At 32.0% G+C, this 144179-nt stretch overlaps 1 protein-coding gene across 1 annotated transcript; it reads right to left on the minus strand.

Annotated features, from left to right (window-relative positions):
- Positions 1–59800: 59800 nt before the first annotated feature.
- Positions 59801–120113, minus strand: LOC127708457 (tachykinin-like peptides receptor 99D). Its single transcript, XM_052213325.1, has 5 exons — positions 119227–120113; positions 74135–74332; positions 70904–71054; positions 69652–69845; positions 59801–60299 (listed from the first exon to the last, which is right to left on the minus strand). The coding sequence occupies exons 1-5, from the start codon at positions 119613–119615 to the stop codon at positions 60062–60064; spliced, it is 1170 nt and encodes a 389-aa protein (XP_052069285.1). The 5' UTR covers positions 119616–120113; the 3' UTR covers positions 59801–60061.
- Between the last annotated feature and the right edge of the window lie 24066 nt (positions 120114–144179).

Raw genomic sequence — 144179 nt, forward strand, 5'->3', positions numbered from 1 at the left:
TTTTTTTTCTCTTGGATTATTATTTTAATATTTCGTAATAATTCAATTATCCTTTACATTGTGCAACACAAAAAGTTAAAAAGAAAGAGAAAAAAATACATTCCCACAGATTTATATACATATATGACAGAAATTTTAATAAAATAAATAAAATAATAATTTTTTTTTTTAAATTGTGTTAATTATATATAATAAAGATAATACATGGTACACTATGACTGACACTTATAAAAGATTCTTCAATCTCCTGAAAAACATCGCCAACCAACATAACCTCAACTTTCATCCAGACAGAGTTAGCCTTGACTTTGAATGTGCATCAAGAAATGCAGTATCTCATGTCTTTCCAAACGCACAACTCAGAGGTTGTTTGTTCAACTACGCAAAAGCAATATGGAATATGGGCTGCAAACTCAATATAAAGACGTCCCAGATGTCAACAAACTCGTCCGTCGTGCAGCAGCTTTACCATTACTGCCCTTAGATCGTTTGGAAGACTACTGGTTACACGCCTTGGAAAACGCACCACAGTCAGATGCTTGCACCAAATTAACAGACTATGTAATTCTGACATGGATAGAGGGCAGATACCCACAACCAACCTGGAACCACCACCAAACAGGAGGACCCAGGACAAATAATCATTTAGAGGGCTGGAATAACAAGCTGAAAAAGAGAGTCAAAACCTCACATCCAAACATATTTGAAATTATCAATGTGTTCAAGAAAGAGCAAGCATCTAACGAGGTAAAGAAAGTACAGTATGCAGCAGGTGGCAAGATGAGGGGGGAAGCAAAGAAGTATAGAGAAATAGAAGAAAGATTCGCCACTTTGAGGGAAACCCTACACACAATGGTACAACTGACTATATTCAGTATGGTGATGCAGCATCTTACATCCTCAAACTTGGAAACTAAATGAACTTTGAACAATCAAATGTGTACATCAGTGCCTTGTTTTTCACAATATGAACTATATGGAAATAATTCTTATGTTTTATGTATAAGTGCTTATTCTCATGCTATTATTTATAACATTGTGCTTTGAATTCAGTGCTGATTCAGAAATAAAATACTTGTTATGATGGTTTGATATTTGTCTTTATTTCTTCATTAAAATATGAAACATCCATATCCAATTTGTCATCTCAAATAAGACTTTATTTACAAAATATCACACATGAGTACAAAAAAAAAATACAATTTCAGAAAAAGAAGAGCAACTATAAAAAAAAATATTTAAAAAGTGGGACACAAAAAATCAAAAAAAAATTATCTTCTTTTAAATAGTATTTCATGGTAGAATTTGACATCAAAATAACAAATATCAACTAATTACAATACAAACAAAACATAACTTAATTACATTGTTTACAGAAGTTCCCATTTCGCCTTAGTTAATTCTTGTGTACCTGAAAATTTGTACTAAGGCTAACTGGGATTAATTTTATAAAATTATTTTGACAGCTAAGGCGAAATGAGAATCTCTCCCTCCGGCACGGAAAATAAATGTATAAAGTTTCTTCCATTTCTGACGAATGTGCTATTTTGATACTTTGTATTATAAAAAATATGTGAAAAAGTAAGAACTAACAAATCTAACCTTCCATACCTTGTGTTCATTCATAAAAACGATGAACTCGTCCGCGTGCTCACTGGATGTCAATTAAATTACTGTATACGTGTGTTTAAATAGAAATGTAATAGGTAAAGTTGAAAATTTATAACTATGTCCAATTGAACTGTAGGAAATCGAATAACAATGACAAGTCCAAATCAAAATAAGTGTGAGGGGTAAATTGGGCTGCGAGAAAATGACAGATTTTATTTGATGATTTCTTGTAATAACAACCGAAAAATAATTGACCAAACTTTTTGCTGAAATTTCATTAACCTATATGTCCGTCTTAACATACTAGTTTTCAGATCACTCATTAGCGTAAGTATAGCAATACAAAGTTTGAGCTTCAAAAGTCAACAAAATTATTGACTTTTTACAGAAATTTTGTCTTTTTAAAAGGGTATCTTTTTGACAAATGTTACATCTATTCATAGCAAAATCATTTCTAAAAATAATGCAAAAGATTTCATTCTAATTACTTAATTAGTACTGGCATAAACTGCCTTTATTTTCTCAATTCACTCTGTTCAACCGAAAATAAATTATTTATGTACTCTATAGGCTCCTGATTTTCTGACGACACCCTAATACCAACCACGAAAAATAATACGTATGTCTCAAATATTCGCAGTGAAATTATTTCTGTATTAATAAAGACAAACACCATTATAGAGACTGTCAGGTGCGGTGACCATCTTCACAATTTATTAAACACATAAAACACAAGACAAATGTCCTCAAATAGTTTTCACCACAAATGGCATCAGTTCATTCAAATAATATACAATGGCATCAGTTCATTCAATTAACATACAATCTACAAAAGAAAAGCGCATAATTAAAATATGAACTCTACATATATAAGGCATGAACTGTTATACTGAAGATTAATCTTCCTGTATAATACACAAATACACGTACACACTACTCGTTAGATGGTCTCCAATTAGCCCGCTACCTGAACTCGAAAATTCATACGCCTGTCGTACATAAATATATTTAAGTGAACCATGATATAGCAAACATCGAATTCCCTCACAGAATCTTGTTACGCACTATAGATAATAATTGTTATGCATAAACAGATAAATATATGAATGGGTCACTATTTCTATGCAAAAATATATGAATGTGTCGGATTTTTGGTCTTAGGCATTTTATGAATGAGGGTGTTTTTAAAATCCCACCGGCACACCTGTACCTACTTTTAACCGAAGTTAATATATGAATGGGTCACTATTTCTATGCAAAAATATATGAATGTGTCGGATTTTTGGTCTTAGGCATTTTATAGGAAGTTTAGAAATTCGAGTTATCTCGCTTTGGCATGACAACGCGAAGAAGTCGCGATTTCAAAATTAGAGGAGGGACGATATTCTGCACCAAGCACTCAGATCTGTCTGATATTATCGATCGTTCGCAGTGAGATACGTCATTTATTACAATTCGTGGTGTTATGGTCACCTGGACATTAAAAAATTGTTAAACAAGATTATAAAGATAAAAGCAGTATACAGTAGTAATGATTATACAATATACATGACTTTGTATATCTTTACATATATCCATTATAAATGCATTATAAACGAAAAGGTATTTGTCTTTATTTACCGGGAATAAACAGTCATATTTACCACCATGACTACTGATTTACGGTGCTATTGCCGTACTAATTCGGCATGGATAGATGGAAAATATTTTTCGCCATTACGGGACATATTTTTCAAGAATGCAATTCACACTTAAAGAAATAAAATACAGTACATGGTTGATGTAAAAGTGATTTTTCTTATCATCGATAAATCTTTCTATGTGAAAACTTGATATATTTCCTAAGAATTCAAACGAGTATATTTGATATAATCTATATATTACCATGATATTTGTTTCTTTAATTATACTTAATTGTTTCGTTTTTTTTTTCATATAATAGACTACCGATCGACAAATTCGTAAAAGTAATTTCACTTTATACATTGTAGTACTAGCTTAGATGCGAAATTTTATTTTACGAGATCTGGAGATTTTTAAGGTAATACATAGAAAAACAGGATAACAGGAACTGTAAAAAAAAATACTGGACAGTACAACTGACCACATAAACTAACATTAATTGATGTTCATGTGTTCTTAGTAATGACATACACGTAAACTTCAATGTTCCTACGAAGAAAGATAAATAACTTTTATGTAAAATTGTTAACATTATTCCCCTCTAAATAATTGATTTTTTTTTAAATTTGCTAACAATTAAATCCAATACATTTTATCGTTAATTAATGACTAATTCGTATGTATATTTTAATGAGAAGATAACATGCGAGTGTCTCTATTTTTCTTGGAAGAAAGCTAATACATAATTTAATGCTTTTATAATATTGCATTAGTTTATTATTTTAGAATGCGACATTATACGAAACAGTTACCTATAACTGACTGTATTATTTTCACTCTTATCAAAATAAAAATATACGTAGATGTATTTTTTTTATTACTGAACAGTTACTGTGGTGCTTTTCTGTTGTGGTTTTGCTTTTTAATCGACACTTAACGAAAATGAATGAAATTTAAAGATGTCATGTATTTACGAATACCTTGATTTCTTTAACTTCTTATTTTTGTGTTTGTATGTGTGCCATTTGGAATAGCATTTGATGGGGGGTGGGGGTCATGTTCTCAGTCTCAAGATTACATGTAGTGTTTTGTGGACTGTTGTTTGTTCTTCGTCGTTTTTCATGTTTTGTTACGATCTGTCGTTCTCTCTTCGACTTATCAGTTTTCATCCATCTGGTATCTTCCGCCTCTATTTTAACCCCAGATCTGCCTGAACATAAACAACAAGGACAAAACTCACTTTTTGATAATGACACAAAAGTTACTATACATGTACATGTATTACTAAATCTTTTATTGTTCATGATTATATACATATATTTAGATTTTAAAGTGTGTATATTTATAACCTAACATGTTCATGCATTTATTCTCTAAAACCTAGATATCACGAACTTTACCTCCTTGTTTTTAGTTTATGTGTGCCATATACAACTGTATTTGATTTCATGCTTAACAGGTGCATTTCATCAAGTGCACATTAATTTTTTAAATGAAATTGTTTTAGAAACACAAGTGTTGTGTTGCAACAGATGTTTCAATTTCACATTTGACGCGGATCCTGTAAGACCAACAATTCATCTGAAGCTTTACATTGTATATTTGTATCTAGACAGGGATATCTCAGATCATTCCATGCTACAAATTAAAAAGCGAAGATTTACGTATTGTCTGTCTTGAAATATACAGCCTCTGCGTCATTTTTATTCATATTGAAATTTCACGGCTGTATTCTTGTCAATTGAAAGATCATTTATTAAATTCAGATTTTCAGCATGACTAACCATGATACAGATTGACAGGACATTCAATTCCCATACGTTCACGTTCTTTCTTTCGGCCAAAATTATTAATAAAACTAGTCTACGTGAGTGCTGAGCTATCAGACGACCATCGTTTTTATTAGATTCCTTATTAAGAAATTTATTATAGCTCGTCGAAGTAATTTCTCTGATTACACCATTTAATGTCTCAAATACGTCACGAATACAACAGTAAAGAGCAAACAATAAAAATGATATAAAAACTACAGAGAATAAAAATGCTGGTAAATTATCAAAAAGTTGAAGGGAATGCTATTTTATATGAAGTAAATTAATTTTGTATACCGGTTGGTTTTGTTATACTAAAGACACTCCGCTAATTTCCTCTGATGTTTAAGGCACTCATACAGTCATGTAATACTTAAAATATCTCTCTCTATATATAAAAGAGGTATCATATAGACTCTCCCTTTTGTTTTACACTGCGCATTCTGAGGCGGACGATAGAAAAAGATGGGGTGTCTCTTCGCTTGTTTGTCTCTCAGTTCGTCCTCTCGTTCCTTTTGTATATCCGCTGCTGCTCCTGAACAGCTCGAAAGGACTATGTAGAGCGGGAGTATCATTTTTTTGCTTTGGTCACAGCACATCTAGTTCGTTCAGGTTCTATCAATAAAAAAACATGCTACTGTTTTTGTTGTTTTTTTTACATGGCTTTGATTTCTCTTGTCGTTGACCTTATACATTTGTGAGCTAGTGAAAAGAGATAAAAACTATTATGCATTCATCCCTTTGTCCTTGCGACATAGTTCGGATAATTTCTGTGGTATTTCAAACTTTCCTCATTTCCCTTATTCTAAATAGAATATTATATTTCAATTTTATTTTAGTTTTTGAGATTCTTAACCACGAAATTTGTTTCAAAGTTTTTTGACAAAATTAACGCTCAAGTCGTTGCACTTATGCTCGTTATATATAGATTAGTTATTCCGCATATTTTTATTTACTCAATAAGACATGCAATTATTTTTTCCCCCAAAAAACACAGTATTTTTTGGTTTCTTCAAAAATTCCTTAAATGAATATAAAAACAAAGTAGTTACATATCAGGTAAAATGGACCAAAATTCATATGAGTTGGATATATTCATACACGAAAACTTACATTTATATTAATTATTAAATAGTTATAATAAATAAAATAAAACATTATGCGAATACTTACGAAACCCTATCTCTAGTTACATGTTACAGGATAGGCACTATACTAGGACTTATTTTCACAAGGCGGATGTGGTGGAATGGACAGGAGTGCTTTGTCTTGTGCAGGCGATATTGCAATTAGTACTCGACCCGCATTAGTAAAAGTTCCGATGGGCTTAGTTGAATCCGACTACAGGAAAGCTTCACCCAGCAAAAGGCATCATAGTTATTTTTTATGAAGAGGTCTAGCGTACAACGATGTCATAGACGCATGGGTTCAAATCCCGCTGAGGTGTACAAAATATGTAGGGTCATTTATTTTTTTTATATTTTTTTATTTGTTTGTTAACTCGGAGGGTAAATACACATATCCATATAATTAAAATGTAATTCGGCGCTAAACGTTAATTTTGAAGACACTTTTGACAATATTACGTTTACACATATATATACTTTGACCTATAATTGTTAACTTTTTATACATTGTGACTTGGATGGAGAGTTGTCTCATTGTCACTCATACCACACCTTCTTATTTATATTTGCACTTTTATTTAGTATGTATGAGCGGATGAATTTGGTCATTCATCTTCTTCATATGAAAGCAAAAATAACCCATATGAACATTTGCACTTATATTTAGTATGTATGAGCGGATAATTCTGGTCATGTCAGGTGAAATCTCTCAACAGCCTTCAGCCATCCTAATATTTTTGACAATGCAGGCATTTGAAGCATCAAGAATGGATTACTTATTATAAGCATGATTACAACTGATAAAGATATATTTCAGTTATTCTCGAGGGCTGGAAACACTGAATAGAAAGACGGAATTATATAACCATTAGGGATATGTTTGTAGAAATACAAATTACATTTATATTGGTAAAAAATAACGACTTCTTTTTGTTCATTTAAATTTTGATGTATTCAGTATTTTAAGGTTGGTATAATGAAAAATATAATCATGACAAATGACCTGGAGTTCCCTGTGACATGAACTCAATATGGAAAAAATTATTGTCATAGAACAATTATTAATATTAATAAAAGTGTATACCATGTGACCCGTAAAAAGTACCCAATATGAAAAATCTTAATTCACGAATAATAAGAAATGAAACCAATTGCATCATTGATTAACGATCACTGTAACTTAGTTTGTTTGAAAAATATATAAATTATTAAAAAGCCCACTATAATGACCTTTCCATATCATTGCAGGTTTGTTTTCGAATTGTTAGTTTGAGTATCCCTCTCGTATATTCCGCTTATCTTTGACAAACCAATGTTTCAAAAAAGAAAAATTTGGATCAAACATCCTCCATTGTTTATACTACAAAAAGTACGTACATGTATATAATTATGTATCCTGTAATTAAATCAGCCATCTACTGTACAAATAACGGATGTACAAGTAACAGGTGTATATTTAATACTGGTTCTCTGTAACTATATAAACTCTTACATAGGGAGTGTGGCACACATGGTCATGGAATTTCTTTAAACTTCACACACTTACTAGTCTTGATGAAACAAACAATAAATGGCAAAATTTTGGTTTCTATGCATATCGGTTGACATAGCAACCGATGACCAGTTTTACCTCTTCTGGATATCTATGATTTTAAGCTGAAAAAGGCTATTTTCAACATAATTTTTCATATTAAATAAATAAGAGAAAGATTAATTGTTTATGCTTTTATTAAATATATGAGATTTTATAAAAAAGAAATGATCGATTAGTTGTGGTTTGCTTTATGTCCAGTGTCAAACATCTCATGCATCATGATATTTCAGAAGAGAACAAAATCAATTAATTTATAGGAACATTGTAGGTCCTGTGCTAGTCTACTGACCAAAAATTAATTAAAGGTAATAATTTGATACAATTCAACACAACAAAAAATAGAACAAAAAGATTCAGACGTTGATCCTCTAAATAAAAGATAATTGACCATCTAACCTTTCTTTCTATAAATGAAAAAATACCTACATTATGAGCTGTTTATTTTTCTTATTCATTCTTAAACTCAATGTTGAAATGGCAAAGTATGTATAGCTATACGTTTTGAATAATGTTGTATTATTGGATGATGAGTATCTATATGAAGATCATTTTTGAGGTGAAGTTGAAAAAAAAACAATTTCAAAAAGGTCCTGCAATAGGAGTAGGCTTGGATGAAGGCGGGCAATTTGAAATATCACTGGAAATCGGGATCAATTGGACAAGGACAGAAATTTCAACAGGTCAACTAGGGAGCCCCTAAAAGAATTAACGCAAGGGTTCCTTAGCAAACAAATGGCGTAACCAGCCAGGGCGGGTACGGTCGGTCGTCGACCCGATGGTCACTGCTATCAGTCCGACATATTTCTTGTTTGCCGTTCTGGCCGGGGAGGAATTTTTTTGAGATTTTCCAGTTCAGTTTCCTACGAGGACCCGCGGAAAAAAACTGTCAGCGGGCGGCTGCGGGTCTTACGTCGAGCAGCGGGGGGAAAATATAACATCTACTCTTTTTTCATATAAGGGGTACCACTGACTGCCTCTAGAGAGGGCCCGCTCCATACAATGTACATGCTTCAGTGATTCCATATGTTATCAACCAAATGTTTCCAATGAAAGAAGGGGGTAGGCCCTCAGGGCCCCCTGGATCCAACTATGGTAGCACTATCTTAACATTAGTTATAGGCATTGGATTATTGAAATTTGAGAAAATAACAATTATCTTTGTGGATTTTAAGCAGCAAATTAAAACATATTGACAATATGATAACTTTACACAGGGTAACGTTAAAAGAATTATATACATGCACATATAATTTGATTTTCACTGAAAGCCTATTACAGAAAGATGTTTCTCAAAATTAGTAAATTGTCTTTCTTTTAACAAAAAAAATTAGATTTAACCATGAAACAGGACTCAATGTTTATTAAATACTATACATGTGACTTTTTGTCCGTGACTTTTTGTCTGTGACTTTTTGTCCGTGACTTTTTGTCTGTGACTTTCTGTCCTACATTCTGACCGTTATCATGACCAGGAAAAATAACTTTATACCTATTTATATGTAATAGGCTTAGAAACACTCAGATTGAACCATTAATTTTATCTTTTATCAAAAAAGTTTAGATTTTACTTTGAACAGGACTCTATGTTTATAACATATTATACATGTGACTTTTTGTCCGTTACTTTTTGTCTGTGACTTTCTGTCCTACATTCTGACCGTTATCATGACAAGGCAAAATGACTTTATACCTACTTATATGTAATAGGCTTTGCATCAAATTTATAGAAACTCTTAGATTGAACCTTTAATTTTATCAAATAAGAAAATATAAAATGATTTTCAAATATATTAGCAAACGATAAATGTATTGACTTTCGGGAATATTTAAAACTAAGACAAGGCTCTTGCATACCTCAAGTTAAGTCCACAAATATGTTTACTTATATTTTATGAAAATATTTTAAACTACCAATATATCGTGCATGCAGGGGCTCGGGCATACCTCAAGTAGTCCGCGAAATGTATATTTGTTTGTTATGAAAATATTTAAAACTACCAAGATATCCTGCACAAGGCTCGGGCATGCCTTAAGTAGGACGTGGAAATAATTATTTACTGTTATGAAAATATCAAAAACAAACTATATTGGATTTATCAACTAACATGTATTTATGGCCTACCGTCACAACAAATGGGTTTTTAACGACCTTGACTGGCTATACAGCCCTTGCACGGTCGGTCTAACGTCACACTTTTGTGTGTAACTTTATATTTGTGATCAAACATGTAAAATTATAACCGGTAATATACAACATAATTTACAACACAGTAAAATACAATATACTACTCCGGCAATACCATAAAAAGTTTTAAAAACCCAGTGCTCGTCGCAGTACCCTAAACTGTTTTCCCTAAGGTTTTTTTTTATTATTTGATAATGACTTTACCATTCAATCTAAATGTTGTTGTTTTTTTTTTTAAATTTTAAGCAAATCCTATAAGATATAAATAAGTATTATGTAGTACAACGATCAGGACACAGTCAACGTTGGTCAGGTCATTGTAATATTAGAAAGGTCACGTTTTCGGAATTTTCGGAATTTTTTAATATTTTTTCTATATTTTTTCATATATTTATAAATTAAATTATAAAATTTTATTATTATTTCAAATTTAACATAAATCCTTTAAGTAATAAAAAAAAGTTATTAGCATTTTCATTTGGTCATGTCATTGTCAGCGTTGGTCAGGTCACGTTTTATGAAGATTTTAAAAAGTTTTCTTATTTTTCTTATATTTATGTATTAAATGGTCTAAATTTATTACAATTCAAATTTGACATGACTCCTTTGAGAAATAAAAAAGTTATAAGCATTTTCGTTTTGGTCCAGTCATTAGTGTAACCCACTAAAGGGAGATAATTCGTATTGTGAGGAATATTGCACAATGATAATTTCTTAGAAATTAATTTCACATGTTTCTAGGTAGATTCCCCATAACTTTTTTTGATTTTTGATAAAAACAAGAATGAAATTAATTGTTTTTGTGTTTCTTTTTAATAGATGTAGCCGCATAATTTCACAACACTACACCAAATATTGTATTTTTCTCAAAAATCCCGACTTTCTCCGCTGTTACCATGGTAACCAACCAATATATATATCGGTTGGCATTATTTTTCTAACTAGGCTAATAGGATCTACATATCAGCCAATTTTCAGAAAGATCGGTGACTGTGTGTGCCGAAAAAGTTTAAGTGGTTACAGAGAATGAGTATTAAATGGTATCCTGCTTCTATTTTTAGCGACCTGTAATGGAAAAAATATGACATGAAAATAAGGTGATGTGGCATGATTTCCAATGAGACAACTATCCACCAGAATTCAAAAGACACGGATGTGAGCAAATATAAGTCATTGTACGCGTACGGCCTTCAACAATAAGCAAAACTCATACCGTATAGTAAGCTATAAAAAGCCCCAAAATGACAAAATGTAAAACTATTCAAACAAAAAACCAACAGCCTAATTTATGTAAAAACAATAAACGAAAACCAAATATGACAGACAACTATGAGTGTCCGTTCGTGTCATTGGCGGTATGTACATACCGTATGAATTTTTCAACGCGTTGGTTTTACATTCAACGCGTTGATTCGTAATTCATACGGTATGAAAAACCAACGTGTTGGTTTTCAATTCCATACCGTAAGTTTTTCATTCCATACCGTAAGTTTTGCACTTTTGTCAACCAATCAAAATGTTTGTTACAAAGTATTTTCTAAAAATATCCTGTCGTCATTAGTGTATCTCTCTAACTATATATTCGGACAGCCTCCGAATTTTTCTTGAGATTGGCGGTAAAGTATAAATATGCCTGAATCGTCCGCAGCCCGTCTGCAAATGTTAATAAACAGGGCACAAAGATTGAATACAGAAGCAACTGTTGTCGAAAATCAAGATGACGATAATTTCTTGTCTGGGTAAGGTCCGGTAAAAGATTTTTGATAATCAAAATTTACGTCAAAACAAAATTTCTTTTATTTATATTTATACACGTCCCTGTTATTATTTTATTGATGTGGTGTTGTAACTTGTATCAAAGGGGCTTGTCTAGTTGGTCAGACGAGTTTTAATTGAATATTTTTATAGAATATTGAGTGTTTAGATACAGCTCTACTTACACTGTCAGTCATGTCAGTGTCATCATCTTGTGTTGTTATTGTAACCCAAACAATATACAATTATGGCCTTCAAAAGTTAATATCCACAATTATTAAATCGAGAAAAGAATTATTGAGGTCTGTTAGATTTAATAATTTTGGATGTTAACTTTTATGAAGGCCATAACTGTTATATTAATATTGTACTGATAGTTTGCTATCAATTTAGTTATTTTTGGAAAAATATCTTGCAATTTTCAGCCAAAGGAGTTATTTTGCCTACACGCTCATTTCCACACAGCTATTTTGCCTAGGGTCAGTTGCCCGCTTGAAGTACTGTTATTTCATTTTATTTTTCAAGTATAAATTAACCATATTTTTAGTCATCTTTTCCCAGCTCCTGCCCCTAACTTCTGATTCCCTCTGCTCTAACCCCTGATTTTCAACCCCTCATTCCCGGGCTCCAATAACCATGTACACCTACTCATAATACTTAATTTAGTGTAAATACTTTACTATATATAAATTGCATATAATTTTTCAAGGAACCTCTGATAGCAACCTATCTGAACGTTATTCCTTTGAAACCCAATTGTTGTAACTTTCATGGGTGCAGCTCGTTTCGTAACATGGTCGTTTCGTACATAGACGATTCGTAACTAACTAGGTCGTTTTGTAACTGAGACGTTTCGTAACCTTATCACACTATATAATAATATGAGTTGTAGGTTATGGAAAAAATGTTGAATAAAAGTTTCTACAGAACATTTGTTATTGCTTGTATAGAAAATTATATCTTTTGAAGGAGTTTTCCACCTAAATAATTTTCTTTGTATTGGGTACTGCTTGAATGTAAGCTCTGACGAGAACTCAGACTGTCAAGAAATATCTTTGGACTTATCATGTAGTTTTTATTAACTCAAAACATATATCAAACATGTGTACCTTCCTCGAACATTTTCTGATGTATCATCGTCCATTGTATCTGAAGTGCTAATCCGGCTGCAATAATTCACCAATTCCTTGAATCGATCTAAAAATCGCTCCCGGTCTCCCCTACGTGTAGCCATGTAGCAAGTCAGTAAGTATCTTTAACAACGGATAATACATTTTCCCGCCAAACTTTACAACAATCTGGAGTCCGTCCGGACGGTTAATTAGATTGTACTTTGTTAGAAAGATTTTGATTGGTAGACATAAGTGGAAAACTTACGGTATGGAATGAAAATCTTACGGTTTCAACGCGTTGAAAGTGAAGACCAACGCGTTGAAATTGAAAACCAACGCAATGAAAGTAAAACCAACGCGTTGAAAGTAAAAACCAACGCGTTGAAAGTAAAAACCAACGCGTTGATATTAAAAACCAACGCGTCGAAAGTAAAAACCAACGCGTTGAAAATTTCATACGGTATGTTCATACCGCCAATGACACGAACGGCCACTCATAGACAACAACCAACGACAACCACTGAATTACAGGTTCCTAAATTAGGACAGGCACATGCAGAATGTGTCGGGGTTCAACATGTTTGGGAACGCTCACCCCCGCCCCTAGTTTAAATGAGGTGGATGTCAGCAATTATATGTCACCGTACGGCTTTCGACAATGAGAAAACTCGATACCGTATATAGTCAGCTGTAAAAGATCTCGACATGCAATTTTATTATAATTCAAACGAGAAAACTAACCGCATAAATTATAACAATACAATTATACGAAAAAGGAATATCATGACAGACATGAACCAATGACAACCTCTGAATTACAGTCTCCCGATTTGGGACATGAACATAAAGAATGTGGCTTATTTAAGCATGTTTGTGAGAGCTAAACCCTCTCCTGGGACAGTGGTGTAACAGTACAATATTTGAATAAACTGTATAAATCAGTTGCAAATGGCCTAACCCAATATTTGGTTCCGCATTTAAATTATGAAAATTTGTATAAAAATCAAAGACAACGGCTTGGAGGTAAAAACAAAACTTAAGCGTCAAGATTAAATTGCAGCATAAAAACAATATGAAAATAAGTCACAAAATTTATACTAGACAATTGGAATTCGCCAACATAGCTGGATACTAGTAGGATGATACTTTCGGGAAGACAGTCGACTTCGTAATGTACCAATAAAGCACGTATATTTAGTAATATGTGCTATAATTATGTTATTCTGATTCCAGACCAGGTATGTCCATATACAATTTCGGAAACCCGAATTTACACATGAGTAAACTAGTAATAAAATTGCTATTTGTATGTTAATTGCTGTAAAACACAAATCAACACAAATAATAATAATACAAAGAAATAAACATAACACAAAAAATAGACAACACACAGAAAAAAAACAAATAAGCGTTTAATTGTTCCCGGTGTTGGTTGTACTATTGCATACTTCACTTTTTATGGTTTGAAACATGTAAAACCGTTCGTATGCAATTGGTCTATCGTCATTTTGTTAAGGAAAAGATACAATTTTAATCTGCGAGTTATTTTTGCAACCGCATATGACATTTCCGCACATTGATAAGATTGATCTTTGATAAGGGAATTTTAACTTGATAAATACAATTGGATATTATCAGATGCAAGTAACCGATTTTTGTACGGTATGACAGAGTAAGGCATTGATAATAACTTTATTAGATAACTGAAGATTATTTTTTATTTAATAAGATATACTTGAAACTCACACAAATTATTTGGAAGATCTGTCAGGTTGCAAAATATCTTCACGTCATGATGACGCAGGTCAATCGGAGCAGTTCATTCATAAAACTGAAATTGGAAAGTCGTCTTTAAGAACTGTTATAACCATCTTAGAGTTTTCTAATTTCATAAATCTCTTTTTAACACATATTTTAATTGTTAACACTTTCAAGCGTGTCTAGAAACCGTATAAAAGACCTTTAGAAAAAAAATTGAGACAAAATTTAACACCGAGATAAATCACATTTTATAAAAGCATCGCAGAGTTACAATTTATAATTGCAATACATCAGATATCAAAACGGAATAAGGGTTTGAAGTTTAATCTTACTATTTATTCGAAAGCTTAATATTTCTCCTCTCGAATTCTGTTTGTAAAATTCTAATGTTCAATATTTTTAATATTTGCACTTCGATCTATCCCACTCTAAGAGATAAGGAACTTCTGAAAGTGTAATATTTATTCTATGATTCTTCAAAACTGATAACAACGACATGTACATTGTTTATATTTATGGAGACATACAGTAAAAGTAATTTGAGTCGTGGTTTCATATTTGCGTAAGACAATATCTGTTCTACTAATCGTACAGATGTGTCCATTAAATGACGCCATACCGTACAATAACTTCCATTTTACGGAGATTACAGTAAACTAGAGGCTCTCAAGAGCCTGTGTCGCTCACCTGATTCTACTTTGGTTTTGGAAATCATGTAAAAATAGATTAAAATCATAACAGATACCCTAATAATGAGTGAGGCCAAATTTGGTTTAATATTGGTCCTGTAATTTAATAAAAAATCCTGGTGGCCATCTTGAACAGTAAATCAGCAACAAAGTAGCAACACTTAATCAGCACCTCATAAGAAACATTTATGCCATGTTTTGGTTTCATTCCATTCAGTGCACCTCTAGAAGAAGCATTTGTATGTATTTCCCATAGGGTCTTATGTTAAAGGAAGTCCCCCCCCCCCCCATTGGCGGCCATCATGGATCAAGGATCAGCTTCAAAGTAACAAAACTTAGTCAGCACCTCATAAGGAACATTCATGCCATGTTTGGTTCAATCCATTCAGTATGTGGTTCTCTAAAAGAAGACATTTGTATGTATTGTCCATAGGGTCCTTTGTTAAACATTGTCCCCATCTGGCAGCCATCATAGATGAAGGATCAGCTTCAAAGTAACAACACTTGGTCAGCACCTCAAAAGAAACATGCATGCCATGTTTGGTTTCATTCCATTCAATGGTTCTCTAAAAGAAAACATTTGTACGTATTTCTCATAGGGTCCTATGTTAAACTAAGTCCTCCGCTGGCGGCCATCTTAGATTATGGATCGGCTTCATAGTAACAACACTTGGTCAACACCTCATAAGGAACATTCATGCCATGTTTGGTTTCATTGCATTCAGTGGTTCTCTAAAAGAAAACATTTGTATGTATTTCCCATAGGATCCTTTGTTAAACTAAGTGCCCCGCTGGCTGCCATCTTGGATGATGGATCGGCTTCAAAGTAACATCACTTGGTTAGCACCTCATAAGGAACATTCTTGCCATGTTTGGTTTCATTCCATTCAGTGGTTCTCTAAAAGAAGACGTTTGTATGTATTTCCCATAGGGTCCCATGTTAAACTAAGTCCCCCGCTGGCGGCCATCTTGGATTATGGATCGACTTCAAAGTAACAACACTCGGTCAGCACCTCATAAGGAACATTCATGCCATGTTTGGTTTCATTGCATTCAGTGGTTCTCTAAAAGAAAACATTTGTATGTATTTCCCATAGGATCCTATGTTAAACTAAGTCCCCTGCTGGCTGCCATCTTGGATGATGGATTGGCTTCAAAGTAACAACACTCGGTCAGCACCTCATAAGGAACATTCATGCCATGTTTGGTTTCAATGCATTCAGTGGTTCTCTAAAAGAAGACGTTTGTATGTATTTCCCATATGGTCCCATGTTAAACTAAGTCCCCCGCTGGCGGCCATCTTGGATTATGGATTGGCTTCAAAGTAACAACACTTGGTCAGCACCTCATAAGGAACATTCTTGCCATGTTTGGTTTCATTCCATTCAGTGGTTCTCTAAAAGAAGACATTTGTATGTATTTCTCATAGGGTCCTATGTTAAACTAAGTCCCTCACTGGCGGCCATTTTGGATGATGGAACGGCTACAAAGTAACAACACTTGGTCAGCACCTTGTAAGGAACATTCATGCTATGTTTTGTTACATTCCATTCAGTGGTTCTCTAAAAGAAGTCATTTGTATGCATTTCCCATAGGGTCCTATGTTAAACTAAGTCCCCCGCTGGCGGCCATTTTGGATGATGGATCGGCTACAAAGTAACAACACTTGGTCAGCACCTCCTAATGAACATTCATGCTATGTTTTGTTTCATTCCATTCAGTGGTTCTCTAAAAGAAGTCATTTGTATGCATTTCCCATAGGGTCCTATGTTAAACTAAGTCCCTCGCTGGCGGCCATTTTGGATGATGGAACGGCTACAAAGTAACAACACTTGGTCAGCACCTTGTAAGGAACATTCATGCTATGTTTTGTTTCATTCCATTCAGTGGTTCTCTAAAAAAAGTCATTTGTATGCGTTTCCCATAGGGTCCTATGTTAAACTAAGTCCCCCGCTGGCGGCCATCTTGGATGATGGATCGGCTACAAAGTAACAACACTTGGTCAGCACCTCCTAATGAACATTCATGCTATGTTTTGTTTCATTCCATTCAGTGGTTCTCTAAAAGAAGACATTTGTATGCATTTCCCATAGGGTCCTATGTTAAACTAAGTCCCTCGCTGGCGGCCATTTTGGATGATAGAACGGCTACAAAGTAACAACACTTGGTCAGCACCTTGTAAGGAACATTCACGCTATGTTTTGTTTCATTCCATTCAGTGGTTCTCTAAAAGAAGTCATTTGTATGCATTTCCCATAGGGTCCTATGTTAAACTAAGTCCCCCACTGGCGGCCATCTTGGATGATGGATCGGCTACAAAGTAACAACACTTGGTCAGCACCTCCTAATGAACATTCATGCTATGTTTTGTTTCATTCCAATCAGTGGTTCTCTAAAAGAAGACATTTGTATGCATTTCCCATAGGGTCCTATGTTAAACTAAGTCCCCCGCTGGCGGCCATCTTGGATTATGGATCGGCTTCAAAGTAACAACACTCGGTCAGCACCTCATAAGAAACATTCATGCCATGTTTGGTTTCATTCCATTTAGTGGTTCTCTAAAAGAAGTCATTTGTATGCATTTCCCATAGGGTCCCATGTTAAACTAAGTCCCCCGCTGGCGGCCATCTTGGATGATGGATCGGCTACAAAGTAACAACACTTGGTCAGCACCTCATAAGGAACATTCATGCCATGTTTGGTTTCATTCCATTCCATGGTTCTCTAGAAGAAGTTCAAAATGTAAAAAGTTTACGCCGACGACGGACGACGACGGACGACGCCGGACGACGCCGGACGACGACGGACGACGGACGACGGACGCCAAGTGATGAGAAAAGCTCACGTGGCCCTTCGGGCCAGATGAGCTAAAAAAGGGAGCTTCCAATGCATTGAAGAAAGTATTGTTTCACATTTTGTCATGTAAGGCCCTTTATAGTTGACTATACGGTATGGATTTTGCTAATTCTTAAAGGCCGTATGATGACATATAGCTACTGAAATCCACTTCATTTGGACTGAGTTGGATGGATGTCTTATTGGCAATCATATACCGCATCTCCTTATCTAATATATTTTTACAAAAGTTGTTCACCATGAAATTCAATTAAAAATCTTTTTTTTAAGTAAGTCTATTCTATTTGTATTTTAGTACTTTAAATATCGAAACACTTTGTTGTTTTAGAGTGTTTTGCTTCATCAAATCAAATCGGCTGCATTTTAAACGTTCTATTAGAAATTGAATGGTTCATGCCGCTGCCAAAAATGACGATTTGTTTTAATTGTTTTACGGTCGTGGAATAACAGACCGACGACAAATAAAACTATTAATTAACTACCGAAATGCAACATAATATGATAGTTTTTCCTTACATCCAAACTCTAACATAAAACAGCTTCATCTTACATAATGTTATATAAGCGAGACCAAATGTTGAACGTAATAAACAAAATAAGTTTCCTCTAAACCTAGTTTGCAGCGATTATTCTCCAAATGCTAATTATTAAATTTTGCAATGGGAAGTAAAACATTAATATGTGATCATTATTAATTATCAATTAAATATGAAAAAACTATGTTTAACTAGAGGTATTTAAACGTGCAATAATGCTTAAATTCAAATACAACATTATATTCATTATTTTAAAACTCGTCTGTAGACACTATAATTGCAGATTATTTGAATCAATGAACTGCAATTGATATCCGCTGTTACAATCAAAATGAATATTAATTGTCCATTACAATTATCAATTATGATTTTTCAATTGCTTTATTGACAAACAATAATGAAATATTTCTTAATAATAAAGTGTTTTAATGATAATGTCTTTAGTACCATGTTCGTGATGAACCTACAAGGATAGAACTTGCATATCTACAAAATTTACGACAACAGTTAGAAATGATTAGATTATAAGATGGTGATTTATTCAACAAACCCACAAATCACCTAATTCTTAATCTGATTATTCGAAGGGAAGCAGCGATTCAAATGGATGACTAATAATTGAGGGTAATTCAGATTGTATCCAACTGTCAATTATGTTAGCATTTTAAAGAGCTCCCCTGGTATTTGAGACGCTACGTAGAATTGACATCTTATGAGTTTGTTAAATGCATTTTGAACATTGAGGATTATGTAAAAGTAGGGCCTTGTATGTTTTTTTTAAAAGAAACTGTTGTTACCTAAGGTCTGGACTAACATGAATTTGCACAAAGTAATGGAAAAGGAAGAATGAATATGACTTGTGTCCTGATTTTGCCTTTTAATTTCAGAGTGTGGCTAACCATCGAGTTGAGTTCAAGTAAAAGTTCGAGTTATATTTCGAATTCGAGCTAGAAGTCAGTTTAGAATTCGAGATTCACTTGAGTTACACTTCGAGTTCGATTCAAAATTCGAGTAAAAGTTCGAGTTCAATTTCGAGTAATAATTATTTCTTGTTTTAAGAGCAATGACAAATGAGAAACACAATACAAAAATGAATCTAATATTAATATATATATTTCCAATAATTGTGGTATTGCCTTCAAAGAAACAAACTGAAAAGCATCATTTGATCTGATGCTGAAGCAAACGACATAGGCATTAAAGCTCAAGACACAATGGACCAAGGCTATTGTAAAGTGTTATTTCCATCTAAATATTAAAAACGTCAAGATGAAATTCCCATGTACCGAGAATAAAGACATGATAATTCATGATGAAACTAAGGAGCGTCATCAATGATCATCATCGAAAAGTTTTGACGTCCAAAGGATATGGACAGTTGATTTGATTTGCTATTTTTTTATGTTTTGATTGAATTTTATTTGTAGTGAATCATTGCAGAGAACAGTGATTCATTGACAGTAGTCTCAGTTATTTATTTTTTTCTAATTTCGACTATCATACAGTCGTATTTCGAGAAACCGGCCTGTTGTATATATACTCATAACTATTATATTGTAGCAGAATGTCATTAATACAGGATTTAAAATTTTCGACAGTAGTCGATAAATTATTTTTTAATGTTTAATACTGATCAGCAGTAAAAAAAAAAGCTAGTAAAAGAAAAGAAATATCGAAGAACATATTTGCTCTGTTTCATCTATTAATTAATCAGGCAGATGAACAAACAATATGTGCAGCTTTTAACTATTACTTTAGGTAAGAAGCTATTCAAGGTCTGCCACCTACATCAATTTATGGACTGTTTGTTTTTGCCTTTCGTCGTTTTTCCTTTGGAAATGATGTAGTCGGTTTTTAATTTCTCCCTTGATATATTCTCCGGATTTTTTTCACTTCAGTTTCCCGTAAATTGATTATGTGGGTTGAGAACAAATAGAATATATAAGGATGCATTCAAAAATAGTATACATAAAACGGATATAGATATTTTAATTTGGTACATAACAATACTCATCGAGATGATAATAACTAACCGATTTATAACATTGTCCATTTTTCGGTCAGCTGAGGAGAAAAAAATGGCATACTCCGTTCTTTTCGTCTAAGAATGGCGTTTTGATCTGAACTCGATGGAGTCTTTATAAGATGAGCTATTGAGTTTGGAATCTTCTCAGATCCTTCTGCTTAGCTTGATAGGCTAATCAATATACGTTGATATTATCATTTATTTTATTAATAATAAACTCATCATAGATACCAGGATTGAAATTTTGTATTTCCGCCAAACGCGCGTTTCGTCTACAAAAGACTCATCAGAATATTATTATTATTAACTTATATATAACTCATATCTTATTATAAGTAGCTTTATGAATACGGGCCATGATATTTAGTGTATGTATTTTTAAATGTATTTGAAACAAGTGTTTTGACAAAATTTGCTTTAAGTTTTCCTGTTCAGACATTTTTGAATGTGTAAATAAATAAAAACATCAAACGTGGTGGCCAAGTTTAAGTAACATCAATACGGTCTACTTCTGCGCAGGAAAATTATACATTTTTCATGACTACTGGGCCAATACCGTTGCTGGATGACTATTAGAACCTGATATGTCGTTTTGTATGATATTAACTTCTAGTTCATAAAATTATGTTTGTTTCAAATTCACAGAAAATATGACCTGTTACTAGTTGGTTGTTATTTTGAGATCCTTTAGATCGTTACCATATGTGTGATAAGTAAAATAACAAAAATACCAAACTGAAAGGAAAATTCAAAACGGAAAGTCCCTTATCAAATGGCAAATTTAAAACCTCAAATACACCAAACGATTGGAAAACAACTGTTTTATTCCTGACTTGGTACAGACATTTTCTTATGTAGAAAACGATGGATTAAATATGGTTTTAAAGCTAGCTAAACCTTTCACTTATATGACAGTCGTATAGAATTCCATTACATTGACAAGAATGTGTGAGCAAAACAAACAGACATAATAGGTAATAATGTTAAAAATTGGAGTACAGCAGTCTACATTGTGTTATAATCTTAATCAATATAAAAACAAACAACTAGGTCAAAAAAGAAAAACAAAATGGCATAGAGACACTCTACAGACAAAGCACATAAGCAAGAATAAAAGACACTTTTACACTAGTAATTTTAGGGGCCCTTTATAGCTTGCTGTTCGGTGTGAGCCAAGGCTCCGTGTTGAAGACCGTACTTTGACCTATAATGGTTTACTTTAATAAATTTTGACTTGGTTGGAGAGTTGTCTCATTGGAATACAAAAAATGACCATAGTACAATAACACAATAAATGTTCTCTCAAATGTTTTTTTAAAATTGCCCTTCTAAATGATAGGTTTCTATTCTAGGACATGCAAATACATTTGTACACTATTCCTGTGGCTAATTCTAAACCAAATTATACTAGCAAAATAACAAACCATGAAGTTTAGATGTATATATATATATATATTTCGATTTTGCGGCCTTCCAAAAGAGTTCATCATTTATATGCAAATAACTATAAATGAAAGATCCACCAACATAATGGGGATACAAGTTCGGTTCACTGTTTGAGTTCCTCAACGGAAACAGTAAATTGTTTCATTCAAGAGTGCACATGGCGTTATTTGTTTGCATTTGGAAGTCTTATGAGCGTTTTCACAAATACACTCAAAACAGTATTTTAGAACAAATATTTCAGTCAAAATAATTTGTGGTAGGAAGGTTTCCTTGGCATTTTATAATGTAAATACGAAACTACCATTCTAAAGAAAACAGAAATGCAGACATTCACATTGTTTGAAATCTTTGAATTAACATGACACTATACATTGTATTCTAGAGTGATCTTATTTTTGTGTTATTGAAACAAAAGTTATTAACTTTCATTTCTCTCAGACTTCCTTATTTATTTATTTTTTATAATGTTACAAAACATTGTTCTATTTCCATTTAACATGAACTTTATCTGGCCGGATTCTCTAAATTTGTTTCTAAGAGTTATATTCATTGTCATGAAATATTTGCCACTGGACTTTAAGTAAATTTTCATTGATAAAAAAGATTATTTGTTTGGCTTTTTTTTGTGTTTTTGTTTTCATCCATGTTAGTGTTTATCCTTCGACCAACAATGTTTAAATTTATTTCCACCTTGATATATCTCATATATTTAAAACTTTTAATAAATTGAATACAAATGTATTATTACGTATTCCTTCGTGACCATTTGTGTCAATTAACAAAAAAGATGACATCGTGATATAAATAGATTAGGTATGATTGAAAAATGTGTGTGTGTTTTCTACAAGATATACTGCTAACTTAAAGGGACAATTTCACTGCAATCATATCTTGCAACGTTTTATTTTGCTTTTTGTTTGTTTGTTTTTTTATTTTATTTTTTTTTTGGGGGGGGGGGGGGGGGGAATCTTTAAAGACTTAAGTAAAGAAAGAGTCAGGTACATATATACTTCTCTACGTATACAACTTGGTTTTACGCAAACAGATGTACATAAAAACGATATATTAACGCATATAAACGGAGGCTTTTTATCATATCTCATTAGATATATATGTTAAAAAACATTTATCATTTACTATATTGTTGAAAAGTTGCAATGGAGAATATGCGTCGGATGAATTCCATTAGAAAAATGTTCTATTTCTCATTTCTCCATTAATAATAACAATTTAATTTTGTATTTGTAAATTAAGAAAGTGTTGGTCAGTAATATACGACTATTGAATATATAACTACTATGTCTTCAGATGGGAAGTTACGTTTGTTATTAGAAAAATTGGGTTGATTTAACAAACAATTTATACATTACCTAACTGAACTTACTACGTCAAAAGGATCGACATTTAAACGACAGTTGTAAAACGTACAAGTAAAAAATCTTTTATTTTCTATTTAAAATTACATCCTTTCAATCTAATGTTGAAAAGAAAATGAAATGCGTCCGAAGTACTTTTCTGGATTTACCTTCATCAGGAACGCTCAAAGCCAAATATTTGAAAGCCGAGGTTGATAAGTAACGAAACAAGTAAAGATCTATATATTACCAAAGAGAAACTAAAAGTATAAAAGCAAAATCCATCTAAGGTCAGTTTTGCCAGAAAATCTCGATTTACTTCTTCATAGGACATAAAAACATCAACTCAGGTAGCATTGTTATCAATAGGGTTAAAAGAGGGACAGGGATAATTGTGTCTGCTATATTGTTGAGTTGTTGCCTCATTTGCGTATCCACGGTTTTTAGTTAATTTGCAAGGACCAGTTTCCCCTGTAGTTGTTTTACTAAAAGGGTTTAAATCAGAAAGTTTATGAAACCTACTTGTAAACTTATATTAAAAGGGTCTGAATAATTATGAGTAAAAATAATATCGTACCTACATGTATATCTATAAATAAACTCATCATAGATACCAGGACTTAAATTTTTGTACGCCAGACGAGCGTAAACTTTTCAATATTATTTGTGGATAAACGTTGCATTGAAGGCAGATATCATACATATTGCGAATATTTATTACAAACAGACATCCGAACCAAAATGAATCATGTTGTACTTTGAAGACAGTTGTATATTTTTGATCCGACGGATTTTAGTTCTGGTATGGATGTTCCAATTTATTTATAAATTTATTTACTATTTGATCAAAGTAAACACACAATTTTTGAAATTTATCAACATTGCAGTTTTGAACCATTTTGAAGCATAAAAGTTGATCGATTTGATGTTCAAAAATATAAACTACGTACTAGGTTTTACACACATCAAGCCTAAACATTGTGAATTTTAGTATTGATTGTGAATTATTTCAAAGGTAAAAGGTAAAATAACAAACATACCGAACTCCCGTGAAGGAAAATCCAAAACGGAAAGTCCTCCATCAAACGGCAAAAGCAAAAGCTCAAAAACAGCAAACGAATGGAAAAAAACTGTCATATTTCTGACTTGGTACAGGCATTTCTTTATGTAGAAAAGGTGGATTAAAGCTTGTTTTATAACTAGCTTAACCTCTCACTTGTATGACGTTGCAAAGAATTCCATTATATTGAAAACAGTGTGTGAGCAAAACAAAAAGACATAATAGGTAAAAATAAGAAAGAAAAATGGGGTACAACAATCACACACATTGTGTTATGATCCTAATCACTATAAAAAACACTATTTCAACAAAGAAAAACACAAAACAGAAAGACAAGAATACAGAAATGACTATAGCACTATAACACAATGGTGGGATGTATGAATACTGAGTCACACCAAAAGAAAAATACCAAAAATGGACAAAACGGTAAAGTTTTAAAATATACAAAGACAAATAAACACTATAACACGTAATTAAGATTATAAACAACGTCAGTACCTAGAATCTTTACTTCAAGAAAATCATGTATTATTTGTGAAGTTGATACGGAATATTTATCAGCAAGGTCTTGGTATCCTCCGATGAGTTTTTTTAAGAAAAAGGACGAGACGTTCTTTGACATAACCTTGATTAATCAACTTTCTGCTCAGACACTGGTGACGTTTTATAAAGTCTGAGTAGTAGCTGCAAGTAATTGGTTCTTTTTCCTTAAAATAAACAACTAAAATATGAAAATAACACTATATAACTTTGGTGCTTCCGAAGCGCATTTCTTTATTTTCCTTCGTCGGGAACTTTAAAATACAAAAAAAATGAAAGCCAGAGATACATGCGTACATACTTGAGTTATATGACAGAAAGAGATACATGGAGAACATCTAAAACCAACTTAGTTATCAGTAAATTAAAATCATACTAAATATTATTGTTATACACATATGCACTTTCACGCTGCTGCAATCTGTCGATACTTGTATTTTGACATTGCACAAGGTCATGTTTTTCTCTGACTGTTAATGACGTCTTTACGCTAATTCCATTGGATGTTGGATGTGTACTGATTGATATTCTAGTCTTAAATACATGGTTTTTTTATCAGCTGTTGTTGTCTTTTAACTAGATGTCAGTATCTGCGAGTACTCTCAGATCTGTATTTTGTGTCTTTTTTGTTGTTAGGAATGTATAAATACCCTGCCACGTCCTGTCTGTCTTTTTGTTATATGTTTTTCTGCTTTGTATCGATCTGATGAGTTAAGCCCATTTCAACTGATTTTTATTATTTTTTCTTACGTTGTGCTGTAACACCATTGTCCCAGGTTATGGGGAGGGTTGAGAGCTATAAAACATGTTTAACCCCGCCACATTATTTTTGTGCCTGTCCCAAGTCAGGATCCTGTAGTTCAGTGGTAGTCGCTGGTACATGTCTGTCATATTTATTTTTCGTTAATTGTTTTGTTATAAATTAGTTTTCTCAATTGAATTTTTTCATACTTTTCATGTCGGGGCCTTTTTTTATTCTACTGTATGCAAATACTGATAGCGAAAACAACTTTTGATTGGTTGAAACTATCCCACGTGACATTGAACAAAACTTCATATTCCTCTCTCGGTATCATATATATTCACCTCTGCATTAACAATACAATGAAGAATACTGTAGTCATTTTCGTGTTCAAAATTATTTCAGAGAAAAACTTGAACTTGTCATAGAATAAATGATTAACTTTTTATCGGTTTTGTTTATCAATGTTAATCTCGTGTTTGGTTATAAAAACAAGCAGATATGAAGAATTGTATGTAAATTAAGATTTCACGTTCAGGAAATAAAAACAGTAAAGACAGTGGAATGAAATATTCATTTCTCTTCGTTAAGAGAGATATGAAGATTTTTTTCACCCTCGAAAAGTTGTAAATCCATTGGGCAATGCCCTCGACAAATGTGATTTTCTTTAGTGAACAAATCTTCATATCTCCCTCAGGCACGGGAAATAAATGAATAATAGCCGACTATACGATATAAGTTTTTCTCATTGAACTTTGGTGGATAGTTGTCTCACTGGCAATCATATCACATCTCCTTATTTTTATGTCGTTAACTTGGCCGGAAGGAATTGAAACCTTAGTATTTAAGCGATACGATACGTTAAAATATATTTGTAATGAAAGTACCCCATTTTCTCGTTGAATGAATAAACGCCAATTTACATTTGATTTTATATCATAGAAAATCATATTTTGCTGTTCTAAATCTAAACTTCAATAGATTTAATAGAAATAAGTAGCAAAACTTAATGCAATGTACTAGCTGCCAGACAGAAGTACTATGATTTATAAAGTGATGGTTTCATATTATTAAATCAATTTTTCCCCTAGGTTCAACATTCTATTAAAAAAAAAACGCGAAGACAACTTTAAAGCAGATAGACAAAACCTAATAAATATACAATATATGTACATTTTCGGAAAATATAAAATTTATTTGTATGAGCTTTAGAAACAGGACGAAAAGCAAGGAAGGCTTGACGAGCTTTTCTCCTGTTTCGTAGCAAGTACAAATAAATTTTATATTTTCCGACAATGTACATATATTTTTTTTATCCTGCAATTTACATCCAACACTTGAAACTTTTTTAGTTGTTAAAATCTAAATCATTGTCTGTAATTTTTCAAAGAAATCGACTTGGTTAAACGCGGACCGCGAAGAGGACCCAAAACGAACTGGTACGCAAAAAGAAATATCCACATTACTGCTTGCTCAACATGAAAGCGGGGTAACAGGAGACTTTATTTGTACATGTACAAGTACAAATAAAGCAAATATTTATTTGTGTACCTGTTATTTGTACAATAGTTAGCTGATTGCAGGATAAAAATGATGAAATAACTCATCAGCAGCAAATCAAACTGCAATTTTAATCGATATCATACTATTTCAAACAATTTATTATTCTGTTCAATGTTATCATGCATGTATGTTTATAAAACACACTGGTACTAATCAAGCCTTTTCTTTGTATCTTGAAGCGCGGATGTTGTACTAAATTATAAGACTGGTATGTATGATAACTTTTTGTATAAACCTGTCAATAAATTTCATTATAAATAAAATCACGTATCTGTTAACTGAAACTATTTGTAATTTATATGCGGACGTGCAGCACGTAAGGTATCCTTAATCTCTGCTTCATTTTCTAAAATAATTTCACGCTCGATGCTGGAAAAGTTGGCAGCGAAAGTCTAGCATTAATTTTTGTCCACCCCGATCTGAAACAGGATCTCAGTAACGGCAACCAGTTCAGTACCCAAGAATGTAGTTCTTAAAAAATATTATAATTTTTATTCAAAATGGCGTAGTGCTTTATTACATAATTACTGTAAGTGCATGTAGGTCTATTTGAAAGTATAGGCTTTCTAGTTTGAATTTCTGTAAAAAAAAATTGATTAAAATAAATGTAATCTGGCGTAAGTACATACAATAAATTTCCTAAATTCTAACCTTAAAGTTGATTCTTTCCTGAAGTAGACTGGACTGTCCCTGTTTTCAATCAAAACAACACTTTGCAACGAAATGCCGGTCATGTGGTACCAATAGTGTACTTATAAACTTCGAAACAAATGCCTAACATGAAACAGAAGTCTCAAGGTGACTATCGTAACTATTTATTGAACATCACCCCACTTATTTACTATGATTTTCAATGCGTTTGAATGGGACAAACCACTGGATCCCTGTTCCATCTGCAAGTCTTTTTCACTTCTTTTTCCGTATTTTGTATGTAATAGGTTCAGATAATGATCTGTTATTTTCAGTACAGTCGTAGTCGTCAGATATTATATTACATGTAAATGAATGTTCGATCTGGTTCAAGTTGATCTATTTTTAATAGAACCTTGTATAATACATATTTAACTTACAAAAAGTCGAGAAAGTAATATTTTTCATACACTAATTTAGGTAAACTATTGGCAATTGCACATTTATTTTTCGTTTTTTAGTAAATCGAATGAAATTTATTTTACAACTGATTGTATTAGGAAAATAATATTTTTTTCTGTTATTAATCCGAACTGAAATAGATTTCACAGAGATACGTGGCACAATTTATTGTAATTTAATGTACTAGCTGTCCGAAAGAAGTATTTTGACTTAAAGAGTGATGGGTTTATTATAAGTTCAATTTCCCCCCTGGGTTCTACTTTCTAGTGTAAATATTTTTCATTAAAAAATATGAATTAAAACTTTAGTGCATACGGGTAAAACCAAATAAAAATTAAGAATAAAGTCATCATAGATACCAGGATAAACATTGTGTACGCAAGACGCGCGTTTCGTCTACAAAAGACTCATCAGTGACGCTCGAATCTACATGACTCGCCTTAAATCTTTCAAGTTCATCAGCTACAAACCAACTTACTTTTTTAATCGATACCAAAATTTTCTAAGCAATTTAGTATCCTGTTCAGTGTTTTGATACGTGTATGATAAAAAAACTCATTGGTGCTTAAACAAGCGTTTTGTATAATTCTTGTCACGCGGTTTTTGTACTGAATTATAAGCCTGGTATCTTTGATGATTCTTTTTATAAATCTGTAAATCAATTTCAATATGAATATAAAATCACCTTTAAGTAATATTATTTGCAATAATTCTTATGTGTGAATGTGCAACACGTAAGGTATCATGCATCTCTGCTTCATTTTATGAAAAGCTCAAATGCTCGCTTGTAGAAAAGTTGGCCAGCGAAAGTATAGCCTTCATCTCCGTCCATCTGATCCGTCCGTCTTTTTCACTTTCGTGTTCCGTATTTTTTTTCGTGTTATCGGGTCAGTTATTAATCTGATGTCTGTAATACAGTTGAAGTAATCAGACATTATATTAGATGAAAGTTCGATCTGGTATAAGTTGATCTATTTCTAATGGCATAATGCATATTGGACATACAAAAAGTCGAGAAAGTAACAGTTTCTACACACTTATTTGGTCATCCTATTGGAAACTACAGATTTGATTTCCTTTTTGTTTCAGATGATTAATTTTCATAGAATTAATCACTGCGCAATAAAGGGATAATGAGAAATAAATGGTTTCAGCATTTGCTGTAGCTATATTTAATCCATTTGTGGTACATAGTAATTTACAAAAAAACAAAAAAACAAACTTTCATTTTAAAACAATTACTGAAAATTACATATTCATTGGTACTTTTGTGTTTCTAAATTTCATGCAGGATGTCTATCAACCGCATAATTTTATGGTTTCATTTGAAAAGTGAAAATCGTTTGTATAGATATAGGAAGATGTGGTATGAGTGCCAATGAGACAACTCTCCATCCAAGTTACAATTTATAAAAGTAAACCATTATAGGTCAAGGTACGGCCTTCAACACGGAGCATTGGCTCACACCGAACAGCAAGCTATAAAGGGCCCCAAAAAATTACTAGTGTAAAACCATTCAAACGGAAAAACCAACGGTCTAATCTATATAAAAACGAGAAACGAGAAACACGTATGAACTACATAAACAGACGACAACTACTGTAATCAGATTCCTGACTTAGGACAGGTGCAAACATTTGCAGCGGGATTAAACGTTTTAATGGTACCAAACCTTCTCCCTTTTCTGAAACAATAGTATAACATCACAACAAAGAAAAATACACTATAAAATATCAATTGGAAGACTTAACTCAATTAAAAAACGTAAATTAACACACAATGAACGAATAAATTTGACCTGTGACACCTGAATACAAATACACAGTTAATAAAAAATTACAAGGGATAAATAATTAAAGTCAAAAGTAAATAAACAGGTTTAAACAAAGTTAAAGTATGATATCACTGTGAAATTTCAAACAATTTATAGAAAATCATCACTATTGAAGAAATCTGCGTCATATTATACGCAGGTAAATGAAAATAATTTTGTTGTTAAGTATACTTCTTCTTCTGTGTGTATAAAATCTTCCGTTTAGGAAAACCAAGAATTTCTTTAATATCATTAAAACTAATCTAACACTTGGTACATATGGGGTGAATATCAACAATAAAAAAATACAATTAGTGCTAGATAAAACTTCCTGTACAGGTCCAAGAACAGCATCTAAAGAAAATGAAATAATTTTGATGTTCATAGTACGAAGAAGTGAAAATTTGTAGTAATTAAATACACTACAAACCAGGAAAGTCTGAAATGGCCTATATTTGTACTCGACTGTACTGATTTTTACTCGACCAGTCTGAATTGGTCTGAAATTTACTTGATAATACTCGACTGTAGTCTGAACCATACTTAACAGTCTGAACTTGTACTCGACCAGTAATTAACCATTTTATTTTCGTCTGAACCATGCTCGACCTAGTCTGAACCATGCTCGACCTAGTCTGAACCATACTCGACCTAGTCTGAACCATACTCGACCAGTCTGAACCATACTCGACTAAGTCTTAACCAACCTAGACCTAATTTTTGTATCTATCTATTGTATTTCATCAATTTAGGAACTGTTTTTAACAGCTAATTCCCCTGGCTAGAAATTTGAACAACAATTTGAAATTTAAAATGTATTCAATATGGCTTTGAAACCAAAATTTCACAATAAACATAATATAAATTCAACACCATATTTATCAACACTTACATATATATATCACCTTTAAAATAAAAATAAAATAAGCTGATCAAATAATCTCAAAACTGAATTGTGACTAATATTTTCAATGTTATTCAAATTTTTTTGAATGTTTCAGATATATTTTATGGTTACTGGACAATTTTCACCATTTACTTAAGCCTTGTATAGATTTATGGTGTCAGTTGAGTTTAGTTAATGATGCAGTGAACATTTTTTTTATTAAAATATATTTAAAATAGTATATAAAGCAACTTAATAAATTTTAAAAATCACACCTTTGTTTTAAAAAACCAAGACTTTAATATAATCATGATAATAGAACTTCCATAGCAATCCTTGATAACCATTTAAAAAAGGAAATGTGTTCCAAAGTTGCAGAAAAAATTTATTTCAATTAAATTTAAATAACTTTTGTCAAAATAAAAAGACATGGCATACAAGAAGCACTTTAATAAGGTTTATTTACCTCAGAACATATGTGTTTTACAGGTAAAAAGAAAGCCCTTTTTTTCTTAAACTCGTGTATTACTTATCTAGTGAATTCAAAAGGCCTTGCGATTTAAGATTCACAGGATATTTCAATTTTTAATGAATGTTAATTAGAAATTAATACTCTCTGACAGGTGTGATTTTTTTAATGAGTTTGCCCCAAGCAGGAGGTATTACTTTATACTTTACCACTAATCAGAAGAAAAATTTTATCTATTTCTTTATGTTTTTTTATCCCTTTTTGATATATATTATATAAAATATATCCCAAATTATAATAAGAATAGATATATTTCTAATATAAGGTTAAACAATTTCAGTGATTTTTTTGTCTGTTGTTACCTCATTAAAAAGATAATTATATAACTATTGTATGTAACCATGAAACCTATATAATTTTTCTTTAGGAATTTAGGAAAATTAAGTTTAAAAAAAAAATAAATAAAACATGCCAAACAAGAAGCACCTTGATAAGGTTTTAATACCCTCAGTAAAGGTGTGGTTTTTAGTTAAAAGAAAATCTTTTTTTTTAACAAAACTCTAAAACTTTAAAATTAATATAATTAAATTATTATATAAGATAATTTAATTTAACTATCTCTATTTAATAAATCTGAGAATCATGTAAGGATGTAAAAATATGTTTTTATATATATCTTTATTTTATAAAAAAGAAATTAATTTTAACAGCTAAATAAAAACATGTATAGGTTTTTTGGTCAAGTATGGTTCAGACTGGTCGAGTATTGTTCAGACTTTTGGTCGAGTATGGTTTAGACTGAAAAAATTGGTCGAGAACAGGTCGAGAATGGATTAAGACTGTGTCAGACTGGTCGAGTAATAGTTCAGACTATTTTCAATGGCAAAGATAAGGGTCAAGTACAAATCAGAAAGGTCGAGTATGGTTAAGACTGGGGTCGAGTAAAATTCAGACCAATTCAGACTGGTCGAGTAAAAATCAGTACAGTCGAGTACAGATATAGGCCATTTCAGACTTTTACTGGTTTGTAGTGATACCAAATAATCAAAGCTGGTATATAGACAAGATCCATGTTAACATTAAATAACAAAAAAGCATTACAAATAATATCAACAGGTCAAATTAAAAAGAAAGTACGATTTGAGAATACTCGCAGTTACTGACAGCTAGTTAAAAGCCAAAACAATTAATAATAAAAAAATCATGCATCAGAGACTAAAATCAACTAAAATACATCCCAGGGATTTAGTATTTTAACGTCATGAACAGTCAAAGAAGGCATGACTGGTGCAATGCCAAAAATAAATGTATTGACAGGAAGTAGGATAGTTAGGAGTGACTTCTTTATAGATGAAAATGAACGTGTGTGTGTCTCTATACATCCCGTTTGAAAAGAAAATACAAATTTAGTTATGTTTTAATTTGCTAATGACAAAATCGATATTAGTGCCAATGTAAACTATATTCAGAGATCTAATTACAACATTGGTACGATAACCCCTACTAAAAAGGTTCGATGAGTTTACACGGATCACTTAATGATTTCCGCGCTTTAAGTACAATATTACCATAAAATTTAGGATGTGAAATATTAATTTTTATTGTTCTTTTTATGCTAATGTTTCCCACTTATTGATATTAAAATTGCGATATTGAGATTTGAAAAAGTTAATTTAACCCTGTCATATGTGTGTGTGTCCCTATCCCAATTCAAGAACCTAGGTAGTGATTGTCTCTAGATATAACTTAATGCTTTATGTCATTAAGGGTATTAGGTATTCACAATTGGATTAAAAAAATTTGAAAGTAACTTAAATATTCTCTCTAGATTCGGGCTGATTAAGGACTTGCAATATTGTAGACATTTACCTATAAATGTTGAAACCAGTATATTTACCTCTAAATATTACTTTCTCGATGGGTTGCTGTTTCATTTACGTATAAACTATATTTCGTATACATTTTGGATCAGTTCTAATCTCTATTAACATATGTCAGGTAAACTGTTCTAGAACAGTCTCTAGAATAGACTCCTGATACAATAAGAGCAGTTTCTAAAAAAAAAACTGAAAACAACACTTTATAAACGTCATGCGTCCGAAGCTGAATTCTGGATTTACTTTCATTAGGAACGCTCAAAGCCGAATATTTGAGAGCCAAGGATGTATAAGAACCGAACCAGTTGAAGAGCCATATGACCAAAAAGGAACTCTACTCATGATAAGAGAGTTGCTTTAAGTTACGTTATTTAAAACGGCTATACCGATGACACAGTACATTTTCAAATTTAAGCCTTGCAACAATATGGCACATAATTAAGGCTGCAGTAATTTACCAATGTTAAAAATAATATTTGGAAATAAATAGTATATTCAATGAAAATAAATCGTTATGCTTCGGTGTATATACAATGATATACCATTTAAGTATGTATGTGTTCATATAAACATTAAGTATAACGTACATAATTGTTACGTATTTAGCATTAAATTAAAAATTAAATGTTTTTTATCAACTTGAGTTTTTCGAAATAAAACCTGCAGTAGTACCTGCCTCTTATCTAAATTTATTTAGGTTTTTTGGTTAGATATTATTTTGGTCAGAACCAAATGAAATATTTGTAAAGTATTTTCCACTCTTTTTCTATTAAAACAAACACATCAAAGAAAGCAGGCTTATAATTTTGTACTTCAGACGTGGGATTCGGTTACAAAAGACTCGGTGACGCTTGAATAAAAAAAGTTAAAGGCCGAAAAAGTACGAATCATTAATTTGAAAAGCATTGAGATAAAAAAATCCCAAAGGTTTTGCCAAATACAACAAATGTAATCTATTCCTGGGCAAAACGTAGAAATCTTGTACTTACAATTACTTTAAAGTTTGCCTGTTGTGCTGCTTTTGTAAATTTTAGATATTAAGTTCAATTAAACATTATTTATTTACTAACCGCTCCATTGATCATCATGTACCGCCCTTTTTCCGATCCTTACGGAGGTTTAACATTGTTATGACGGCCATTTTATGCCTCCTCGTAACAACAGGGAGTCGTTATTGTTTTTTTCACTTCGACAGTTTCCGCCATTTCCGTGAGATTCCGTCATCCCAATCAGCGAAACCGTTAACTTCCATCTACTTCACGCGGTTTCTGCAGCAGACACGCCCATCACAAATCAGGGACAGCAGACATGTTCATCAAACGAGCATTTGTAAGAATTATTTTGATACTCCTTTGTCAATTACAAACATATAAGTTAGTGTAAACTGATATTTGCAAATATGTTATTGAATGAGAACAGATTGAATTCTTCATATCCATATTTCACGGAACCACATGTTCTGTCCATGAGAATGATAGTGCACCCCATAGTGCACGGGGGTAATCGAATTTTGATTTTTTTCTTGATTTATATAATATAGGACAGGTACATACAGAAAGTGGCGAGGTTAAACATGTTTTATGGCGCAAAACCCTTTCTCTAACATTGGGCAGTGATTTAACAGTACAACATAAGAAAAAGCTGTAAAATCAGTCGAATAGGGCTTAACTCATCAATTCGATACAAAGCAGAAAACATATAACAAAAACACATACCGGACGTGGCAGTGAATTTATACATCCATCACCACAAAGGAAACAAAGTACAGATCTGAGAGTACTCGCAGTTACTGAAAGTTAGATCAAAGCCGATAACAACTAATACAAAATTCATTTTTGCAAGCCTTCATTATCAATCAGTACACATCCAACATCAAATAGATTTAGTGTAAAGACGTCATTAACAGTCAGAGAAAAACATGACCTACAGTAATGTCAAGATATAGGTATCGACAGATTACAGAACCGCGAATGTGCATATCTGTATAACAATGAAATTTTGAATGATTTTAATTTACTGATAACAAAATCAATATTTATACCAATAAAACAATATTCAAAGATCTTAATACAGTGTTGAATTGGTAACCGTTTAGAATACGTTTATTTATAGGATTGATAACTTTACCCGTATCGTATCTAAATTTCCGGGCTTGGTAAACAACATCACCTTTGAGATTAGGATGTGCTATTCCGTTTAAAATACGTTTTCTACAGGTACAGCCAATTTTCCAGACAAAGTCTGTTTATCTATGGAATAATTTATTAAAGGCTTTTAGTAATTTGTAGTAACGAAATCCCTGACCTAATAATTTAACAGTAATACATAGATTAAGCTCATTGCAATCCAAAACCTCACTACAGACACGGGCATAGGGTTGGGATATATAAAAACCGTAAGACGTTGCCAAAGGAACAAAAAAAAGAAAATTAACAATAGGGAAAGAAAAATCGTCCCTTTTTTCGTGTAAAACTGAAATATCTAAATTTAGGAAAGGACAGTTTTAACTGTTTTTTATTTGGTAAATGTCTGCAGTATATTTTGATAGTTCTTGATTATTTAACTAAAAACTGTGGTTCATAACAGTACAAGTATATATGTAGTGCTATGCTGAAAAATGATAAGAAAACTGATTTTTTTTTCTTTCGCAGAAACAATTTACTACAAGGCAGTTTCCTGAACTTTTCAAAAATTGATCATTTTATTTTGGAGAAAATTGGCTGCATAATTTTTCATATTTCATAATTACTCAGTGGAGATTGGAAACAAACTGAATCACACGGTCTCATATGGTACATTAATCTGAAATTAAAAATCATGCTACTTTTAAAACTATTGCGTTGGTGAAATTGTTTTTAAGAGTGCAAATAATAAAAAAACGGTATGAAGACTCAGTAAGAGATCAGGATATTTAGTATTTAGTGTGATCCTGGCTCACTGAACGACAGAAGTCGCAGAGTAGAACTGGGTCAGGATCTTAGGCTACGTATTTAGATATAAGATTCTTTTCATAAACAAATCAATTCAGATGACAAATATGAAATACAAAATCGGAAGATACCAAAGGACATTCAAAGCTCATAAGTTAAGAGACAATGACAACGACGAATAAAAGACACATAAATCCACCAAACACTATATAGAAACATAAAGACTGCGTCTTTAACTAAACTATGTTCTATTAAGGCCTGGCCTTGGGGTCATAAAACTTTCGAATACGATTTTCGTACTCAGACTCAGAAAAGAACCAATCAAAACGCTGGCTTTGGTGTTTCGAGCACAAATTGTGTACTCCGATTAAGAAAGCCCTAGTGGTGTGTTTTCTTAATTTGAAAATAAAGATGTGATAACGAGTGTTTGTACATAAAAAATAGGAACGTTTTCAATTACGATTCATAATGTCTGTTGTCAAGTACATGTTACAACGATAGATCGGTTAGATGTCACTGTAATATTACATTTTGAAATTCTTAAAAACAACAATTAGAAGAATATTCCAACAAACAGGTGCTTGAAAAAGATTGCAGTTACTGTAGTTATTGTTTTTCAATATTAAAGTACAGGGGATGACTTACGCCTGTTTCCTTAAAAAAGAACTATGTTTTGCACCTGAAGATTATATATATCGAATTAAAATGTAAAGCTTTTGTAAAAGAATATATCTAGTGTGCGAACATTTTCTTTCATTTACCTTTTTCACGTTTTTCTCCTTAAAAGTATATTTTCTGCCTACATTTGTTACAATTCGTGATTCAGTTGGGTTAATTGTTTCAGAACATATTGTCATAAAAGTTTATATCAGTCGAAACCTGTACAAAAATTGATGAAAAATGTCTTGTACTTTGAAGTTCGTTTCGTTATGAAGCTTTTAAAAGATGTACCCATTAGTGGACGAGAAAGCACCGGCAAAAATTGGTATTTTTAATGTCTGACAATCATATCTGTGTATTACGTCATCTCAATAAACCAATTATATGTGTCGTTTTGCCTTCCAAACAGGATAACGCATTTTTAAATTTTGACGTCTGAGCTATTCTTTGTATTGCAAATATTTCCGGTCACAAAGTTGGTAAGAATATTAAGTCGTTTTCCAAATTAACCACAGTAGTATTGAATGTAAAATCAATATTAGAATAGGTTGCTTTAAGTAAACCAACAGTTATATTTGGAAAATTGCATACCATGTCAGGAAAATATTTACAGCATGTGAAACATTAGATAGTGACCCGTGTAGGCGAAAGTATGATTAAATGACACTTCAAACATTTTCACTAGACTTTTATTGAAACACAGATTTGCGACATTATGTATTACTATACATCTCTATATTTTTGCACCTGATGTTTGCGGTAAACTATCTTTTCCGCAAGTTTATTGGTTTCTGTTTGGTATTAAATTAATAATAACGATCCATTTTGATACATCTTGTGATCCGTTAATTGGCAATCGCCAATGGCAGTCAGCAGGGTTTAAGAACATCCGTTGTTCGGTCTGTTAGTCAAATGCGTTTTGTTTAAATATACTTTTTCAATTTTTTGGTCTTTTGGAAAATGTTGTTTGTGCTTTATTTATCCCCTCTACCAAGAAATTTGTTTTGCATGCACACGTATAAAAATTGCGGTTTTTATCCAACGCAATCATAGGTTTGAACGTTGTTTTCAATTTATCGGTTGGATGTTGGTTAAAAATAACGGCCAAGGTTTTACTATTTACAAAACTGCAACCTTGACGCTTTATTCTTTTATCAGTTGACACTCATGCATTTTCCAAAGTAACTGAGTAGAAAAGGACTGTACACTCATTATTTTGCTACATAATTTCTCTAGGTAATGGTCAGACATGTTCTTAATTTAGATTTCACCGCAATAGTATAGATTTCATATTTCTGTTGACACCGTAATTCCCGACACAACAAAGACAGTGACACATGCATTCCCTTTTTATCAAAATTTAAGAGAAAGATCATCTTTATCGCTAGCTTTATCGACTAAAATTACTCCATCTTGAATGCAAATGCAATGAGAAGCAAAGATTTCTATTTGGTTGATTCTTGTAAACTAATTTTTGCCACTTAGGATAAAAAGTAACGCAAAAATAAATCGTCGCGAAAGAGAGGCGAATGATAACAAAGGGATAATCAAACTCATTAGTCAAAACAAACTGACAATTCCATAGAATAAACGAACATCGACCAAAGGACTGACAACAGTACACAACATACAACATAGAAAACTTAAAACTGAGCACCACGAACCCCTCCAAAATCCGCGGTCAGCAGATTCTGTTCCACCTGTGCCACCCGCCGTGTTGCTCATGTAAGTACAAACCCGGTGATAAGACTAATTCGGTAGGTTACATTCGCGTATTAAGAGGACAGAGATACTGGTTACGACAATTGGAACATATCCTTTGTCATCTGTGAAATAGATATTCCATAACGGTTAACCATGGCCAACTCGTGTTGGCGTTTGTAAAACTAACGAAGGAATGATTTCATTTTTCTCCATTTGGAAGCTTTGGTTAAATAGCTTCCTTGTAAGCAGCAACTCTCTATCAAGGGATTCAATCTCTGGAATATCGTATCAACTGGAAGAAATAATAATCCATATGCAGGCGCTTCTATAATGATCATAGAAATGGAAAGTTCACAATTAGGTAGCTGAAACCATCTCTTTTGTCGTTAATTTTTCCTCTCAACTGACCTTCATTGTCAATTTCTAGATGAAAGTCAAGATATAAAGCAAACTTAACTGTACATGTTGTATCCTTTATTTCAAGTTCGATAAGAAAGATGCGTCACCAAACCTTGAATTATTTAGGCAGAAAATATGAAATTGTAAATTAGCATGGTATGAAGCATTGGAATGAACCTAGTTATTTTTTTTTATTCTTTACTTCTGTAAGGGTTTCGTATGTTCAAAAAAGGTAGTGGGTTATAGTTAACAGTTCATCTAATTATAAAACTGTAGTCTATGGGTCTCTTCCAGTGAAAATTCAAAACATGGAAGGAAGTTAACCGTGCAAATATGTGGGAAAAGTCTACGAAGAAACCATTAAAATAATTGTGTTAAAGGAAAGACCAACAAACGTTTTTGTCAATTATGTGGTTCAAGAGATAAGGTATGGTAAAAATATTAACAACACAAACCTGTAATTGCAATTCTCGTCGTTCGGATTTTGGACACTTGTCAACCTACGGAAGTATTCTTTTGCCGACACTGGACACAGATATTGAAATGACGATAAACACAACAGATTACCTATTAAATGATAGTCTTCCAAAAAAATTATGTAACTTACTCTTTGAAATGATACAATTGGAATAATTTTTTATGTATGTTCAAATTTTAACATTTAAATACAAATAAGAGAATTAGAAAAACACAAATAGTAAAAAGTAAAATAATAAAAATACCGAACTCCAAGGAAAATTCAAAAGCCCAAACACATCAAACGAATAGAAAACAACTGTCATATTCCTAACGTGGAACAGGTATTTCCTTTTGCAGAAAATAGAAGATTAAACCTGGTTTTATAGTAAGCTAAAACTCTCACTTGTATGACAGTCGCATAAAATTCCAGTATATTGACAACAATGTGTGAACGAAACAAACAGACATTATTTGTTTTGTAAAAATTATTTAACATTTAGGGATTTTTGGTCCTCAATGCTCTTCAACTTCGTACTTTAATTGGCCTTTTTAACTTTTTTGATTCGAGCATCACTGATGAGTCTTTTGTAGACGAAACGCGCGTCTGGCGCAAATACAAAATTTCAATCCTGGTATCTATGATAAGTATATTTCCGTACTCCATGTATACCTTACAACAAAATTATTTTTATTTACCTGTGTACGTTATTTTATTTGGCGGCATTTTGTCCAAGGTTATGGTTGTCTTTTTGATATTGTTAAACACCAAACCCCCTTGTTTTATTAATTGTGCATTTACATTGTGTCATAGTTCATATTTATTCGTTTAGTGTATGTTCACTTGTTTTTGTTGATATGTCTTTTGATTGAGTTAAGCCAATTCAATTTATATTTAAAAGTGTGTCTTTCTATGTTGTGATGTTACACTACTGTTCCAGGTAGGGTGAAGGTTGGCGCCTATTAAAAAGTTTAAACCCGCTGCATTTGTTTGCACCTGTCCTAAGTCAGGAACCTGATGTTCAGTGGTTGTCGTTTGTTGATGTGGTTCATAAGTGTTTCTCGTTTCTCCTTTTTTATATAGATTAAACCGTTGGTTTTCCTGGTTGAATGGTTTTACACTAGTCATTTTTGGGGCCCTTTATAGCTTGCTGTTCGGTGTGAGCCAAGGCTCTGTGTTGAAGGTGGTACTTTGACCTATAATGGTTTACTTTTACAAATTGTGACTTGGATGGAGAGTTGTCTCATTGGTACTCATACCACTTCTTCTTATATCTATATAATAGGAAGAAATGTCAAAAATAGGGGTAATTACGTGCTGAAATAATAGATATTTCGTAATCGTCAAGTTTCATTCACTGCCTTTTTGTTGACAGCATCACCTGATAACAGCATGACAAACGAGAAAATAATGCAAATACCTTAGAAAAATAATAAGTTTGAATCATTAAACAGACACCAAACGGAACAATTATTATGAACTCATTCCATTTGAATCCAATTACAGTCAACAGGAGACAAAAACATGATCTTTTCTTACATTTTGTTCTAAGGAATTTCAGCTCATTGTCCCTTCGGTTTTATTAAATATCATATCGTTAACTTAAGAGTACACCTAACGAACTTGCTTTGATATACTTGAACTTCATCGAAGAGTTTTTCATCTCTGTAAGACCATCTTGGTTATCTTTTATATTTTGTACATTTATCTATAAAGACCACCCGATAATTAACGATGCTTAGAAATTAAGATATGAAAGTAAATTTCTATTTATCAAAATGAAATCTAACCAGAAAATACGTTTTTGCAAGTTCACCTCTGTTGACAATAATATAAACATTATCTGGTTTATACTTTAGCGACCACTGTTTACGAAACAAGTACGCAAGCTACAAATTTTCTATTGTCTTTCATCTTTTTTTTTTCTTTTGGTGTATGATTGTATTTGGGTTAGCTCGTCTTTAATGTATTGATATGAAATCATTTCGTGCGTTTATACATTTTTGCATCAGTTTTAACATGATCATTATGTGATTTTCTTTTTTTTTAAACATGTAGTTGTTTGGCACTATATATATTCTGTATATGAAATTGTTTCAACAAAAAACTGGTTTAAATTTGGTAAAATATAAACATATGAAAATAAGGAATGTGGTATGATTGCCAATGAGACAACTATCCACAAAAGTTCAAATGAAGTGAATATAAGCACTTATAGATAACCATACGGCCTTCAACAATAAGAAAAACACATACCGTATAGTCGGCTGTAAGAGGTTCCGACATGAAAACTCTGAAACAATACAATTGAGAAAACTGTTTAATACTGAGTATTGTATATATCAAATATTTATGGGATATGACCACCAAATAACGCTAATTTTTATATCATTTATTGTAATTGAGTGAGTTCAACACATGCTTATTAAAAACATCAGAACCGGAACATGCATGTAAAAAATAGATATTGTATTTTAGTATTGAAATAGAAAATTAAAGGCATTTTACTAATGGTATCAAAATTGAACAAGAAAACAATTCTTGAATTTGGAATGACGTAATATTTTTTCTAATAAAGAATACAGTACATGATAATGTAAATTGTACATTAAGGTGCAAAAAGAAATAATAGTAATGGTAACAATAAAGACAGATCCATGTGCATATATATATTGAACTAGTTCAAATTTTTTTTTAATTATCAAAATGATTGCAAATTGCGTTTGATATTATTATTATCGTGCGAACAACACAGTTATATTTACGGAATAAATTTTATCACGTATGTTCGAAACAAGAACGTTTGAAGCCGAAAATATATAAAGTTTGAGAGCATGGACTCCAGACAACACTATAGTTAAAAGAAAATGGCGAATAGGCAAACATAAGTCCATAAAATATTCCAAAGAAAACCAAAGATGAGGAAACACGAACCCCTTAAAAACCAGGTGCCCAGAAAGGGAAAGGATATGCATTGTATCGGATAATATAAAAGATGCTTTAATTTACCCACAGCAAAGATGAAGGACTGTTGATTGCGACGTTAAACCTTCTTACTTTTCAATGACGAGACATTGAAGTTCTATACACCTTTTGTATAGCAACCTGATACGCTATACCCGAGTGCAAAAATCAAATGTAGGAAAGATGAAGCATAACAATTTCATTATATAGAATGTGTTACTAAGCAAATTGATATCAATCCACAAAGAGGTGCCGTATGTAAAAAAGTTCTTTAGGACGATCTAGAAGTCGCTTTTTAATTGTATTGTATAACGATATAAGACTGGGTTTGAAATACTGTTTGATCAATTCATGCAAATTCGAACGTTTTATTAAAATCTCGCACGTGGGATCATAACATTTTAAGTCCTTGTATCTGTGGTATGAATAAACAAAGGTTTTAACCATCTTCTGATATCGAATGTTGCAAAATTGTAATTTATTAACATTCAAAGATGCTTTTTATCATTACTATCTCTTTCTCTCGATATCTGTCTTTTTCTCAACTTCACGGACAATTTGTATTTATTGATTCTGCTTAAAATACGCACTTACCTTGGAAATCCTTTGATGTGATTCTTGTGAGTGAAACAAACTAACAAACAACAATGACAGATATAAGAAAAGTTTTGATTGATTTATATAATTAATGTCAGTTTCAGGATCATTATGACATTTTTTTGTTTCCTGATCATATTTTTTCTTTCTATCGTAATAAGATTTTATCATCATCTATCTGTTGTAAGAAATGAAACCGTGTACGTCTACATGTTTTCATTTGTCTGTTTTCATTCATCTTTGAAAAATTGCAACCTCTGTCAATCAATATTTACAGTGCAGTAATTAATTTACCATTTGAAAATGTGATATGTAATTACAGAGTTTATTATGCAGGAATATTTGTAGAGTTTTACCAGATATCGTATTTTTTTACTTTTTTTTATCATAAAGAGGGAAAATCAAGACTAAGATACAAATTACTATCTTTATAACGTTTTCACATATCAGCATTATATAATAACTGTAAAACTAATTAAGTTATAAATACAGTTTTGATTAAACGCTAAAGATTCAATAATATACAAAGCGAAGAAATGGAACCACAAGACAAAAGCATAAAAATCAAAGTTTCAATATTGAACGGGTCATTTAAATTTGAATAAAATCAAATGTAGTATTATCATTAATTCAGTATTTGCCTTTTGTTCTCGTTTTATACTGTGTACGTTTCACCTATGAAATGTCTTTTTTTATTTTATATATATATTATTTCATATATATACAATATTTATAACTAAACATATATTGCTATCCATACATTAATACTTATGGTCCTGAATTCTGTCGAAATTTAATTTTTGGAATTTCACAAGCTATTGCTTTTCTAGATCTCAGACTGCTTGTAACGTATTTACACTAAATTCGTTGGAGGTGTGCTGATAGACAGTTTAGTCTGGGAAAAACATGGTCTATCTATCAGTTGAAATTGGGTCAAACATACAGATATTCCCCCGTTTGTTCAATTAGTATGATATTCACCATTGTCAAACATTTTTGTGTTAGGAGCACAACCCTGTTAATGAAGGACGTATAGTGAGAACAGGCACGAGAACAACGTATTACTTGCAATTTATATATACGCAAAATAATGGGACAGAGGGAGTGTAGCTACGAAGAAAAAAAAAGCTAGCAACTGAAAGTTGAAATCATCCCGCTTTTCATAGATTCTAGTTTAAAGTCCCCTATCAGTGTCAATATCGAGGAAAAGCTTAGCCATATCAGGGGTAATAACTCTTACGGTAAAAATCTTATAAAGGTTTTTATTTACCTGTAGCCAAAAAAGGACAAGTTCGGTGACACCATTATTTCTTTTTTATTTCCTAAAGCAATGATCTTCTCATATTTTATTTCAAAATTCCATCTCATAGATTTGTTTTCTATTTACAAAAAAGTGTTTTGACATGAATTATCTACGCAAAATTTTGAAAAATTTGGAAATTTTGCACAACTTACAATGTATAGCTTAAAAAATAGCATGGTGACCTATACTTTTTATTATATTTTTGAAAAAAGTATGGTAACATCTACATTTTGAAGAGTATAAGAAAATTGTATCTGAGAAAATATTTAGTGATAATCCATCTTAAACAATATTATCGAGAATTCATGTCAATGCCCAAATCCAAATTGTGTTTTTGTCCCATTGAACTTCTTTCATTTCTATCCAATATGTCACATTATGTCATCTTTTTTTAAAATACCGTGGTTTTCATTTTGCGTTACGTACTTTATTTGTGGTATTATGTGGGAAACTTATATATAACCTCGACGTTATAAGGAAATTAAGCTTCCAACTTCTTCAGACAAAGTTGACCATAGGTGAATTTAGATATTCTTTTTCGGTCCACACTGATCATATAGATCCTAACTTTTAAAAGTTTTTATACATCCCCGGCTTTCCAATGTTCAGGTTTGAACGTTCTCATAAAGGTAAATCCAGAAAGAGTGCCTCGGGCGTACGGAATTCATTAAGTGTTATTTTCTTCAAAGTAATATAAAGTTCAACATCTTAAAACAAAACATTCATAATTAAAATAAAGTAGTATAATTATTAATATAGCAATATAACCATAAAAAAGTCATGCTTACTTTTGATAAAATAAAATATAATTGTTAAAGAAATACCAGAGACGAGATACCAAAAGAGTTTTCAAACTCGTAAATCGAAGACAAACTGGCAACGCCATGTTTAAAAAAACGAAAACGGCTAACAAACAAAGAATCATAAAAGACAACATAAAACACTAAAGACTAGGAAACACAAACCCCATCATCCAACAAGTTTTAGCTTGAAAACTCAAACAATAGATGAAAAGAAAACAATTATTTACTTAAGAAATGAAAAACGACTTGTACTTTTGTTGTACCGTCTACTATACAAACTCGTAGCTTTGACTAGAACATGTAAACACTAGTATTATCATCTTAAAACTACCAACAGCTAAAACACATTTATAATTTTTTTTCAAATATAAGAATTTAGGATTTTAGGCAATAATTTCTTATATTATTCTTAGTTATTTTTAATATTATTAACAGCGTTAACAAATCCCTCAGGCAAAATTGACCTTACATTTATTTAGAATTAGATTATCACCGGACTTGTACTTACATGAGAAACACGACGGGTGCCACATGTGGAGCAGGATCTGCTTATCCCTCCGGGGCAGCTGAGATCACCCCTGGGTTTTGGTGGGGTTCGTGCTGCTCTGTCTTTTATGATTCTATGTTATATTTGTATACTGTTGTTTGTCTTCCGGTCCATTTCTCTTTTTTGCCATAGCTTTAAGCTATCCGTCTTATTTCCCTGTTGGTCATAAAGCTCCTAATATTTCTGCGTATTTTTACATTCCTTGCTTTGCAATGTTTAGGTTGTAGCGTTTCTAATGAAGGTAAATCAAGAAAGGCTTTTCCGGAAGCACGAGAATTATGAAGTGTTATTTTCATTTATCTTAATATACTCATAACCATAGACATGATAGAAGAATCAATATGTAGACAGTTTGAAGTTATACTTAACTTTCAATATCTTTTATGGTGCCTAACTATCCACTGTCTACATATTGATTCATCTATGGTTATGAGTATATTAAGATAAAAAAAATAACACTCCATAAATATATACAAGTATATATACGGTTAATCTACACACAGTAATATATGACCTTAACCATACTTTTATGTTCTTTAACTTCTTTGTAATTGATTCAGGTTTCCACCTGTATTTATTTTAGGGCCACTTATAAAGATTATGTAATCGCATTGCGCGTGTGGTTTACCAAATTATAAGCCATTGATAAGTTTTTACATTCACTTGTTCAATGTCACTATTGGTGGATAGTCTTCAATGCTTCCAACTGTTTAATTCCAGCGAAAATGATAAGTTTTGTGTTAGACGACATGTACGTCTAGTATACTAAATCTGATTCCTTTGATGAGTTTTCAATATGGTTTAATCTTGGATATGGTTGATATAATATGGCCATTCTAAGTTAAATATAAACAGTAGTTTTGATGCTGAAATCTAAAAATATCGAATAAGTAGACAAATTGAGGTAATAAACAAGAACTACATCATGTAAGGGAATAGCCTGAACTCCAAAAGAAACAAGAACGGGTGCGTCGACAGGGTAATCGTCTCCTGTTATGCATGCATCATAGATCAAATTTATTTGTTCAGTGTATGTTCACTGGTGTTAATATGTCTTTGATTGAGTTAAGCCATTTCAATTGATATTTTATAGAGTGTCTTTCTATGTTGTGATGTTACACTATTGTTTCAGATAAGGGTGAAGGTTTGGTACCATTAAAACGTTTAAACCCGCTGCAATTGTTTGCACCCGTCCTAAGTCAGGAATCTGATGTTCAGTAGTTGTCGTTTGTTTAGCGCTATAAAACCAGGTTCAATCCACCATTTTCTACATTTGGAAATGCCTGTACCAAGTCAGGAATATGACAGTTGTTGTCCATTCGTTTGATGTGTTTTGTCATTTGATTTTGCCATGTGATTAGGGACTTTCCGATTGAATTTTCCTCGGAGTTCAGTATTTTTGTGATTTTACTTTTTTTGATGTGAATCATAAGTGTTTCTCGTTTCTCGTTTTTTATATAGATTAGACCGTTAGTTTTCCTGTTTGAATGGTTTTACACTAGTAAGTTTTGGGGCCCTTTATAGCTTGCTGTTCGGTGTGAGCCAAGGCTCCGTGTTGAAGACCGTACTTTGACGTATAATGGTTTACTTTTATAAATTTTGACTTGGATGGAGAGTTGTCTCATTGGCACTCATACCACATCTTCTTATATCTAACCACCCGTTATGAGAATCAGCAATTAAGACCAATACAAGCAAAACTTTGTTCAGGTTTACGGGATACATGTATGGAGGGTAAACGGACTGCATTGACATTACAAAAAATGAAGATACATGGACATTTTGTTATGCTGTACAGTTTTATAGATAAAATAGCGTGAAGTTTAAATCTTTAAGCATATTGCAGGAAATGCAAATATATGCTGAGTATTGCATTTTATATCTTCAGATAGATCATTGATGTTTCTTAAAATAATTATATAACTTGCAGAACTAATAAAAGTACAAAAATGTTAGTAACGTATGTGCAATGGATTACGTTACTACGAAATATACAAAGAAATTGGGAATGAAATTACAAGATTTCATGTGAAGACATTATAGGTTTTCAAAACTTACAGTGTAGACTAGAACTGCTAGAAGGGATGATACAGTTATATCTTTAATAGGTTTTATTCTGTAAGGTTTACGAAATCAAATCAAGCTGAAAAAAAGTATTGTTATTAAATTTAGTGCCACTCCTACAGATCCCCGTGATGGCAAATTTAATTACAAAACAGACGAAGTAAAAATGATGTTTGATATTGAATTATCATCACTTTTGGATTGGAAATACATGTTAAAAAAAAGATTAACGTAATGTTTAGCTGGTTGACTATTTTTTTCATTATAATATTATTTGTTCAAATGAAGAAGCAGAGATTCGGCATCGACATAGTTTAATGAATGCATTGCAGGGGAAATTAATTTTTATACATTTTGTGATTTTTAACACCCCTGATATTTCAACAGACTGTCGGTATTTCAATGGGATTTATTGTGCACGACTGCAGATCAAATGGTTTCTGTACTTATTAGTCTTAAATATAAGAAGATAAAGCATCTTGCAAGGTTCTTTAATTTCACTCTCACTAAATAACCCACATTCCAATGAGTGCTGATTCATTTTTAGATTTATTATAATTATCTTCATGAATTAAACAAAATGTAAAGATAAGGTCACACAGATAGTCAGAAACAGTCATCGCCAGTGCTGAATTCAGTAAGCAAGATCTAATGTTGGTCTATTTCTAACCCATGTAAATAAATGTGCACGCGTTCGGTGGTGTCATACATTGAGGAACAAGTGTCCAAATTGGTTCAGCAATGAGTCGCGTGTTCTTCTCCAAAACGTGATAGACAAGAGTGATCGGAAACAGCGTTCCGCCCCTGCCTGCGTATTGGTAGCTGGCATATTTGGCTTAGGGAACGTTATGATGTGGACAGCAATATCTGCAACTGCAGAACATACTGCATTTGCTCAATGCTATTGGTCGTCTAAGGAAGATGTTTCGGTAGGTACAATGATCGGTCCCACACATCAACGGTTACAATGGATATTGACATGGCCCTCAAAGTTGCATTATTTGTATCCCATACAACATTTTTGGGGTGAACTTTTATTAATAGACGCGTCTGCCAATGTCAACAATCTCATCAATCAATGGACTATTGTGCGGGTTTTTTTTTTTCTTTTGTATGGTAGCTCTTTCTGTTATAGAATCTTTTTGTTAGAATATGGGCTGTTTTGTGTATAACATTATTTGTCGCATACTTAAAGAGGATACTTGTATCAACCTTGACCATTCTTGTTTTAATGAAACAAATTCTGTTCAGTTCATTTAAAATACATAATGTTTGTATTAGAATTGTTTATTACTACTGCATAAAGGAAGAGACTTTACTTGTATATATTCTCACATATTTTTAGAATTTTTCAAAATCCATACGTAATTTTTCACCACGTTAACATTAAGAAATTTCACAGTAATTCTGCAATCCGGTTTCAGTTGCCGGCGGATTAGATATAAGCAATTTGGAAAAACGTTTCGTAGAGTATTTTTGAGACCAAACAATAAAAAGTTGAACACATCAGGTATTAAGTAGAATGAAGGAAGATCTGGTTCTTCATCTTTGAGGAAACATAAGATAGAGCTTACAAGATTATCTAAGTTAGTTCTTTAGAATTTGAAACACTCATGAGTAATCTTATTAACATCCGTTTCCACTAAATTGTATCACACTTCTTAAGTTTTTTTTAATCTAGAAAAGCACACTGTGCCCACTTAATTTTGAATGGGTTATCAATATGTTACACTTTAAATTATTAATTATCCTGTGTTCAAGCCTGCTAAATCTTAATAACCTTGTTTTCGTTAATTTGAATGACATTTATATTTGCTCAGACTCGTAAATTTGTTTGTAGCGATCAAAGTTTGATTGACAACAGCGCTCCACGTTACCTACGACAAACCCATTTCAAAAACAATTAACGTACAGTGTATCTGGATTTTTAGATAAAATATATTATATTTTAGGAATTAATTCTATACACAATACGAAACATTGGCGTTGACACCTACCTGTTTAAAGTGCTGGAAAAGAAAACTAATGCCAATAAAAAAGGATGAAAGTGTCTTCTGATACAAATGCTCCCAATAACCACATATAAAAAGGCTTAAAATCATGTGAAATGACTGATTGTCAGGCTGATACCCGGTTGAAACTAAACAAAAGAAACGGAAATCTCCATTAGAGAAGGTAAAAATGGCCAAGTTGGTATATTTGAATTGTTTACATCTGTTTCTATGGGCTTTAAAAGTTTAATGTAGGTGCATATTTTAGAATTGTATGCATGTCATACTCGTGATTTTACTTATATAATAGTATGGAGCTTTGAGATATTTGAAAACTATTAAATTTAAGACAAATTTTGACAAAAAAGTCGATTGTGGTAGGTGGAAATAAATGTGGATCTGTTTTGTACGTAAACATAAATTTCACCGAAAAACAATTCCACAGAAAGATAAAAGATTGATCTTTTTAAAGCATTATGTTGCATCTCATCCCTGGCTAAAAGTTTTGAGAAAACATCCTAAATTTGCAATAATTTCATTGAAAAGAAAAGTAGAGTACAACTTTTTATGTTCAGGCATGTTTGAGTTGACTATTTTGTCTTGAAAGCGTATAAAGCAAAAATTTTTGATACATCATCTCGCTTCAGATTCTATCATTTTTGTTTATTTAGCCTCAGGTTAATATAATAAAATTAGAAATTCACAGTACTAAAAAGAAATATATGGGTCAAGTGAATAACCTTTCTAATGAGTCATAACAAGAGTAGGTGTGTTTGAATAACAATTTTTTACTAAAAGTACTTGTCGACAGACTTTACTTTAGGATCTTGTTTGTGCATAACTTCGAAGAAGAAAAAATGATTTTTTTTTCTGTGCTTTGTGAATCGGCATACGATTATGAAACGTAATGTTTAAAAATGTCACTGTATATGAATAAATAAATATAATTATATTCATGCATAACCAACTTTCAAGTTGTGGGCTATATGTTGTGAATTTGTTTCTATCTCTGAATTATTAAGGGGTGCCATAAATTTAAAATGCGTTAAAACCAAACTCGGTTATCTCAAATCTGGCTATTCTCAACATTATTAAAAAGGCATAACCTTTCAACGAAAAATATAGAATAAATGAAATCCAAACTATATTTGTATATCATAGTTCCTAATATAAATATATCAAAAGTTCTAAGATTTTGTTAAACCAACCTCGCCATTGAAGGAAAACATGTTTTTGCTTTATTTGTGTACTAGTACGTAACGATAAACATGATAGCTCTGAAACGACAAAAGAGAAATGTGTCAAATATAAAGCTCAAATAATTTTCTTTTGTGAATTTCGATTGAACCCATGAAGTTTTTAAATTGAAACCTCGGATATAGCCATTTTTACATTAATAAGGGTTCAACACCTTCACGACAAATGTTAAGCGTGTACAATTCGATATCGGCTTGTATTTATATGTTCTTTATATTGTGTATTTCAACGAAATACACTGAAGGGACTCACGTATATGAGTAAAATCCTACAACTTGATTGTTTCCAGCATTATCACGAATTTATGACAGCCAGATATTGCAAGCCATCGCCAATCTAAAAGCATTGAGAATAATATCACATGCATAACAAAGTTTTTTTATCTTATTTTAGTGGCCTGATATTTATGAAGATATTTTTCTCGTATCACACTGAATACAGTGTGATATCTAAAATAAGTAATACGAAAATGCGTTAATTTGGTGTGTCTATCCTGCAATGGCTATTCGTCAAGTAAATGATGTCAAAATTACTTCGTACTTTAGTTGGTTTTTTTAACATTTTGATTCGAGCGTCACTAATGGGTCTTTTGTAGAAGAACCGGTCGTCTGGCGTACACAATTTTATTCCTGGTATATTCACAATGGCCTTTTTTTTCTTCGTTTCAACGGAGATGTGTGATTTTTTCAATATTGTACATGACACTCGCATGTCCCACCGGAAAATATTCTGTTGGTCAAATTTGAGTTAATTCTGAAGCGTACAAAAAGCGTGAAAAGTCCGATTTTACTGTCTGACAACGGAAGATGACGTAAAACTGTTAAGGTGCAAAAGATAAGATCAATGTTTTGCGGAATTTTTCTTTTTGAATAAAGAACTTTAACCGTGAGAGAAATATGTTTAATAACTCGCGAGTATGGATAATGCTGGATATTAACTCACCTTATCCAATTTCAATAATAAGAGTTAACTCACAAAAGGTTCGATTATTATCATACTGAAACTAAATATCTCGAAGTGACATTAAGCGGTATCCAATTCTGACTCGTTATGAAACCTATAAATATTAATAACTGTTAAAAGGCTTCTTACTGACACGATTAATTGTAAATGATAAGATGGATGAAACTGCATAAATGCAAGAAAATGTGCATAAAATACTTTGTATGATAAAACAGAGGAAATTCATTTAACCTGTTAACATTCCAGCGTATTCGAATTATTAGATTTTGAACAAACTCTTTTCATCATCATCTGGCCAAACATTTAATGAAGAATACTATCCTCATTCTTGATATTATCATTATTCCTTCTTCTATAGATAGCAATGCTATAAACTTACAGCCTGTGAAACCTAATACAATTAGATATCCAAAAGTAACATTAAAACGATATTATCTAGTCAAAAATCGCAGATATCGTCAATGGAAGCCTCTTAATATACTTTTATTAAATTTACCCTCCGTTATAATGATATGGCTGAAAATCCCGATAGATAAATTCCTAAATATATTAAATAACTGTTGATTCCATGTTCGACACATTCAACCTTCAATAAATTGAATCACAGAGATGTTACATAAGGATTCCACCACTTTGGTTGGCAGGTAACATCCATGACAGCACGTGCTCTCCACGACAACGTCACAATAATGCATACGTAGGGGATTTGAAATAGAAAAGGTCGATCTAACTCGTAAATTCCTAGTTGTAACATTAAAACGTAAATGTTAGATTTGAATGTTTTTTGTTTGTTTTATAGATAAGTTAATCTTGAGCTTCGGTCAACGCTTTTACACCCAAACAAATCTACAAAAATGCATTCAATACTTAAAAAAGTCTTATTTCCTATCCTATATCTGCCATGGCTGTTGATAAATCGGCCAGTATCCCTTATGCACTTCAAATTGAGGAACTTAAAAATAGTTCGTAAACAAAAAAAATCTCTGTGTAGTGATATTGGATATGTTTCAATACTATTGTTTTTTACGTGGATGTTTAGTGGATTTACGTGGGAGGTAAATAATTAATGCACAAGAGCTTAAAAAATGTATAAAATCAAAATAAAATAAAATTCCGCCAAATTTCATGAATGATCTTGGCGCATTAACGTCATGTCATAACATGACGTCATACGAATGAAAACTCTAAAGCTGAATGTTTTCCGTTACGTATCAGTTGAAAAGCAAGTCCTTGGAAACGTCCGTTGTCGTCAAGCTCTATCAGCAACAATAGCAGGAGAATTGATTAGGTGGCGCTACAGTCGTCGATGACGTTAAAAAGTCCGCGAAATCAATCGGCTAAACAATCGACGTTTAAACTATTTTTTTCAACTTGTCATGCTGTTATTATAATTGATTATTAAAGTTTGTAGGTTTTGAAAGCAATATAGTTTCAATACGACATAGAAACATTGTCCAAAATCACTTGTTTTTGCTATTTCTTTATCCTGTCCGTTCTAAAAGGTATCCGCCATATTTTTTGTTTGCCAAAAACATCGAATTTAGATAACTTGACGTTTGCGTATCCAAATACGGAATGGAATGGTAAAAATCTTAAATGAAACCGGGTAACCTATTTCAAATTTCTACACAATTTTGAAGCCATCATTTTTTACTCTAATACAACAATTTTAGTGACCACCAGTCATGTCAATTTGTAGCTGGTTTTGGCTGCGTTTCTAGTTTAAAACAGTGAATGTTCATCTTCTTTTTATTATACCTGTTACCAAAGTACTATAAAATACTGATTTTATTAGAGATATGAATGAAATTGTGATTAAAAGTTGTGGTTTTTCAAAATTCCATACGATACCTACATTTCGAAGTAACTAAAACCTTTCTTGATCCCCTACACAAATTGACGGTGACATTGTTTTCTTTTTTCAACATACGTCATATAACGTTAACAAAATATGTGTCAGGGTCATGTGCATATTGAAAATTTACACATTGGAAAAGTGAAACAAAGATCATCTTTATTGCGTTTGAAACAGTACGTCTTTAAATATTTCATTCATACTGGAAAGAGGGTGGTAAAGGGTTATTTTCGTGAAACGTGTTTTGCCATTTTTATTTCACTTGCAGCCGTGAATAATGTTCGTTATTCACCGTGTTTCGTGAAATCGGAAAAAAGATCAACGTGCAAGCAATTTTTAATTGTTCGTTCATCGTGAAATGGCAATTTTATTTCGCGTTCTTCCGTGAAGATACCACCCTTTACGCCCCTCTGGAAACAAATCTGACAAATTAATGATAGCCTATGTATGGACAAAAACACAAAAAATAGCAAGAGAAAATGACTTGCAATGAAAATTTCTGGAGGAAAAAACATATCATATGGTATTACATTTGTGTACCGTCTTTACAAAAAAAAATTAAGAAGTCAATCACAGCATTTGAGCCCAACAATATTTTCCAGTTCTCTTAAATAAAGCGTGTATTGTGAATATTTATATTTCGCGTAATCAAGTATAACAGGTTCCTTTACTGTGATTATTTATAAGGAATGCGATTAATTAAGATATTATGATTTAAAGAAACATGAATTTTTTTTTTTAAAACAAATTTCTTGAAAGTATGCGACATTTTGCACGAAAATGACGAACTACACAATTAGTAAACACGTTTAAAAAGTTGGTATTATAGTACTAACAAACTTATTTTGACTGTCCCTCTGATATCTTTCGTCCCTCTTTTATGATCTTGTATCATTTGTTGACATCCGTTTTAAGTATATAAATAATGCATTTAATTCCGTTTGCTTCATTCCTGCATAAAGCGTCCTTTTGGCGCCGTCTTTTGACGTTGTGAGTGCCCCTCTGTATTGTGACGTTACCATGGACCATTGACGTTCTACACAATAAACAAGTTTTGTGTGTAGAAGCCATAAATGTCCCTTTGGCAGCAAGAGGGTTAAGTTAAGATTTCCAATCGTAGTACTTATTTATCGTAGCACATGGATGAAAAATCCGTCCGTCGGAACAAATCTTAACTTAAGTAGTTTTTTGCATATCAAGAGGACCATGGAATAAAGGTGCAAAATAAAAACAACAGTAGTGTACCGATATTCGAAATTCATAAATCGATTGAGAAACAAAGCAAATCCGGGTTACAAACTATAACTGAGGGAAACACATCATCAAATATAAGAGGAGAACAACGACACAGCAGAAACACAACACTAAAATGCAACACACACAGAAACGAACTATAATATAACAATGGCCATTTTCCTGACTTGGTACAGGACATTTTAAGAAAAAATTTAGGATGAACCTGGTTTTGTGGCTTTATGAAATTATCACATGTTTTCAAAAAACTAAATTTTCAAAGAATGTATTGTGTGAAACAAACACATAGGTACTTGGGGACAGGACAAATTGTTAAGCCCTCACCCTTTTTCCAAAATCCGTTATTTTTTTGTTTTGTTTTAATTTCAATTATTCCCCCATTTTTCTGTGATATGTTAACATAAATATACTAGAAATAACATGCATTTACTATTTACTATCAATTACTAGTTTACTATCCACAACGGTCATTTATAATATATATAGAGAGAAGGTATCTCACTTCGTATCCAGAAATTTTAACCACATATGTTAAAATGTCTAAGCTTTGAAACGAGCATTCTTAGATATATTAGTTTACGATATGGACAGCGAAATTAATGAAAAAACTACCATTACCGCCTACTTGAAATGAATTGCGCATCTTGATTCAGAAACACAATGTAAGTGTAAAAAAGAGAGATGTAGGGTATATTTGAATCAGCCGTATCACACAAACAAAAACACTCTTCTGTGGATAACACACGTTATTTTCCAAATGACATTCTTGGATTTACACTGAAACAGCATCATAGAAAAAAAAACATTTCTGCCGCTGTTTAATTCAATTGTTTTGAATTGTTTTATGACTACTACCATGAAAAGAGTTTAACACATTGTAATGCAGTGAAAAGATGAATATTAGGAAATGTGAATAATACATCAACGAGACCACAACCTAACGACAAAACAAAACCACAATTATGATATGGGGACAACTCCTTAACTTGTTTTCTTTTTAAATGATATTCAGAAAATCTAGGTTGAAAATCGAAATCCAAATTTTCATTGAATGCCGGAAAAATGAAATCAAACTTCCGCAATGAATCCCTTTATTTTTGGTCTGAAATCAATATATTTTTTTAAAATGTATGATATGATTTTTACATCTCTGGTGTAACAGTTTTCTGTAAAGAAAAAAGAACGCTCATGGAAATATGAGACGTCACTGCATATCACGCCAACTGAAAAATGTATAATTTACATCATTCCATGTACTACTGTTTGTGGAATCTTAGTCTCCAAAGGTACCATCCTCCTCTTATATATTGCCATGATTAACAGCTTGCTGTTCGGTGTGAGAAAAGACTCCGTGTTGAAGGCCATACTTTGACATATAACGGTTTACTTTTAAAAATTGTGACTTGGATGGAGAGTTGTCTCATTGGCACTCATACCACATCTTTTTATATCTATGACAGGTTAATCATAGCAGGATACGATTACCTTGTCGACAAACTTGGTCTCGCTCCTTTTGACGTTCATGTGATTCCCTCAGTATTTTGTTTGTTACTTTGATTCGTATATTTAATTAATTTATGAGATTTGAACACAGGTAAAGTACATGTTGTCTTTTTTACATAATACATAATACATTGAGTCTGAAAATTTCAAGTTCATAAGTTATGTATGTATGCAAAAATTAGGGTTACATTTGTACTTCCTAATGATCAGTTGACTTTAGAGGTTCCATTTAAGCCGTTTTTTTTTTTGCATTCCAAAGCTTTGTCACACACCTATTTAGTGAGGGTTGTTAAAGAAAAACATATACTGTTTACATGGAAACCGTTTTATTATTATACATCGCCATCAACGAAAGGAACATTCGAAATATAGGGGAAAAAGTCGGTCGGTTTTGTTTGATTTTGGTAATAAGCTAATGATAATACCGTGAAAAATTCTAAAGCCTAGAATGAAAAAGACAAAGGTCTGTTTAAACGCAATCTTTAGTAAGAGATATGCAGGTGGACATTATATAAATAACACATAGCTGAGAGGGTGATAGAGCAGATTGTTACCCCGAGAAAACATTGTCAACTGAGGCGAGGCCAAGGTTGACAATGTCTTTTCGAGGGGTAACAATCTGCTCTATCACCCTCTCAGATATGTGTTATCTAATTTATTATACTGAATGTTCTGTTATTACTGTCTATTAAATTTCAAATTCAAAGTAATAAACTATGTCGTCTTGCACATAACAATCATCCGTATTTATTAAAGCGCACACTTGAGCAAGCGTCTCCGTGAAGTGTAATAGAGTATTTGCCATGGATAGAGTAAATTGTCTCCCTCATATTAACCAATCAAAATCTGGCATTTTGACATGAAGTATAATAAGTTTCATATATTTATTTAGGAGAATCGGCCATCCGATTATTAAAATGTAATACCTTTCGTATGAGAACGTCAAGCAATGTTTCGTTGGGTCTGTCTGAAGTTTAACCATTTCCAATTACTGCAATTCACAATTTAATCATACAACAGCACATCAGCCATTAGAGGGAAACAAGGAGTACCATTTGGAATAGCAACAACTTTACATGTACTCACTGTACACCACGAGAATAAATATTATTTTAAGCACAACTTCATGGTTTTTTATCATATCCTTGCACTTCAATCTGTTTAGCCTCGTCTAGAAAGGCAATGTCTCGGATAATCTGTGGTGCTTATGGAGCTTTAACTGCATTCGTTGTTGTTGCTTATACAAGATTTGCTAAAGTATTCTTTATATTACTCGTTATGTCATGTTAATTAAATTTGTTATAAGATTGTGTACTCTACAAACCATTTAAACATGTCTTAGTCTCTGATGCATGATTTTTTATTATTAATTGTTTATGGCTTTTAACTAGCTGTCAGTAACTGCGAGTACTCTCAAATCGTACTTTCTTGTTTATTTGACATGTTGATACTAATTGTAATGCTTTTTTGTTATTTAATGTTATTTAGGGTTATTTAGGGTTATATCTGGTCTATATACCAGCTTTGATAAGTCTTTGGTATTACTATATGTTTTCACTTCTTCGTACTATGAACATCAAAATTATTTATTTCCTTTCTCTATTTGAAATGTACACGTATACCTAACAACAAAATTATTTCCATTTACCTGTGTTTAAGGTAATTGCAAATGGCTGATATTTTTGTTCAGGCATATTGTTTTTCTTAAATTGTTTAACATTTCACAGCGGTATAACATGTAACTTTTATTATTCTTCCCTTAGTTTATTTATTTTGTATTTGCATTGTATCATAGACCAAATTTATTTTTTCAGTGTATGTTCACTGGTGTTAATATGTCTTTTGATTGAGTCAAGCCATTTCAATTGATATTTTATAGTGTGTCTTTCTATGTTGTGATGTTACACAATTGTTTCAGATAAGGGTGAAGGTTTGGTACCATTTAAAACGTTTAAACACGCTGCAATTGTTTGCACCTGTCCTAAGTCAGGAATCTGATGTTCAGTAGTTGTCGTTTGTTAACGTGGTTCATAAGTGTTTCTCGTTTCTCGTTTTTTATATAGATTAGACTGTTGGTTTGCCCGTTTGAATGGTTTTTACGCTAGTAATTTTTGGGGCCCTTTATTGCTTGCTGTTCGGTGTGAGCCAAGGCTCCGTGTTGAAGACCGTACTTTGACCTATAATGGTTTTCTTTTATAAATTTTGACTTGGATGGAGAGTTGTCTCATTGGCACTCATACCACATCTTCTTATATCTACTTAGTGTTTTTGTTATTTGGAGAATTTGGTGTCGATGGTAGATTATTTTAATATCTCTGTTTCATTCAGTTAAGACTTCTCCTTATCCCAATGACGATTTAAAGCTGACATTTTGTAGACGAATGTTTATTATTGAATCTGTAGGTGTCTTTTTCTTATAAATTTGTGTCGTTGGATTTCTTTCACTTTGACGTATACCTAACATTTTTTTTTTATTCATATGAAACAGAAATTGTATGCGTACAAACATGTATTCCATTTGTTTGTTCTTCTTCAAATATAAATCAAAATGCTTTCGGTCTTTTCATTAATCAATGATCGACTTAATGCGTACAGCTTTAAACGTTTTAAATTTTGAACTTTATTTTAAGTTGACCCCCTGTGGTTGACAAATTTCTTTCACAGTCATACTTTATACAAGAAGTCATATTTTGTTGATACAAAAACTGTAGACTTGTTTTAAAATCCGGAGGTTTGTTCTCTTGAGTTGATTAAATTAAAAAATAGATTTTTTGAACATCGGTAAAAAGTAAAATAACAAAAATACCGAACTCCAAGGAAAATTCAAAACGGAAAGTCTTTTATAAAATGGCAAAATCAAAAGCTCAAACACATCTAACGAATGGAAATCAACTGTCAGATTCCTGACTTGGTACAGGCATTTCCTTATGTAGAAAATGGTGGATTAAACCTAGTTTTATGGCTAAACTACGTTTGTAGACGAAATCGCTTCTGGCGTACAAAAGTTTAATACTGGTATCTATGATGAGTTTATTTGCCTCTCACTATGTTTTGATATATTGATAAATATTGGTCTTACAATCCTACAGCTCTCAGTTTTCCTGATGCAGATTAATCCAGGAATAGTGTATTACACGAAGCTACATTTGGAATTTAGACACATCGTTAGTTGTAGTTGGTGAATTAATAGTATTTAAAACTATCTACAAACACATATACTTTAATGAGATCACAACAATAACATTCAAATTTTGATATATCAATAAACAACAACGTTTTAGTCCACTAATTTATGTGGGTTATGTTTGATACTTTTTCTAACCAATGAGGATGATGTGTCATCCATGTCCTCCGTAACTGTATGCATTGATGAACCATTCCGGTGGTAAAACTTTTCTGACATTGTAAATTGTCCAGCCGGATATAAAGCACGAACATGATACATTCTTGTCCGAATTCTCTTACAGGGTGCACATGGACAACAACAAAATGCACGTACAAATCCTTGTCGGAATCTGAAATACACAATTTTCGATTTATTTATTTTACAGAAATGCTTCATGCAAGAATAAAATAAATTTCAAAAAAATGTTTCAGCTCCTTAAGACAAGTTTTTGTCACATTATAGCTGTCGCCTGTATTACACGGATAACACCAACAACAAATTACTCTGAGATACTGTATAACTGAAAGGAAGGGGTAGGTGAGTTATAATACCTGGTTCAACCAATGATTTTCACTCGAAATAGATTGTTCGAAGATATGACAAGAACATTCAATAATCAGCTGTTCTAATGAGGATTTGTTTAAAACATTTTTTCAACAAACACAACCTGTAAATATTGACATTGTTTTTAGAATATACCTTGAACGAAGTTAAATACATTTTGATATTCTCTATTCGGTTATACATTCAACAGAAGTGCAAAGCTTTATGGTTGCTGCATTGCCAATTAAAACAAGATTTTAATTCTTTTGAGACGTAGATTTTATTTCATTAATGGATTTGATATAAAATGACTGATATAATTATTGTTTTACTTCACATTGACAGTTAGATCTGTGAATTATTTCATACAACTGAATCACTTAACGATTGCAACCACTTTTTTATTTTCTGATTCACATGGGGTTATTGTTTTCCAATATTTGTTTCAAATCTAACCATTTTGTGGATATTGTAAAAGTACAGTTTCACGCTGTTAGGTGTTTAATTATTCCAGTCAAGGCGAAATAATTCATTAACTGTCAAAACTTCAGTTTCGTCTTGGTATTAATTTCGTCTAATAGTCATTCTTCATTTCCTTACGATATTAATTGTTTATAATACACTTTCGGATTTTAAGTAATAAACAGAATAAAAAATCAGATGTTTCCGATCTATTATAGCTAGAAGTATATGTAAACCCGGAAGTTTAACATACTCATGTAAATTGTGACCTTTCTGTCTCTACATTTCGGAAGTAGCATTTGTATTAAAATTTAATACATTAAATGGTTCACTACCGAATTCATGAAAGTACAGCGTCAAGAAAGCAATGCGAGTTGTCATTGTCAATTGCTGTGACAATACTATGAAAAAAAATCACCATTATTGAGCAACATCAGTTCTTAGTTCAACATTGAAAAAGGTATACGTTCCTTTAGAAAACTTAATAAAATGTTTTAAAATACCCTATTTTAACTGATTTATTTGCGTAATTACTTTTTGCAATTGTCTGAAAAGTCTATCTTTATAAGATGTGCCAGTCAAATTCACATGCAAGAGGATACCTTTAGCTAGTTTATTTAGACAGTAATTTACCATTGTGTTAGGGAATTCTAAATCAATCATCGTTACAAGAAAGCTATATATACATGAGATAGGGCGTAATTAATGTGAGACAAAATTAATGGTACAGAGAATTTAATTATGGTGACATTTTAGATGTTCATGATTAAAGAACCAAAAATCTAACATATAAAAGAGGATAAAAATTACATGTAGGTGTCCTAATGAAGAAAGGCTAAACTTATATGGACAAGTTTTACTCTGTCGAAAACAGTGTTATTGTCTGTTAATTTTAATATCATAACTCGCTTAGCCATTTTGAAATGTCATGTCTTTGTATGAAATTTCTTGCAGAAGAGATAAATGTCTGATTTGTATGCTATATTATATTCATATCAATAAGTTCCATCTCGGTCTTTTCCCCAATAATAAAACATTTCACAAATGAGAGAAAATAATCCAAGAAAATAGTCTGGAGGCATAAATTTCACTCACTAATCCTTATATTATTGACGAAGACATAAAATCGCATACATTACATGACCAGCTATAACCAGTACATGTTCTATACAGTAGAAAGTGACATTAAAATATTTTACTAAAGACATTTTTCCAATAAATTTCAGACATTCCTTGTAAATAATGTAACTTTGTTACTGTTTTACTCATTTTGCTTCGTAAATTAAACTGAAGGATCCGAAAAGAGCATTGCTAATCTGGATCGACGATCAGTTGCAAAAATTGTCAATCTTCCATCCAGCTATTATACATATCTCCTTTAGATTGACAGCAATTTGTATTTAAGAGAATTTCATTTTTGTTTGTTGCAATTTAAAACAATTTTGATTTTTTATATGAATTAGAATAAAGAATGTGTTCTAAACGTCATGTTTTTCATCCGAATAGAATGAATTGAAAAACCTTGCAAATGAGACCCTTTTCATTACCAATGCAAAACAAGTTTAATGTAAAATATCAGAGAAGAATATGCAAATGTGTGACTTCCTGAGTTCAATGGTACCTGTGATTGCAACCTAATCAGCAGTAATAAAAAAAGCCTTACAGAGGACAAAACGCTTATTTAAGCTGAGATTGCAACTCTGTACTCCATTTTGATCTTAGATGGATTGTCCTCTTTTATTAAGTCTAATTGATTTTGATGCTCAAAAAACTATATTTTTATTGCCAGGTGTATAGAATTATGGTCATCTGGACTTATCTCATCCGTATGTTAACCAATGCATAATACGGGTGAACGTTTGTTTGTGTGGGTGTATAATTACGCAGTCAAGTCTGGCCGGAAAAGGTTCGGTTGCTCCGATAGCTTCTTTTGGAAGAGTGTCACGCTCTCTACCCGTTAAAACCCTTTCAACAACTCTTTTCAGGTCTCTTAGTGGCTTGAAAGGCATAATTTCGGCCCTATCCAATGTGCCCTCATTTTACGGCGGTTATCCAAGTTGCTTGCCCTTTGTCAAGGTAGATCCACTCTACAGAGCCTACCTATGATTTTAGATTTATTATTTATTTATCTTCTCGTCCTGAATATGAATGAAATATTTGCAAATAGACGTATAGAAAACAACACTATATTAGCATACTTTTACTTACATTAGGGTGTTCCACCTTAGTTTAAATACACTATATGAGCATACTTTTACTTGCATTAGGGTGTTCCACCTAAGTTTTAATACTTTAACTACTTAATTTATAAGCTGAAAATATGATATTAAATGTGTGATTAAAATTATTCATGGACTGGAACTTTGAAGATATCACATTTGTACCAGCAGTATAAACGTTTCAATACTATTTTATAATTGGAATCGGGGAACTCGGTGGCCGATTGGTCTAAGTAGTTCATCTTCATGTATCACTAGCCTATCAATGCTGATGTTGTGAGTTAGTACCCCGCTCTAGGCGGGTGCTTTCGACTTCAATCTTTATTGACGAGGATTGACAATTGTACTGCCGAAGGTCGGTGGTTCAATCCAATCACTCCGGCTTCCTTCATAAAAAAAAACATGATCGCTACGATAAAGCAAAGAGAGCTGAAAATGGATTAAACACCACCAATTAATCAATATAATGGGAATAACCGTAATACCAAGTAGCTATATATATGTACTTTTTTATATATTGAGGATGCTTTCATGTTGTGCTATAGAAAACATACAAAGTTACATTATATGCATAACATCATTTGAATTGTTTACAGAATATGTGTTTTAATAACACTATAAGTTCTGTCAACGATATATAACATTTTACATGAAAAAGTAAAATAACAAAAATACCGAACTCCAAGGAAAATTCAAAACGGAAGTCCCCTATTGAAAGACAAAATCAAAAGTTCAAACACATCAAACGATTGGAAAACAGCTGTCATAGTCCTAACTTGCTACAGGTATTTCCTTATGTAGAAAATGGTGGATTAAACTGGTTTTATAGCTAGGTAAACCTCTCACTTGTATGACAGTCATATGGAATTCCATTACATTGACAACAATGTGTGAGCAAAACAAACAGACATAATAGGTAAAAATGTCAAAAATTGGGGTACAGCAGTCCACATTGTGTTTAATTTTCATCACTATAAACGAAAATAACTATTTCAACAAAGAAAAACAAAATGGCATATAGACACTCTATAGACAAAGTACATAAGCAAAAATGAAAGACACGAATACAAAAATGGCAATTGACAATAACACAATTGCGGGATGTAAAAATACCTAGACACGCAAAAATTATATACCAAAATGGACTAAACAGTTAAGGTTAAAAATAGACAGACAAACAACAAGAACACTATAACATGTAATTAAGATGATAAACAACTTCAGTACCTTTAATCTATACTTCAAGACCATCATGTATTATTTGTGAAGTTGAGTATTTGTAAGAGCAAAAAAAATCTCAAAAAAGTATTTGCAGTTTATAAACGTGTTTGTACAGTAATGGAATAAAACAACGCCTCCAGCAAGATTTGAAAATTAAGAATCAAACTATTCCATTTTAAAATTGATTTTAGTGTAATAATGTCAATTGCGAAGTGTTTCTTTTAATTTACAATAGTAAAGCACAATTTAAAAGAAAATGACATTTTTTAGACAAATAATCTACAAATATAGAATACTTCAATTAACTCGTACGGTTTTTAATGCACCAAAACTTACATAAAGTAGGATATTGGTTTCCATATGATACTTCAAAGTACTTCAAAATGTCAAATATGCATCAAGTGCCTACTAAAGCTCTATCGGAAAGATTGTTCATATTAGCAAGATGCGAATAATTCATAAGCATGAAATGCAGACTCTATATCCAGACACAAATTCTCTTCACACTCTATATACTGGTATCTTTGAATGTCAACCGTTAATGTATCAGTATGTTTTCCTTAATTATATATAATGACAAATACACTTTGAAATTTGTCATTATATGTATCAACGTTTCCTTGAAATTTATCCGTTTAATTTGATTCATTCCAAGTCAAAACAAACATATACATATTGAAATAAATATTTTACTACAATCTCTAAGACAGATCATTGTTTGCCAACAATATAGTAATAATTTAAAGAAAGCAAAAGATGGAATGAAGATAAGTAAACTTACGGACAGGACAAATCAAAATTAGCTCAAATCTTTTGTTGCATAATCTTTATTTTTCTTGTGGTTTATTACTTAACAGAATGTTAACGGCTTTCACAAAAGCAAGATAAATGATTGTATAATAGTAATAGTCGATGATCTTCATAGAAGGTATAAATGTGGTTTATAGGATGTAGAATAGTGGGCAAAAACGTTAAAAAATAAAGAAAAGAGAATAATGGGTAAAAAAAATGAGAAAAATGGTCTAAAAAAGTAAAGAATACAGAAATGAAGATCCCTATCCCGACCTTATTTTTTATTTGTATTGTTAAGATGTCTATTTTCTCAGTTGTTGGTGATTTTCCGGTATGTCTAATGTCTAATGTTCGTTGTTATTCATGTAACCCTTTTATGTATTGTAAAATTGTATATTCGGGTTTTTTTATTAAAAGGAAGACATAATAGTATGCATGATTACTAAATATGAAGTAACGAGTTATACAGTAATTAAAAAAAAACCAAGACTGTAAACATCTCCAACAGTCAACTGAACTCAAACTGTTTGATAAATTACAGTAGACTCTGCCAAAACCAAATGTGAAAAATAATAAAATGTCGATAACTTGAATAAAAACTAATATAACAGGAAGAACAGTCCATTTACTAGACTACGATTTATGTATTCTTTTCAATATCGTATAATTAAAATGTTAAGCCGTACTTTTGTTCTATTCTTATCCTATTGGTCCAGAATTTAGCTGGAGTGCAATTTCCTACTGTAACATAAGACATTGTTTTGATAAAATTGAAACATTCAGTCTTTTAGTTTCCAGGTAAATGTCACATTGATTTAAAGACAGATTTTAGTAGCTTTAGAGCTTTGTTGTTTCATAATTCATGAAAACCAGTAAGCATAACGACTTTCCAAGTATTCCTAAAATAACAATTTTGATGAAACCTTATTTTTGATACGAGTATGTCAGGTTATTTTTTTCTTGGGGTTTGATGTTACTTATATTTACTTTTCAGTGAGAAAATGGAGTAAGATACATACCAAAGGAGAATCAAAACTCGAACAACTTCATAGCAGAAAACGAAAAACGACGAAAAGACAAACAAGTCTACAAAACACTACATTAAAAACTGATGACTGAGCACAAAATACTGGGAGTGATATGTGGAGTGTTTTGTGGGCTGTTGTTTGTGTTGTTTGTCTGTTCAACATGGTATTAATTTAAATATTTGTTTGCATGCTTATCATTTTTTCCAAAATCATACTGTTTTACAAGGAGTTTTTTTTAAGACGGAAAGGTATTCCGCTCACACCAGTGCTGGGGGCCGTCTTAAATTTGCAGTGAGGTGAAAGTTTTTCCTCCGTGTTAAAAGCCTCATTGTTACTTTGAGATGAAGAAGAGCAATAAAAACGCTATTCCTTTGCTTTTTGTGTTTTAGCTGTGAATTTTGTGTCATGAATGGAAACCCCGTATCCTTTCTTTTCTATTATGTTTCAAAACAATATACTACAACTGTCTTACAAACAAACTGGCGCAATAACAAATTAACAAACGAAAGAGTGTCAGAATTATGATGTCATATGACATCATAAGTGTTCTAATGAGTCAGAAGTTATTGATTTTGTAATTGTACTAAATTTAAATTTCACGGAATTTAAGGGTCGATATTGACTTTTCTAGATATTTTAGAACTTGTCATTCATGTATGCATGAGAAACGAAATCTTATTAAAATTATGTGTCTTGACTCAAGTGGACCTAATGAATACAAAATAAGCTTGCGCCAGTATTGCATTTATACTGATATAAATATATGAAAATATTGAACAATACATTGTAAACAATATAACTTTTTGTATATAATATACACGTAGACCATTATCATATTTCAAAAAATGATATAATCCGATGAGCTGCAACAGTACTATATATTTTTTTGTGAATTTCAAACTTTGTCATTATATTTATATCCCTAAATCTGAATTAAAAGAATATAGCAAAATAGATGAAATATTTGTCAATAAATTGTAGTTTTGAACAACATTCAACCTTTTCTCAGCAGAACATCAATACAGAGTATTTCTTATTAAGAGATTATGAAAGAAAATGATTTCATATTTGACAGATGACATATATTAATATTTAATACACTTGTATATGTTATTGCGATCCTTTTTTTCATTTATTGTATATGAAATAGCTTTATTTGTGAAGTCTGGAGACTAATAAACCCAACCAATAAATAAATAAATGATATAACATTGTCTATTATTGTTGATATTAATAAGTTGAAATTATAAATAAACTCATCATAGATACCAGGATTGAAATTTTGTATTTGCGCCAGACGCACGTTTCGTCTACAAAAGACACATCAGTGACGCTCGAATAAAAAAAAATTAAAAAGGCCAAATAAAGTACAAAGTTGAAGAGCATTGAGGACCAAACATTCCTAAAAGTTTTGCCAAATACAGCTAAGGTAATCTATTCCTGAGGTAGATTGACTGTAGTGTATACATGATACACCAGACGTGATTTCAGAAGGTTTTTTTGTGGTTCTGTCTTGATATAGAGTTTGAAAAATGAGCTAACGTTTACTTATTTAGAAACTAAGGTTTCAACTTCCTCAAGCAAAGTTTACCTTAGATGTATTGTCTATTCTTTTTAGTCACTTTTCGTTATATAGCTCTTGTCTTGTTTCGGTTCTTAAACATCAAATGCTGTACTATGAGCAAGGAAAGTAAGCATATAATTATACTTTTTTATGACTCATTAGCCAATAAGTAAACGAAAACAATAAAAGGAGATTTGGGATATATATCAAAGAGACAGCACTCCAAAGAGACGCATCTAAATTTCAGAGATCTAAAAATACTGACTAATAATCCATGATGCTTAAAACCTGTTCTTCACAAAAACATTTAATTTTTTTTTTTATTTTGACAATAATTCAAACAAAATAAGAATATATTACCAAGCTCTTTTTTTTTAATTTTTACTGTTAACGCAAAATTCTTTTCTTATAGGGAAGTATTCGACATTCACAAATATTTCAATAGAAAGAAAACTTTACAATAAAAAATTTTAATGTAATTTGGAGATAAAGTTGACTACTGTACTCCTATTTTTGACATTTTTTCCTATTATGTCTGTATGATTTGTTCACACATTGTTGTCAATATAATAGAATTTTATGCGACTGTCATACAAGTGAGAGGTTTGGCTAGCTATAAAACCAGATTTAATCCACCATTTTCTACATAAGGAAATGCCTGTTCAAAGTCAGGAATATGACAGTTGTATTCCATTCCTTTGATGTGTTTGAACTTTTGATTTTGCCATTTGATAAGGGACTTCCCGTTTTGAATTTTCATTCGAGTTCGGTATTTTTTTATTTTACCTTTTATGAATTAAAAAAAATAAGAAAAATGGGGACAAAGTTATTGCTTTCTTACCGATATATCCTGATAATTCTACAGTGCAATCGATAATCAAATTTTATCATTCGAGTTACCTTCCACAATAATTCAAGTTCTTCAAGTATATCTATCAACTGAATATTTATAACTAGAATACACCAATGAGACAACAACTGCACTTACAAGTAACTTAGATCTAGAAAACTACACAGTACAATGTATCTTAGTGTCCATACAACATGCCAAGCTCTTAATCGTCTCGAGTCTATTGAATCAAGCAGAAGGTACATATATCGAAGGGAAATCCAAACTCATAAGTTGAAGACAAACTGACACCTCCATGGTAAAATAAGAAAAACGATGAAAAGAGAAATAACAGTCTACATAACAAGAACGTAAAACATTAACTTAACAAAAACTAGCGGTGTTTTCCGGAAGTGTAGGCAGATCCTGTTCAACATGTGGCACTCGGTGTTAAGTATCATTCGATGATGTCACGTTCGAATGGAAAAGGACGGGATTGTGGTTACGTCTAGTACAACATTGTGAAACAAACCTTCCATAACGGTCAACAAACTGTTGATGGCATCCATAACATCTTCGAAGGGATCACTTCATCTTTACCACAAGCAACCCTTGGTTTATTAGCTACCTTATAGGCAGCACTTCCAATTAAGGAAAGCATCATAGGAAACTGCTGGCTTTCCAAACATTACGGAGGTAGACCTTCGTAAAGGGGTGCAACTCTTAAAAATGACTGGTTACGTTTGTGTCAAAACTTTCATTATATATTCTAAGCTTTGATGTAACACTAATTATTTTAATTCTCTTTCAATGAAAGCTTATAAAGCACTAATAGAACTGCCTATTACAAACGTATTATTGACCTAAAGTGCTATCCCACTTAACCTAGTTTACTCCTTAAGGTGCAACGCAATTCTGATGCTGCAAAATCCTTAAAAGCGTTTCGACCACTTCTTAGAGACGACGGCTATGTTTTAAGGACGACAGTCACGTTATCGTACATATTTTCATAAAAAGAAGAATATAGTATGTAAACTACTTACTTTGCGTTCATCCAACAGTAGATGATTGGGTTGTACATTGAATTACTCATGGCTAACCAATAAATGACTAAATAGAACTCCTGTATATACTTCATCCGTGTTATATTAGTAGTAGATACTAAAACAAAGTATAGATGGTATGGTAACCAACAGATACCAAATATTATGATGACCATTACCATCATTTTTACAACCTGCAATTGAAAAAAAACATCTATAGAGATATAGGGAAAAGCAATTAAATTACAGGCATGCACTGCGACGGAGTACCATCGACAATCGAAATTTGTCGGTACCAGAAAGTGTATAACTGTTGAGTTTAAAAAAAAAATTAAACAAAGAGTTTAAACGATTTTTCGAAATGATAAATAAAAGCAGCATAAATGAGAAAATAAATTCTCAACGTTTAAGCTCAGCAAATCGATAGAAATGGTTTGAATAAAAGGAAATCATATCTTCTTGGTATTCTTCGTCCTGACGCTCAGCTTCAGATGAAACAATTTCCGATGGCAATGAGACACAATGAAGTGGTTAACACAGTTATTACAAAGAAAGAAGAAAAGGATAAGTAACGATTATCAAGTTGTCTGCATATTGATAATGTAAAATATCAGCTGCGAGACACAATATAAAGCTTTTTGACGAGTGATCGCAGTTCAGAAAGGCTTTAAATTGTGTCTAGCAGCTGATATTTTATATATCAATATGCAGACAACCAGATAATTGATTCATCGGGTTGCATTTGCGTATTTTGCATGATAGAAACAAGTATTTTCTTTGTTTCACCAGCAAACCGGAAGATGACTTAATAAGTTCGGGTCAAACTTATCAACGTCGGTTCATTCATTATGACGTCGGTGATATGTCCGGGTCAAAGTTATTAAGACCGGCTCAACGTATTTGACGTCACAAAGCCGTCATATGCAATTTTATTAAGAGCTGAGCAGAGTGATACAGACAGAAGGACAACCGATAAAACACCAGTATCAACTTCGCTTACGTCAGGTATTAACCTTGTGTATGTCAGATATATTGTGACAACGTCAGGTATCAACCTCGCCTATATCATGTATCAGTTTCGTCTACGTTTGGTATCAACATCGCCTACGTCAGGAAATTAATTTTACCTACGCGAGATTGAACCAAACTTTAAGTTATTGAAATAGATTGGTATCTAGGAATCAAACGTTTATGGAAATCACTCTTGCAAATCATTCAGTACCGAAAAAGTTTTTTTTATTGTAAAACCTACCCGTCTTTTTGATTTCATCCTTTCAAACTGCACTGGTGTATTTTCGCCTATTGTTTGTTGACCCCAGAGTTCGACACCAATTCTTGTGTAGGTTACTGTCAGTGTTGCCATTGGAATCAAGTATGTCGCAAGCAAAATAATGATATTATACCTGAATAAAAATAATATGTTGACTATCAATAACCAATAATATACCATACATTTTATCGTCGTAATCTGAACCCTGTTGAGAGTTGTTTCATTGGCAATCATACCACATCTCCTTACTTCTATTTGGTTCATAAACTGTTGTGTTCCATACGCTTTGTTCGTTATGTTGTGTGTGAAATACAACATATATTACGTCAGAAAGTTCTTAGACTGTATCGTGGCAATTAATGGTACTATATAATAGATAAAAAATTCTCCTAGAACAAGAACAAAAGACACAAGTTGCACATGAATCATAAGACCAACCGCTGTTGTGAGAAAGGATATTGACTACCTTAAGATGAAGATCATTAATACAAGCACTGTTCGTTTAATATTTTGACCATTTCTTCTACTGAGGTTGTTGTCCCATGTAAATATCCTCCAAATATGGTTATTTTTTCGATACAATAATCTACAATCAGAGTCGTGCTATTATGAAAAAAATCGAAAACTTTCTATGTACGAAAGACTGGTTTCAAGACTGAGGAATCTGTCTATTTTTAGAACTTAAACCTAGATTTTGTCAGCAGCAGTAATGAAACTGAAAAGGAGTTTCTTTGACAGTTAAAAATCACATTTCTCTGAAAGTGTTCTATTTTAAGTATACATGGACATTAATATAGATGTAAAGGCACAACAACAAAAACGTGTATACGTTTATATGCGAATAAAGATAGTGATCTCTGGAAATATAAATATATCTATAGAGAACTAAATATAATTATTTGAGCGTTTCAAATCAGTATACTGAGATATTTATACATGTCAATCTAGTTTATGTCATATATGTGTATATATTTTGTTTATTCATTATTTTTTGTAATGGTACCTTTGTGCGCATCAAATGTATAAAAGAATTAATTGAATAAAAGTCTTTTTAACAACAAAATATTCTGATTCAGTAACTGTATGGTACTTGTATTGTCGTTGTCCTTTCAGTCTATAGAGTTCGATCTGCAATCTATGTCCGTTTGTCTGTGGGCGTTTAATTTTCCAACTGAAACAATCAGTGTGATTGTTGCATGACTGTTTCTTTAAATTAATCAACAAAGCCATAGCAGTCTAATTTCCGTTTGCATGGAATGTAAACAGCAAATTAAAATGCCCTTAGATTGAATAAATTCCCATTGCACCTAAATTTCAATTTCTCATGTTGACATTTTGTGAAAACGAATGTTTATTCAAAATCCGTTCGCATTAGCTTTCAGAAAGAAAACAAATAAATGACATGTTTTCTCCCAAAGGAAGTTGCTAAGTTCATATTTCCTCAACTCAGAATACAAAATAATGTTCATTACGTAACACTCTAGCGTCCTTTAATGTGTCAAGTAGATATGTTACAGTAGCATACCGATTTCACTTCCTTGTAAAAGAGCATGCAGAGAGGCATAAAAAGTAAAATAACAAAAATACCGAACTCCATGGAAAATTCAAAACCCTTCTCAAATGGCAAAATCAAAAGCTCAAACACATCAAACGGGATGAGAATATGTGCATCAGCACAGAACCTATAAATGTATCTCAAGTTACATGTACTATGTGTAGTGAGTTAAAATTGGGCTTGAAATATTTTCTAAAAGTGCTCTTCAATTGTTTCGGTACTTATACATCCCTCGGATTTCAAATGTTTGGCTTTGAGCGTTCCTGATGAGGGTAAATCCAGAAAAGCGCTTCGGACGCATGAAATTATTAAACGTGTTGTTTTCTATTTTTTACATCACTGGGTCGATACCTCTGCTGGTGGACTATCAGTCCCCGATGGTATCATCAGCTCAGTATTCAGTACTTCGGTACTGACATGATTTATAACAAACCTTTCTAAAATTGTCCGTTGTTAAATTTTGAAATTATAAAGAAACTAAGTTTTCAACTCCCTCAGGCAATGTTGACCTTAGATGAATTTGGCTATTTGTTTTAGGTATTTTTGTCATATAGCTCTTCAATATTTTCGGTACTTATACATCCCTCGGATTTCAAATGTTTGGCTTTGAGCGTTCCTGATGAAGGTAAATCCAGAAAAGCGCTTCGGACGCATGAAATTATTAAACGTGTTGTTTTCTATTTTTTGTCATCTTTGCTCGAAATCAAGCTCTGCACTGAATAGTTGTGGTACAATACTACGTCATTTCCCCATGATGTAAAAACCTGTTGTCTCATCGAGAACACTGTACCCATTTATTTAATTTCAAGTTTAACAATAAGAAGAGAGTGTATGAAGGACAAAGAGACGACTATAAACTAAAGACCAATGGACAAGCATATCAACAAGTCATATGTCTAAATGTAAATACTTTAATATATATTACACCATTATAAAGCACGTTTGGGGGTCAATTCTGTTTCTGGCATACAGTACATACCGGAAATTTTTGTTATTTGATCGGAAACACGAATAGAATGTACACGAAAAATTGAAGCATGCAAAGGTGTATTGAACCTAAATTAAATAAAAGAGCAGATTTTCATTATTCATCTCTTACATATTTGGTGGTGACTTTCTTTACAACCACATCCTTTTATAGACTAACTTTCAATTAAATATGATGAATTATTATATCATATGTAGGCTGTAAAATGACAAAAACTACGTCAATTCTCAGTGCCATTCTTTCAAAAAGATCGTCATACTTCTTCGAATACGTCATAATATAATAGAATTCGCAATACACATGGAGTTTTCAATTTGTTTTGTATATTTTAACAATAAATGCCGTTCAGAAAATTGTTTCAAATAACAGTAGGAGATGATCATATTTGTATAGTGATTTGCATTAAATTTGATCTCCCTTATACTTTATAAGGACGATGTTATTTAGTAGTTTACAATTTACTTTAGTTTTTATGATTCTACAAAGTTGTAAGATTACTATTATACTGCTATACGCTAGACAAGCTTAATATCATGCTGTTTGTGTTTCAATAAGATAAGGAAATAACTGTGTTTGTAAAAATCAAATATTACTAAGTTAGAATAAATTAATTGACCGAAAATACTACAGTTAACAAAAAAGTAGGTGAAAAACAATATGAATACCTTACCAAAAATCTATCCTGCTATTAGTCGAGTTGCCATCTGGCCATTCAAATGTACAAATTTCAGTGTAGTTAAAGTTCACTGTAGTTGAGTATATCAAATTTGGAAATGACAACACTGTAGAGGCAATCCAGATGACAATAATGGCGACAATTACTCTTCCGGTAACTCTAGGTCTCAGTGGGTGAATAATTGCCATATACCTGAAATAAAATTTAAGAAAGTTTAATAACAAAGGCACTAGGACAAAAGCAAAGACAACTGCTCTGATCCACCAAAAAGGTGCCGCAAAATTGCAATGTATTTCTCTGATCCCTTCTTTCAACAGAAAACAAATGAAACGTTTTAGGTCAATATTTAAAATTTTGACATTTAGATATTCAACTTCCTAGTTTATATAAAGGGTATGAATGTTGAAATCTCCAGAAGCTTTTTTGAGTACGGTGTTGCAATGAGAGGGTGGTTCTTGCAGAAATATCTCTTTAGTTCTATCGTAATAGTATGCTTTGCCTATTCATTAAAAAGTTAAGATGCATACATGTACGAACTAATTTTGATTCCTTTGTGTGTGTCTTCTATCAACACGTACAGTTGTCTTCTGAAAAATGTGTAACAAACGAATGGAGTTACTGACTGGCAGTTTCCAGACATTTCTTTTCCGTCATTTTTACGTCGAACGGAAGCAAACATTTCAATGCATATAATTCTTAACATTTTATAGCATATACACATGACGATAAGAATTTGCTGTTTGTGTGAAATAACATTACATGATCTTTTTGAGATTAAGTGCACTTTCTGTTAACATTACATCTCAAGAACAACAGTATAAACAAAAACAAGGATACCTTTCAAAAGTTCGATTAGTTAAACCATTCTATACTGAATGATTTGATTATCTGATATCCTTTTTAATCTGATTATAAGATTGAAACATACAAAACCATCATCAATTCCAACTGGAATGTTTTTAAAGAAAATTAAAAGAATAACTGGAAAGGTTTCTTCGTTAATCTCGTTAAACTGCGTGAACCGGAACGTAAAAGAATCTTGTACTGCATACCGCCTACGGTATCGTCTCGCAAATTATTCGGTTTCTTTTCATTTTCTCTGTTGGGCTTTTACGGGTTTTGTAATTTAGACTAAATCCTGCATAATTACAAAGTGCATGCCGTGTTTACAACTGTGACGAATACTTTGAAATCAGAGAAAGAGAAATATAGATTAATGATTTGGCGACATCTTGCAACGTGTTCACATTACCTTTAGAGTTAAATTTATTGTCAAACGTACATGTAAACGAACTTACAAATAAAATGATTAAAGGCACGATTTCAAACACAGAGATTAACTTGTAATGATAAAGAAATTGAATCAAAACAAAAAAGTTCTATTCAACAACTTTGTTTGGATGAAACCACATTTTCTCTAGTATTTCTTTTAGCTGATTTTAACAAAATACTCGCGGTATTTTTTTTTTTCTTTCATTTATATATTTTTGCAACAGTTGAGACGCAATCTTAAGTTTTCATAAAATATTTCATTACATGTTGTAACTATAATTATTTGATTGTGAATTCATTTACATGTTACTGAAATCTAAAATCAGAAATTTCTTATAATAAGTGTTCCTAAAAAAGGAGGACCAATAAATCGTGTTTAATTTACCAAAAAATATTGGATAAGATATTTTCAGAAAGCTGGAATTTCATTGTGGCAATACATTTATGGTTTTTGACAGAATTGAAACAGACTGTTATCTGGCATGACTCTTTGATAATGCATCAGTATAAATATTTACTTTGGAACGGTTTAATTAAAGCAGAAGTATACAAGTCAAGTCCTATATTGTCTTTTTATTCCTTATTGACGATGCTCTGGTCTTAACTATTCATCAGCGCAAGAAAAGTAAATGTAATATGATGCCATGGTAAATATTTTTATATAATGACATTTGATAAATAGAATCTGGTTTCAGTCTCTTGAATGAATATATCGTTTTATGGTTTAATAAAAGTTGACTTTTATGGGATTAATCCGACATTTTCATATTTTTCACTCGAGTATTTTATGTCTTTCTTCAATGAATGGGGCTTTGACCATTATTGACCGTATGGTGACCTATAGATGTGTAAATGAATCGTCCTAAAGTGATCGTCCTGAAAAGTTTGGAAGACATTTAACACAGTTTGAGTAATGTCACCTTATTTTCACACTAGAACAGTAAACTGGTGATTATTCTATCTCTGAAAAGGACAACATTGCATCTTTTTTAAAACGCCTACACTAGATATAACTGCAATGGCATTAACACGTTTCACGTATATATCGTAAATGGATAATCTTTTAAAGACCGTGGACATAGACTGCAGTATGCGTACAAACGTCTAGACTGTATATTAGTATTTATCAAAACTACATGAATATCACGACAGCTCATTTCTTTTAATAAATGTCAGGACGAGGTGTTTTTTAAAAGTACTATGTGGATAAAGGCGTTAAAAATGATAATCACTTCCGAAATCAACCTTAAAAGGAATCAATTTGTCAGACAATTTCAGCCAACGTCATGACGTTAGGTGTCAACTCGATTCAATTCCGTTCACCTTAGTTCTGTTTAAACTATTTAGTGATAATATTGCTTTAATACCTTTTTATTTGAATTACCATGAGGTTTTAGAGGAAGGCGGTGTTGTAGGAATAAAGTTTATTCGATTAACTTTTATTCGTTTCACAGTAGATTAATACTATAACATGTATTTTCTATTATAGGAATACACATTGTATATTGCTTTATCAACACATAAAGAAGGTAGCTGTGTTTTGCTTTTTTTTTTTTTTTTAAGATCTTATTTCTGCTGTCGTTTGGAAGTTCCCTCATATATAAGACTACACGTATTTCCATTTTAACTTTGAAGAAACTTTATAGTTTTTAAATGTTTCTGTCTCCCAGTGATTTTTTTCGGTCATCGTTGTAAAAGGGAGACTCTCTTCGCTGTGACTCATTTTATGTTTAACAAATGTAAAACAAATCGTTATTTCAAAATGTGCTTTCTTTGTAAAAATACAAAATGAATAGGAAATTGAAAAGAAGAATTTATAAATAGCATGTTATAGACGAACAGCGATATTGTTTTCTTACGCTTACATGTATATCAATATTAGCATGTTGCAAATATCACAATGTGTTTTTTTCTGATAGTGGTATTTGATGTTTTCTTACTGGCTTTCCACCACAGCAGGTTTTAATCAGTATAGCCAATTTCTTTTTGTTGCAGGTTCAATGAATACCATTTAGTAATTGATTATCAGATAAATAATCTCACTTTATTTACTTTGTGCTGCGTCTTGTTGATACAGGAACATTTGTCTATGTAGAACGTGTATTCGCTGATATGATGGTCAGTAAATAAACAGATCAATTTATGATATTAGAAAAACATGTTAAAAGTCAAATACAGTTATGATCCGGAAATAATTTTGAAAAGTATATGGAAGAATCAAATATCTCAGATAAAAACAACTAGTGGGTCTGGCTGAATAACCTACTCTACATTTGTATATTCCGTAAACTACATGATAAAATATATCAATCAGCAAGCTTTATTGACAATAAATTTCTTTATAATTTCATTGGTATGTCTTCATGCAGGAGTTATGATAAACAGTGAAAAATAAAAACAAAACACATCATCTCTTCAAGCGGTAGGTCGCGAGTAATGATTTCAATCGATGAAAGCTGTCATGTAAACAGTAACATGGTAACCTTTAGATATATCCTTCTTTAAGTTTATTTATTTATTTATAAGAATGAAAACGGTTTATTTATAATATGCGATATATTAATATAAACATCTGGTCGGCCTCAAAGATAGACCAGTTTGAAGTAGTTATAGAATTTGAAAAGGAAAATGAGAAAGAAAAGAGGAAAATACATTAACATTGTTTTCTGTCGATCCTTTTTAAAAGTTTTAATCCAGTTTGTACGATATATCTTTTTACAGCTGTTTTACGCATGTACATGTACCATCTGAAGAATATGTTTCCGTCATCTATTGTTTTTATATAATCAACAATTGCAGATGTTTTGAAATTTATTAACCGTTCGAATGAAAACACAAGACCCTACGAATATATACTTGAAAACTGAATACAATGTAGTGTGATTATTTAAATAGAAACATACACATGCATAGTAACTAAAAGTGTAAGTACCATTACATAGCTTATGGACTCTATGCGACTTCAATTTTAAAACTTTTGTTGTCCACGACCCCAGCTCCCAAAAAAACAAACAAAGGAAGTGTTACAACAAATATTTGAGAGACTTGTAGGTGACCTGCTGTAAGCCAAAAATTCGGTTCAAGTTCATTTTTCTAGTGGCGGTCGTAATTTCCTTCCTTCATCCCGGTCGACCAAACTTTTGTATTTACTGTAAATGTGTTCTTGTCCTTAATATATATGTAATATCTGCCACAAGATGATATGCAAACAATAACCAACGGATTCAGTTTAACATATCTTTGTTATTCTCGACGTGTAACAACAGACAGTCTTTTTGCATTTAATCACATACATAAATTTGGTCATTTGTAGTACACATGTTTATCTTTATAAAAGCCTGTGACGTGGACAATAATTATATAATTCATGACTAGAATATCTGTATATGTTCAGTAAATACAATGATAGATTTGAAATACCAACGACGCAATTGGAAGCATAATGCAATTCATTACATTAACTAAATCTAACCACATGGGACCCAATTTGATTTCTGTGTTATAATTTGTTTTTGTCATTTTTTCCTTTCGAGTTCCAGACACCTTTGGGGATACTTTTCAACGAATATAAGATAGTGCTTTTTAGTTTGCTTTTGGGTACTATACATACATTTGGCGACAACGCATTTAAAATCTATTACAATATATTTTTCCAACACCTATTTGGCTGCCTTTTCCATACGTTCGTAGAACTAAGATTAACTGATGTTTATAACTGAAATTAGACAGAAATCCAGAAGAAACCTTTTCTAAATTATTTGTGTAAAATATTAATTGTTTACGTTTTCTTTCAAAATGTCTACCAAGTTATGGTATACGAATGACGATTTTCACAAACATAAAGGCGGAAGTCCTATTTGTCCATTGTATAGCGGTGTTTTTTTCTTTTCTAAATCTATTTCTATTGACAAAAATGATGGCTGAAGAGATTAATTGGAATTTGTATTATATTTTTTTGGGGTAAGGAATCACTATTTTCAACTTAAGAAAATGAATCTTTTATTATACGCTGTATAGCATCGAAATTTTAATTAGCCGAGAAGATAAGTCGCATTAATAGATGCGTTTGATTTCAGTCACACAATTGTATACTTCAATTTGAGGCGTTCCGAGTCGATGCGTTTGATTTCAATCACACATTGTATACTTCAATTTAAGGCGTTCCGAGTCCCATTAAAGTAAAAAAAAAAACAAGTCAAAAGTAAGTTTCTTTTAGGCTTATCCAATTTGTGACCAAAATCAGTCAAATAGTCAGTTCAAACTAAATGGAATTCAGCGAAAAAAATGACTTAAAACAATGTGGTGACTCTAATCAGCGACCGATTGAAGAATGCGTTGATCACGACAGAAAAAAACCAATAAGGTGCTATGACAGCAATAGTTTAATATAAAATCAAAGTGAAACACGCATTATTTGGAGAGAAAAAAAAATCTAAACTCTTTGTCAAGGTTTAGAAAGCTCGGATGTAAAAGTAACATTAAAATTAGTAAATTGATTTTGGTAACATTTTGCTTATAGTTTGTAAATTTTGAACTTAAACTGAATATAGAAAAAAATAGTTGATTAATCATTTTGTTTGTTTAAATATGGTTGAATTAAAATCCTTAACATAGATGCAAATTTGTAAAGAATACAGGTATGATAATGGGAACGTGTTTTTTTTTTATGTCAGTGTACATATTTAAACGGATACCCAAAGAAAGTATAACGGATTCAAATTGCATGATCTGGCATATCGTATTATTTCATATCTATAAACCTCAAAAGGCTGTTAAAGAATTATATATACAACACTAGAAAAAATAAGTTGACAATAGGAAAACTAAAATTATCGGATCTGTGTCAGTTTTATAAAAAATATAGATATGATAGTCCCTGAGGGTATCACCAGCCAAGTAGTCAGTACTTCGGTACTGGCATGAAAATACGGATTTTGTGTTATTAAAATTTGCTGTTGCAAAGTTTTGGAAATTATTTTAAATTAAGGAATGCATCTCCCTCAAGCAAAGCTCTGATTCCTTGCCCGGCTTTGGCTTACTTTATTGTCTTTTTTGGTTTATAGCTCTTCATCTTTTAAATACGCTTTTGATTTTCAAATAGTTTGGCCTCGAGCATCACTGAAGAGACATTGATTGTCGAAATGCGCATCTGGTGCAGAAAAAATAGTACCATTTATGTTATTATATGAACCATTGAGACCAATCAGTCAAAGTTTTAGGTTTACTCAGATATACATGATTAATATGTAATCACTCTTTGAAATATAGGATAAAAGTTATACTGTATTCCATGTCAGATATACATGATACTGTTCAACAGATAATCTTCATTACTGAATAACTACAACTAACAATTTGACAGAGCATGATAAAGACAAATTCCATTTACTTATGTAAATGTATTTCCGTTCTTTTGTCATAATGTCAGGTTCCAAGAATAAAAGCAGGAAAATATAGAGCCAATTAACAGATTTGATGGAGGCGTTTGTAAAGACATATGTCGATAAAAAAGGAGAAAAAATAACCAGATTTGCATATATTTTGTCTCGAAAGGTAGATAATAATCCTTCATTAAAAGGACTGATTTGCAAACATCTACATTCTTGTATAAATTACCAATTGCAAATGCAAATGTTAGGTATAGAAAATACAGGATTTCAATAATGTATTGAACAAAACATTTTTTTCATTACTTACACGAGTTTAAACTTTCATAGAAAACTTCCCTGAAAAATCCTTATCAGTCATGCAATTTAATCAAAGACTTTTCTATACTTAAAGGGGAGGCTTGACATATATTACTTTGACACTTTTCTTTTGTTGAATATCTCCATATATATACATATATACAAGTCTAAATTGAAAACAACGTTCAAACCTATGATTGCGTTGGATAAAAACCGCAATTTTTATACCTGTGCATGCAAAACAAATTTCTTGGTAGAGGGGTATAAATACAGTACAAACAACATTTTCCAAAAGACCAAAAAAGTAAAAAAAGTATATTTTAACAAAACGCATTTGACTAGCAGGTCGAACAACTGATGTTCTTAAACCCTGCTGACTGCCATTGGCAATTGCCAAATAAACGGATCACCAGATGTAACAAAATGGATCTTATTATTAATTTATTACCAAACAGAAAACATATATATATATATCGTTTGGTTTTTTTATCGTTGGGATGCTGCCTCATATTGTTGTATACCCAATATTTCTTTTTTTTTCATACATTCACAGAATGTACATGATATAAACTCAGTCAGAGTTAATTAATATATAATTTATGTTTCTCTAGTATATATATATGAACTAAAACGTTACTCAAATCTCATGAAGATGTTACTGACACATATTGGATATTTTGATAGAAACTAAACATGTATCAAGACTTCTTAAGTTTTCTTCTTTTATTTATATATATAACTCTTTTTTTAAACAATAAACTCTAATGTTTATTGATAAAGTATATAAACCAAATTATGTGAATTTTCTCACTTTTTCTGTATTTCTTAAACGTAAACGTGCCCGACGAGCCTGTATTTCTAAAGTCTTATCATAATGAGTAGTGTTTCTACCAGCGTTTGGCCAGTCAATTTTTGAGGAATTAAAGGGTAGTTGAAATATTGTCAAAAGGCGTATGCAATTTCATTACCCCCAAAAAAAGACACCCAAAGTCAAAATTATTTGTATTGCTACATGTATCTATAAAAAAAACAGTTTTCAAGTCCTTAGACTAAGCTAGCTAGCTGATATGAGTACACAAAACCATTAATACTGTTGAAAAACAAACGTCTAAGCGTTTTTCATATATATGACAGTTGATCATTGTGGCTATTTGAGTTGACAAAATGCTATTACGCCATTATTCAACACAATAAGAACAAAATGACAAGGTTAATAGCTTAACCTGATATTTGTCCTAAGAATCAGTACTGAAACTTATACAATTTATTTGAAACTAATCATTATACACCTACATACAAATACAGAATTAGTCATATATTTTGAAGCCTTAGGTAGGAGACAGAAGTTATTATGACATTCTGTCGAATCCATTGCAAGGTTATATTTGAGGATGTTCGCTACTCTATTTCAAAATAACAAGCTTTTTAAAAGACTATTATAAATTGATAGTATATAATTGAAGGAACTAAAAAAAAACAGAAAAATATGTAGGGTTCGCTTGCTTTGATTTCGAGATATAAGCCAATGAAAATTTAGCGGGAAATTTTTCTCTCTAGATTATTCATACATTTAACATTGGCACCTGTTTTCCTTCAAAAAGTATGAAAAAGTAACAAGGATTTTTTAAAGATTTTCAAACACGGCTTTTTAAACTCTATGTTATAAAATTATGAAAAGAAAAGTAGTGGTTAACGAACAAAATTTGTTATGGCACTACATAGATAAAACCAGAGGTTTCCGAATAAAAGGCAAATAAATGGGGAATGTGTCCATGGGACACAGATGATGCCCCCGCTTGCATATAACGTTATAAAGGGCCATAACTCAAGAGCTGTAAAAGTGAAACTACCCAAATTTGAATTTGATCTGAGTTTTGTGGTAATAAGCATTGTTTATAAGTTTCATAACATTTAGTTGACGTAAACTTAAATTAGAGAACAGAAACGAAAATTCATCAATTTTTCCATTTTTAAAGGGGCATAACTCTAAATCAATAGAAGTGACGCCACCAAAATTCAATCTTTATCTGTGTTTTGTGGTAATTAGCATTGTGCATAAGTTTCATAACATTTGGTTGAAGCAAACTAAAGTTAGAGAACAAAAACTAATATTTCAGCTACTTTTCCATTTGTAAAGGGGCATAACTTTAGAACGGTAAAGGTGACGCCACCAAAATTAAAAAGGGATCTGTATTTTGTGGTAATAAACATTGTGTATAAGTTACACCACCAAAATTCAAACTTGATCTGTGTTTCATAACATTTAGTTGACGTAAACTTAAATTAGAGAACAGAAACGAAAAATTCAGCAATTTTTCCATTTTTAAAGGGGCATAACTCTAAAACAATAGAAGTGACGCCACCAAAATTCAATCTTTATCTGTGTTTTGTGGTAATTAGCATTGTGCATAAGTTTCATTACATTTGGTTGAGGCAAACTAAAGTTAGAGAACAAAAACTAATATTTCAGCTACTTTTCCATTTGTAAAGGGGCATAACTTTAGAACGGTAAAGGTGACGCCACCAAAATTCAAAATGGATCTGTATTTTGTGGTAATAAACATTGTGTATAAGTTACACCACCAAAATTCAAACTTGATCTGTGTTTCATAACATTTAGTTGACGTAAACTTAAATTAGAGAACAGAAACGAAAAATTCAGCAATTTTTCCATTTTTAAAGGGGCATAACTCTAAAACAATAGAAGTGACGCCACCAAAATTCAATCTTTATCTGTGTTTTGTGGTAATTACCATTGTGCATAAGTTTCATAACATTTGGTTGAGGCAAATTTAAGTTAGAGAACGGAAACAAAAAAATCAGCAATTTTTCCATTTGTAAAGGGGCATTACTCTAGAACGGTAAAAGTGACGCCACCAAAATTCAAACTTGATCTGTGTTTAGTGGTAATAAGCATTGTGGATAAGTTTCATAACATTTGGTTGAGGCAAACTTAAGAAAGAGAACGGAAACCAATTTTAGGACGGACGGACGGACGGACGGACGTACAGACGGACAAGGGTAAAACTTAATGCCCCCTTAGCTAAGGCGGGGGCATAAAAATACAAATTAAAACAAGAGGAGCCCACATCCTTAATACAATTATATGTCAACTGGAACAAAACGCTCACAGGTTTAAAACAACATGTTCGGTATGGTGTTTTATGGATTTGTTTGTGTTTTCGTGTCTGTCATAATGTTATCTATCCTACTGTGAACCATTATTTTGATTGTCTCTTTGGTATCATTAATTTGTTCATATGTTATTACTAGTATATAGATTTATATACCAAATACCAGCTACAAAAAGAACTCACAACTGTTATATTTAGCTATTTATTATATAAACTCGAAGTAATCTAAATATTAAGATAAACTCATCACGATATCAGGATTAAAATTTTCAGTGCCAGACGATCTTTTCGTCTATAAAAGACTCATCAGTGACGATCGAATGAAAAACAATAAAAAGGCAAAATAAATACTAAGTTGAAGAGCACTGACGACTCAAAATTCCGAAAGTTTTTGTTAAATACAGCTAAGGTAATCTTTTCCTGGGGTAGAAGGGCAGTCATAGACCATTGCTTGTTTCATTACAATTTAACCAGCCTTATTGATAGATAGGTGATATTACAGAAATCCGTTTCAACTGCTCTAAGGTTTAAAAAGAAAAGATTTGTTTATAAAATATTTTATAATAAAGGTTGGACGTTCATCTTTGAGCACGGTGCACTAAACAAAATTTATATACATCCTCCAAATACACAGAATTTGATATATTTTAATTAATACTAAAGTCTACACTAATTGAAGTTAAATGTAAGTTAATCAACGACGGGAATGACTAAATTAGGGCAGTAGATTGTCGTTTTCATTCAAAAGTCACATTTCCGACATATGACTACAAGTGGCAACCAGTGCCAAATAAAATTCCTTATTAGATAAATTTTAACTAATTACATGGAAGAAGTGCTGATAACAGATAGTGAACTTACAGTCATGACATATTTCTAAAAGTGCAAGGGTCGTAATATTTTAATGCACTAGGTCAAATGATTCAGAAACTCACATGTAATCTTCAATTTCTTATATATATTACAATTTTAGAACACAATTGGTTACTAGTTTTTACGTTTTACTCTTAAAATCTCCTTTGGTTCTGGGTGGTCACGTGCTCCATTGATGGCAACAGCAGTGGCAATTTAAAAAAAAAAGTACATCACAACTACAAATGTAATAACAGTTACTGAAGGAACAAGGGTTAAACGTTAAGAAAATAGTTTCATATATTATAGCACTAGCATGATTGTGAACAAGTTTGTTTTCAATATACTTGCTCTTCCGGTCTCATAATATAAATTTACCTGTCTTTCCGGTCTACATGTTTGTAGAAGTTTACAAGATAGAGACGATAGAAATGAATGTAACTTGCTTTGGGACAGCTAGGACAGCTTGAATTGTTGTTTTATTAAAGACTAAAGAACTATTTTTGCCTTCTTCTAATTTCATTTTGCTTATACTAATCATTTCGAAATGTATTGCATTAGAACTTCGTATATATCAACTGTGCAAAATAAAGTACTTTAAGGTACCAAAACCGTACTCACGCATACATTAGATTATTTATAACTACATGTACTAACTGCGATTTGTAAATCCTAAAATCCACTCAATTGTTTCAAGCATGTACAAAGCTACGTCCTATTTGACTAAGCGTCTTATTGAAATTTGTAAGACTATCGCGTTGGTGAATAATTTAACGGTATTAAATTTTGGTTACTTAAATTGAATTTAAAACAATAAATCATTGGAGATGTTTCTTAGTGCGCAATACTCATTAGCTGTGGGTTTGTCCTTTGTTTATTATACAACACTTCAGTAACAATCGAAAATAGGACACAATCGGTAAATTTACATATCAGACGACATTCTGGTATATCTAAAGACCACAAACACGTGTCGCTACTCAGTTGAGACACAGAAACATTGTATCGTTAAGTAATTCATAATGGTGATTGTAAAACTTATATATTGTCGATTTCAGTCGTTTTTTTCACATATCTCTATTGTAGAGGTTTAAGTTCCAGACACACACCCCTGTAAATGATGTCCGTTTAGTATAAACATGCACAAGCGTAACGGAATTGAGATATGCATACGCTATATATACGATGGAGAGAGGGTATGTTTATGTTAAAAAATGGGAAGTTGACAATTGGAAAGTTAAACTCATCACGTTTGTCATAGATTCTGGTTTAAAGGGTGACATATAGAGGCTGAATGCAACGCGTCTTGTAAAACTGTCATTATCTTGTAATTGTCGAGCCAAAACGATCGTAATTACCTTTTAAATCTAGACTTTTCAAAAAAGATGGTGATCAAATTGTTTTCCACTAGGTCCAGTAGTTAAGTAGAAGTAGAATCCTAGAGTTGAGCTGACCTATAGTAGATTTAAATCTTGTAATAGAACGTTAACACACAAAATACCAACGACGGGAAACAGACGACGAAAAATATATAATTTTACGACAACATTTTACAGGTTTGGATTTTATTTGTTTTAACAATGCTGTTCTTGTTTCAATTATCAAAATTACGATATTTCATTTTAAGAATGACTTTTGGTTAAATTCCGAACTAAAGGCATATTTAATGTTTTCAGTTTAGAATAATTTTCAGGAAAAAACAAAAGATACTTCAAAGATTATGACACATTAATTGGCATCTTCAGCAACAGATGAAACCAACAACCGATACAGTACTAATTGTCGTTATCCATGAGTGTTTTGTAACGAGCACTTTCTTACCCCCCGAAAATGATCGAAGATATTTAAAACAAATTAAGTAATAATAGAAAACTTTGTTCTGTACTGAATGTCACTATCTATTGTTGATAGCCTTTTACAACTTTTTTCAATTTTTTTTATGACAATGTACACTGTTCCTGTAGCACAATTTGATTATGTATATGACGTCTAAAATATCAAATAAATATTTGGCTGTCATTTACTCAAAACTGATTAATGAAGTATTCAAATTGAGTCTTTTATGTAATGTCACGATCTGCGATCAAGTGCATTACTATCATACAATGCTTGAAGATGTATGATTGTAATAAATGACACTTGAAATAAAGTCTGACAGTCTGAAAACCTTTTCACCTTTTAGAAAAATTTACAATTTTGTAATAACATATAACTAGAAATCAATTATACTGCAGGGTTTGAATTTTACAATATTAATGCAAGACAATCCTTCTTTCTTCAAAGAAATATAAATTTGATCTGTTTGGAATTATATTTGTTATTATGTACTCAAGTATTTTGCTTTTGAAATAAGGATATTCATGCAGTTGGCATGCTTCCGTAAAAGCTATTATAAAGACATAGAATTTGAGATGTCAAGACGTCCTGCATTGTTTATGCTATCAGCTAAATTAAAGGTGCCATTATCATCTGGTGATCCATAAGTAAAGGAATTGATTATTTGATGTGAGCCTAACGTCCAAATATTTCAGGCAAGTTCAGATCGAGATCAAATTATTAATAAATTTAAAAGGTAATTTCTGCAAGGGAGCTACCATTTGATTTTTATTTGGGGGCTAGGATGAAAAATTTTGTCCTGCATTTTTTTTTTTAGTTGTAATCTCTGTCCTGCATTTTTATTTTTCACTCTATTCGGTCGTGCCTTTTTTTTTATTAGTTTATCCTGACTTTTTTTACATAAATTGTCATCCTGCCTTTTTTTTTTTGCAAAGTTGCTCATCCTGCCTTTTTTTTACTCAAAACTCCTGTCCTGCCTTTTTTTCAAATTTCAACCTAGCCCCCCTCCCCTAAAAATCAAATGGTAGCTCCCTAACATTGCTTTACTGGGATGAAGTGCTGAACATTCAGATTGCCACTGGAAAAAAGAGGATATTTAAGATAGGGAAAGACATTTGCTTTGCAACAGTTCGTCTACGGACCCTCAAACAGTTGTTACAAGGTTTCTTTTACTATTCTGTAGCATCCTCCCTTACACGATACATCAACGTCCAACTGACAGGACATTGCCGCATATTTATTCAATCAGCTACCATCAAACAAACACCCTTTGTGCAATAGATTTTACTGAGGGACGAGAAAAATCTATAGATGACCACATTTCTATACCCCAGTCAACCACTGTGATTCATTAGGAAGATTGATTTTCTTATATAAGAGAATGAATAGTTAAGCTGTCTTCACAAGAAGGGTATAATTTTTGAACATCTTAAATATTACTCCATAGCTACTACTTACACAGACCTACACATTGACTTTGGCAGTCATGTGCATAAAATGAAATTACTTTTAACTCAATTTTCCAGCGCTAACGTTCAACCTGTATTCTTGTAGCACGGCAGTGAATATCGTATTTTCCAGTTCTTATGAACGTTTATATCATTGTACCGGTTTGCTGTTATGATACGTTTCTGGTGTATAGTTCAATATATAGTATATAATTTCAAAAATATCAATACAGGTATGAATCATAACTATCTTTGCATCGCATATCGACTTACAATTATTTCACATTATAATTCATACTGCAAAACCATATAAGCGTGTTCTATTTCTAAAACGAGGACTCGCTGTAGTTCACTGGGAAAACTCCGCGCATAACAATGTTGTTTTCTTGGTAGTCAGTCAGTATTTTGATTGAAGTCAATAAGCCGTGCAAATATTTCGTTCTGAATCTTCTTTGTGAAACGAGAGCACTTGATCCTGTATAAAAATTACCAGACTGAAGTATTTTTCATCAGCATACAGGTCGGTTGAACATATTAAATCTTAAATTCTCCCTTGCCCTGCTCGTCCGAATTTAAAGTATTTCTACTCTAAATTCAATAGGCTTTAAACAAAACAAACACAGAAATAGGATTAGTTGCTCGCAGTAACATATTATCTTCTCTTGCGATACATTATTTTATTAAACTTTACAATACAGGTATCTTTGATACAACCAACATATAAAAATACATGTAATAAACATAGCAGCCACTGTATATATACTAATGTGACTAACTTCGTGACGATTCGACGTAACTGCGAGCACCTTCGATACTAATACATTTAAATGCCAAACTTTATATAGTATCATAAAACCCCACCCGTAGAAACCGCCAAAACTTATCTCGTGCCTTGTACACGTAACATCAAACTTTATAAATAGTACATACTCTTGCAGAACTAGTTTCAGAACTAGTTACACTAGTTCCCATCTATATATAATTAATACAAATACCAAACGGGAAAACCCAATTTCAAACGAAATGAAATATATTAAAAAAAAACAGGATATTCCAAAGATGACAGCAAGACAACCAGTATCTATCTATTGTTGTGAGGTGTTTAACTATATCTCATTTTTTAGCTAGGTTAGGCCTCAAAAAATTTACAGACGGAACTTATATCATTCAATATTTATTGTTCTGGGATTGTTGTCGTATCATGTTTAGTCCCGACCTTAATGGCTATCCACATGTTGATATGTTGTTTTAAATAACTATATGGAATCTGAGGTATTGTACATGTATCACTTTAGTTCACTTTATAAAAGAGGTTTTACCAGTATCCCCTACATTTATAAAAAAAATACTGGAATTTGCATATTAAAGAATTTGAAAAATATCTATAAAATCGAAATGTTATTTACATACATTGCTCTTGAAGTAGGTTTTGATATAATATCTCAAATTTTATTTTTGTAAAATTTAACATCGAAGGACATCCTTATATTAAACCAACATGAATGAATATGTTTTTGAAAGAAAGACTAATATCTTTACTTTCAATAGAATGATATGTTTCATGTAATAACGCAATTGATGTAATTAATTTGGAGATTATTACTCAAAATTTGTCAAAATCTACCGCAATTGCACTTTTCTACCTTCTTTCGACATTTCTAATTGTGTCCAGATATTGCCTAATTGTTGTAGGAATCTCAAAGAACACCCACATGCAAATAGCATACATCAAACTACAGTTAAAGTATGATGACTTTTTGAAAATGGCCTTGCTGTGAAATAAATTCAGGAAAAATTGGCCCTACCTCTTTCTTTTTGTCTTTTGTAAACTGTTTTAATGTTGTTACATACACCAGGAACATATAAAAATTCCTATTATAATGTTCTGATGGTTTTCTTATATCATTTGTTAGTATAAAGCAACTTAGTTAACATATTGATTGGAAAAATCTGTTAGTTCAATTTCTACAAATTAAACCGTAATGACATCAATTTGAGATAAAAGGCAGCAATAATTAGATTAAACGCTAATTGCAATTAAATTATCGTGAATAGCATTTATTTCCATGGTTAGATTGCAAGTTTTGAATTAGAGAACTTAACGTAATTTTCAGATTTGTTTTGTGGGAAATGATGAAATACAATGTACCACATGTACTTTGCAAGTCTCGTGTTATGTGAATTGGAGGGAAATCGTATTTAGTTGATAAATTTATATAGTTTATCTAAATAAAAGCGCATGCATATGTTACTACGGAATCCTGTTGGTCTCAGACAGATAAATAGTGGTTTTCAAAAGTCTAGCGCTAGAGATGTAAAATCAAGCGGTGTAGATGTAAAGTCTATCAATAAAAATGCAAAGTTCAGCGCTGGAGATGTAAAGTCCAGCGCTACAGATATAAAGTACAGCGCTGCAGATATAAAGTACAGCGCTGGAGTTGCAAAGTCCTTTATAGTTAGTTCTTTTAAGTTTCAGTAAAGATGTATGGAATTATTATTAAAAAAAAAATTTGATTAGTTCCTGAACTAGGGATACATGTTGAATACATTTCTAAATATTTCACATACCAAAAACGTTATGCAAAAATGAAAATTATGACATTTTTATGATGCCACTTTCATTTTCGAAATTAATAAAAATCAACATTATGTAAAAGGAATTCATTTTTCATTTTTCGAAGCCAGATAACGGCTTTCATTTTACTTTATAATAATTTTACTAGATGCCAAAGTATCAAACAGTTCTGAATAAAATATTATTTCATTGTCATTGTTGAAAATATTGCACATTCTTTGACCTATTTTGTCTAGAAATTTAATTTCCAACAAATAGTGGACTTATGTTAGTTAGCCTATGCCCTTTTGCTTTAAAATCATACTTTTATTGTGTTGATCACACGTGAACGCGGTAGGTAAATATGATAAAATAAGAACTAACGTTTTACGTTTCATGCAATTTTTAAAGAAATTGATATGCGTTCATATTCGTTTCAGTCACTTTAAATTTAAGGAATTTATCTCCCTCATGCAAAGCTCATGATTCCTTGCCCGGCTTTGGCTATACTTTTTTGTCCTTCTTGGTTTATAGCTCTTCATCTTTTTAATAAGCTTTGGATTTTCAAATATTTTGACCACGAGCATCACTGAAGAGACATTGATTTACGTTTATGTTATTACATGCAATTTATAAAGAATTTAGTAGATTTCAACTTGGTTCTGCTACTTCTCATGCAATTCTTAAAGAATTTATAAGCGTTCAATTTGATCCAGTAATTTGTTATGCAATTCATTGAAATGTATATTTCAGCGACTGTTCAGGCAATTTCGTATCTGCTGTTTAAAAAACGTAAATAAGTATTAATTATCTTGAACATACGTTTTATTGACTGAACACGGCTTTATAAATTCTGGATCAGAAAAGAGTATAATAAAAATACCAAACTCCAAGGTATATTAAACGGGCAAAATCAAACGTTATCAAGCAACGAAACGAGTGGAAAATAACTGTCATATTCCTGATTTTGTAAAGGAAAATGGTGGGATTAACCTGGTTTTATAGCTAGCTAAACCTCCCACTTGTAAAACAGTTGTTTATAAATCCGTTAAATTGACAGATCAGAACTCATAATTCAGAACTTTGAGATATAAATTACCTCCTCATCAAAACATATTTCAAAGGTATCTTTATCAAGTGATCTAAAGTAAAGTATCATGTCACCCGCACTATAAGTTATTTGATACACAATGTACTTTATAAAAAAAAGGAGTCACCGTAATTGTAGTTAACCGATTTTTAAAACTTATTACTTCTTTTTTTTGTAGATTGCTCTTTTCTTTTCTTATTTTTTTTTGCTTTGGCTACTTCATAGTTTGTCTTTCTTTGACTAATGACTACTGAATCTCCTCTTTTCTTTGACTAATGACTACTGAATCGCCTCTTTTCTTTGACTAATGACTACTGAATCTCCTCTTTTCTTTGACTAATGACTACTGAATCTCCTCTGAGTATTTTCTTACTTGTTTTGTTAGTGTCTAAAATTAAGTAATAATTGTACTTACACTTTTTAAATAATTTTGATAAATTATTGACTCGTTATTGTTTGAAATATTTTAAAGTACACTTTCTTGTTTTTGAAATTAAAAATTATATCAGAGCTTCTCTGTTTGAAGAATATTAAAACGAGCAAATTACAGCGTGCAGAAAATTTAACTTTTTTTAATTAGTATCACTACATATTACGTGCTTGCGAGAAGGAACTGTTCGCGAGATGTTTTACTGTTCATTGCTGAAATTTGTTAATTGATATTTGATTTCAAAAACAGTCGATAGTTAAATCATTGCCAAAACAATCAAAATATCTTTAATATGTCATGTATATGTCAGAATTTATTTTCATTTAACGATACATGAAATTCAGCTAGGCATAAGGAGACATGGTTCATTAAGAATTTTCTTGTCTGACGGCTGTAAAATTCATTGCAGATTTAATAAAATCGTACTTATATTGAAAAAAGGCAAAAAAACATATTATCTATACCAACCTAGTATACGGAAGGTCATGATATACTTGAGAATGCCAAAGATCACTGTGACCTCAACAAATTTCAGTTCAAAATAAGATATATGCCCGAGTGCGTACACAATGATGATGATTGCTTATTGTGAATGATTTTCAGTTTGTTCATGTACTACGATGAAATTCTTAAGAATATGAAGCATGCTACCTTACTCAAAAATATTTAAGATAATATAACATTGAATTTCGTATTGATTTAATAATTTGTAACGAGTATATTCAGAGAAAACCATACAAGTGAAAGGAATTGGAAAACCCTAGTTGAATAGGTAGTTACGAATCACCACTATAAACATTGAAGTCAATGATGAGTTATTACTGTAGATGACATGCGTGTAGGGCAGTGCTCCTTACACTACATTTTCTCCAGCAGGGTCATGCGGAGGAACGACTTATATTTTTATTTTTAAGAGTTGAGCATTCCTGATGAAGATAAATCCAGGAAAGCCGTTCGGATGCACGAAATTTACCAAGTGCTATTTTGTATATATGGACAGTACGCAGGTTCTATGGGCACAATCAAAACTTGGTTCACCAATATGAAGTGTCTGTCTCAACTCAATAGATACATATGTTAGCGGTCTTAGATCTAAGGGTTATGCAAATGGTATGATAATGAGATTGAAAAGTGACTGAACGCTTATCAATTCTTTAAGAATTGTATGAAAAGTATCAGAGCAAATTCTTAACAAATCGCATTAAAAGTGATTGAACAGAACACGAAGATTAACTGAATGCCTATAAATTCTTTACGATTTGCATGAACAGTCCATTAACCGAGCTGAACGGTAATCAACTCATAGAGAATCATATGATAGTGACTGAACGCATATCAGTTCTTAAAGAATGGCATAAAAAGTGACTACCCCGAGCTGAATGCTAATTAGTTCCGAACGATTGCATGACAAGTCACCGAGCCGAGCTGAGCGTTAACCAATTACGAATGAATCAGATGAAAGAGAGCAAAAGAGAGGCTACCAAGGGGGCATTCGGAAGTCATAAGTACAATAAAACAGACAACATCATGGCCAAAAATAAAAATGACGAAATGACAAAGCAAAATCAAAAACAAAACATGATTTATAAACATATGAAAGTGATTGAACCGACCAGAACTGAAAATGCGATTGCATGAAATTATGACAGAATCGAGCTGAAAGCTTATAAATTAATTCATGTAACAAGACTCATTTTATTTTGTTCGTTTCATGACCATAACTCAGAATAATCTCAGCAATATAACTTCTAATTGAAATAACAGAGCATGACTTATAAACATATGAAAGTGATTGAACCGAACAGGACTGAAAATGCGATTGCATGAAGTTATGACAGAATCGATCTGAAAGCTTATAAATTAATTCATGTAACAAGACTCATTTTATTTTGTTCGTTTCATGACCATAACTCAGACTAATCTCAGCAATATAACTTCTAATTGAAATAACAGAGATTTTATGACACAAAGAATTTGAGGGGAAGAAATTTTCGACTTTAAAGTCTACTTAAGTTGAGGAATTCGCTGCAAAGAAAGGGACAAAAATGAACAAGACCCAAAAAAACCGCCTTTCACTTACAAAAGGAAAGAGAAACGCGTATCGCCGAATGGAAGAATAAAACGAAACCTGAGTAATGACATCTCCAATAACAACATAACAAGAGAGCAAGCTACGCATATAAGAAAGTCAAACAAGGCGTATACCAGATTACACTAACAACGTACAAGAAGATTCACAATAAACCAAAGGATAGGTGATACTTGTAGACACAAGTGGCCATACGCACTAGACAAGAAATGTTAAGAAGCCTTTTTTAAAAGAAGGTACAAAATTTGGAATTCACCAGTAAATCCTCCTGACACAAATTTTGAATTTCATTTGAAACCGACCTAAAACACCAGTATTAGATCAAACACACAAGTGGCCTATTCGAACGGAAATTAAGGTCAGGAGAAAGTGTGATGACCAGTAGAAACACCTTCATTTGTTTCAAAGTACATGCGAACTACCAGAATGTGTAGTCGCACTATTATACCCACATCAACTCCAGACAAGACTCAATTTCATACGTAGACATGTCAGATTGCGTTTAAATCATAAATGATTTTTATTTGCTAGTGAGTGCATACATGTAACTCATACTTTAGAAAACACCTGCATCTCTTCGAGACATAATATATCAATGTAGAGTACGAATTAAACTATACATTTGTAAATAGGATATTTAGTTCGTAGTCCGTGCTAAAAGGGTAGTCATGTCTTGATAGGCTTAGTTGCGTTTATTATTTCCCTTGATAGTTTTTTGCTGATGCAATCGAAACGCACTATGATTTTAGTTAAAATAAACACCACCTATATGATTACGTTACACATTGTTTGTCTTTCTCGGCAAGTTCTTTTCTAAAATGTAAGCTGTCTGGCGTTTACTTATTTACATGATTGTTGTAGGCAACTTTTTAAATTGAAATGTCTTCTCAAGCTGACATGTATGTCTGAGGCTGATTATTTCGAATTATATCATACATGACATATGCAATAGTTCTCTGGAAACTGTTAAAAAGACCAATAGAACAAATATAGCTGTCAGTTTCTGCAAGTGATATCCTAAATTTTAGTCTCATTCATTAAACTCCAATATGCAAATTTTTTCTAAAGGCTTGTGAAAAAGCTATTACAAAGTATGTTAATGTTGAGGATCATATGTAGAAGGGGAACAAAAAATCTTAGCCAAATTGATTCCATCCAATTCGTGAAATAAATAAACTCCTGACAAATCTCCATTTCAAAATCTAAAGGATTGCGAATAACTTTATTATTTGTACACCAAAATCAAGACACCGCTACGTCATTGGTTGGACATTCGTTGTTTGGGACGTTGTTAAATGTTACCAATCAATACGTTTTGATATACGCTTTCAAAAAGTGAGGTTAGAGTGTCATTTCATACACTTATCGTGATAATTTGATATGGTCCTAAGAAATATTACATTTAACGACAAATATTTCGTTATATAAAACATGTGAATAATGATGTTATAGACTTTTCTTCTTGTCTCTCATTCAAAAACAACCCTGGCTGAAAAGCAGTCTTAACTTTAATCTAAGACAGCTAGAATAGTTTAATGAAAAAATGTCTGGATTAGAACAAATAGTTTACCATTAGTTTTTTGGTTTTTTTTTCAATATTGAAGGTTGCAAATGAAGATGACAGTAACTTGTAACTGACTAACCATAGGTAAATGATGATATGTCTCATAGCGGAGCTCGTCAGGTTATAAACCAACTAGAAGTGACAATAATTGTTCTGGATCATATACTAACTTTACAAAACTGATTGTTTATTGATAAAAAGACCATCTGACTTATTTGACAGGATTCGTAAAAGAAAAAGGAACAAAAATAATGTTAAATGTACAAAAAAAACGTCACATGGTCAGCCATATTTTTTCCACAATCACATGTACGGTGATCACGTAAACGTGGACCTTAATGGAAGAATGCAAATACATATAAGGAGTGTCTACTTTATTGTAGAAGCATAATCAGGTGTTCATGAAATGTGTTTTACTCAAACCAATTTGAATGCATGAAGTTATGGAATCAAACAACCACGATGATAACAGGAATCCAAATTAAGTTTCGACAGAGTATACGAATTTCATTCTAAGAATATTTAACATATGTTACACCCTCAATTGGAATGTATACTAGTAAATCATTATCCCTTTCTGTATAATCAAAGTGACACTAAAACGATAATTTAAAAAACGCATTACCCTTGCAAGAAAGTACATGTAGTACTCGTTCGACGCAAAATGCGAAATTTTTATTATTGTACCTTGATTTATACACCAGCAAAGTTTTAGTTAGCGTTATATATATTATTAGATGCAGAAACAATTTAAAAGAACAATCAAGCAAAAAGAAATATCCGACTTCATCGAAAACTCGAAAATGATTATGAGTATACATTGTATTCAAACATTTGTAACATAGGTGGTACAGAGACTTTCAATGTGTTACTAATAGCAATGAAAGAATGAGTCTCTACGTTAAAATTAACAACTAGGTATAGTTTTAGAAGGATAGATTTATTTCAATAACTAGAGATAGCCACCAACTTATTGTGAGTGTTGTTCCAGACAATATTTTCTAGTAGTTTAAATTAATAACATTAACGTTAATTTAATGATATTACTTTACTTTATCAGATGCACATTTTGACAATTAATGGCTCATCAGTGATACTGGAGGCCAAAAGAGACTCACAAGTAGAAAACAAACTGACAACGCCATGGCATACAAAGAAAAAGACCAAAACATAAACAACGGTACACAAAACACAACATAAAAAACTAAAGACTGTGCAACACGAACCCAACCAAAACCCGGGGGTGATCTCAGGTGCTCCGGAAGGGTAGCAGATCCTGCTCCACATGTGGCACCCGTCGTTTTGCTCATTCAAGTACAAATCCAGTAACAAGTTTAATTCGGCAGATCACATTCAGGAGGAAGAAGACGAGATGGTAGTTACGACAATCGGAGCATATCCGTCGTCATCCGTGAAACTGATGTTTCACAACGGTCAACCAACTCATGATGGCGTCCGTAAAATTTACAAAGGAATGATTTCATATCCACCACTTGGAACTCTTGGTTTAATAGCTTCATTGTGAGCAGAACCTTCTATCAAGGGAATCATAATAGGACATACAATCCCTGGAATGCATATTTGAAAACCTAATACAAACCATAAAGAGCTGATATAACCGGAAAAAAACAAAACGTATAGATAAAACTGGACAAGGAATCAAAGAATGATGGAGATACATTCCTGAATTTAAAATGATTTTTTTCAGACTTTATTGGTTACAGTTGAATTTAAAAGTTGTCATTTCAAATACATGACATGGTCTTACTTGGAATGAAATAAAACGTAACTACAAGATAACATTAAGGAGCAATTATGGATTTTGATTGACATTCCGAGTATAATTCGATATAGATTTTTTCCAATAAGATACGAGAACGGCACCATTTAGTTCTAAAATGAGTCCTATCTAGATAAGCAAAGTCCTTGAACGAAGTAGCTTACAAAATATATAAAGTAATGACTCTATCTAGGTAAGCAATGTCCTTGGACGAAGTAGTTTTACAAAACATATAAAGTAATGACTCTATCTAGATAAGCAAAGTCGTTGAACGAAGTAGCTTACAAAATATATAAAGTAATGACTCTATCTAGGTAAGCAATGTCCTTGGACGAAGTAGTTTTACAACACATATAAAGTAATGACTCTATCTAGAGAAGCAATGTCCTTGAACGAAGTAGTTTACAGAACATATAAAGTAATGACTCTATCTAGATACGCAATATCCTTGAACGAAGATAACATTAAGGAGCAAATATGGATTTTGATTGACATTCCGAGTATAATTCGATATAGATTTTTCCAATAAGATACGAGAACGGCACCATTTAGTTCTAAAATGAGTCCTATCTAGATAAGCAAAGTCCTTGAACGAAGTAGCTTACAACACATATAAAGTAATGACTCTATCTAGAGAAGCAATGTCCTTGAACGAAGTAGTTTACAGAACATATAAAGTAATGACTCTATCTAGATACGCAATATCCTTGAACGAAGATAACATTAAGGAGCAAATATGGATTTTGATTGACATTCCGAGTATAATTCGATATAGATTTTTCCAATAAGATACGAGAACGGCACCATTTAGTTCTAAAATGAGTCCTATCTAGATAAGCAAAGTCCTTGAACGAAGTAGCTTACAAAATATATAAAGTAATGACTCTATCTAGGTAAGCAATGTCCTTGGACGAAGTAGTTTTACAACACATATAAAGTAATGACTCTATCTAGAGAAGCTATGTCCTTGAACGAAGTAGTTTACAGAACATATAAAGCAATGACTCTATCTAAATAAGGAATGTCCTTGAACAAAGTTGTTTTACAGAACATATAAAGTAATGACTCTATCTAGATAAGCAATGTCCTTGAACAAAGTAGTTTTACAGAACATATAAAGTAATGACTCTATCTAGATAAGCAATGTCTTCGAACAAAGTAGTTTTACAGAACATATAAAGCAATGACTCTATCTAAGTAAGCAATGTCCTTGAACAAAGTTGTTTTACAGAACATATAAAGTAATGACTCTATCTAGGTAAGCAATGTCCTTGGACGAAGTAGTTTTACAACACATATAAAGTAATGACTCTATCTAGATAAGCAATGTCCTTGAACAAAGTAGTTTTACAGAACATATAAAGTAATGACTCTATCTAGGTAAGCAATGTCCTTGGACGAAGTAGTTTTACAACACATATAAAGTAATGACTCTATCTAGATACGCAATATCCTTGAACGAAGTAGTTTACAGAACATATAAAGTAATGACTCTATCTAGATAAGCAATGTCCTACGAAGTAGTTTTTTAAGAACATATAAAGTAATGACTCTATCTAGATAAGCTATGTCCTTGGACGAAGTAGTTTTACAGAACATATAAATTAATGAATCTGTCTAGATAAGCAATGTCCTTGAACGAAGTAGTTTTACCGAACATATAAAGTAATGACTCTGTCTAGATAAGCAATGTCCTTGGACGAAGTAGTTTTACAGAACATAAGATTGCATTGGGAAAGCTTTATATGTACATAACTTAATTTTTATTTGGAACTGATGAGCAAAATTGGGATCTTAATAATATAAAGTACTTTTCAAACTCAATTATCATGCGTGTATAAATGAGAACCATTCACGATGGTTTCTTTAATGAATATATCGCGGCACTTAATTTGATGCACAGACAGCTTGTTTCAAAATAACTGTCACTAGAACGTTCGATAATAAAAGATTGGAAGGAATATATACATACAAATCTTTAGGAACATTCAATTCAAAACAGGCTTTAACACTCCTAACCGTTGTAAGGTAACTGCACGGTTCAGATTGCTCTACAATGGTTTGACTATAAGAATATATGTTATTAATTTCAGGTGGATAGAAGCTAAATCTACGATAGACGTTTCTTGAACTTTCTTAAATAATCATTGTATTTAAATGAATAAATATTGAAATTTCCAGTTTTATTAAAAATATTGATTAATGTACTTGTTTTGAGATTAAAATGGGTTCAAAAACAAATTGTATAAATTCATTTTGGTGAAAATAATTATATGTATATTGAATTAACAAAATAATCCGTACCGATAAAAATCATTATATCATATTTTTTTTTTTTTTTTTTTTTTTACTTTTGTCAAGTGGTGACATTATTCCTATCAATCTCTGTCATGACCAAAACGATAAAAGAGAGTATATATTAATTAATCTACTTTTTTGCAAATGAACAAAATATGGCAAAGCTTGGTTGTTTTGAGGTACCATCCTGCTTAATTATGCATGCATGTCATGAATCTAACAAAGATGTGTAAAAGTTATTTCCGCTGGCAACATCACAAATTGGTTCATTCATGAAGACTGATAGGTCTATTACTATTATAGTTATTATTTGGAATACATCTTTCAGATTAAGATATTCAATAATTTAAGCAAGTGCATTTCTAATAACATATAATTAATTATTAGTCTCGTCTTAATTTTTTTCAATTTTTTTATAACATATGATACCTACTTATGTCACACTATATAAATAACAGATAGCTGAGAGGGTGATAGAGCAGATTGTTACCCCGAGAAAACATTGTCAACTGAGGCGAAGCCAAGGTTGACAATGTCTTTTCGAGGGATAACAATCTGCTCTATCACCCTCTCAGATATGTGTTATCTAATTTATTATACTGAATGTTCTGCTTTTACTGTCTAATAAATTTCAAATTCAAAGTAATAAACTATGACGTCTTGTACATAACAACCATCCGTATTAAATAAAGCGCACACTTGATCAAGCGTCTCCGTGAAGGGTAATAGAGTATTTGCCATAGGATAGAGTCGTATTTAATAAAGCGCACACTTTAAAATATGCGAATTTGCAATTGAAGAATCATGTTAATTTTATAAATATCGAAGTAAAAACTACTCGACATTACCTCCCTGGAACAAAACACAACAAGGAAACCACGTCGAAAAAGTAGTAGCAATCGATATACAAGTAGACGCTCAACCACCATCAGATTCGCAGCATGTCAAATAGTTGTAATGCCTAATGCAGAGAATTAAAGGGACCATACAGAAACCCCAAATAAATCTTACTACATTTCAGTTCAAAACTTGCACGGAAAACTAAAGGATAGAGATTAACCCAATGTGTACCTATTTAAGATATGTACTGTAGACGAATTTGCGGTAAATACAACTTCTTTTAAATGAATCTTTACCATTATTATGCCAGTGACTATCAAGGAAAACTTTTTCTTTGTTAATTCATCAACTTTAAGTTTTATTTCCTTATTTTTTTAAGGATAATAACTGGCCTAATTACTTAGTGTTTAAAGTACAAAGCTAAACACCCTACAATGATTAATTAATCGGTAATCATATCGGTAAAGAGTTATTTGACAACAATGAAGACAGATGGGCGTAATATCAGTATTATGGATAATCCTATGCTTATAATAATTTAGATATCATCTTAATACAATCTCACGCATACTAAGACTTATTAGTCCACAAAATTACTTGAATTGCACCTTTCTTTGCAATTTTGTTTTGAATTGAAATCATATTACCGTTGTACGCTCTATCAAATAAATAGAAATGCTAAACTGTATTTTGCTTGTGGATATTAATTTGACCGAAGTACTACCCACAAATGTGTAAAACCACACCTTAAACGGTTCCTATGGTTTTCCAGTCAAATTGAAAAAGGTTTTCATACAAAACATGTTGTGATTGGCTCATTACAACCATGTGACTATCAATATATATGCCGAAAAGAATTGAGACAGTGAAATGCGCATTACATGCACCAATATGTTTTTTACCATAGCGCTTTAAAGTAGAGATAGTCTGGTTTGCTTATTTATTATGATGATAAATTAGAGGCAACAATACTTTATCGATGTTCAAATCTCATAAATCCACAAAGAAGAAATAAATCAAGGTACAACCACACTTAAACGTTTCCATTAGTTTTACAGTCAAATAGTAAAAGATATTCATACAAAACATGTTATGATTGGCAAAGCAAAAACTTAGGAAATAGCATGAACTCCAAAAAGGAGCGAGACCACATGCGTCGACAGAGGAGGCGTCTTCTGATATGTATGCATCAACCGCAATACCAATCCACGTTAAGTCTGTATTAAGTTAGCCAAATCTAAATGGGCATTTCTTTTGTTGTTTTGCCATTTTATGAGTGGCTTCGGACCTTCGGTCATACATGTATACCACCATTGGATTTTTTAGTCCATCAGTATTAGATTTAATGTAATTACATTTCGTAAACTGTAACATATACCAGAAAATGATTTTCCGTATTACCGTCGGCATCTTTGAACTTAACAGTTGAATAATTTTTAACAGAACTAAAGTAAGGTCATTTAGTATTGCCTTACATTAGTTTCTAATTGAAATGTCATGACTGTAACAATTCTAACATTACTAATTTTCAACAATTCTACTGATGTTTTACCAAGAACTAGAAGTTCAATCTAAAATGAAGTAATTTTAACTATTTCACCGCGATAATGGTTTATAAATTGCTTTATTACTTTTATAAAAGGGGTGAATGCAATAAATCAGATTAATGCAGGTTTAATAACATGCTCTCTCTCTCTCTTCATCATCATATTAATAAACGATAGAGATTCTACGGTAAAATATAAAATAATTGGCCTTCTTTTACTTTAGAGGTCTTTTTATACAGCTGTATAATTTTGGTTAAGGGTTCTTTTATGGTTACTCCGGTTAGGTTAGTGGTGTTCTATGTAAGGGTAAGGGCTAGTGTTAGGGTTAAACTTAGTTATGGGTAGGGGTAAGGTTTAGGAATAAGGATTGTTTAGTATATGGATTGGGACCCTAACATGTCTTGTCAAATAAGTCCAAAATTATGTCAATTTTGATTGGTACAAATGTAAAAATGCTGTATAACAACGAAAAAGTATCATTATATACAAATCCATTATCAGCATCTCATCAAACTGGTATATACCTAATTACTATTATTTTTTAAGTTAAAATTTGAAAAGCATACATAATGAAAATTTAATCACGATTCACAACTGCGTTCTGCATGCATAGTTTAGTGCACATTGCAAGGAGACTTTTCAACTGTACATAGATTAAAAAAAAAATTGTTTTTTAATCTAACAGTAAATAAACTCGTTATCTGCGCAAAATACGGGAAGGTTTTTGATTTATAAATTTTTGTCATAACATTTTTATTATCATTTCCATTGATATTGATGACAATCTTATGCTTTTAGTATAATGATTAAACAAACTAATAAAGAGTGTCATATGGGAATTTCAGTATTTTTTAACAAGTAGGAAAATGTTGGAAAACGGCTAGTAAAATCCAGACGCAACAATCCGATATTAATTTATCAAGGAAGGTTGCAAATGAATCCTATTGAGGCATTCTTTTCAACTTTAATAGCAAAGAAAAACAGGTTTCCCTAGAATAATTGTCTTTTCATTACAATGTTATTTGTCTTTAGGGATAGTGCGACAGAAAAGGATTTTCATAATCAGATTCACTTATGAGACATGCTATTGTGTCATCAAAAGATATGGATACAATATAAATCTGTATAATAATTACTGCAAATGTAAATGTACAATTGTGTCCTTCTTACTGACGTGTTGCAGGAGATTATTTATTTGACACAGAATCAGATGTGAAAGAGCAAAAAAAGTAACGCTATAATAAATCCATTTAAGTAGGCTGGTGCTTGAATGTATTTGTCATTTGATGCTTTGTGAACTATTGTTTGTCCTCATTGTTGTTCTTCTCCTCTTTTAATTCTTAGAATATTTTAAAACGACTTTATACCCTAAAACTTATCTTACAGTTAAGATGCTGACTTGTCAAAATTACATTCACGCCAATCACGCGGTATAGTAAGTAATCTTTTTATTATGTTTCCATTAATCTCTTTTTCAGTAATTAAAAAATATATTTTTCAATTATGTTCCCTCCGTACATTTTCCACTTTTCGTGTATGTTGTACCCCCTTCCTCATTTTTAGTCTAAACATTAAATACGTTTGTGCAGAAATAATCGTGTTTCTCAATAATTTTTGAAACCATACATTTCAATATGTTAACCTATGGTTGTCTTTTGGTTTTTGTGTTATTTTTAGGTTGCTCTTTCATTGACAAATATCTACATCTTTTTTATTCAAATCTAACATAAACTATAAACTAAATATATTACAATTTTCGTTCAGTTTTGATATTCATTTCTTCTAATACCTTTATTTCAAAACAGAGCAATATGCATGCAGTTGAACTTCTTTTATCAAATGCTTGTTTCGCAAAAGCAAGCAAAATCTCTACGGACTCAAGACTGTAGATGAACTCGGGTTTTCAGGACTTGTCAATCGATTACATTTATCTCAGTATCGTCGTAAAATATGATAAATATTCATCTATTTTAAAAATGATAGTGGTTGTGTCGTTGCTATTTTTGTAAGCTTCTTTTGTCATGTACAAAAAAGATAAAGTCATGCGGTGCGTTGATGTTTTATTCATTTTGGACTTTTTTTTAGAATCATACAAATCGGGCGATTTGTATGATTCGAAAAAGTCCAAAACGAATAACAACATCAACGCATCACACGACTTTATCTTTTTTGTACATTTGACCTACACAATACTTATACATCTATTAAAGTCATTTGCAAATAATTTCAGCGTGCCGGTAAGTATGCAATTGACAAAACAGTGTACAATGTATATCGTAAACGAACTCCTTACAGAAATACACCATGAAATTTTGGTATGCTATTAATTTTAATGTATTGAATATGCAATGTTTCATTTTGCTCACTTTTGTAGATGTCAGCCTGTCAAGCATTTTAGGTCAAAGTATACTTTTTGTTATGTATATATATATATTTATAGGAATGTTTATCACGAAATGCAATGAGGTTTGTCTTCGTTGCAGACGCTTTATTATGAGATTATCGTAGGAATTAAGTATGGCATATCTTAATATAAATGAAGAAAAGAACTTGACATCTTTCATTTCAGTGAGACATCTATTACATTCGTTCCAATGGTTTTGTTATGCTCTTATCAAGCACGACACGATTTATCGAAGAATTCTATTTTTTCTCAAAGGCTTCATAGACTTTTGTAGGCCTACCTAGTGTTCCTTTTATCAGCTTTACAAAGGCTTAGTTCTGATAAAACATAATAATATACAATATTGAATTTTCACCTTGTTAAAATGCATATATTTTTTTTAAATACATGTAAGTCATAGAAAAGTATGTCAATGCTATTGAACTTCTTGGATACAAATGTACGTTTCATTGATTTTCAATAATCCTGTTAGTAGACAATTAAATACTCTCTTGTTAGTTATACCGGATTCTTTTCCTTTTTTGTCTTCAAATCTGCACTAATAGATGTATAAGTATTGTGTAGGTCAATTATAGTATGAAGGGGTCAAAACATGTATCAGAAATCTGAAAACTCATTTTGACAAACTTGCCCTTAACTTTCGAAAAAAACGTACAATGTTTATGTAGTATGTATGTCATAAAACAAATATTAACTAACCTAAACTAAATGCGATTCGATTTACCCAATCTATCAATAATGAACCCGTGCACATTTTTCTATATGCAGGATTTCTAATGAAAATACGGATATTGTTTGATTAAACTTTAATTGCTGCTATAAAATTTTTAAATTATTTGAAATTGAGGAATATATCACCCTTATGATTCCTTATCTGGATTTGGGCAAAATTGCTATACTGTATGTCCTTGTTGGGTTGATATGTATTCGGTTATGGATATTCAAATATTTTGGCCTCGAGCATCACTGAAGAGGCATTAATTGTCGAAATGCGCATCTGATGCATTAGAATTGGTACCGTTTATGTTAATCTAGTTATTTTTTATTTGAATCTCACATTGTAAACAAGTTAAGGTTTCTGGCGTTGTTTTACTTCAGTGATTCAAGCACAAAAAAGTTCTCTGAAACAATGTTTGGGATTTTGTTAACCGCATCTATCAAATTGGACTTGTAAATAAAGGATTCTGCAGGTGCGGTTTAAGTCATATCTGGACTTGAGTTTTCGTATTGAAATTATCAAGAAGGGTCGGCTCAGAACAACACTTTACATTTTGTCTATCAATAATTCTACCCCTTATTCATATTAATTAGCAAAATCGTTTTGTAAAATTAAACTTGTCAGTCCACAGCAAAAAAAGTTAAAACAGAAATCGTCTACATTTCATGCATTTTACAATTTGATCTCGAACTTAAACAATTCAACAGTGTACATCACTTTAATGATTGGTTGAGTGTTGCTTACTTAAAACGTCCAGTGATGTACTTTGGAAATGGACAAAGACAACTAAGATATAACTAAAGACAACTACTAGATTCCTGATTAAAACATGCTCATTAACATATTATGTCGGGATTAAACTATTTTATTTTCTCGATCAGTAGATTAAGACAAAACAATTTAACCCTAGACTATTCAGCGAATAAAAATCTATTTTGTGCTGTGTTGATGACAAAAAAAGGGTCAATTAAAACCATAATAATAATACCGTATCATAAAATCAGTTATTAAAACCAACTTTAAAGTGCTTAATCTGCTGATATATAATCACACTTTCGTACACTTAATCTGTCGATATAGACATAATCCCTTCTTAGATTCAACTGGGATTATCAATTTTCCCGCCCAAGGTCAGTATTTCTCTCCACCAATAAAAAATTGTTGCTATAGCCAAATATGCTGAAAGTGGCGTTAAGCACCGACAATCTATCGGTCAATCATAGATTCTATAATACATTGTTTGGACTGTATTTACTGCAATCCTTACTTATTCGTCTATTTGTACTTGGACATGATATTGCAGCCAATATAACTATATCACCTCTCAACAGTTTATCTGTCAGATGGAAAACGTTTATATTGTTGAAATTCTTCATGATAGTCCTTAACCCCTTCACGTTCCTATCGGTACTCTCGTACTGATGGGTTAAGTTTTCAGGCAACTATAAAAAAGAAGACGTGGTATGATTGCCAATGAGACAACCCCCCACAAGAGACAAAACGACACAGAAATTAATAAGTAAAAGAAATAGAACATTAATATAATGGAATATGTAGACAGCTCTCTCACAAGCAAAAAACCCTAACTGTAAAAATATAAGGGCATACACTACAGGCACGGGGACACATTCTACTGCATCCACACAGCACGAGTAATGAGTAGTTTGCGTTGAGTCTTGAATCTTTGACATTTGTTTACATACAGCAGTGATTGAGGGCTCAAATCAATATTCTATATCACAGCTGTGTGATTCATTGTGTCTTAAACTTCTATTAAGTACTGTTTGATATCAAATCGCTTTTTACTGACAAGATTTTCTCCTGTGAAAACGGTTTTTTTTAAATAATTTTAACACAATATTTCCATAGAGTATGGTAAAGTATGCTATTGATTTCGGGGGCAATTTGACTTTTTTTTATTAACTGTGCCGTGTATTTTGGGAGAATACTATTAAATTATGATTAAAACTCGTTCACAAGTTAAATAAGTGATTCAAAGTGTACCAAAGCAATCATAAACTTGAAATGCACTCAAAATGTGTGGTCCTTTTCTACAGAATTAATTGAAAAAGAGACAAAATCCCGCAAAATATCATGATTTTTTTTAGCGAAGTTGAAATAGATGTAACAAAGTATTGTTTCTTAAGTGCATGCTTATGGTAATGTTGAAAACACCTTTGTTGAAATGAAGGAACAGGCATAAGTCAAGAAAAAAATGGCAGACTAAAGTATGATATCCTACTATTTTTGCTTAAAATGATGGAATTGGCAACAATTATATATTATCTCAACACTTAATTTCTAAACGAACACAGGCTGGATTTTTTTTCTCTCACTTCGTTAATGGTAGAGTTAACTACTAAAATTTCATCATTTTGACCAAGTATTCCAGCGGTGCAGTGGATAGCTGAACCAACACGTAACAGGAAGATTGCATGTTCTAGTCTCATAGCCGGAGGTTACAAAAATAATTTCCTGTATCAAAATTTAATGTAACTTTTATTTTAAAAAAAGGGTCCTCAATATACGCAAAAATCAGATTAAGAACGATTTATGTTTGTTTTAAAAGAATTTGTGTGCCTCATTACACCCCCCCCCCCCCTTTTTTTCCGTTGCTACAGTCCAGTATAGGCCACAAAACCAAGTTATTATTGGTAATTCATTGAATCTTTACTTGTTAAGGCTAAATTTTGTTTGCTGCTTGAATGAACATGATTTAGACAGAAATTTGTGTCAGGGATTAGAGTTGGACGAAAAAAACTGTTGAAGTCCGTTATTTTCTATGAGATGGGTATCAACATTTCGAGGAACATTTCCTGTTTCTATACCATTATGGCAATTTTCTGTTTCTATCAACATTGGGTCATTGCTTTGACAACAAAACTATAATACCCTAATAGCGCATAAAAATGTCTCTACACGACTTTTCCCCGCAAGAATTTTGTATTTTTTTACATTTTTCCCGCAAATCACGTGACTTTTGGAAAATTAACACGTGACTTAAAAAGACATTTTTCTTCATATTAAATTTTTTGAAATATTCAATTAATTATCTTTCATATGGACCAAAATGATCTTTGTATGAACTTTGGTGCGAAAGCTATATTCGATTGAATTTGTCTTTTTCATAAGTTTCAGAACGTGAAAGGATTACATGTAATGTGCATGATAGATATGATGCTTCCTACAGGTTGAACAGAAAACCCATTTTTATTAAGGGCCTCGGTGACTAAGAGTCTAAGTAATCCATAGTGACAACTTGCCTGTCATTACTGAGGTTTTTTTTCAAACCTCCCTTGTGGCAGGTGCGTTCGATCCTTATCTTAATTGACTAGGAAATGCCGGCTTTCCTGCCGAAGGTTCGTGGTTTTCTCTGGCTACTGCGGCGTCCCCCACCGAAGCCGCCGCTATATAGCCAAGCGTGCTGAAAGTGCCGTTTTACACCGACAATTAATCAATCATACTTTTATTAATCAGTCCTTAACAATTTGAGTTTATTGTATCTTTACACTTTAGTTATCAGATATTATGGACGTTAAGCAATCAATATTCAATCAATCATATACATTTTGGTAATGAGCCTGGCTATCTACAACATTCATCCAACCGCATAATCATAACTCGTAAGACCTCTCAATAAACAAAAGAGACAAGGGTGATATTCTCTGTTATTTTCTTGACAACAGCATTAAATCATAAAAAATAAACTATCACTGATCTTGAATGGATTGAACTAAATTACTATCTGTCAGTCTATAGAATGTACTAATAGCAAATACACATTTGATATATAAATATTCGGTAAATGGCACAGTTAATTGATAAGAGAGTGTTTTTTTTTGGAAGAACTTCATTGTTCCCCCGATTATTAAAATTCTGTTTAGATGTGATTTGATCGCGTTAAATTAACAGAAGAATGTTGATTAATTTTTTCCACTTTTAAAGAAAAAAATGGGTTTAATGTTCTAGACTCAAGCTAGCAGCCACTCGCTAGCAGCCACTCCGCTAGCAACCAGTTTTCAGATATGTCTATAAACCCAAAAGTTGCATAAGATTCAAACTTACTAAAACGTTTTTATTTTATATAACCACAACAATATCTGTTTTAACTTGAATTTAGCAGTCGAAAACATAATTCAATGAATTTTGAAATTTCATTTCCTGTTCAATATTTTAAAAACAATATTATGTGCTTTCAACATCGTGCTGCACGCTTTAAAACTTCAACTGTCAACACTTACAAAATGAAATTATATAAATATGGCCAAATTTTCTTGTTACATGGTATCGACTTCTCCGTCAGAAAAATTTTGTTCGATATTGTGTGAAATAGCTTTCCATATTCTCGGCATCCTGTAAAATAGTTCCTAAAAAGTAACAATATTTCTACGCTACAAGAATTCAAAGTTGCGTTCGTACTTTAATACTTTCATGTCAGCCAAATCTGTTTTAGCGAATCATTCTCTTTCTATAACATGGGGTTTCGCTTAGTTTTGATGATACGCAGGGATTATTTTTAGTAATCAAAGTATGGTGTGCAGGGACATTACTAATTAGCTATATCACCGATTGTTAAAAAAAAATCCGTGCTACACCCCACCTTTATATTTTAGTCAAGCATGCCTAAGGGTCCCAACTTTCATTTGCACCTAGTTTGGAAAAAAGTATTGCCGTAGGAAAATTTTTATTAACTATAACATGCTTTACTAAAAAATCCAGCAGGTGGGGTATAGCACGGATTTTTTTTAAAATTGGTCCAAAGTTGGGGTCCGACCCCCTATCCCACCCTAACTTTAAAAGTTAATAAAAAATTTCCTACGGCAATACTTTTTTCCACACTAGGTGCAAATGAAAGTTGGGACTCACTGAAAAATCCAGGTGGGGTATAGCACGGATTTTTTTTTTTTTTAATTGGTAATATAATTAATTAGTTATGTCCTTGCACACCATATTTTGATTACTAAAAATAAACCCTGCGTATCATCAAAACTAAGCGAAACCCACTGTTACTGAAAAAGAATGATTCGCTAAAACAGATTTGTTTGACATGAAAGTATTAAAAGTACGAACTAAACTTTGTATTCTTGTAGCGTAGAAATATTTTTACTTTTTAGGAACTATTTGCCGAGAATATGGAAAGCTATTTCACACAATATCGCACAAACATTTTCTGATGGCAAAGTCTATACCATGTAACAAGAAAATTTAGGCAACATTTAAATAATGTCATTTTTCAGTGTTGACAGTTGAAGTGAAGTCTTAAAGCGTGCAGCACCCGCACGATGTTAAAAGCACATACTTTTGTTTTAAAATATTGAACAGGAAATGAAATTTTCATATTGATCAGGAAATGAAATTTCAAATTCATTGAAAAGTGTTTTCGACGGCTAAATTGAAGTTAAAACAGATATTGTAGTGGTAATATAAAATTAAAAAGTTTTAGTTAGTTTGAATCTTATGCAACTTTTGGGTTTATAGACATACCTGAAAACTGGCTGCTAGCGGAGTGGCTGCTAGCGAGTGGCTGCTAGCTTGAGTCTAGCGTTTAATGTACTTGAAGTATCGAATGAAAGTACAAACGTTAAACTTAAAACTAAGTCTCGAATATGTAACGACTGAGTAAAAAACAATTCCATGTTATTTTTAATCTATTCAATTGCTTACATAGTCCAAGCAATATTTGGTTTTACCTAAATGTAAATAAATAGTATCAAAACTTAATAATCAGAAGTGCGTATTTTCAGGAAATGCAGGAGTGTTTGCAAAACACGACAGACATTCCATGTGTGTTAATAAACAATCGTATTTTCTGGTATACAAAACGGATTCTTTTTTCCATTATTATTGCCAAGACATGTAGTAACACAAGAAAAAAGTATAAGTCAGATGCACAAAATTTTCGAAGCAAAGATGTAACAACCAGATATAATAAAAATCAATTTTTATTAGTTCATGTAATTCCTTTCTAAACCTTTCCCATTCAATGAATGTAATTCAAGAAAACAGAGGGAGGCGATACATGTGTCGAGGGGCAAGCTGAAACCAAAAGTCGAAGAAAAAGAGACAAAACCATGCTAGAAAAGAAATACTACGAAATGACGAACAGACAAAAGAAAACAGCCACTGAAGATGATGTTTAAAGTGAAATGAAAACTTTACAAATTTGATGCCTTCGAAGCGATTTTCTGATTATATATTGATCATCAGGAACGTCCAAACCTAAACATTTGAAAGCCAGGGATGCGTGAATACGCTGCAACGTTCGGAGTTTTATGGAAAAAAAACCTTAAGCAGACGAGCCAAATTCATAAAGGTCAACTATGCCAGAGGGAGTTGGAACCTTAGTTTCCTAATAATTCATATCCCATATGTGTGTGTGTTCAATATTTTGAAGTAGATAACATGATATTATCTTAATTTTGCATAATATATGTGCCGAGGGGCAAGCAGAAACCAAAAGTCGAAGAAAAAGAAACAAACCATGCTAGAAAAGAAATACGACGAATTGACAAACAAACAGCAGTCGACAAAACATCACAGAAAACTAAAGGGTGATACATCCTGCAAGTAGATCGGAGGTCTAAAATGTTGGTTACGATCCTGTAAAACCTTGAATTTGACTTATAAGAGAAGGTATCTTACATTATATAACATACTAGTGAATAAACAAAGTTTTTATATAGCAAGGACGTTTCGAGCGTTGAAAATTGTACATAAATAAATGGAGATATTCAATGTCGTAACAGAAACTCAAAAGCTCAATTAAAACCCAAAAGATATCGAGAGGGCTACAAGAGTATTATTTTATTATTTTATTTACACAAACTTGTGTAATGAGCGAATATTAAACATAAACAAAAACAGCCACTGAAGATGATGTTTTAAGTGAAATGAAAATTTTACAAATTTGATGCGTTCGAAGCGATTTTCTGATTATATATTGATCATCAGGAACGTCCATACCTAAACATTTGAAAGCCAGGGATGCGTGAATACGCTGCAACGTTCGGATTTTTATGACAACAAAAAAACCTAAGCAGCCGAGCCAAATTCATAAAGGTCAACTTTGCCTGAGGGAGTGTGAACCTTAGTTTCTTAATAATTTCTTGATTTATGAGCAGGGAATTTTAAAGGAGTATAATGGTATGTCATTACCGAAGTACTGATGGTGTATACTGAGCTGATGACTACCTCGGGAGCTAAAAGTCCACCAGCAGCGGTAGCTCAGACTCGTTTTGTTTTAATTTATATACGGTAGGGAGCGCAGGGCCTATTGTGGTATTTTGTAGGAAACATTGGTTATTAGCCTATATGTTACCATGAAAAATGCTATGCTATTGTTTGTTTGTAATAATCTTGAATTGTTCACGCCCTTTATTGTTCAACGAATGAGAGAAGTTTAGGGAGACTTAACCAGTCATATATAATTTATACGCGCACATTTTTATCAGATTGTGTTGTAATTATTGATAAATATCAGGAAGTGCCGTTCCAAGTATATCCGATGGTGGCCATTCTGGATTTCTAACCCTTGAATTTGACTTTAAGTGGAGATAACATAGATAATAGAATGCACTGTAAACAAGCCGTATTTTTATATAGCAAGAAAACGAGAAGGAGAAAACAAGAAAGTCAACTCCTATCCCAAGTTTTATTTTATATTTATTTTTTGTATGTATTAAACATACATTCCTCATCTCATATTTTATTTAAAAGTTATTCATCTCCCATATTTGTGTGTGTACAATTTTTTTTAAAGTAAATAACATGATATAATCTTAATTTGGCATAGTATAATTTGATGATAGTTTTATTTCGAAAGTTTTTCGTTGAGAGTCCAAGCTAATCTAATTCTATCCTCAGGACTATCTCAGTTTTGCTATAGGTGTCACCTACACTTAAAGTATCGTATGAAGTCTTCAGGCAACTGCTTAATGATAATTAGTTTTATAAATGTACTAAAAGCATTCTTCCATTACTATATTGGTTATTATAAAGTATTTCTTGGGATTTTATTCTCATATAAATCCTTTTCCAAATTAGAAAATGAAATATCTAATGTTATCATATAAGTATTCTTGAATTTTGGAATAATTATATGTATATGAAATAAAATTGCATTCGTGTTTTACAAGATAAATGCACCTTATATGTTTTTAGAATATTCAGAAATTAGATGAACATATAAAGCACGAACAGTTAATAGAAACAACTTAACAAAACAAATTGATGTAATGCATAGGTCATGGGTTCCATATCCCGTCACGTCTAACCAAATCATTGAAAATTGTATTCATGCTTATTTGACTAGCTTAGAACAATTTAGAAATAAGAGGGAAGACTGGTCAGTTTATATTTTTAAAAGAATGTATGCGTCAATGTAAGATTAATATATCATATCTTCCTGTAGACTGCTCGTTATGAGCTAGAACGTTACAGACCATCTTATCGGTCTAGTACAAAGCAGGATTTCCCTACATCACATTACAACGTTATTGTCCAGAATATGTAACTATACTATGCAATATTTGCTGCTGGAATTAAACAAGCAATTAGTTTTTTCTTTAGTCATGGAATGAAACACTCTGTTACTACGTACATATACCACTCATTACAGGTGCAATGGGGAAAGATTTTTGAAAGCTGAGTAAAATAAAATGTTTAGGTTTCTTGATTTTTGTAAATCAAAATGCCCATCTTTCTTGTCAGATATAAAGAAAATTAAATAACGCTCTGACCGATTTGTTTAAAGGCTAAAATATATTGATAAAATATACCATAAGATTACCTACATTTTTTTAATTTATATTTAAGGCAGATATCACTCTGAATACATTGTTATAATTTTAAATCAAAATATATTATTCCATAATACCTTTATCGTCAGTCTAATAAAGAAAATATCAATGAAAAATATCTGAAAGAATTTTATGGGATTAATTTATGAAACATATTTTTCTTGAGGTTATTGATGTTTAAACTTGGATAATGCACCAACAACCTTATACAATAAATCTTTCCCCACAAGCTTTTCTTAGAAGATATTTTATTGGGTTAGCCTTTTTGAGTTTTGACTGTATTTAAACTGTAAAAACTAAATTTGGAATGTGTCCATGGGACACAGATGATGACCCCGCTTGCATATAATGTTATAAAGGGACATAACTCAAGAACGGTAAAAGTGACACTACCCAAATTTGTACTTGATCTGAGTTTTGTAGTAATAAGCATTATGTACACGTTTCATAACATTTGGTTGAGGCAAACTTAAGTTAGAGAACAAAAAAATTGGCAATTTTTCCATTTGTAAAGGGACATAACTCTTGAACGGTAAAAGTGATGCCACCAAAATTCAAAATTGATCTGTGTTTTGTGGTAATAATCATTATGTATAAGTTTCATAACATTTGGTTGAGGCAAACTAAAGTTAGAGAATGGAAACGAAAAATTAAGCATTTTTTCCATTTGTAAAGGACCTTAACTCTAAAATGGTAAAAGTGGCGCTACCCAAATTCAAACTTGATCTGTGTTTTGTGGTAATAAGCATTATGTATAAGTTTCATAACATTTGGTTGAGATAAACTAAAGTTAGAGAACGAAAACGAAAAATTCAGCAATTTTCCATTTGTAAAGGGGCATAACTCTAGAACGGTAAAAGTGACGCCATCATAATTCAAACTTGATCTGTGTTTTGTGGTAATATATGTAAGCATATGTAAGCATTGTGTATAAGTTTCATAACATTTGGTCGAGGCAAACTAAAGCTAGAGAGCGAAAACCAATTTTGGGACGGCCGTACGGACGTACGGATGGGCGGACAGACGCACAAGGGTAAAACTTATTATTTCTTATGCAGCATAAATACTGCAATCTGATTGGTTAATTACCACGGTGTAAATAACACCCCACCCTTGTTCAACCCGGGATAAATAAAATTTTGCCAAAAAATTTAAAAAAATTATATTTTGCCAAAATAAAAAAAAAATGTAAAAAAAAAAATAATAAAATGTAAAAAAAAAAAAAAAAAAAATTTTTTTAATTTTTTTTCCCGATAATTCGAAAGAATACAAAAAAAAAAATCTGAATTTCCCTAAAATAAAGAAAAAAAGTATTTAACAATGCGCAGCAACATCGACGTTGAAAAAATGTTACACTGGAAATTTTTCATTAGCATTTTTTAATTTTACATCCCGGTTTAAAAAAATAGGTAAAGGAATTGTTCATAAGAAATAAATTCGTTATCTTGGTGTAATCAGGGGTGTACGAAATTTTACATGAATTTTCAACAACGGTGTAAAATTCTGTACACCCCTGATTACACCAAGATAACTAATAATACCCCACCGCTACGGCGGGGGCATAAAAATGTAATGACATATTCATTACGGCTCTGTGACGTCATAATGCGTCTAAAATCATTTTGTGTCTGGGCTTACATTTAAGTTATAAGTGATATTTATTTCCGTTTACGATAGATTAGATCTTGTGCTTCTCGCTTGAATCAAGTAAATTCATTGCACTTTAAGGATTATGTAATAACAAAAATAACTTAAGAGGTCTAATCTCTACTAGTAATTATAGTTGAAAGTTCGTGTATATCCTAAGAAGTATTCTCATTGATTGCAAGAATAAACGGGAATAACAAATTTTCTAAACTTCAAAGTAAATTCTACAAAATTCAGTTTCCATATAATTATACAGACTAGTTCTGACCAATTCCATCAAACTATTTTCATTTATGTCTTATGTTGAACAATGTTTTGCAGCGCGCCAAACCTCCCATTTGTATGACAATCATTTCAGTTCCAAATTAACGCCGTGACAGTCCATGCTCTACGGTGACTATATCCTCGAGCTCGCGAGTGGGACAGTCGATTACAGAGAGGGTCTGAATTATTTATTTGGGTTGATTCCAACGAAATATTTGAGATATCATTCCTCAATAGGGCGTGGATGGTTTTTTTTTACTTCAAAAGGGCGTGGTTGGGTTCTTTTACAGACTGTTAACTAACATACTTGATAAGCAAAGGTGAAACTGCAATGATATTGAGCGTCCAAATAGCCCTTTAATTTTTATCCAACCATCTTTAAACAAATTCATCGTTAAAGTTTATCGTTTCCTTTTTCTACAACTGTAATGATTAACTCACTTTGCCACAAAACTGCATCGTTGGCATGATCTCAATTTAAGTTTTAATTAATCCAACAACACAAATTAACGGTGTCTGTTAAATCATTACTCGAAGTCTATAATAGATGTCATTACGCTGTTTTGTTGGGTTGCTGTCTCATATTTGTCTTTTGTTATTCCGTATAACACTTTTTGTTTCAGGGCTTTAACAAAAGTTTTAATATAAACAAATTGCTGAAGTTACTGATTAAGTATTTATAAGCGCGTCTAATGAACTAAATTGCCACAGAGAGCTTATATAAAGGACTTATTCGTGGGTTTGATATGAATTTAACAAGAATCTTAAATCATGCAAGCTTTGTAATGTGATTTGTGATATATTGTCTAGATAGTGTATAGATATAAGAAGATGTGGTATGAGTGCCAATGAGACAACTCTCCATACAAGTCAAAATTTATAAAAGTAAACCACTATAGGTCAAAGTACGGTCTTTAACACGGAGCCTTGGCTCACACCGAACAGCAAGCTATAAAGGGCCCCAAAAACTACTAGTGTAAAACTATTCAAACGGGAAAACCAACGGTCTAATCTATATAAAAAACGAGAAACGAGAAACACTTATGAACCACATCAACAAACGACAACTACTGAACATCAGATTCCTGACTTAGGACAGGTGCAAACAATTGCAGCGGGTTTAAACGTTTTAATGGTACCAAACCTTCACCCTTATCTGAAACAATAGTGTAACATCACACCATAGAAAGACACACTATAAAATATCAATTGAAATGGCTTAACTCAAACAAAAGACATATTAACACCAGTGAACATACAGTATTTATGCCCGTTAACAATACAAAAGTTAGAAGATTCAAAGGACCAATCAAAATCATCGGTCGCAGAATTTCAATAAAATTGAGAATGGAAATAGGGAATGTGTCTAAGAGAGAACAAACCGATCAAAGAGCCAAAGGCCACCAATGGGTCTTCAACAAAGCGAGCAAATCCCGCACCCGGAGGCGGGCTTCAGCTAGCCCCCAAACAAAAATGTGTACTAGTTCAGTGAAAATGGACGTCACACTAAACTCCGAAACATATAAATGAACTAAAATTTAAAAAAACATACAAGACTAACAAAGTACAGAGGCTCCTGTCTTGGGACAGGTGCAAACACATGTTTTGTGAGATCTCAACCCTCCCCCTATACCTCTAGCCAATGTAGAATAAACAAACACACAGCAATACGCACAGTTAAACTCAGTTAAAAAGAAGTCCGAGTCCGATGTCAGAATAGGTAACAGAAGAAACTAAGCAAAATGACAATGATACATAAATTAACAAAGGACTACTAGCAGTTACTGACATGCCAGCTCCAGACCTCAATTAAACTGATCGAAAGATTATGTCTTCAATACCACAGTCGAAAGAGATGAAAGGATTAACAAGTTCCCAAAACATTACATCGTTACAAAACGGAGTTGGGGCACAAACCTAACAAAATAAAACACCTAAATGATTAACTCAGAGGCTTATGAAGAATGATATGTTACTGCCCTACTCGTGGCTTCAGTCATTTTGCTCATGATCAATAAAAATGCGATTGTTAGTCATTTCGTTAATAAGTCATAAGCCAGGAAAAGACGAACAGATTGTGGCTACGAATGTGGTTTTTTTAACGGTCAATACATTCGTGAAGTTTTCGAAGATGTGACTTAAATGGTACTATTAAGAAGCCATGGTTCAGTATCATTTTTGTAAGCAGCAATCTTACATCAACGAAATCTTGGTACGGAAGCTATATAATATCTTATCAACTGGGATATATATACTTCATATGAAGGTGCTGCTGAAATGGCGCTACACCAAGATGAAAAGTTCAAATGTGCATTCAGCGTAGTAATAGTAACAGCAAAAATTAAACAGTCCTTTATCAATATAACTGTTGCTGTTGGCAGAGTCGAAAAACTATTTCCCCTTTTCTTCATAGATTATAATTGTACTGTTGATACAAGTATTCTTATTCTTGAATATTAGTTCATTTAACGTTATATGTTTCGGAGTTTAGTGTGACGTCCATTTTCACTGAACTAGTACACATTTTTGTTTAGGGGCCAGCTGAAGCCCGCCTCCGGTTGCGAGATTTTCTCTCTGTGTTGAAGACCCATTGGTGGCCTTGTGCTGTTTTCTGCTCTTTGATCGGGTTGTTGTCTCTTAGACAGATTCCTCATTTCCATTCTCAATTTTATTGCACATTTGTATACTGTATTGATGCCTCTAGCTGTCTTTGGGTTGTTTTTGTCGTTAGACTACTGTCTCATTGACATATACCCTCCTTTTATTCACATCAAATTAAAACATTTTACTTTCATTTGATTAGGGGATCTTGAAAAGAAAAAAGAAAAACTTACCTATCAATAGCGATTGCCATCAGGGTAAGGACACTTGCTGACACGGTACAGATTGCCACAAAATTTGCGAATTTACACCACAAGTCACCAAACCACCAATTTTGATACAACAAAAATACTGAAATAAATGGTGTGTTCAGGAGAGATATTAAAGTGTCTGCCACGGCCAAATTGACTAAAAAGTAGTTTGTCACAGTTCGCATTCTTTTGTGTGCCATGACTATCCATATAACAATTAGGTTGCCACCTAAAGCAACAGTTATCAAAATTACAAAAGCAGTAAGGAAAATAAGTTGACTCCACCATGGCATCATGTACGGATCTTCATAGAAAGTTTCGTTTGGCAACAACTGTGCAGTGTCGGCAAAATTATCTGGTGAACTATTCATTTTCCCACCGTTTTAATGGACCATCGTTACGTAGAATTTACACTTCACAATTTCTATACTTGTCCATTAATTGTTTCTACAGATTTTTATAATCCGTTATAGAAAAAATCTAATTACGATAACGGTCCTTGACTACAGTCAAAAGTATCTTTTCCACCCGATCACATCTTTATATGACAGTACATTAAAGACCTTATCAATCACGTCTTCGATTTAGTGACAAAGTTTTAAGAATTCGTTTCCAAGTTAATCCAGTTGAAGTTTTTCTTTCTGTTTGTTTTTATTAATAAAAAACCACAGAACATACGATTCAATTGTATTTATTCCATCGATTCCTTATCCGTATTCGAATACTTTTTTTAAAAGTCATTTTTTTCAGTTTAAAACAAAATAATGTTCTTCAAATCTCATTGAGAGACAATTCAGAAAAACAACATTCTTATCCTTATTAACCTTTTAAAAAGCAATTGATTCACCCCATATCAGAAATTAGCTATACAGCATAACCACGTGCTCTGCAGTAGCACTATACTTAAATACTACACGCTATTGAATTTTGAATGCCAATCAAATTGTTAGACAGCAATAACTTACAACATCTGGTAAGATATGAATGGCTACATCTAATATGAGATCATTAATTGTGTAAGTACTATCATCTTTGTAGCGGCGAATAATACATTATCTATGTTTAATGCTCTGTATTGGAATTCCTACTAAATGTTTTAACAGTTTCAACAAATATGAACTAATTAACAATATGACAGTATTAAGAGAATAATGATATTTTTGTTTACTGTTATACAATGTTTTAGCGATAACATATAGGCTTGTCAGACACGTTTAGTTTATGTTTATTGTTGTTGTACCTCATCCAGAATCAAATAAATACTACGATTCATTAACATCTTCATTGTCTTCTTGAAATGCTTATACCAAGTCAAGAATATGACAGTTGTTTTCAATTCGTTCCGTTGGTTGATATTGTCTAACGTTTAATTTTGTCAGTTTGAATGGACTAACCCCTTTTTGAATTTACCTTTGAGATCGGTATTTTTGTTAATACTTTGTTTCACTTCATCAACACCTTTAATAAGATACGTATGTGCGTACTAATATGAACAAGTGTTGCCCTTTGTGCTTATTTATGGTTGATTATGTAGTTTCAATAGAATTGGTCGGTTTTTTTGTGAGATTTTTTTTAAGTCTACGACATGAGACACTGATTATGAAATAAAAACCAAAAACAATAGAAAAACATTAACATTTAAATGATATCTAGCGTTTTTACAACACAAACAAAATTTTGTCTCCTTAACCGCTACTGTTAGGGTTCTCTTTTTGGATATATTTAATATATACTTTTTAAATCCAAATAACACATGGCTCGAACAAATTATTTTGAATTTCATATGGGCTTTCATAAATATGAAGTTTACTTGTACTAAGACATGCTTGCTGTTACACAAGACACTGTAGTTTTGAAACTTATATATTCGGAAATATTCTCTTCCAACTTAATCAAATTATTAAACCGCTTTTCTGTAAATGAAATACTTTGCTTTTATAATTAAAACAATGTGAGACTCCCTTGCATCAGTTTGCGATGTATAAATTTTCAACGAATCTGTCAGGTTTAGCAAATGTCCCGAAACAAAGCATCACTGATTTTGACATTTTTAGAACTTTCTATTCCAGACACAAAAGGTTAATGATTGTACTAAAAGACTTTGATTACATTTAGCTAGTATCTATATACTAAGTATTCTTTAAGTAGCAAAAGCAATTTCAGGGTTTCACAGGTAAAACAATATCGGTAAAATCAGCGAAAAATTCCCATCTAATGAGCTTTTTTGATATTTTTATTTATTTATCTTCACTATCAATGCATTTCCTGAGTTGTGTCAATCGATCATATGTTGAAAAGTATAGTATCAACAATAATATTTTTTCATCATTTTCTGAATATATCAAAAATATCATAATATCTTGCTTACAAATTGCTGCGAAGCTAAAGTTTTGTTACAATATGAATACTTTTCTCTAATTCTTTGTCGATTTATTCTTTTCCTGACCTGTTGATTATTTTTATTTAATCAACGTGTGGTTCGTTTGATCTCAGTTCTTCATTGGTCAATATTCGATTATGACGTCAAATTTTCTTGCTTTCCTCTGAATTTCTTATTGTGACATCATGAAAGAGGCGCTCATACCTGATGACGTCACATAGAATGAACAAATCTTTTCGCAGACCATTCAATAAAAAGGATTAGGAATAATGTCTGTAATTCGACTAAAATTATTAGAATAACAGATTCCACAACAAATAAACATTCGACAGTTCAATTTCAAATATTTAAAACCCTCGGCGAGCCTCGCGTTTTAAATTTGAAAATTTTACTGTCTCGAGTTGATAAATATCGTATCACACTTGATGCAGTTGTCGAATTTGTATTTATCAATATTTTTTTCCTGCCAAATAAACAAAAATTTACAACTACATGTACATGTGCATGACTTTTTGAGTGATAATGTGTTACATCCCTCACAGATAAGAAGCTGCACTGTCTATTTTGTCGTATGATAAGAATGTTTATCGCTTTCCCCTTCTTTATGACATTCCTGCATTCTGCACTTTTCTTTTACTTCCCATTGGCAGCACGACAGGCGACATTTCTGGAGCAGGAATGTCTTACATAAGGTATTTTTAACATTGTCATGTAAGCGGGAGGTTTGGCTAGCCATTAAACCAGGTTCAACACACCATTTTTTTCTTAAAATGTCCTGTCCAAGTCAGGAATATGGCAGTTGTTATCAAGTAGTCCGTTTCTATGTATGTTGGCGTTTGTTTTTGTTGCAGTTCAGTGTTTCATTTGTTCCGTAGTGTTCCTCTTATAGTTGATGTGTTTTCCTCGGTTTTGGATTGTGACCTGGATTTGTTTTCGCTAAATCGATTTATGACTATTGAACAGCGGTATATTACTGTTGCCTTTATTTACACCTCCTGTGCAGATTATTAATCCCCGGATTTTGGTGTGCTTTCAGTTTTCTGTGGTATTTGCCATTTAGTCTTTTTGAGTTGTCCATGTTGTTGTCTGTACTGTATGCCTTTCTTTTATTAATTTTGTATTATCTTTTTGTTATCTTCTTAACTTTTTTATATTAAGTTCACCAACCAAATTTGATTTTGTTTGCAGTTTACTATAGTATCTTATGGTAATAATGTTTCATATGCATCTATCATATGTTCAATCAACTAAAATTTAAAAAAAACACTAATGCAGATAAAAATATCTTTTTTTTTTTTAATTTGATTTATTCATATTTTGAAAAAATAATACAAATTGAACAATGTTAAAATTTTGACATGTTATTTAACCCCATAAGTTAGACGTACATTCAATGGTTTAGTTGGAACTTTTTAAAAAGAACTAAAAAGTGAATACCTTAATTCCTTTTTTCATGCTGTAAATAAAAACATACAAGCCTGTTGTTCAGTGGTTGTCGTTTGTTGGTGTGGTTCATAAATGTTTCTCGTTTCTAGTTTTATATATATATAAATATTAGACCGTTGGTTTTCCTGTTTGAATTGTTTTACACTAGTCATTTTGGGGGCTTTTATAGCTTGCTGTTCGGTACGAGCTAAGGTTCCGTGTTGAAGGCCATACTTTGACCCATAATTATTTACTTTTTATACATTGTGTCTTGGATGGAGAGTTGTCTCATTGGCACTCATATCACATCTTCCTATCTATATTCTCTTTAATAGCTGTTTTTGGATATATTATAATGTCCCTCGTCTTAAGGATGACATATATTTTGTAGTCTCAGTTTATTTATTTACCCAGCATGCTCAGGGTTATTTAAAATTTTACATATTGTATGAACACGTGTTCGTATTTCTCAAGTAATAATGAGTGTATGTGTGTAAGTTTTAACCTCTAGATGTGTTTTCGTTTGTGTCGTTGGATTGCTACTTCATTGATGTAAATCCCATATTCATATTGATACATGTACACAGCAATATCGTGACATGCTGTATATGTTTATCTAATATAGGTTTTGTAAATATTACAATGTACACAATAATCTGAATGGTTGATACCATCTGTTGACAGTTTCTTTCTCGTTAACAATAGTTGATAGATTTATTCAGTAATGAGGTGGAATAAGTGACATATCAATAATAATGATAAAAGATAAATTAGCACTTAACATTTAATCCTTGATACACTCCAGAAAGCTGTGTTGTATATTTACGCAATATTTGCTTACTTATATTCATAAAATCTTTACTCTTCTATAAGTATTTGACAGACTGTCTCGACTCAATAGCGAATAATGATAAAGTTAAAATTGGGATCTTCATTTTGAGATTTCAGGTAACGCATACACATATGATCTGTTATGGCTCTGGTTGATGTTACAAATAACGTATATGACCTTGTTTTGTTCTGATTTTTATGATCTTTAGGATCTGTTATAGTTCTGATTGATTGATATTACATAGAACGCATGTGGTGTGTTATAGATCTAGTTGATAGTATAGGTGATGCATATAATCTGTCATCGTTCTGATTAATTGGTATTACAGGTAACAAATATAATCTGTTATGGCTCTGATTGATATTACAGGTAACAAATATGATCTACAACCCCTTTGATTGATATTAAAAGTAAAGGAAACGATCGCTTTTGGTTGTGATTGATTTGAGGGTGGAGTCCTCATCAACAGTAGAGAATTAAAAGTCAATTTACTAAAAAAAAGTCCAAAATCGTTATAAACATTTTTTCAGTTTCCCGCATTTATACAGAATTATTATCCAGTATCGTTTCCTTCTTCCGGTATCGTGTGTATCGAGACTTTGCGTAAAATCATATGATTTCCCGCAAATTTGTTGTATTTGATTACCAAAACATATTGGCACTTAAATGATGAATATAGATTCGGTATCATTTTAAAATGAGTCTAGTGGTTAATCAACATACAATTTTATAGCAAGCAAAATATTTCTCTGGGTAGACTCATCTGATCAATCAGGCAGATTATTGTATCTATTATTACAGGAAAGGAATATGACCTGCTATAGTTCTCTTTTATATTATACGAGACTCATATGATCTTTTATAGTTCTGATTCGTATTACAAGTAAGATATGGAGTCTGTTGTGGCTCTGATTGATATTACAGGTAAAAAATATGATTTGTTTTGGTTCTGACTGATACTTAAGGTAACACGTGTATATGATCTGTTTTGATTCTGACTGATATTACAGGAAGCACATATGATCTGTTTTGGATCTAACTGTTATTACAGAAAGCTCATATGATCTGTTTTGGATCTAACTGTTATTACAGAAAGCTCATATGATCTGTTTTGGATCTAACTGATATTACAGATAACACTTGTATTTTGTTTCGTTTCTGATTGATATAGCAGGTAACACTTATGATCGTCTAGGTTCTGATTGATATTACAGGTAACGAATATGATCTGAAATTGCATCAATGGATATTACAGGCAACGAATATGATCTGTAATTGCATCAATGGATATTACAGGTAACGAATATGACCTGTTATTGCACCAAAGGATATTACAGGTAATGTATATGAACTGTTATGGTTCTGATTGATATTATAGATCACATATTTGATCTGTCATTGCTCCAATACTTTTTCGGATAACGAATATGATCTTTTATTGCACCAATGGATATTACAAGTAATGCATATAAACTGTAATGGTTCTGATTGATATTATAGGTAACATATTTGATCCCTTATTGTTCCAATTGATTTTACAGGTAACGAATATGATCTGTTATAGTTCTGACTGGTATTGCAGCAAATGCACGTGATGGTATGGTGTTGATCGATTTAACAGGTAACGCACTTAATCTGTTATGATATACAGGTATGTTATGGTTCTAACGATTGATGTTACAGGTAACAAATATGATCAGTTAGTATTCTGACTGATGTTGTAGGTAATGCATATGATATGTTATTGTTCTGACTGATATAACATGTAACACGTATGTTCTGTTATGGTTCTGGTTTTTATAACGCGTATCACTTATGATCTGTTATGGTTCTGACTAATATTTCTGGTAGCACATATGATCAGTTATGGTTCTGATTGATATTACAGGAAACACATATGACCTGTTATGGTTCTGATTGATATTACAGGTAACACATATGATCTGTTATGGTTCTGATTGATATTACAGGAAACACATATTATTTGTTATGGTTCTGATTGATATTACTGGTAACACATATTATATATCTGTTATGGTTCTGATTGATATTACAGGAAACACATATGATCTGTTATGGCTCTGATTGATATTACTGGTAACATATATGATCTGTTATGGCTCTGATTGATATTACAGGAAACACATATGATCTGTTATGGCTCTGATTGATATTACTGGTAACAGATATGACCTGTTATGGTTCTGATTGATATTACTGGTAACACATATGATCTGTTATATTTCTGATTGATATTACAGGTAACACATTTGACCTGTTATGTTTCTGATTGATATTACAGGTAACACATTTGACCTGTTATGTTTCTGATTGATATTACAGATAACGCACATGATTTTATTGTTCTAATTATTACTACAGGTAACAAATTTGATCCTTAATTTCCCTCATTGATATTACAGGTAACTGTATGCTATGTTATGGTTCTTGATGATATAACGGGTAACCTATATGATCTGTGATGGTTCGGGTTGACATTACAGGTATTGCATATGATCTGTTATATTTCTGGTTGATATTACAGAAAACGCACGTTTAGGTTTGGTTTTGATTGATATTATAAGTCACAAATTCATGTATATTCTGATATCGTTTTGATAGATAATAAAGAAAACGTATATTATTAGTTACATAGTATGCTAGTGACCTAATACGATATATATGTGGTCAGTAAATTCCATATGGTTCGCTCGAGTCCCCATATGGAATTTAATGACCCCATATATATCGTATTATGTCACTAGCACACTGTGTAACGAATTCATCTTACCAACTATCTTAACATGTGGTATTTAGAATAGTGGCCTATCAAAGTAATAAGAACCTACTTTCATTTGTCTTTACAAAAACAAATGCCAACAATAACAACTTGTTAGCTTTAAATGTGTTTTATGAATTTGTTTTAATCGTTCATCATCAATTTCTTCGTCTGTTGAATCCTTTCAGATTTTTTCCTCGACATGGTGTTGTTTTTATAAAGGGACGTAACACCACTACTAACCGTGTATTGAAATAAGCCCCGCCTACTAACCTAATATGAAATATACGCGGTCTCCACGCGGTTGCTTTTAACCAATCATACTCCTAGAAATGTATAGGAGGTAAGATAAGATCTGTTATGGCTCTGATCGATATTACACGTTACACAAGTGAAGTTTTGGTTCGGATTGATATAACAATTAAGTAAGGCATTTTATTGCTCTAGGTTGTGATTGATATATTATGGTTCTTATTAATATTTCTGGTAATACATATGATCTGCTAAGATTCTGATTCATATTACGGGTAACACAAATTATATGTTGTTATAAATCAACAGCCTACTAAAGATTTCACTAAATGAAAGCACACTCCTAATTGCACTATTTACAAACTAAGTAAATTTAGTTCCCGTTGATTCGGCTTTATTTTCTTTGTGTGTCACATGTAACTGTCGCATTATTCTCAGACTCCAGAATCAATAAGCAACTATGTGTTTTAGTCTATTTATCCACCCTAACATGTCCCTATTTCACCATGTCTGTCATTACCGTTTTAGGTTAAGGCTTAAAATTAACACGAACCCCGCCGAAAACTAGGGAGATCTCAGGTGCTTCGGATTTGTAAGCAGATCCTACACCATATGTGACACACATAGGGTTGCTCGTATTATTAGTTACATAGTGTGCTAGTGACCCAATACGATATATATGGAGTCAGTAAATCCCATATGGGGTGAGAGCAAAGCTCGAATTCCAATATGGAATGTACTGGCCCCATATATATCGTATTAGGTCACTAGCACACTATATAACGAATTTATCTTACCGACTATCTTAACATGTGGTATTTAGACTAGTGGCCGATCAAAGTGATCAAGTCTTCAATACCGTTAGTATTAAGAACCTTCTTCCATTGGTATATACAAAAACAAATGCCAATAGTAACAACTTGTCAGCTTTAAATGTGTTTTATGAATTTATTTCAATCGTTCATCATCAATTTCTTCGTCTGTTGAAACCTTTTTTCCTCAACACCGTGTTGTTTTTATAAAAGGACGTAACACCACTACTAACCGTGAATTGAAATAAGCCCCGTCTACTAACCCAATATGATACCCTACTAACCCAATATGGAATATACACGGTCTCCACGCGGTTGCTTTTAACCAACAATATTCCTAGAAATGTGTAGGAGGTAAGATTAAAGTACATATTCGGTGATGTCACATTCGAGAGCAAGATGGTGATATTATGATTACAACAATTGTAACATATCCGTCGTACGTGTGAGCACCTTTTTGGATCTGTCAGATACCTTATTCTGTTTGCTGATACTTTGATTTTTATAATATTTTGAATGAACTTGTAGTTTATTGTTGTTATATTCACTATCAATAAAGATATGAGCAAAACCAACAAAGTATTCGAATAAGAATATAGTACAAAGTACCTTAATTGGTATTGAATTGTTCTTAACGTGAAAAGATTGAGTCCAAAATATATAGAATAAAGCAACTGAACTTGACGTAAAAAGTCCGCTTACTTTTTTCGCCACTGACAATGACTGCATGTTCTTACCAATGCCAATTGGGAAAATTCAATTCACACGCAAGAGATACGTGGATTCTTTTTTGTTTATCATAAAGTAAATGTGATGTCATAAAAGGGTCAGACTTTACATACCCCCCCCCCCCCCCCCCCCCTCATCTCCTTTTCTCCTATTTGCATTTATCATAAAGTAAATGTGATGTCATAAAAAATGGTTAGGCTTTAAATACACTCATCTCCTTCTCTACTATTTGCATTTGAAAGACAATATATAGACACTTCATTGATAGAATCTTGACCGATAAAAACCGAAATAACAAATTCTAATACGTTGTTAAATATATCTAAATCGTTTTAAGGCGAAGTGTACGTAATTGCACGCCTCTAGTGGAATTCAGGATAAAAAACGTGCGTCGTTAGATACGCGGGTTATCTCCCCTACTCCAAGAAAGGAAAAATGGGCACATGAAAGAGAAATGACTTTGTGCGGTCTATCACGAATTCAAACAAGTATTCATGTGCTATCTCAAAACTTCAAAGAAATTATTAGAATGACTCCAATCAGAAATCTGAGTATCCTATTGTGAGTTAGTCTGACTCTATTACCACTGTTTTTTGTTTTAGACACGCAAGAGCAGGTACACAATACGACTCGTGTTTATTTCAACAGAAGGTAAAAACGCCTAAACAACAAAATTATAACCAAATAAAAAATAAACCAGTGACAATTCTGCTTCTATTCGTATCAAATTCATTAAAATCAAACCAGAATTGACCCCACAATATTTTTTGAAAAACCATAGTTTTGAATGAAATGCACAGTGTACTGTAGGATCATGTAGCGTAAAATTGTAGGTAACGAATAATTATATTGCATGTGAATTTGTGTCTTGAACAAGAAAGACGTTGGCATGTCCGTTTTTATGCAATTGAAAATTTTATGATGTTTTATATTTTATTATTTAAATAAAAAGTATAAAAGATACTAAGGGGTAATCGACCACTAGTACAACATTTATAAGCCGAAGAAAAAGCCAACAGCAAAAAAAAAAAAAAAGCCATCAGATTCCGTCCACAAAACATTACACACTCAGAAACTAAGAATTGTTCACTATTACATTTATCTCAGAATAAGTAAAACCTATGTCATCCAAATCTCAGTCAAGTTTCAAGGCGCAGAAAATAAACAGGTGTCTTCTATTCCGTCCGCAATTTTTGGGGAAAGTAAAATCTAAATTTAGAACCATGGTTGAAACTGAAACTACATATGTACGATAAAAATAGAACGTGTTATTTTTTCTTAATCAAATTCCGATTTCGAAGGGATAGCGAAATTTGTTCTCTTTTGTTGTGCTTTTGTGTATCATTCAGCAGTAGTATAAGGTAGGGGAAGAAGGGGTAGGGGTGAAGAAAATAAGGTCTACAATGTCGGGGCTTTTTATAACCGACTATACGATATAGATTTTTCTCATTGTTGAAGGCCGTATGGTTGCCTATAATAATTGCTTACATCCACATCATTTAAGGTAGCTGGAGTGTCTAAATGTTGGACGATAAATTTTTCTTAAACTTCTGTAAGACTTCTGTGTCAATGTTATTTTAAATTTCAATATAAAAACTGGGGATCACGGACCTTGTTTTTTTGTAATAACACATTGAAATTAACGAAATTTGGGTTATTTTGTATTGTTGATATAGGGGAAACTTAAGTTTTCCTTATTGCGGAAACATTAAACGATAGAATTGGCTAAAATTCGATGAGAGAATTGCTTTCATTAATAACTCCGAAATATCAGATAAAAATAAGGGGTCACGGGCCTTATTTTCTTGAAAAAATCCCCAAAAATTTTAAATATACTTTACGACACTTAATTTCTTGATAGTTCAATCTTTAAACTTCAAGTTTTAGGTATTTTGTTGTATATTTAATGATACTTGGTAAAATATTTTTAAAACAAAAAAGTTTTTGCAATTAACATGATCAGAACGGACGCTCAGAAAAAGACACCCGATCTACCTTAAACGTGGCAGATAGTTGTCTCATTTGCAATCATACCACAGCTCCTTATGTTCATATGATATGAACAAAACTGCAATTCATTTGCATTATATACAGGAACAATTTGTATGGCACTATACTAGGTAAACTCGTATAGCATCCGGCTCTTGGTACATTCTTATAGCATTACACAAAAAAGTACATTTATAGCATATCACTATGCACAAAGCTTTAGCATTACACAATGCACAATGCTATAGCATTATACACAATATACACAATGCTAAGGCTAACACTGGGAATGATCTGTGCTACGTGAAGTTAAAACTCCGATCTGTTTTATTTTGCTAAAATTCATATGCGGGTTCTTCTTTTGACCTTATTACAGCCATAAAAATTCTCAAGATAATATGCAGATGCAGTTTTCTTATTTTTTGGGAGTCGTGCATGTGGATATTTAACAAATTATGGTACAAAAAATTATTTACTTTTTTACTTAAAATCTCCAGAAAACATTATATCATGCTTTGTCGTTTAGTTAAAGAAAAGGGAAAGCGATCGAGACAGGAAATTTTTTAAATAAAATTGCAGAGTTATGTCACGTGCACGCGTGTGAACCTGACAAAAAAATGGGCCGTTTGTGCGCAATCCCTCGAATGGCGCCGGAAATGGTGAGGATGAAAAGATGCAGCAAATTATATTCACTTTTTAAAACACAAACATGCAGAAATAAGATTTAAAAAAAGACGTGTATACGCGATCCCAATATTATAACCGATTATTTAAATACGTATAGAATCATTCTGTCAACGCTGTGTTAACTGGGACAATTTTAAAATTGATATTTGATTCATAATTATTAGAACAATACAATATAAAAAAAGAACATGTGGCATGAACGCCAAAAAGACAACTCTCCACAAGAGTCCAAATGACACAGAAATTAACAACTATAGGTAACCGTACGGCCTTCAACAATGATCAACGCCCATAGTCAGCTATAAATACAAGCATTTCAAAAAAGAAGTGGAACCCTGTCTAATTAAAAAAAGATGGAGTTTAAGTCTATATAGTAACTTTCATTCACTTGCAGTATATTTATTTGCCAATTTGCTTTTTTTTGGCAGCAGAAATATCTTTAAAAAATAGTCAGTTTATTTCCTTATTAATTGATTACGCTTGAGCATTTGCAATAATTAGGAAAATGGGTTATACACATTCACGATTTTGTTACGACACTGTACGGTATAATAGCGTTATAGAGTAGAAATTGTGATGACGTTATGTACAGTAGACATCAATAACGTCGCCGAATGTTTTTATTCTTTCCGCTAAAAATCAAACTTCCACAGGATATAGCTTGAAAACTAGCACGGTTGCTAAGGACTTTCTTTGCACCAATGGGTTCGTCGTTCATTTTTGAATCGCATATCGATTTTTAAAAAAATTCTGTGGAGCAACGAATTAGAAAATCTTGATAAAGTAAAAATATCTGCCGATTTTTATGATTTTCCCTATATATCCTTTGTATTTTTGGCGTATCATGCTGTTAATTTCAACAGCTTGTATCTGAAAAACGAAAACGGTTACCCCCTTTTTTTATTTTATTGTCTGATGTATTTTTACAAGCAGAATCCCCATGTAAAATTAAAAAAAATTCTATGGAGTAGTTAATTACGTACACTTCGCCTTAAACGGCTGTAAAGAAATCGACATCACTTTCTTAATTTATTACTTAGGAAAAAAATACAAAGGAGCGAACTAAAGAACTAACTTTCTTATAACGAAGCGGAACAATTTAACTACGCAGCCAATTCTTAATAACGACCTGTAGAATTTGTAATAATAAATTCGAAATCATTTTTAAATGGGTTCTTTATTATTTATTATCATGGTTATTATGATTATGATTATGATTATGTTTATTATTATTATAAATATTCGCCTTCTGCATTTTTCAGATTATCGATCAGACGTGCTTGCCTTCGATTCATCTTTTTCACTTCGCATACAGTAAATCTTAATCTATATATGACCATTACCAAAACATTCAACTTACACCACTGTACAAACAAACCTAAACTTGTATGTACAGTTTGTAAGGCCTTTTCACAAACTGCATCCATTCACTATATAGATTTATTCTTTATACAGTTTCAGTTTTATGCCAATCTGTTTTACAATATGTTCCATCAATATTGATATAATAAAGAGAAAATTAATACATTTCATCTATAATTGCTTATCATCGTGGATAGAAATTGAATTATTGCGAAAATTAACAGAAACCAGTATTTGAATGTTTAATTTCATTCATGATTATTTAACATCATTAACTAAACAGAATAAAAAGTATAGTACATACGCACCCTTACAAATCCATTTTTAAATGTTTCAACGTGATTCTATTCAGTATTGTTTCGTGACAATGTAGAAAAAGATGAATGTGTAATCAATTATTTTTCATATTTTTAAAATCAAACGTAAACTTTCATTATTTGTTCTGATTTGTAAAAGTGTCAGTGAAATATGTGTCATTATTATAAAATTGTTCCATTTTCTGTATTTTGTGCAATGTTTATCAATTTTTCAGTATTCTAATGAACAATTTCATGATTGATTATATATTTAAACAAATGAACATCCATTTATCTATTCGGTTCTAATCACTGTTAAAGGACAAAAAGACAGGACAAGAAATATGAGAGAGGATAAAGGAACTGTTATTTATCTTCCCTCAACTAATTATGTCTTCCACCGATTGACAAAGACTGATATTAATCTAAAGACGCACTTTCACTCTTCATGTATTTTACCTCTTCACTTTTACAGCGGTATGTGTAACAGAATAAGCAGATGACACGCTTATAATTAAAGATGATATATAGAATAAGAACATAGCATTTATAATACACATTATTTAAACATTACAATTTTTAAACTAAGATATTTAAACATAAGAAGATGCGGTGTGATTGCCAATGGAACAAAGATCCACCAAAGATCAAAGCGCAAGGATAAAACCAACAATTCACCGCACAGCCTTCAACAATGAAATATACTGATACCGTATAGTAAGCTATAAAATCCCCCAAGATTATAAAATGTGATACAATTCAAAAAAGAAAACTAACAGCCAGATTTATGCTAAAAACAATAAACGAAAAACAACTATGACAGAACATAACCAACGAAAACTATTAAAAAACAGGCTCCTTGCATGGAAAATAAAGAATGTTGCGGGGTTAAACATGTTTGGGAGAGCTTAACCTCCCCTAACCTGATACAACAGTATAAATATGTGAAAAGGGACTAGACTCTTTTGATCGGCACTAAGAACAACAGAAAACTACCAAAATACACAAAAGTACCACCTATGTGTACTTACACTTACGAATAGTTTATAATGATTGCCTAAGTCTAGATAGCGGGTTAATCTGAAATATAATTTTCGATAAAAGTAGCCTGGAAAGCGAGAAACAAAAGAAAAGTGTAAACAAAACGAAGAAATTGTAAACACACAACCAAAATAGTAAGAAATACGAAAATAAGAGTATGATACTTAGCATAGCTTTTACATTTTGTCTCACTTAAACAACATTGAATTAATCACATGCTTATACATATATATGGTCACGTCAGGGCAATGATGCGATGTATAAAGTAATTTAAGATTTACTTTCATTTTTTGACATCCAAGACGCACAAGTTATAGTCTAATAGATATAAGAAGATGTGGTATGAGTGCCAATGAGACAACTCTCCATCCAAGTAAAAATTTATAAAAGTAAACCATTATAGGTCACAGTACGGTCTTCAACACGGAGCCTTGGCTCACACCGAACAGTAAGCTATAAAGGGCCCCAAAAAATTACTAGTGTAAAACCATTCAAACGGGAAAAACAACGGTCTAATCTATATAAAAACGAGAAACGAGAAACACTTATGAACCATATCAACAAACGACAACTACTGAACATCAGATTCCTGACTTAGGACAGGTGCAAACAAATACAGCGGGTTTAAACGTTTAGCTTACATTTATGACTACCAGCTTGCGAAGTTATACAGTCTACTATATTTTGTGTTTTTTTTTACTACAGATGAGATGGCCTATATATATATATTTATTTGTTTTGCTTATAAAGGAAAGTGGTATGTAGTAATAAAAACCATAATTGTATATTAGAATATTTCATTGTATTGTCTATGTTATATATTAGAGAAATGTAATTCAATTCGTGTATTGTTTTATTTAGTCGCCTACATTTTTCAGTCTGAAGATGATCACCAATTGTGCTACGTAAACCTTGAAACCCACTCATGCTGAGATTTGTCTCGGAAGACTATTCACTTGTTGTGTCCAATATCTTACAAATTCTTTCATGCTTTTACTGTGTTAATACCATAAATTTGAAGTTGTATTTATGTATGCTATCAGGATATAATAATTGAAATTATTTTTATTGAAATAAATTTCAAAATATCTTACTTGGTATGTTTTCTCTAAAACTTAGAGTGTCTCAATTATCTTTGAATAGGCAAGGTCATTTAGTTTTTCTTAGTTTTAATTCAGGTTGCCAATATTCTTGTGTAGTATTTTGGACATGTGTTTCTCTAATTCTTTAACAATTTTACCCTTTGTGAACCCATTGTTTTAAAAAAATTAATCAATGCGTGGTTACTACTCAGACTTTATAAAACGTCACCAGTGTCTGAGCAGAGAGTTGATGAACCAGTCTTATGTCAAAGAACGTATCGTCCTTTTTCTAAAAAAGTTCATCGGAAGATACCAAGACCTTGTTGATCAATTTTCCGTATCAACTTCACAAATAATACATGATGGTCTTGAAGTACAGATTCTAGGTACTGGTGTTGTTTATCATCTTAATTACGTGTTATAGTGTTCTTTTATTTGTCTTTGTAAATTATTAACCTTTATTGTTTAGTCCATTCTTGGTAATATCCTTTTGGCGTGGCTCGGTACTTATACATCCAACCTTTGTGTTATTGTGCTATGGTAATTTTTTCCTGTCTTTCATTTTTGCTTATGTGCTTTGTCTTTATGCTATTTTGTTTTTCTTTGTTGACATATTTGCTTGTCTTATATAGTGATTAAGATTATAACACAATGTTGACTGATGTAACCCTACTTGTGACATTTTTACCTATTATGTCTGTTTGTTTTGTTCACACATTGTTGTCAATATAATGGAATTTTATGCGACTGTCATACAAGTGAGAGATTAAGCTAGCTATAAAACCAGGTTTAATCAACCATTTTCTACATAAGGAAATATGACAGTTGTTTTCCATTCGTTTGGTGTGTTTGAGCTTTTGATTTTGCCATTTGATAAGGTACTTTCTGTTTTGAATTTTCTTTGGCGTTCGGTATTTTTGTTATTTTATTTTTCACAGAAGGTCTCAATAGTTGATTGATTAAGTTAAAAGATCATAACATTTTATCTTTCACTGCGCAGTTATAGTTCAACCTTCAGAAATTATTACTAAAATTTACTATTACATATGAATATATGTATTTCATTAAATTCAATGTTTTTTTTTTTTTTTTATTAAAAGTGGTCTTTTATTAATTTATGCTTCCATTTGACCCACAGATGCATACATGAAGTGTTTGCGCATTAATTTCTTGAGTGTATGACGTAAAAATCAGGAATATCACGAGGCACTCAAAGGGGATTTCGGTTTATCAAACATGACAATTGATTTGATAATCATTAGAGAAACAGATACTTACATAGTTACCTGTGGATTATCGGATTCATCCAATCTCAGTGATTGAACTATTTAGATTGGATAAATCCAATAATCTACCGATACCAATGTAAGAATCTACTTGTACACAACTGTATTTGATGATGATTATATCAATGATAAATTTTTACTATTCTTTTTAATTCACGTATCTATACATTTTACGTACTTCCGGAGCACCTGAGATCACCCCAGTTTTTGGTTGGGTTCGTGTCGCTTAGTCTTTAGTTTTCTATGTTGTGTCATCTGTACTATCATTTGTCTGTTTGTCTTTTTATTTTTGGCCATGGCGTTGTCAGTTCGTTTTCGATCTATGGTTTGACTATCCCTCTGGTATCTTTCGTCCCTCTTTTTTAAACTGAACGCAATTTGTCCTGATTTTTAATATGTCCTTCCTAAAATTATGTAACTACCTTAACATTTTTAAATGCCCAATTTTATGTTTTTTACTTTATATGGTTTTATTAGAACCAATTCAGATAAACACATATTTCATATTCACATAATAATAGACATTGCAATCAATTATTTATTAAATTGTATTAAAATATCGTATTTCGACAAGAATAGCAAATTTTGGTCAAAATGTCTAAAACTACAATAAAAGAACAAACTATGAATTATTCCTTGAAAGTCACATAATACAGCTTTATTGTTCACCGTATTCCTTTTGCCGTTTAAAAAAGATAGTACCATATATATTTTGATTACCCAGATTGTATACTGACACATTCTAACATTAAGAGAATAGGAATCAAGTTGTTCCAACAAACGATCACACATCGACACAACACTGAACCTTTTAAATAGATGAATGGCATTCAGTTCAAATCAGCTCTTTAGTACTTTAAAGTTATTTTACACCCTTTTCGTTCTTAGATTTTTTTCTTCATTTTCTTTACTTGACGTAATCCATTTAGGTCGTAGTATAAATTGGCTGTCGAAACATGTTTGAGATTCAGGAAGTAATTGTCGTTTTCAATAGTCTTTAAAATACAATTTGATTTCAAAGTTTCTAGGATTGTCCATACTAACGCTGTTTTTTCTGTTTAATTGATCAGTAGACATAATTTACAATTCCAAATTTTCCTCTCTTATTTTACTAATACAGACAAGGACCTTGAATATTAATGAAAGTAACTAAAATACTATCCTTTTCCTTCTTTATGCAGTGAAATTAACAATGTTTATTGCATGTTTTAGTCGTTTTCCATAATATCAAATTAGTTTTAGTCGTACTTATACTAAATGCACTTCCTTTAGTTTGTCAGTTTCTGTCATTCACAGAAATTAGAATATTTTGTCTAATGAATTTTCAATACTACGAGAAGATAACTCAATGTTCTTCATTTTCTTTGATTATATTACGACGCAATGTTGTTTCAGTCATGGAAATATTTGATAGTTGTTCTATGAGCTTTAACACTTATAAAAGTTATGTTTTTGATGTTTCTTTATTTTTTTAGTCTACATTTTGTTATTGAAAATTTCTATTTAATAAAGGGAATGTGATGAGCGTTATTTTACTTTCTCTTGGACTGCTTACAATAATGATATACCTCCACATGATTATTTCAGAAAAACTTTTTAATGACAAAAAATGCTCTTCTGGTTTTGGCAAGTTAGCGCATTACCAAGGAAATTTGGATTTTTATCAGACGTAATATAATTTTCTTGTCGTCATCAGTGGTGACATATATAAGATGTAAGTTAATCGTGTACCGAAGGAAAACTTCTTCAAACAGCATCACATAAAAAAAAACTCTAAGACCCTAAGGTAAATTAGGACGAACTTAGACAAAATCATTCTAAGGGTACTTAGTTATAAGATTTTGTCGTTCCTATCCACCAAGAATAAAGATGGTCATTGTGGTTGAAAATATAAGATGGGGACGAGTCATGTGTTTGGCTGTTATCTCGAACATTATATTAAAAAGAAAAAAAAACTGTCATCTTCAAACGATTAGCAAGTGATCATACTCTACAATTCAATCTTCTGATCAAAATCATTCATTTGTGTGTGGAGTAATTGCCTTAAAATGGCTGTAAACAAAATATGTGTATATTTGTCAATTGCAATCACAAGTAAAATGGAGATGAATTGTTTACCCACTAAATGATCCGCGAAGTATGACTTACGAATAAGCCACAATGACCCAAATAGTCAATTTATTTTCCTATAGGTGGTTTTGTCCTTAAATTACCTTTATATTTTTTAAAATACTCTAGGGGTGGATCGGGTTCAAACATGATCACAAGTATACTTAAGGTGTAAAATTTTACCTCCATTGTTGGTATAATAGTTTAATAATTATGTTTGCCAGTTGAACGATATATGCTCCTGGGAGCCTTTATTTTTGTGAATGAATTTATGAATATGTAAAATACAGTCGCAAATAAAGTGTATAAATCTTTGTGTTACATATAAAGTTCAATATTTCTGTTATCTTATCCTCAGGTTAATGACAAAAATCTAATTCTCAAAAAACTAAAGTCGATTCATTATTTGGTTTCTTGTTAAAGTCAAAAGACCGGGTAAGATAATAAGCTGCAACCAATCAGAGATATATTACAAAATTGTTTGTAACTTGGATCTTACCGTATTTTAACAGAAAGGATGATTGAAATGAAAGGCAAATAGCAACATACATTTTTGAGACTGTTACGCTAGTTACTCTAAAGGGTAAATACTTTTAATTTGTGATAGCTGGCTAGAAGAAAAAATTGCATAATTTAGTGTTTTGTTGTCCCTGAATCAAAGAATCATCCAAAGCAATTGTTCATATAAAAATTTCCTACAATTCTCACATTAGTGGAAACAATATAAAATATGATATCCAATTGCAAACATTCATTTTGTACTCTCAGCCTTGCACATGTTACGAAATGTGTTATACAAAAACAATCACTAAAAATGTTTATATATATATATATATATATATCAATGTTATTAGATGTCTCAATAGATTTCTCATATCACCTTATTATCCGAAGTTGTATAATCATCTTAAAGAAAAAATGAATACAAGGAGACATGCATATTTCATTGATTGGGACAAAACAATTGCAACAAATAACACATAAGTACTTCTACTAAATTCTGATAATGTTGCCATTGATACTATTAGGTTACAAAGATCACCATTACAGAATGTAACAAATTTAATGGCACAGACAATTTAGAATGGTATTTGTTGAGTATTGTTCAATTTTATGTAATTAAGATTAAAAACATGAAAACAACACTTACAAATTTAACTTGCATATCTGAAAAAAATGAAACACGCCTACTCTATTTACACATGTAATTTTTTCAACTATTCCAAATTGGTAATCTGTCGTACAAGTAGGAAGCCTGGAATCTCGATATGATATCCGTTTTAATAAGAGTGATGCGACTAAATTACGTTCTGGAATATGGAAGTTTTCTTATAAGCTGGCAGGCCGATTGGTTCTCGTGTGTATGTTTTGAATTATAAATAACCTTGTGTTTTACAAACAACCTAAGACTTAGTACATAGGTTACTTCCGTTTTCACAAAACAAAGACAAACGTACCAATTCTGCTGGAATTCGAACCACTTTTCCTGATTGACCTTCATCGGAAAGATCAGAGCCCAGTATTTTGAGAGCATATAAAGAACATACATAGGGGAGAGATGACCTTGGTTACGGTAAAACATATCAATATAGATTTTATCTAAATACGTGTAAAAAGCGTTCAATTATAAAAGCACTAAACAGTAGGCAAAAACTAAAAACTTTGTAATTTATGAAACTAACAGTCCAGAGGCCTTTTTTTTCGAACATGAGGGAAAACATTATTTTTATATTCTAAATAACTCTTTGATAACAAAGATGGTCAACTGATTAAATTTAGTTACGTATCAGCTGTATGAAACACGCATTAACTTGACGAAATATCAAGATTTCTAAGCTGTTGTAATTGTTTTTTTTTTTGTGTTAAGTGCTTTTTTTCTATCTTCCTTTTTATTGTCATGGACATCAAAACTCCCTTGATATCTTCTTAATCTTTAACATAAACTGCAAACCAAGAAATGGGTTATTTTAAATCTTGAAACAGACTTTATGCACTTCTGCTGCATGCTTTATCTATTCGGATTACAGCGTTAGTCCGAAGTATTTAGATACTGCACATTCAAAGGACCAAATGAGTGAAAAGTAAAACAAATACTTAATTGCCTATTATTGAAATTAATTTTCTGATTATGAATCGAATTTGCGTAGCGTAGGACAATTATACCATCACACCAAACATGTATAGCAGAAAATGCAAAGTTTTAAGTAAAGAAGAATATGTTATATCTGTGATAAAATATGCTGTGTTATTTTTTTTAAATATGCATGTGTATATCTTGATAATAACAATGAATGTTATTGTATTACAAGAATTTCGTCGTTCTGGACGTCTTTCATCGGAAAACATAGATTTACGGATACGGAATTATAGTTTCTAAACTGATCCATTGTTTCAACTAGGTTGACATTTGTATATTAGGAGTTGAGAAACAAAAGTATTCAGAAATACATGGATAAATGCGAATGCAGAGATGTTTGGTAGAGCTTGAAGCGAATTTACGATCAAAACAAAAGTTACATTGTACCATGTATTTGACTAGTTTTGTAGTGCGCATAGTTAAACAAATTGCATATGCTGGTTTTCAGAAAAAGTAATTAAAAAAGATTATTATTTTACATGTTTTATGACTATAAACTATCTAAACAACTACGCAAATATCTTAGGGAAAAAAATTTATGTTGCCCATTAGAGTTTATTAACGGTTGGATCATGTTCCAGGTTTTGGCACTTAAATTTAATTCTTTATTTAACGTAAAAAGTAAAACAACAAAAATACCGAACTCCAAGGACAATTCAAAACAAGTCCCTTATCAATTGGCAAAATCAAAATCTCAAACACATCAACCGAAGCGTATGGCTTATATTTATAAAACAAAGTATTTCAATACATAAACACAAGATCATGATAAGACAGACAAAAGAATAATAGATAAACACACTAGAATACGAAATATTCTACCAAACTATGATTTTTAACTTGCTAGATAGTTAGTACAACTGAAAATAATTATCCTTTGAATGGAATAATATGACAATCGATGTATTTATTGCAAATAAATGGATACTCTTTCGTTGCATCACACACTTATGATGTATCACCTGACGTCGATAAAAACTTCATACTGCTATGCTTTAATAGTTGAAATCAAAGTTTATCTTTTGGGAATCTACTTCCTTTTTGGTCGATTCCGCCTTATTTAATACGAACATTTGATTTGATATAAGAAAAAAAATAATAAACGTGTTATTTAAAGGTGACAATAGTTTTCCGATTTTCAAATCTCTAAAATCAATTAGGAAGAGACATATCAAGATAAACCACAGAAACTGAGAGAATCAATTGAACTCCGAAAGGAACGAGACCGGGTTCGTCGACAGGGTAAGCGTCTTCTGCTATGCATACAGCACCCGCTATGCGAATTCAAACCCCTTCGCAATGTCACGGTCGGGAATAAAGCACAACCGATCAAATTACAGATCAGTCGACTTTACTAGACAGTATTCAAAGATTCGTAAGTGTGATCGTAAAACTTAGGTAGTGTCGATTTCAGTAGTTATATCTTATAACTCTGTTGGAGGAGTTTGTGTGAGGAGCTCACCCTTGTTAATGAAATTCCGTAAAGTGTGATCATGCATGAGCGTAACGTATGAATATCGATGAAAAGATCAAGATATGAAGCAGACTTTCTACTTTAGGTAGTATCCTTAATTCACTGGAATATATAAAGAACTTTGCGAGATACTTTTTTTCTTTTTGTCTGGTATATTGCTAGTGATACAGCTATCACCAGAGACCAAGTGACGTAGATGAAAGCATCTATATATGACAACACAAGGCCATCAACGATCAGCAAAATACTCTTACAGTAAGCCAAAAAGGCAACGTCATGACAAAATGTAAAACAATCAAAACGAGAAAACCAACCGCCTTATTAATGTACAAAATCATAAACGAAAAACGACAGCAACTAACAAAAAACGAATAGGATGGACAGCAACCAACGACAATCATGGGATTGCCTGCTCTTGACTTGGGATGGCCATATAAAAATGTCGCGGGTTTAAAAGTGTTTTCCAGAGCTTAAAATAAATCTTGTTTGTTGGTCTATTGTTGTGCTGCCAATCCTAGCAATATCTGTTCGCAATCCTATAGCTTAAGCCACAAGAATGGTCATCTGATCTTTAAATTAACAATTGTATCCTATTCCCGATTGTAACATTTTGAATGAGTATGGATGCGCATGACATGTGTGCATGCATAGAAGTAGACGCTTACCCTATCGTCGCAACAGGTTTCGCTCCTTTTGAGATTCATGCAATTCCCTCAGTTTTGTTTGATTTATTTATGTAACTTAACTTGATTTATGAATTTCAACAATGGTAAAAAAATATTTACCAAAATACCGGACTCTAAGGTAAATTCTAATAGTGGAAAGTTCTTATAAACTGACAAAATCAAACGTACGACTATTTCAACTAACGGAACGAATGGTAAACTACTGTTGCCTCTAATTTGATCAATGCGTTTAGATATTATTTGCAATAAATTTATGAACTATATCGTTCTTTTTATTTTTCACAAGGTATGCTTTACGCCGAAGGTTTGAAAAGTAACCGAAGAATATAAAACTTTAAAGAGCATTAATTTGAGATGAACTAAACCAAACAGCCAAACTCATATTAGTTCAATCCTGCTTGAGAATTTGGCATGTTTGTAAATAGTACACTTAAACAAATTACAAACAATACATTTACAGACAAAATGAATAATTCTAATTATGATGTATCCAGATGTATCCAGATTTAGCCATATGTGCATTAAAGCAGAAAGAGGATAAGATACGTAAATAATTAACAAAGCAATGGCTTTGGAAGGTATCATAGTGATTTGAGAGTTCATTGGCAGTTAATACTCCTTTCATTTTATATCAAAAAAGAATTCCTCAATTGAAATACTCTCAACAGTGTAAATTTTGACCATTGATTCAAATAGCAGTATCGTACTAAACTCCAGCGAAGTAACTTTATTTTTCTGTCGTCTTTTTTTTTCAGTAAAATTCAATGTTTTGTCTTTTGGAATTTCTGATAAAGAAAGATAATTCTTTAAGTGTGGTTAATGAAATCAGTATTGCAACCCGTTAACATTTGCAATGCTATGGGGATGGTTGTCGTTGGTTGCTGTCTGTCATCTTTGTTTTTCTTGCATTGTTTTATCATAAATCAGTCCGTTGGTTTTTTGTATGAAATGTATCACATTTTGTCATACATCTTATAGTTGATTATACGATATAGGTTTGCTCATAGTAAAAATCAATTTTAGAGTTGTGTCTTGTTGGTGGTCATACCATATTTCCTTATTTTATAATACTTGCAACATCTTTCAAATTATTGTTAAAAAAGTTATACCACATGCAAATGCTATTTATTTTCATTCTTTTTTTTCTTTCATTTAGTTTGAAATTGTATTTATTCTAATATTGAGAACTGTTCGTTCAAGATTATATATAAACTCATCATAGATACCAGGATGGAAATTTTGTACGCCAGACGCGTGTTTCGTCAAAAAAAGAGTTATCAGTGACGCTCGAAAAACAGTTAAAAAGGCCAAAGTTGAAGAGAATTAAAGACCCAAAATTTTGCAGTCTTTAAATAAAGCACGAAGAAGTTATTGTACACTATCTATGTTTTAAGAGACGAACAAAGAGGATTTATATGGCAAACAAAGAAATGTCCAATTGTTCAAAAATTCGTGCATTTAACGACCAAAGTTGTGGTGAAAATACAGTATAGATTATACTTCTAACTTAAAACACTGCTCTTTTCACTTAAAACAAGAATGTGTCCATAGTACATGGATGCCCCACTCGCACTATC

Source organism: Mytilus californianus, unplaced genomic scaffold (assembly GCF_021869535.1).
Source record: "Mytilus californianus isolate M0D057914Y unplaced genomic scaffold, xbMytCali1.0.p SCAF_7, whole genome shotgun sequence".
NCBI lineage: Eukaryota > Metazoa > Mollusca > Bivalvia > Mytilida > Mytilidae > Mytilus > Mytilus californianus.

Coding starts and splice junctions, on each gene's coding strand:
- LOC127708457 (XM_052213325.1), bottom strand. CDS start 119,615: ATGAATAGTTCACCAGATAATTTTGCCGACACTGCACAGTTGTTGCCA. Junction 74,333..119,226: donor ATGGCAATCGCTATTGATAG/GTAAGTTTTTCT, acceptor ATTTTATTTCAG/GTATATGGCAATTATTCACC. Junction 71,055..74,134: donor AATAGCAGGATAGATTTTTG/GTAAGGTATTCA, acceptor ATTTTTATTCAG/GTATAATATCATTATTTTGC.